General features: G+C 44.8%; 2 protein-coding genes across 2 annotated transcripts; both read left to right on the forward strand.

Moving 5' to 3' along the window:
- Positions 1-14973: 14973 nt before the first annotated feature.
- MMP7 (matrix metallopeptidase 7) lies at positions 14974-23234 on the forward strand. The gene is given in 6 exon segments (NM_001242726.1): positions 14974-15081; positions 17920-18146; positions 18232-18380; positions 19745-19873; positions 21287-21448; positions 22959-23234. Coding segments are annotated over 6 exon segments (792 nt in total). The 3' UTR covers positions 22976-23234.
- Positions 23235-53665: 30431 nt separating this feature from the next.
- Positions 53666-111915, forward strand: TMEM123 (transmembrane protein 123). Its single transcript, XM_038536355.1, has 5 exons — positions 53666-53846; positions 58232-58288; positions 106237-106482; positions 107664-107817; positions 109915-111915. The coding sequence occupies exons 1-5, from the start codon at positions 53747-53749 to the stop codon at positions 109937-109939; spliced, it is 582 nt and encodes a 193-aa protein (XP_038392283.1). The 5' UTR covers positions 53666-53746; the 3' UTR covers positions 109940-111915.
- The last annotated feature ends 10281 nt before the right edge of the window (positions 111916-122196 follow it).

The following is a 122196-nucleotide window of genomic DNA, read 5'->3' on the forward strand; positions in this document are numbered from 1 at the left end:
TGCTGAGATGCTGAGGTGCGGGAGGAGGAGCAGTTAGCCCAGCCTGGAGGCACGCTGAGGGCTGTGAGGCGGATCCATACCTTCAACGCGGGTTTAATCAGTAGGTCACAAGGGACTCGTTGGTCCCCTCAAGGGAAGATTCCAGGGATTACTCTTCATGAGTCCCCAGCCGCACCACCAGGCCAGACCACACACCATGTGCTTTATAAATATGTGGTAAATAAATGAACAAGCAACCAAATCACCCAAATGCTCCAGTGAGGGTAACTAAGAGCCATAGCAGGGCCGTGGCTATGGATTTGGGGAGTCTGGTAGGGTCAGCCCCGCTTACCACACCAAGATTATGACAGCCAACAACCCAGCCCAGGGGCTGGTGTGTAAGAAACATTCTACACATGTCTGCAGAATGAATGACTGCATGTGGGAATGAATGAATGAGCGGTGGCATGGGATCCTGAATAGGCTATGCACTTCTCAGACAGGCAGGTTCAAACCCCAGCTGTGCCACTTGTTACCGATGTACCTTTGAAACTCAAAGACAGACGACAACTTTCTGAATGATTTGGTTGAGAGCATCAGAAAACCAACCCAACGACACACAATCAAAAACCAACTAGGACACCTGGGTGGCTCAGTGGTTGAGCATTTGCATTCGGCTCAGGGCATGATCACAGGGTCCTAGGATCAAGTCCTGCATCGGGCTCCTGCGGGGGCCTGCTTCTCCCTCTGCCTGTGTTTCTGCCTCTCTCTGTGTCTCTCATGAATAAATAAAATCTAAAAAAAAAAAAAAAACAAATATATGGGGGGATTTTATCAGCTGGCATAACTGGGAAATTCAGGTAGTGAGAGTCCCTTCAGCTCTGGCCGAATGTAAGCAATCAAGTGGTAGGACTGGACACCTGAGGCCCTCTGCTCCATTTCATTCTCAGACAACGGTTCTCAGGCTAGCAGGACAGCCGTTAGCTGCTCCAAGCACGCATGGTTCTCACAGCTCATACGCCAAAAACACAAGCCCCTCTCTTTACAGCTGTGCACACTGAACCCAGAGAAGGCTTCCCACGCCTACTCCTGGGGTCACCTGCCCACTCTTGAACTGGTGGTGTATGCGAACCCCTAGGGGGGAGGTGTCTGGGGAGCAGGACAGATGCAGTCCACAGAAGGAAAGTTTGCCAAGACCAAAAAGTAACACTCTTGCACTAAATAATCTGTCGGCACTGATGTGATGATTAACAGCAAAATCACATGTAAAGCACTTACTAAGTCGTGAAAGGCATCCACCACATAGCAGCTATTGTTCATAACAATGCCGTTAAGGGGAACAAAGTTCAAAGAAACTACAAGAATTATACATTCACCTTGAATTGTGTCCTTATTCAAATCCCCCCAAAAAACTCTTCTTTTTGAACGTTGAATTTCATGTGTCATATGCCATGATTTAGGAAACAGAAAACTGCAGCGGTCTCACCAACCAGCAAGGAAAACTCTGAATGTTGAGTTAGACCATTAGGCCTTCCAAGCACAGTCGCAGAGATGTTCGATGTCATCATCCAACCAGCTCATCTGGTTAGCACTCTGCTCTTGCTCATTTGGTGAACAGGATCAGACCCTGGAACAGAAAAGGACCCAAACCAGTGAAATCCAATAAAAGTCCGTAGACTAGGTAATAGTGATATGCCAATAAATGGACCCTGGTTAGGTGAGATGTTAACCTTCCAGAAAACTGAGGACAGGGTATTTGGGAGCTCTCTCTCTTCTATCTTTGGAATCTTTCTGTAAACATAATTTTTTTTTGTAAACATAATTTTAAACTAAAAAGCTTTTTAAAGGCAAATATCAAAAGAACAAAATACTTGGAGGACCGGCAAAGTGGAGGACATAGAAAAAAACACAAGTCCCTGCTCTCAAGGACCTTGTAGTCCTATTAAGGAAATAATCTAGAAATAATTTATGAGCAATGTTTCATCCCGAGAGAAGCAGTGTTACACAGTGATTTCAAGGACCGACTGCTGTCCCTCCCACGTACTAGCTGTGCGATGCAGACTCTGCCCCTCAGTCACTTCATCTGTGAAAGGAGGTGATGATACCACTACCTGCCACAGGGCTGTTTGAACACTTAGCACAGAGCCGAAGTGTTTATGATGATATGATAAAGTACAAAAATATATAGCACTTGTTAAGGGAAGCAGGAAAGCCTAGAACAATCCATTTCAACAATATTGATGATTGGAACTTAAAAATAATTCAAAGACCAATTGTTGAACTTTAATTATGTGTCAAGCTTGGTTGCTTTTTTTTTTTTTTTTTTTTAAGATTTTATTTATTTATTTCACAGAGAGAGAAAGAGAGAGAGCCCAAGCAGGAAGGAGGATCAGAGGAGGGAGAGAAGCAGACTCTCTGCTGAGCAGGGAGTCCCACATGGGACTCCATCTCAGCATCCTGAGATCATGACCTGAGCTGAAGGCAGACAGTTCACAGGCTGAGCCCCCCAGGTGTCCTCAAGCATGATTTTAAATATGCCATGTGTACTATTTCATTCAATGCTCAAAATAACCCCATGAAGTACGTGCATCAGTCAGGATTCAGCTGAGAATAACAGGATTTGCCTCTGCAAGTTTTAGAAGAAAGGAAATACAGGGAATTAATTACCTGTTAACAAAAATCACAGAAAGCCCAGGCCTCCAAGAAGGACTCCCAGAACAATAGCATGAACTGACTGTAGAAACCATTCATTCCACAGCCTGGAGACTAGGAAGTCGGCAAGCTGCTCTGTGCATCCCGGGTCCCAGGATGCCACCGTCAGATCTGCTGCCTCCCAAACCACTGTGCCTGCAGAGCCACAGGAGTAAATGTGAATCATGCTAACATTCACCAAAATAAAAAACAGAAGAGGAGGAAACTGGTGAGAAAGTTCACAACTTCCATTTAGCTCCTATAGAACATCCAAATGGACATTTCTAGAAGGCAGCAGGAAATACGAATTTAAAGGAAACAGACTTAGACCAAATTTAGGCCAGGGAATGAGGCCAGTGTTTTACAAATATGTCCATTATCCTAATAGCAACTAAGTGATGAGATATAATCACCAAGAAAATGAGGTTTAGAGACGTTAGTACATGTCTGAGGTCGCATGGCTCATAGGAACCAGCCAGAATTCACAGTCAGGACACAAGCACTTCAGCACTGGACAAGCCTGGAATTGATTGTGGAACCAAGGTGAGTCCTCCATTTTCAGCAACGCAGTCCGCTATTCCACCCTGCTGCCACGCATTTATACTTTAGTATGTAAGATGGTCCCATTGTGCCTCCCCATAAGATGTTTGAGGTCAGAGTACGTGTCTGTTTAATCCTTCGTCCCTAGGACTAAGCATATATGATGGATAAATTAGTGTTTCTGTTGCATGAATGAATAAATCTGGGGATATAGACATATATTTCCTTTTTTCAAAAGATTTTATATTTAATTCACCTCTATGCCCCACGTGGGGCTTAAACTCACAACCCCAAAATCAGGAGTCACACCCACCACCCACAAAGCCAGCCAGGCACCCCCTAGATATATACTTCTTAATGGTGGTAAATCCACCCAGCTCAAAGATGAGATCAGGAGAAAAGCCTTCTCTCCTGAATGGAGTCCTGTACACAAATGAGACAGTTGCTATGATGAATTAAAAATATACCTACAAAGAAAGAGTTGTCAAACAATGCAGGAAGTATTGCTATCTGGTTTTAGGAAGACCCCCACCCCATTATCCCTTGTCCTCACCAATATTTACCTAGTCTGTGTGACTCTTTTTTTTTTTTTTTAATAAAAATCATCTAAAGCTGTGGCCCCAGTTCAATGAAAGCAAGTGCATTCTGTTGGCAAAGTGATGGTGTAGACGGAATGGCGTGATGACACAGCAACTGTGCACTCCTGTAGTTCTAGGTGTGATCCTGCTTCCTCTCCAACTCATCACGTTGGTGTCAGATCCGCAAAATATTTCAACTGAGATACCATCCAAAATAAGGAAGCAAAATGGCAAAACACCAAGGAAATTTTTGAGAAGACTTAATGTCTTCAGACAGCAAGAAAAAAAGAAAGAAAAAATGACAGAACTTGCTGGCCAAGAGAAGGAAGATGAGTCTCTGCAGCCCACATGGCTCACCTCCTGAAACCCGGAAGGGAAAAAGCTTCCCCCTTTCCCACATCATGTTCAACAGAACCCTGCGTCTTGGAAATGCCTAAGTAATTAGAAATCCTTGGTCAAATAAGTTTGGGAAATTAAAAAATAATAATAAGTAAAATCATAGATTCAAAACACAGGTTTGCACGTTGGAGGCTCTAGGAAATCCTGCAGCAAGGAAACCTGTGAGCCTGTTTTAATATATTCTTTCCCAAAGTTATGTTGCCACAGCGTGTTTCTACTTAGTATCTGTTCATGTCCTATATTTATGTTCTTGGGAAGTCCTGCTGGATAGGCTGGTCTGCCGGTGCAGACCTTGGAGGCTTGGCAAGTGTGTAACCAAATAATCAGGTATAAGACACATCAGAGACATCTCCCCAGCTATGGTGAGCTCCTTGGGCTGCTCCCTTAGACCCCTCAAGGGAGCCCGAGTGCAGAGGTTTGGGAAGCACAGGTATAAGCAATAAGCAGCTAGCTACAGAACTCTTTTTTAGGAGACAAAGGCCCAGAAACAAAGCAGGGACTAAGGGAAGGCTGGAGGGGCTGGGGGCGGGGCAGGAGGCAGGGCTGGGGACCCAGGAAAGGGATGGGGGCAGGGCAGGAAGCAGAAGACACAGCTGGTGAGGGTTTCTGTAAGAACAAGGACGAGGATGAGGATGCTGGCACTGGGTTTCACAGGCTCCTCGGCGGGGTGCAGGGCAGTGACCCTTCCCCCGCCACCCTTACCGTCCAGTCCTGCGTGAGCCAAGTCCAGCTGCGGAGTTCCTGGGAGGAGGTCAAGCACCCATTAGGGGAGGCAGGCGGGCTCCTCCACAAGGTGCAGACCTTGCAGGCTGTGGTCCCACCAGGACAGAGGAGGAGAAACACCCGCTCCCATGTGCTCCCTTTGGTGCTGGTGGAACAGGAAGCACACGGGAGCAGAGTGGAGGCTGTAGTCCCAGATGCCTCTGTGCTCCTTCCTCCTCTGTTTCCTAATTCTAGAACTTTCCGTGAGCTGATGCTGGGGCTTCAGGGAGTGGTGACCTCATGGAGAGTCAGTGCTCCTACAGCAGCTCACACTGACTTCCGAGGGGCTTGGAGGCCACCTGCAGGGGCCGCTGGTCACCGGTAGTGATCTCTCCTTTCTCATTCATGATTTTATTAATTTGAGTCTTCTCTCTCTTCTTTTTAATAAGGCTGGCTAATGGTTTATCTATCTTATTAATTCTTTCAAAGAGCCAACTCCTGGTTCTGTTGATCTGTTCCACAGTTCTTCTGGTCTCGATTTCGTTGAGTTCTGCTCGAATCTTAATTAACTCTCTTCTTCTGCTGGGTGTAGGATCTATCTGCTGTTTTTTCTCTAGCTCCTTTATGTGTAAGGTTAGCTTTTGTATTTGAGTTCTTTCCAGTTTTTGAATGGATGCTTGTATTGCGATGTATTTCCCCCTCAGGACTGCTTTTGCTGCATCCCAAAGATTTTGAACGGTTGTATCTTCATTCTCATTAGTTTCCATGAATCTTTTTAATTCTTCCTTAATTTCCTGGTTGACCCTTTCATCTTTTAGCAGGATGGTCCTTAACCTCCACGTGTTTGAGGTTCTTCCAAACTTCTTGTTGTGATTTAGTTCTAATTTCAAGGCATTATGGTCTGAGAATATGCAGGGGACGATCCCAATCTTTTGGTATCGGTTCAGACCCGATTTGTGACCCAGTATGTGGTCTATTCTGGAGAAAGTTCCATGTGCACTTGAGAAGAATGTGTATTCAGTTGAGTTTGGATGTAAAATTCTGTAGATATCTGTGAAATCCATCGGTCCAGTGTATCATTTAAAGCTCTCGTTTCTTTGGAGATGTTGTGCTTAGAAGACCTATCGAGGATAGAAAGAGCTAGATTGAAGTCACCAAGTATAAGTGTATTATTATCTAAGTATTTCTTCACTTTGGTTATTAATTGGTTTAAATATTTGGCAGCTCCCACATTCGGGCATATATATTCAGGATTGTTAAGTCCTCTTGTTGGATAGATCCTTTAAGTATGAGATAGTGTCCCTCTTCATCTCTCACTACAGTCTTCGGGGTAAATTTTAGTTTATCTTATCTAAGGATGGCTACCCCTGCTTTCTTTTGAGGACCATTTGAATGGTAAATGGTTCTCCAACCTTTTATTTTCAGGTTGTACGTGTCCTTCTGTCTAAAATGAGTCTGTTGTAGACAGCAAATAGATGGGTCCTGCTTTTTTATCCAGTCTGAAACCCTGCGCCTTTTGATGGGGTCATTAAGCCTGTTCACGTTCACAGTTACTATTGACAGATAGGAGTTTAGCATCATCATGATATCTCTTCAGTCCTTGTTTTTGTGGATTGTTCCACTGAACTTCTTCTTAAAGGGGAATTTTAACAGTCCCCTTTAACATTTCTTGCAGAGCTGGTTTGGAGGTCACATATTCTTTCAGTTCCTGCCTGTCTTGGAAGCTCTTTATCTCTCCTTCCATTCTGAATGAGAGCCTTGATGGATAAAGTATTCTTGGTTGCATGTTCTTCTCATTTAGGACCCTGAATATATCCTGCCAGCCCTTTCTGGCCTGCCAGGTCTCTGTGGAGAGGTCTGCTGTTACCCTAATATTTTTCCCCATAAAAGTCAGGGATTTCTTGTCTCTTGCTGCTTTAAGGATCTTCTCTTTATCTTTGGAATTTGCAAGCTTAACTATTAGATGTCGAGGTGTTGAACGGTTTTTATTGATTTTAGGGGTGGGAATCTCTCTATTTCCTGGATCTGAATGCCTGTTTCCCTTCCCAGATTAAGAAAGTTTTCAGCTATGATTTGTTCAAATACATATTCTGGCCCTCTGTCCCTTTCGGCGCCCTCGGGAACCCCAATTAAACGTAGGATTTTCTTCCTCAGGCTGTCATTTATTTCCCTTAATCTAACCTCATGGTCTTTTAATTGTCTGTCTCTTTTTTCCTCAGTTTCCCTCTTTGCCATCAACTTGTCTTCTATGTCACTCACTCGTTCTTCCACCTCGTTAACCCTCGTCGTTAGGACTTCTAGTTTGGATTGCATCTCATTCAATTGATTTTTAATCTCTGCCTGATTGGATCTAAATTCTGCAGTCATGAAGTCTCTTGAGTCCTTTATGCTTTTTTCTAGAGCCACCAGTAGCTGTATAATAGTGCTTCTGAATTGGCTTTCTGACATTGAATTGTAATCCAGATTTTGTAACTCTGTGGGAATACAGCATCCATTCCTGATCAAAACTCTTCAGAGTGTAGGGATAGAGGGAATCTTCCTCGACATCTTAAAAGCCATCTACGAAAAGCCCACAGCAAATATCATTCTCAATGGGGAAGCACTGGGAGCCTTTCCCCTAAGATCAGGAACAAGACAGGGATGTCCACTCTCACCACTGCTATTCAACATAGTATTGGAAGTCCTAGCCTCAGCAATCAGACAACAAAAAGACATTAAAGGCATTCAAATTGGAAAAGAAGAAGTCAAACTCTCCCTCTTCGCCGATGACATGATACTCTACATAGAAAACCCAAAAGCCTCCACCCCAAGATTGCTAGAACTCATACAGCATTTGGTAGCATGGCAGGATACAAAATCAATGCCCAGAAATCAATGGCATTTCTATACACTAACAATGAGACTGAAGAAAGAGAAATTAAGGAGTCAATCCCATTTACAATGGCACCCAAAAGCATAAGATACCTAGGAATAAACCTAACCAAAGAGGTAAAGGATCTACACCCTAACAACTATAGAACACTTCTGAAAGAAATTGAGGAAGACACAAAGAGATGGAAAAATATTCCATGCTCATGGACTGGCAGAATTAATATTGTGAAAATGTCAATGTTACCCAGGGCAATTTACACGTTTAATGCAATCCCTATCAAAATACCATGGACTTTCTTCAGAGAGTTGGAACAAATTCTTTTAAGATTTGTGTGGAATCAGAAAAGACTCCAAATAGCCAGGGGAATTTTAAAGAAGAAAACCATATCTGGGGGCTTCACAATGCCAGATTTCATGTTGTACTACAAAGCTGTGGTCATCAAGACACTGTGGTACTGACACAAAAACAGACACATAGATCAATGGAACAGAATAGAGAACCCAGAAGTGGAACCTCAACTTTATGGTCAACTAATATTCGACAAAGGAGGAAAGATTATCCACTGGAAGAAAGACAGTCTCTTCAATAAATGGTGCTGGGAAAATTGGACATCCACATGCAGAAGAATGAAACTAGACCACTCTCTTGCACCATACACAAAGATCAACTCAAAATGGATGAAAGATCTAAATGTGAGACAAGATTCCATCCAAATCTTAGAGGAGAACACAGGCAACACCCTTTTTGAACTTGGCCACAGTAACTTCTTGCAAGATACATCCACGAAGGCAAAAGAAACAAAAGCAAAAATGAACTATTGGGACTTCATCAAGATAAGAAGCTTTTGCACAGCAAAGGATACAGTCAACAAAACTAAAAGACAACCTACAGAATGGGAGAAGATAGTGCAAATGACATATCAGATAAAGGGCTAGTTTCCAAGATCTATAAAGAACTTATTAAACTCAACAGCAAAGAAACAAACAATCCAATCATGAAACGGGCAAAAGACATGAAGAGAAATCTCACAGAGGAAGACATAGACATGGCCAACATGCACATGAGAAAATGCTCTGCATCACTTGCCATCAGGGAAACACAAATCAAAACCACAATGAGATACCACCTCACACCAGTGAGAATGGGGAAAATTAACAAGGCAGGAAACAACAAATGTTGGAGAGGATGTGGAGAAAAGGGAACCCTCATACACTGGTGGTGGGAATGTGAACTGGCGCAGCCACTCTGGAAAACCATGTGGAGGTTCCTCAAAGAGTTAAAAATAGAGCTGCCCTACGACCCAGCAATTGCACTGTTGGGGATTTACCCCAAAGATTCAGATGCAATGAAACGCCGGGACACCTGCACCCCGATGTTTCTAGCAGCAATGTCCACAATAGCCAAACTGTGGAAGGAGCCTTGGTGTCCTTCGAAAAATGAATGGATAAAGAAGATGTGGTTTATGTATACAATGGAATATTCCTCAGCCATTAGAAACGACAAATACCCACCATTTGCTTCGACGTGGATGGAACTGTAAGGTATTATGCTGAGTGAAGTAAGTCAATTGGAGGACAGACAGTGTGTGTTCTCATTCATTTGGGGAATATAAATAATAGTGAAAGGGAATAGAAGGGAAGGGAGAAGAAATGTGTGGGAAATATCAGAAATGGAGACAGAACATAAAGACTCCTGACCCTGGGAAACGAACTAGGGGTGGTGGAAGGGGAGGAGGGCGGGGGGTGGGGGTGAATGGGTGACGGGCACTGAGGGGGACACTTGACGGGATGAGCACTGGGTGTTATTCTGTATGTTGGTAAATTGAACACCACTAAAAAATTAATTTATTAAAAAAAACAAAACAAAATTAATCTGTGTCACATGTCCTAACATCTGATTTACTCTGTCTTCATCTTTGTGACTTTCTTCTGGATGTTTTCTTGTCCATAGGGTACACCCAAAGATTTAATTGATAAATACCACAAATGCTTTTCTTATTTAGAAAGTCAATAGCAACTATGATAAGATGATTTCTTTATGGCTTATTATAACTCGCCTCATTATAATATTAAAAATAGTTCATTCTGTCTCAATAAAAATTGGAATTATCAGCATAGTAAAATTTTTGGAACAAAACCACTTAAACTTCCTATTTTCTTTTATACCTAATAATATGATGACCTTGCTGAGTTCATAGAGGTTCTGGTACATAAAAACTCCCAGCTCATTACAAGGACAACGATCCAATTAGCATTTATTATGAAAGTCTTCCCATGCTTACACACTTAATCCCCCCATTCAGTCCCCACCACCACCAAAAGAGAAAAGCAGCATCCCTATTTTTCATATGAGAAGTTTGAAGCATGAGGGGTCAAGTACTTAGTCACTATGACACAAGGAGGCTTCCCAGGACTGAACGCCTGCCTTTAATATGAAAAGTCTGTCTGGTCAGGACACCAAAGCAGAAAATCACACTACAGCAAAAGAATGCAAAGGTATGAAAAGGAAATCTGTCAAAGATAAAGTGTTTACGCACCTGTCAGGATGGCTAAAATCAACAATACAGGACACAACAGGTGTCAGCGAGGATGTGGAGAAAGAGGAACCCTCATGCACTATTGGTGGGAATGCAAACTGGTGCAGCAACTGTGGAGAACAGTATGGAAGTTCCTCAAGAAGTTGAAAACAGAGATACCCTTGATTCAGCAATTGCACTACAAGGTATTTACCCAAAGAATACAAAAATACACATTTAAAGGTTACATGCACCCCTGTATAGAGCAGCATTATCTACAATAACCAAGCTATGGAAGCAGCCTAAGTGTCCATGGACAGATGGATGGATAAAGAAGATGTGGTGTATATACTATGGAATACCATCAGAAGGAATGAAATTTTGTTTTACAATGACATGGATGGAGCTAGAGGGTATTATGCTAAATGAAATAAATCAGTCAGAGAAAGACAAACACCATATGATTTTACTCATGTGGAATTTAAGAAACAAAACAAATGATCATAGGAGAAAGAAAGAAAGGGAGGGGGCAAACCAAGAAACAGACTCTGAACTACAGAGAACACACTGATGTCATCAGAGGATGTGGTGAGGGGATGGGGGAAACTGGGGATGGGGATGAAGGAGCGCATCTGTCATGACGAACACTGGGTGATGTAGGGAAGCATGAAGTCACTATATTGTACACCTGAAACTAATATGTTAGCTATATGTATTTTAACTAAGTGGAATTAAAAACTTTTAAAAAGAAAAAAATAATAAAGCATGTGGAAATAAAGCACAAGAAAATATAGACAAATTGGACTTAATCAAAATTAGAAACTTTTGTTCATCAAAGGACATTATCATGAAAAGGCAACCTACAGAGAGGGAGAAAATATTTGCAAATCATATAAAGATAAAGATTTAACATCCACAATATATAAAGAACTCCTAAATTCAACAACAAAAAGGCAACTCAATTAAAACTACAGTCAGAAAGCTTAAATAGATATTCCTCTAAAGAAGATTTACCATGGACAACAGCACATAAAAAAGATGGTCAGCATCATTCACTGATCATTAGAAACACAAATCAAAACTATAATGAGATACCACTTTGTGATTATAATAAAGAAAAATTTTTAAACAGGGGAAATAGTAAATGTTCGTGAGGATATGGAGAAATTGAAATCCTCCTACGTTGCTGGGAAGAATGTAAAATGATGCCATCTCTGTAGAAAAACATTTGGTGGTTCCTCAAGAACTTAAACCTAGAATTATTATATGGCCAAGCAATCCCACTCATAGGTATCTGACTAAACTGATTGAAAACAGGGACTCAAACAGATATTTGTACACTGCTGACATTGTACAATCATTCACCATAGACAAGCAGTGGAAGCAACCCAAAATGTTGACAGATAAATGGATAAATAATATGTGATACATTCATATGATGGAATATTATTCAGCCATAAAAAGGAAGGAAGTTCTGACATCTGCTACAACATGGATGAACCTTGAGGACATTTTGCTAAATGAAATAATCCATACACTAAAGGACCACTCTGATATGTATACAATCGTATAAGTTGCCTAGAATAATCATATTCATAGAGACAAGATGTAGAATTGAGATTATCAGGGACTAGGAAGACAGGGAGGAAAAGTATTAACATATAATGGATATAGAACCTCTGTTTGGGATGACAAAAAAGTTCTGGACATAGGTGTTGGTGATGGTTGCCCAATACAATGAATGTACTTAATGCAACCAAACTGCACAATTAAAATGGTGAAAATGGTCAATGTTATGTTATGCATATTTTATTACAATAAAAAAGCATGATTCTCCTTCTTTTGAAGTAAGTCACTTGTGATCTCTCTCTGCAGACCAGATCACCCCCATGAACTCTAGATCTGATTTTCCAGCTGAAAATACCCAAACTCAATACCCAGAATTGATGTCACAATCAACCCTGTTTCCCTTGAAAAATTTACTTCTTGGGGCACCTGGATGGTACAGTTGGTTGAGTGTCCAACTCTTGGTTTCAGCTCAGGGTGTGATCTCTGGGTCATGGGATCGAGCCTTGGGTCGGGATCTGAGCTCAGCAAAAAGTCCGCTTGAGTATTCTCTCCTCTGCCCCTCCCCCCCTTGCTCTCCCTCTCCCTCTCAAATAATTTTTTTTTAAAGAAAAAGAAAAATTTACCTCTTTCCCTTTCTCCAAAGCCTCATCTCTGTAATAGCAGCACTACTGTCCACAAAGTCCATTAATCCATAATTCTGTCTTCCTCGCTCCCAAGCCCATCAGTGCTTAAGCTTGGTTTTGGCTTCAGTCTTACCTTCCAGCAGATCATGAACGGCCTTCCTCTTTCCCATTCCTGGGTGGGTCCTGGTCAGGGCCTCACGTTTCCTCTCTCGCCTGGATTATTCAATGACTTTTTTTTTATCTGTCTGCTCTTCAAATACCATCCCTCCACGCTCCATCTTCAGGACAACCACCAACATTTGCTGACAACCTTACAGATCTAATAATGCTACTTTCTTCCTTTGAAACATCCCTGACACTGTTGAGGATAAAGTCAGAAGCCGGTAGCAGACACGACTGGCTCTTCACAACTTGACCCAAACTCCTTTCCCAGCCACTCATTTGCCAGCAACGCCAACAGTTTGCCCTTCATCATGTGTCTTTCCTTCCCCTGTACTCCTTCTCTGAGGCCTACCCAGGGCAACCGTGAACTACCCTCCCAAATCCAGCTATAAGGCCACTTCCCACAGGGATCATTCTTCCATTCCCATAAGAAGGACTAGCTGTACCCCCTCCTGGATCACATCACATACTATAAGCAATTGTCCCATTCTTTTAAGAGTATTTCCCTCCCTGTACCCCCACCCCAGAGCATCAGCTTCTGCAGGCAGGAACTGGTACTTGATCACTTGATCTCGTTCATTTTTCTCTAATTACAATTCAAAGGAACAAGACAAAAATTTCTTTCTTGCTCTCCAGAAATGACTACTCGAGGGGTCACTAAAATTTATTTAAAGTATTTGTAATACCTGGGCAGCCCCGGTGGCACAGCGGCTTAGCGCCGCCTGCAGCCCGGGGTGTGATCCTGGAGACCCCAGGCGAGTCCCGCGTCGGGCTCCCTGCATGGAGCCTGGTTCTCCCACTGCCTGTGTCTCTGCCTCTCTTTCGCTCTCTCTGAATAAATAAATAAATAAATAAATAAATAAATAAATAAATAAATCTAAAAAATAATAATAATAAATAAAGTATTTGTAATACCTAATGCTTTTTGAATTACTAAAAGTAACAAAAATAGAAAAGATAATATCTGGAGAATGTCTTTGAATCTTAATTCAAAGCAAAGATGATGGAAAAGCTCATATACCCTATATGAGCTGATCCAAATCTAGAAGTGTTAATTTACCCTATAAACATGCGCTGACCTGTTACATGCCACATGCTGACTAAACATACAGGTTCTCAAGTACAGTTGAACTGTGATGATACAGAATTAATGCATTTATGTAAAGTGAGTAAATTCAAGTTATTGATCTGGAAAGTTTGCTAAGTCACAGCACTCAATCTCCAGATGATTTAGGAGTTATTTGAATAAGTAAAATTTTCAGCTCCAGCATATCTGGAATGTTTCCCATGATGTATTACAGTCCAAAGCCATGGGACTCTCCCAAGAAATGTATAATAAATACAACAACAAAATGAAGAGGCAACTCTGGACTGGGAGTCAGGCCTACTATCAACTAGCTGCAAGACTGGGGAAATACGTTAATCTGTCATTTGGGCTTCAATTTCAACTTTGATAAAAATAAAGAAATTAGGGGATCCCTGGGTGGCTCAGTGGTTTAGCCCCTGCCTTTGGCCCCAGGGCGTGATCTTGGGGTCCCAGGATCGAGTCCTGCGTCGGGCTCCCTGCATGGAGCCTACTTCTCCCTCTGCCTGTGCCTCTGCCTCTCTCTCTCTCTCTGTGTCTCTCATGAACAAATAAATAAAATATTTTTAAAATAAAATAAAAATAAATAAGTTGGACTCAAATCTTGACTTTGGAGATTGTTACAGAATGTTTGCTTGGTAATTGTTTGATTATTTTTATGTTTTATGCACTTTTTCATGCATTTCAAATCTTAAAAAGATATTTTTAAGATGCATGTACAAGGGTGGTTCAGTCAGTGAAGCATCTGCCTTCAGCTCAGGTCATGATCTCAGGGTCCTGGGTTGGAGCCCTGTTTCGGGCTCCCTGCTCAGCAGTGTCTGCTTCTCTCCCCCTCTACCTTCTCCCTGCTCTTCCACTCTCTCAAATAAATAAATAAAATCTTAAAAAAAAAAGATACATGTACAATATGTCCTGAATGATGCTCCCCCAAACTTTCAACTGCAAAGTTTTATCTGAGTAGAAATTTGATTCTGGCAAATAACATGAGTTAAATTCATACAGCAGACAGGAAAAAAAAAAATCCTTTGAAAAGCAAATACATTGTGTGCTTCCTGACAATAAGGACATAAAACTTCCTTGTTGGCATTAATGAAAAATAACACACACTTCCAAAGTTCTGTAGACACCTACAAGAAAGAAAACAGCCGAATGAGTCACCTATTTCCACATCAGGGCTGAGAAGCTATATAAATGTCTGCAGCCTCTGGCAGAACCGAGCAGACTGAGCCTCGGTCCAAGAACCGTCCGGGGCAGCAGCGATGTGGCCGGCTGTGCTATGTGCCCTGTGCCTGCTGCCCAGCTGCCTGGCCTTGCCGCTTCCCCGGGAGGCAGGTGGCATGAGTGAGCCACAGTGGAAACAGGCTCAGGTAGGTCACAGGTCCACTCCCCGGGAGCTCCCCATCTCACCATCAGCATGATGAGGTGTGGTTTTTGATTTGGGTTGTTTTTCTGATTACATATATGTTTTAATCAAGTAGCTATTAAAAGCAGGCTGACTGGGAGGCTCAGTCAGTTGAGCATCTAACTCGATTTTGGCTCAGGTCGTGATCTCAGGGTCATGAGATCAAGCCCCATGTCGGGGTCCAGGCTCGGTGCAGGGTCTGCTTGAGATTTTCTCTCTTTCTCTGTCTGCCCTCCCCTCTGCACTCTCTCTCAATATCTTTTTCTCAGTCTCTCTCTCTCTCTCTCTCTCTCTCTCTCTCTGTCTCTCTCAAAACAACACACAAAACCAGAGTGGCTTTATTGCTACCCAAACTGGGTTCACACCGCAGTTCCTGCTCCCCTCACCAAGTAAACAGACATGAGGATGTTATTACACTTCTCTGCACTTCGACATTCTTTCTGACTTGGAAATTGCCAATGATAGTGGCATCACCAGGTGGGGTGCCATGAGGCACTTAACCCAGAACCTGGAACACTGTGTCTACTCAATGAATTGAAGTTGGTAATGTTTTACTTATTGTGACTTGAGATTCTTTTCATAAAGAGCTGAGTGTTGCCTCTTAAGGTGAGGAATCAGGTCATGGAGAAGCTTGAAATCAAAAAACAGAGGTTACAGCTGGCTGCTCAGCAGCGGGGAGGATGATGGGCAGATGCAAACTCCTGACTTTGCCCAGTAGGGACAGCCATACTATGTGCTCACAGGATTCCTCTCATGAACAAAGAAGTGACAACAATGCCAACAATTATGCGTGCAACAATCATAGATTACAAAGTGCTCCATATACTTTGTGTCATTGAATCTTTAGCTCCAATTCCGGAAAAAGAAGGAGCCAAAGTGATATTGATTCACATACTTGGTAATGAGAGTGATAGGAGTCAAGGACAAGTTTTTCTGGTTCAAAAGCCATGGTCATTCCAATATACTACTTAATAAGCAAATTGATAAGTATAAATAATAATATTTGGTAAAATAATGGGTTGTTTACTCCTAACTACTATTCAAAAATTTAAGCTTTAAACATAAGAAAAGTCTACTTTTATTTCACAGTAACTTTGACTTTGAAAAAGTCCCAGTAATATGTTAGATTGAACAGTATTAAATTACTGATATTTAACTGTTTTTTTTTTTCCTGTAAAACAACTATTCCATAAAGTTTGATCTAATGGGTTCTCCATAAGGGATACTTTTGCAGGAGCATTGAGTCCCTTGACTTCATGCACAGGTCGCCAATAAACTAGAGAGACACTAGCTGGGTTTAACAGAAGGCAGGAAAATTTCTGTCAAGAATGCAAAAAGATTTCTTCCAAAAGAGTGTGTTTGTGAAGCCTGTGGCTCGAGAAGAGATAAAATTACTTACTTATTTTAAAACAACAGATTCATTCTTAATTGTCCTGGATGTTTGTTGAGTGAAGTAAAACACAATCACTGGAATCTTGAAAAGAGAGCTCAGTATGATGAAGTTTACTTCCCTGACACGCACGCCCCTGAGGGACTCAGACCACACGTGCGTGCCGGTGTTTGAATCACTCCAACACCGTCATGCATCCTACAGCCCTCCGCATTTTTCTAATGAAATGGACTTTGGAGGTGGAACACGAGTTCAAATGCAGCTCCTCATGGGGTGAGCTCGTGCAAGTGATTTCCTTGTTTGAGTCACTAGTCTTCATGTGTAAGTAGGAATGACAACGCAACACCTACATCCCAGGTGGCTTGAGGTCTGGATGAGATTTGCACAGAAAGCTCCTGGTCCTGTCACTCAGAGGTCCTTGATACAAGTTCTCGTGAAGGTGCTGCCCCTCTGTCATTGACTTTTAATGTGTCCTATTGAGGCCACTGGGCTGCCACCCTCATGTCCACACACTGGAGTCTTTGAAGAAGGTCCTGAGGCCCCAGCTGCATGTGGAGGACGCCTGAGAGAACAGCTGTGTCCTGTAGCCCACAGGACAGGCCGTGAGGAACTCAGGGCCAGCTCTGCTGCTAGATTAACATGTGGCCCGGGCACATCACTCAGCTGTCTGAGCTTTGCTGTCTTCACCAGGAGAATGTGCACAATAAATGAAATAATTTCATAATATCCTGTCCTAAGACTAAAATCTTAAGACCTTTTAACCTCAGAGGACCAGTCCTCTGGAGAACCTCTGATATGGCTGGGGGACCTGGGACCTCCCACAGGGTCTCTGCTGTACCCCCCAAGGACATGCTGCGTGCTCTTCCTGATTTGCTCTTACAAGCAAGTCTGTGTTTTATAAAGCATACAGTGGATTTCTCCTCAAAACATTTAATGGGATAGGGGGCCTGGGTGGCTCCATCAGTGAAGTGTCTGCCATCGGCTAAGGCCATCCCAGAGTCCTAGGAATAGTCCCAAGTTAGGCTCCGGTCTGCTTCTCCCCCTCCGTCTGTTCCTTCCCCCTCCCCTATTCATTCTCTCTCTCTCTCTCATAAATAAATAAATAAATAAATAAATAAATAAATAAATAAAACCTTTAAAATAAAAAAAAATCATCTTCTTAAAAAAAATGTAATGGGATAAAAGGGAAATGGAGGGACTCTTTGGCTCCTGAAATAGAAGGACACTGTATCATTATCAATATTAGATTTTCTCCTCATTAATGCACACTTGTTTTACCTGGTGCCTGCATAACTACTTTACCTTCAAACCACTACTTGAGTCCACAGAAATCCGAGGCAAAGATGCATAGCCCTCTGAGACCTATAAAGGAGACAATAAATAAGATGGTAGAACAATCACTCTTTCCAACAGGACTATCTCAAGAGGTTTTATCCATCTGACTCAAAAACAAGGGATGCTGACAGCTTCAAAACCAAACTCAAGGAGATGCAAAAGTTCTTTCGCCTGCCGGTAACAGGAATCCTGAACTCCCGCACGATAGAAATAATGCAGAAGCCCAGATGTGGTGTGCCTGATGTCGCCCATTTCTCACTATTCCCAAACAGGCCAAAGTGGACTTCCGAAGTCATCACTTACAGGTTAGTTTTACTTTGGCTCGTTTTGGGGAAAGCAGCAAAGCCCTCTCTTCCTAAGTTCAAATGTTGTGTTCTTCTTGGCTTCCAGGATCGCATCGTACACCCCAGACTTACCACGCTTCAGAGTGAATCAATTAGTGGCAAAGGCTTTGGCAATGTGGAGCAAAGAGATCCCACTATCCTTCAGGAGAGTTCCAAGGGGAACTGCAGATATAATGATTGGCTTTGCAAGAGGAGGTAAGGCAGGCTGCTGTAGGCTGGTCCTGTGTGTGGTCACTGCCTTCCTCTTTTCAGGACTTAAAATCTTTATAATAGTCTTTACATATGATATATATGTGACATGTATAATATGTAATGACATATCTCTGTCATTATAGTTTTACTAGTTTAATTTAAAGCCACTTTTTATAGCAGGAGATGCCAAATTACAGCCCATGAGCCAAATGTGGCCCACCATCTATTTTTGTAAATAAATTTCTGTCTTTTTTGTGTGTGAGGGCAGTTTCAGCATTTTATGGAGAAATTTTTATCAGAACACAGTGATGGTCCTTCACTTACCTACTATCAATGATGCTTTGGGGCGACCATGGGAGAATTTAGTGATCATGACATCTCAGATACCATGAAGCTCATAAATCCTAAATTACTTATGATCTGGTCCTTTACACAAAAAGTTTGCCAGCCCTTTTTTGCAGTGTGAATCCTGATGGATGTACATACATGTCTGTAGTTATGGAACAAGTTAAAATATAGCTAACTAACATCAACATTAAACCAAGACACGGGGAGACAACCTCCAGAGGCCCTAAGTGCCTCCCCAAGGGCCTGTTGCCAACACCCTCAACGGAATAAGAAAGTAGAAACTCAGAGAACTCAGATTACAGGACTCAAGGACATAGAACCCATACACACGAACTGCTATTAATTGCTAGCATTTTATGGTGCAAATTTAAAGAAAAATGTCGTTCTTCTCAGTCTGTTCTAATGTTGAACTGCTCGGGTGCTGTGAATTTAGCTGAAATTTGAGCTTTGGCCACAATACTGACAACAGCAAAGAAAATGTCGCAGAAGGCATGGATCATGGCCACTATGTCTTCCAATCAAGGATCTTGAATCCATTGGATTCACATGGTTACAGCCTGATAGCAATTCAAAAACAAGCATCATAAATACAAGCACTAACAAAATTCATTTTGACACTTTGTGTGTGGTTCTCCGAGACTTTGTCTGTTCTACGCACAAAGAATAAGCTAGGTTTTTAAGAAAGATTGTACTAAATGGTGCACAAGTAACGTGATGAGTGCCGTGCACCACTCCTCCATCCTGCCACCATTCGGCCAAGTGCAGTGATTGGATTTAACCCTGGAAGTTAACTGTGATGTATTTAAAGTCTCATATTCTGGAAGCCTTCAGTCTCTGGTGGTTGTCAGGACTGAGTCTGGACTAGTGCCCGTGACCAGTAAACACCCCAACCCCCTGGGGGCGCAGCTGGTAACCAAGCGCTCACAGCCACACTCTGCTGATCTTTGCAGTCTCTGTAATTCCGTAAACTCCCAGGTAAAATGGCTGGAGATCATTTCACTCACCCTATTTTCTTTCAGCTCACGGGGACTACTATCCATTTGATGGACCAGGAAACATCCTGGCTCACGCCTTTGCACCTGGGCCAGACCTAGGAGGAGACGCTCACTTTGATGAGGACGAGCGCTGGACAGATGGTAGCAGGATAGGTACGACACACTAGGGCTCTTCTGCTGCATGTTGTTCCTAAAAATCTGAACTTCCTATGCTAGCTTGAGTTTGATGATGGCTTTAGTTCATGCTAATTACCAACCCGTCGCTAACTGCCAAAGACTACGTGATTTAAAGGCATGACTTCAGGATGGAAGGAGGCTGAGGGCCCAGGCACACTGGGCTCAATTCACCATAGCTCTACCAGCTACTCACCACATGTCTCTGGTCTGGTTATCTGACTTCTCTGAGCCAGTTTCCATCTATAAATAATTCCCACCCCATAGGATTATGGTTTGAAGTAAATGAGATCATGTTTACACAGTGCTTTACACGGTGTTGGGATATCTTAGTATTCGATAAATTACAGTTCTATTTCCCAAAAATAAGTTTTTTTATTTAAGGAGAAGGAGGAGCTATGACATGATATTTAAGAATTGTGTACAATTCTGAGATTATAGCCTGTTGTTCAGAAGGCAGCCAGTCCATTGTATTCATCACCTTACAAAGTAGGAGATTACAGACACTCCAGGAAACTAACAGGAAAGCTCTGGTATAAATCATACTAAGTGGAGAAGATTCTAACAAGATATTAATTAAATAAAATAGCATGCCTGCTCACTGTCCCTGAGAAGGAGATCTGTGCTTATGTTTGGTGATGGGAATTCTTCTCCACAGCAAAGCCAGACTGTCAACATCCAACCTTTGTGAGGTGGTGACACTGGCTGGCTTCCACATCCTGCGTGTCTGGCTCATTCTCCTTTCTTCCCCCTCGGGGTCAGCTCACTGAGTGTCCCTCCATCTTCATGCCACCCACTATCCGCGCTCTGGCCACTTGGCAAACTCCCAGGCTCACCCCTTCCGCCTTATCAAATAAATCAGAAACCAAACCCAGTGGCACCAGGGGACATTTCACCCCAGCTTCCTCAAACTGTCTCTCCTGGTACTCAAACTCACCATCAGTAAACAGCCATTATTTCCCAGAAAGTGGAAACTCCCAGTAGAATGACAAACCTACACAGTGGGAGGATTATCTCTGTTATCAGATGAGGAACTGAGACTTGGGGCGGTCAGTTCACGTGTCCAGAATCTGCACTGGTAGTAGCAGAGCCGGAGGTCAAGCCGGGATCCTCGTGCCTCTGAAGCCTTCGTGTTCCCCTCCAGAAGCCTGCTACTTGATTACATTAGAAGCACATAGGCAGAAACACAGCAGAAGGGGCGATGAGATTAAAGCGCTCTGTGATTCTCGTCAACCCTCCAGTTGGGAGGGCCTAGAAACAAGGAAGTGAGCTGCAAAGGCTCTGAAGATGTGTGCATTCTTACAGTTCTCCTATTTTTTTTACTACGTGTTATGTGTGACGTTATTTACAGTGTTGCTCTTATAGTCACCGTGTGTCACTCTTGGGTTGTAGGAATTAACTTCCTGATTGCTGCAACCCACGAGCTCGGCCATTCTCTGGGCCTGGGTCATTCGTCAGATCCCGATGCCGTGATGTATCCGACCTACAGCATTAGAGATTCTAAGAGTTTCAAACTTTCACAGGATGATATAGAAGGAATCCAGAAATTATACGGTAATGTTTAAGATTTCACATGGTCTCCTGCAGGAAAGGCTGGGAGATGGGTATCCACTTGGATAAACAAACTGGAATATACATCTAAAGGCCCATTGAGGGGAGAAATTTGAGACCTTAGATACTTGAAATGTTGCCAGGCTATTTTATCCTGTGATACTGATTTTAAGTTTTCGGTAGCATAGTATCATTCCATGAAATCAGGAAAATGACACTAGGCAGGTTGTTTGTTTGTTTTTCCCCAGGCTGCCACCCACTGTTTTTTCTTGCTCTGCTCAGATACTTTAGGAGATTGTCCCTAGGGGATGGACTGAGAAACTACCACCTTCCTCCCTAGCTGCCAGTCAGAATGACCAAAAGGCAGTGGAAGTGCTTCCAAATCACCGGGCAATGTCCTCAGGAGATAATCATTCCTAGAATAAAATGGATTTAAGCAATTGATCAAACCTAGAATTTACTATCAATGGCGTTTCCTAAACTGTGTTCCCCGAACACTAAGTAGTCCTACAGGACAATCCCCAACAGAGGAAGCTAGAGAAGAACAAGTTCAAGAAGCAGGAGCTCCCCTACTTCAGGTGCACATGATCTTGAGGTCCCCGCTGCGCGTGCTGACTCAGCACCCCCAGGTTACAATCTCCTATACTAAACAGCGACTGAGCACTTGCCGATCAGCCCTGCAGGGAGCATATTTTGGAAGATACCATGTAACTGGGCCTGAAAGTTGTGACTCAAATTGCTGCGATTGCCAAAAAGTTCACGTGACACAACACTTGTCGATAAAGTGATCGCCAGCAGAGTAGAAACAGTGCCTCCCCTGCCATAAATCTGTGGCCCATCGAATACTCCTGGCATCTGTAACTGTCCTAGAACCTCAAGAAAATTAGGAAGGGCTTGATCAGATTTCACATGAAGCAGACAGACCAGGGCATTATATTATTAACTATCAGACAATGAGGTGCCCTAGGCCACGGTGGAAAGAGGTAGCTTCTGGACAAATGAAACCAAGACTTAATGAAATAGGTTTTAAATGTAACCAGTTCATTAATCCAAGAAGCCCTATGAACAGAGAATGTAAGTTCAGAAGTATATCATTAAACTCATGGATGTTCTTTTCAGAATCATAAAAATAATAGCTATAATGCACCCCACGCGTTGTGCACCCAGCGTTCCACGTGCATTAGCTCATTGAACACGACAATCCAGCGAGTTGCCCTTACCCTCATCTCGCACATGGGAGACCGCACCTGAAGAGGGGCTGAGTGGTACCTCACCCGAGACGGTGCAGCTGCTGGACGGCAGGCATGGGGTGCACAGCCACCCGGCCCCCTGCCCACGTGCACCAACACCTCCCTCTCCGCCTCTGGAGGAGGGTCCTCAGAACCTTCATTCCAGGCACGAGAAGGGGGCTGGGGGCAGGACAGCTTGTGATACGTCTTCTGCTTTTAGCATCTCTCAATGGTTTTCATGTGTTGTATATACCATATCAAATGATCTCATTTTCTCTCAACAGGAGGGAACAGAATTTAAGGAGAAATCTGGAGCTGCAGGGAGAACACACTTCCATTCACTGGATTCGGTGTCATTGTCCTCGAGCAGAGGTAATGCACACGGTCCCTGAGCTCCACTGAGTACTTGGTTCATTCTCCCCCATGCCGTGGTCATCACATGTCTTGCTGTCCCAAAGAGAAGCTCTTCAATGGTGCAAGTGCCTCATTCGCCAATGACTTTGCATTTGGTGAATTTTAACAAATGCACAGATAAATAAAGTTTTTATTCCATAGCAAAAGGATTTCTATCAGGAAGCATTGTTTCTGGGTCAGAAAAGACAGGCTATGCAACAAAATCAAGACCAAAGCTAACAAACGAACAAAAATCCCACCTCACCCCGGGTCCTCCATGGCACACTGACCTACCTGTCACCGTGTGGGCAGGGAGACCCCAGCTCTTCCTTGTTCCTTATGAAGCCCGTGGAGGCACCTAGTTCCCCTTCTTCTGCTGGCCCAGGCTTTCACTCTGAGTATTCTGGAAGTCCAGTTCTTCCCACAAATACAGGTGAATTCCCAATGTTTTACATTCCTGTCATCACTTCTGGTTGAGTCCCTACCCCTGACCTGACTTCACTGTATCTCCCCTGACACTGTCGCACCTGTGTTCCCTTTCCTGGGCCCGGGGCCAGCCCCGAAAGACTTTGGTGACACACTGAAGACGTGCCTCCGTAGTGGGATTTCATGTAGTACGAGGTTGATGGAATTGGACAGTATCCCCATCCCTCAAAACCTCCTCTTGCCCCAGCATCAGGGGTTTCTCAGCAGCTGCCTACCTCCCCAGGCTCTGGCCCCCTACCCCCGGGGTCTACACTCCATCCCTCTGACTTCTCCCAGAAACTCATTTCCTGACGTCCACACAGCTCTCCCTGCAGCACAGAGGATGTGTTTCTGTGGGAGAAGCACTCTCTGTGGAAGAAAGAATCAGCAAACTTGAAAGTAGAGCATTGGAAATTATCAAAACTGAGGGAGAAAAAGAAAAAGAACTTAATGCCCCTGTGGGACACCATCAGGCAGACCGTAGGGGGAGTGCTGATAAGGAGAGAGACTATGCCTGAGAAGGAATGGAGGCCTGTGGAAGACATCATCCCTTCCACTCGATTTTGCTGTGAACTTTAACCTTATAGATTAAACATTAAATTACAATCTGGAATTTTTCAAATCAACGAAATTGACAAGCCTTTACCTAGACGCACTAAGGAAAAAAGAGAGAGGGCTCAAATCACTTAAAGTTTAGCTCTGAAAGTGGGAACATTACTAGTGACTCTACAAAAATAAAGTTTAAAAGTAAGAGCCCTGTAAACAATTATATGCCAGCAAATTGGATAACGTAGACTAAATGGAAAAGTTCCTAGAAACACAAAACCTGCCAATATTAAATCATGAAGAAATAGAAAATCTAAATAGACTCATAACTAGTAAGGAGATTAAACCAGTAATCAAGAATCTCCTGACCAAGGAAAGCCCAGGACTGAAGGCTTCACCAGTGAATTCCACCAAATACTTAAAGGAAAATTGATACCAATCCTTCCCAAACTTTTCCAAAAATTTGAACAGGAAGTAACACTCCTTTATTCATTTTATAAGGCCAACATAACCTATATATCAAAGCTAGACAAAGACACTACAAGAAAACCACAGACCAACACTCCTTATGAAATTGATACAGAAATTCTTAACAAAGTACTAGCAAACCACATTCAGCTACATAGTAAAATGATTACACACCATGAAAGTAGGATTTATTCCTGGAATGCACAGGTGTTGCAATGAGATGAAAATCGATCAATGTAATAGACCACATTAACAAAAGAAGGGGGAAACTGCATAATCATCTCAATTGATGCAGGAAAGCATTTGACAAAATTCAGACTCTTTTATGATAAAAACACTCAACCACTAGGAATTAAAGGAAACTCCCACAACATAATAAAAATATGAAAAACAAACATCATACTCAGTGAGGAAAAATTTAAATCTTTTCCTCTAAGATCAAGAACAAGACAAGGGTGCCCACTTTTGCCACTGCTACCCAACATCATACTGGAAGTCCTAAGCAAAGCAATCAGATAAGAAAAATGAATGGCATCCAAAATAAAAAGGAAGGCGTAAAATTATCCCTGGTCACAAAGATAAGATCTTACACACAGAAAACCCTAAAGATCACACACACACACACACACACACACACACATACACACACACCTGTTAGAACCAATAAATTCAGCAAAGTAGCAGGACAGAAAGTCAACAAGCAAAAATGGGTTGCATTTCTGTACACTAACAATGAACAATCTGAAAGGAGATTAAAACAATGCCATTAATAATTGTATCAAAAAAGAATAAAATACTTAGGAATTAAGGAAGGAGTAAAAGAAATTAAAGAAGGTAAATTAGTGGGAAAATCTCATGTTCATAGACTGGTGGACCCAATACTGTTAAAAGGTCAATAGTACCCAAAGTGATCTACTATAGATTTAATGCAAATGACAAAAACTTCTGCTAAAATTCGTATGGACTCTCAAGGGACCCTAAAGAGCCAAAACAATCCTGAAAAAGAACAAAGCTGGAAAATTCACACTGCTGAGTTCAAAACTTACTACAAAGCTACAGTCAAAACCATAAGGTGCTGGGGCAACTGGGTGGGTCAGTCGGTGAAGCATCTGCCTTCATCTCAGGTCATGATCTCAGGGTCCTGGGATGGAGTCCCACATTGGGCTCCCTGCTCAGAGGGGAGTCTGCTTCTTTCTCTCCCTCTACCTGCCGTTCCCCCTGCTCATTCTTTCTCTCTCTTTCTCTCTCTCTGTCTCTCAAATAAATTAATAAAATCTTTTTAAAAAAAATAGATGGTACTGGTGTAAAGAGAGACCAATGAAATAGAATAGAGTCCAGAACAAACCCCCACATATATGGTCAAAGGATTATTTCTGTAACTACACACGAGACATAACTTGATCATTATTCTCAGCATTCAACAAACATTTATTGAATCAGGAACCTGCAGAGAGAAGAAGCACGGAAAGGTTAAAAAAAAAAAAAACACATAGTGTGTACCTTCCAGAATCTAAAAGTTTGGTGAATAGAACAGATATTCCAGAAATTACTATAATATACCACATTAAGTGCTACAATAAATGACTGAGAAATGGGTAATGGGCTCCTGAGCTCCACTGTATGAATTCTAGCACAGATTATATGCAAGTCCAAAACTCCAGTTTGACCAGAAAGTATCCTGGACAAGTAGGGCCTCTCTAGCAGGCTTGGGACTCACATTGGCCTGACTGAGACTGTCTTACAACTGTCATATACCCTAATACCTCACAGAGTCCTGTCCCACATCATGGCCTGGAGGCTCCCTCCACCTGCTCCATTCTTTTCCCCTGTATCCCTCCTAGGCATGGGAAGGATACCCAGCAATAAATCTCTTGTGTGTCTAATCATGTCTTGGCATCTGCTTTTTGAAGGACGTGAGCTAACATAAGGGGTGTTTCAGTAATCTATCACTGCACTAAATAGTGGCTTACACCAACAATCCTTTTATGAAGTCCCATGATTTTGTGAGTCAGAAATTTGGGCAAGTCTCCACAGGGCAATTTGTTTGCTTCATGGGGTGGACTGGCTGGTTTGGAGGGTCCAAAATGGCTTCCCTCCCATGTATGCCATGTTGTTCAGGTGCTGGAGATCTGGGCCCAGCAGGGACTGCAGCTATATCGTGCGCACGGTCCTCCAGCTTGGAGATGGGAAGATGATGGGACTCCACATGTGGAGGCTCCAGCCTCCAGCAGCAGGTGTTCCCGCAGGCAAGGAGAAGCTATATTGCCTTTTGCAGCTAGCCTCCGAAGTCATAGAGCATCAGTCCTGCTGTAGTCACTGGTCAAAGCAACCCCAAACCCACTAGATTCAAGATGAGGGCGTGTACAGGCCACCTTGATGCAGGAGGTGCTGAAACATTTGAGGTCATGTTTTAAAACTGCCACAGGGGGTCACCCTTTCTCTTATGAAACCATCTATCATTTGAACTGGAGGAGTTCTATTCATTCCAACTGAAAGTTCACTTGCTTCAATAAAATGCTGCGTGGATCAGCAAAAATAAGTCCTAGTTTCTACCCTCTTTGCCACCACAGCCCAGATATCAATGCCCCAACCAACAAAGAGGGAATTCAGTGCTTCAGTATACAGGAGACAGATGAAGTGGAGAACATGCCTCTGGTGACCACAACTGTTTCTTTATATTTTCTGCAAGGATGGAAGCTGTCACGCAACACGATGCCTGCCCACATATTCAGTGATCTTTCCACGTGTGTGACAGAGCCACTCCGATGCTAGTGGCCATGGAGAGCACAGGGACTCGCACTTTGACCTGACCTCCAGCTAAGGGACAGCTGTGACCTACCAGGCAACTTCACCTGGTGATGAGAAACATGGTGTCATGGTTACCAAAAGATGATGGGTCAAAGTTTAAGAAACAGCACCACTTTGAGAACTACCTCAGCATTATTCAAATACGTTTGAAAGGCTGCTGCTTCTTCTTGCCTCTCAAATTAGCAAATTTTCCTAGCCCCGAAAGAGCAAGCAACTATATAGAAAAGTTGGGAACCTTACATAATAGGTTAAAGTTCTGTTCAAACTTAACACCTACTCCACATCCTCAGTTTACCTGTAACTAGATCACACACAGGAAGTATCTACCTCAGCGTTCACAGACCACAACCTCATAATCTATGGCACCATTCTGAATCCGTGCTCTAACACTTCCTTAAGCTTCTCCTCCCCTGGTGCTACTAGCAGGAACAGTGGAGTTCTCGGCAGAAAAGGCAGAGTCTGTGTCTGAACTGTTTGGAGTTAGAAGCTTAATGATTAGCATGATCACTGGTACAGAGAAGTCACTTAATATACATTTGCTGAATGGTCAAATGAATGAATGAATGAATAAATATTAATTTGAGTTAACTTGCTCAATTAAAATTTTCATTTTAGACATCTTTCAGATGATGATATAAGTCAAGAATGATAGGCAAAATACAGGCTACTTTAAATTTGAAATAGCTAAATGGTTTCTATTCAGCTTGATGAGAATGAATACTTAGAAGGATATTCATTAAAATTTACTTAGGATAAATTTCCTCTGAACTTCATTTCTTTTGTGTCCAGACCAGAAAATAATGCCTTTTTAGTGAAACTCTAATATTCTGATTATCTTAATAACCATCACATCACCAAAGACTAAAGGGTATCATTTTAATTACTTTCAGACAGGGAAGTTATCTGTTTTGTTCAGTACCTAGAAGAGCATTGATAGAGAGTAGACACCCATTTAACATTTGTTGATGTTAATGAATGAATTAATTGACATACAAATGGTCTGGAAAAACATCAAATGGAAATTGACTTTTTCCTGAATGAGAGCCCTTATGCTGGGCTCCCTGGGATACTGGAGTTCCGTCTTTTGAAGCAGACATGCTGCCAGGACACAGGATTCAAAATGAGGAAAACAAACTCCATTTCTCCATGGGAGAGCATGACAAAGAACATGAAACTACCTTCAATCCACCCTACCTGCTGACATTCTAGGAATTACAGGTACCCTGAGAGGTAGGTAGTATCTCATCCACTTCATAAAAGAGGAAATTCTCGCAGCTGCCATGTGATAACTCTTGGGTTTGAAGCCATGTTTGTGCATCTCCAGTCTTTTTTACTGACTCTCTAATAAGATACCATTAAGGATGTGTACAAAATAAAACCAAACAAAATTACTTGATACCTACTTTATGTCTTGCTCACGTGTCTCATTCATGTACCTGAAAGCCATGTTATTTATAGAATTATCAATCAGGGCCTTGTGTTACTTTTTGGCTCCAAATACTATCCCTTTGGGATTTCCTGTCATTGTGTCCACAAAAGAGACATGCATTCCCTAAGCAGTCTGACATGACCCAGACAATGGTTCCTCCACCAGTGCGTGGCCAGTGCTCATTCTTTGAATGAGACTATGCTCACCTGAGTTGACCACACAGATTTCAACTCCAGGCTAACTTGACCTAATAACACTATCACTTTCTCTGCTGATGTGTCCTCTGAAAAAACAAAATAATGTTCAATAATGGCCTACCCTAGCAATCATAATTCCTCCCTACCCCCAAAGGGTAGGTCCTGAAGATATTCCATATTTTCTTCCAGGAATTTTATTCTTCCATATTTAGCTTCTTACTTACTTTTAATATTTTGAGCTTCTTTTTCTATTTTGCCAGAGGTACAGATCTAATTTACTTTTTTTCCATATAGTGAACCAATTTTTCCTACAAAATGTTTAATTAACGCAAACTCTTATGGGCTTCTTTCTGAGTTCTATCCTGTTCCTTGGGCTGTTTGTATGATTCTATGTTCATACCATGTTGTTTTTCCCACTGTGGCTGGGTAATATGTCTGACTAGTTAGTAGAGTGAGTCTGTGTCCTTGTTGCTTTTCTTTTTTATGATTGTCTTAGTCAGGGATCAGGGAATTCCAGCCCATGGGCCAAAATCTGCCCACTGACTATTTTTGTAAATAAAGTTTTATTGGAACACAACAAAGTGTGCTTACATATTTTCTGTCAGTGGCTGCTTTTGAACATTACAGTAGAGTTGAGCAGCTGTATCCAGCCACCAAAGCTTAAAATGTTTAGTATTTTTATAGAAAAATTTTGCTGACTCCTGGTTTTAGTTACTCATAGTAGACTTGAATTCTTCCACATAAATTTCAGAAATATTTTGGCAAGATTCTCAGTTCCAAGTTCTTGATTACAAGCAACAGAAACTGTTTCTATCTGATTTAATGCAGAAACGAATTTGCTGCAGAAGGCATCAGAGTTCACTGGAGCTCTCAGGAAAAAGCCTAGAGAAACAGGCTCAAAAAATGGGCATGCACCAAAGAAGAACAGGCGGCAGCATGACAGGGCTACTGCAGGGAGCACCTATTTGGGATGCCAGTGTGGCTGCTGCCATGGTGAAATCTTCTGAACTCTCCCTGCATCCCTGTACCACTCAAGACTCAGAGCCCTGAGGAGGAGAGTTTTTTGTTCAAGCTAGGATCACATACTCATGTGCTAGCTTCCAAAGAGCAAGGAGTGAGATACCTGGGTGGTTCAGTGGTTGAGCATCTGCCTTCAGCTCAGGGTATGATCCTGGAATCCCAAGATCAAGTCCCGCATCAGGCTCCCCATGAGGGGCCTGCTTCTCCCTCTGCCTATGTCTCTGTCTCTTCTGTGTCTCTCATGAATAAATAAATACAATCTTTAAAAAAAAAAAAAAGAGTAAAGAGTGTCTGGCCCTTCTTCCACCTCCACAGAGAGAGGTGGGAGATGGGTTCCTGCCTTCTACCAGGACTCACTCAGTGAAAGGTTCATTCAAAATATGAGCAGGGCAGGATCTCTCCAAAGGTGGCTGTGACTTTGCTTGAAATTGCATTAAATTGAGGCAAAATTGTTATCCTTATATTCTCCATCCTCATTCATGAAGATGATTTATCTCACTTTTAACTCCGCTCTCTTCATGCCCTTTGCTAGAGTTTTAAATGTTCTTAATGGTCTTGTGAATTTTTGTCTCATAAGTCCTCGATATTTTACAGTTTTGTTATTGTTGTGTTGGATGTTTTGGTATTTTATTGTCTATTATCTTCTTGATTTTATTATTGCTGGTATTCAGAGATACCTCTGATTTTTGTATATTGATCTTATGGTATTTAAACTTTCTTATTACTTCTAAAAGTCTGTTGGTTTTCTTTAGTCTTCCATGTAAATGATCACAATACTTGCAAGTGACAATTTCATCTCTTTCCATCCAATCTGTACATTTCTTACTATTATTCCCTGTCTTATTACTTTGTCCTGAAACTTCAGTGATATTATGCAGAACATTCTGTTACCACCATGTATTCTTGTGTTTTCCTGGTCTTATGCATAGCCAATGCTTTTCAAGTTTTTCCAGGTAAAAAGACAAATACCTTTCTATCCCATTAGGGGAGTTTCTTTTTATTTCTAGTTTTCTACTAACTAAAATTGTAAATAAGGTGCTTTTTCTGCATCTGTTGAAATGTTCCTAAGTATTTCCTTCTTTAGCTTATTAGTATGTGAATTTACATTAATAGATTTCTTTTCTAATGTAGAATTTTCTCCTTGTATTACTAAAAATAAACCATAATTTCACTATATATTTTTCATCATTACTGAATTCAGTAAGCTAATATACATTAGGGTCCTTGCATCTGTATTCACAAATGAGACTGGACTGTAATCTACTTTTATTGTACTGTTTTTATCAAGTTTTGATATTAGGCTTAAATTGACTTTTTAAAAGGAGGTGGCAATCCTATCTTTCTTTAAAAAAAGAAATGATAAAACTAAGGTTACGGATCAATAATATGGAGAATTTTTAAAAGCAAAAATGATTTCTAAAATCACAATTTGCTCTTCAAAAAGGTTAATAAAAACAAAAAAATAACCAGGTGCCCATACTCCCCAATCTGCTCTGGAGGCCTCCATGTTACACCCTCTCCTAGCACAGTTATTCACTGCAGCCCTTTTTAGCCAGAAAATGTCACTGCTGGGCAGCAAAATATTCCCAGGGGTGAACCAGCCATGTGGACATGGGTTTGATGCTGCCTATTAGCTGGATCGTGTGGCGAAGTCACTGGCCTCTCTGAGTTTCAGGTTTCCCATCAGCAGAATAGAAATTGAAGAGTTGGAATAAAGCAAGTAAACTCTTAACTTCTAAACAAAAGTTAGTTGATTCCAGCACCAGGGATCACCAACCCAGAATCCACAGTACGGAGCAAGGATCCCAGCACCCAGATTCAAACCAACAGAATTCCAGAGCTGTCTGGACCAGAGGCAGGGAAGTACAGATGAGGCCACGCCGTAGTGAATGACTGTCTCTGCCCCAGTTCCTGGCACAGAGCACCTGAAACCCTTGTAATGTTCTAAGTGGCTAGAGCACGAGGAGCATCTTTTGTTCTAATATTTGGTCTTTGACCCCAGTGCATGATTCAGGGCTCCTAAAACTCTTGTATTTCCTAGTGATGAGTGCATCTTTTACTCTTATGAGGTGATGCTGGGTGGGTGGGATCCACACAGAGACCAAGCCATGATTGGAAGCCCCCCATCATTGTCTTAAGAAGGGAGAAGGGATGAAAACGGAGTTAATGACCAATCACACCTACATGATGAAGCTTCTATTAAAAATATATATACAAAATAAGAACCTCTGGGAGCTTCCAGGTTGGTGCACAGATCCACATATTGGGACGGTGACACACCCCAAGTCCAGAAGCACCATGCTTGGGACCCTTGCAGACCTTGCCCCACACACCTGTCACCTGGCTGCTTATCTGTACCCTTTCTCATGTCCTTTAATAAACTGGTAAATGTGGTTCCCCAAGTTCTGTAAGCTGCTCTAGCAGGTGATTGACTCCAAGTAGGGCGATCATAGGAACACGAGATTGTGGCCAAGTTGGTGCCAAGTTGCAGCTAACTGGGAATCTGCGGCTGGCAACTAAAAGGCCAGTCTCTCAGGACCGAGCCCCTAATATGTGGGGTCTGAGGCAGCCTCAGAATTGAGTTAAATTGCAGGACAGGCTGCTGGTGTGACCGAGAGCCAGAGTCAGAAGTGCTGTGTGTGGTCGTGGCAGAGAGACCCAGGAGGAAGCATGGCTGTTTTTCCCACGCCATCGCCAGTGCCCACCACCCCACCACCTCCCGCCCTCCCCACCACAGCCCTGAATACAGGCTCCTGCAACGCTCCATCCTGAGGACCAGGGAAGCCCAAGTGCAGAGACCCCACTCTCAGCTGCCCCCTGCCCTGCCCAGCCCTGCCGGGCCTGGGGTCTTCCTCGCACGCACCATCTCCTCACCACCCATACAGGATGTGATGTTCACACCACTTCAAAGCATCATCTCACCATGTTTGTTTTTCTCTCTTATCTTTGATGTACTAGAATGTGAAATGGAAAATATTCTTTCTCATCTTTGGTAAAGTCAACCTTCCCTTCCCTAGAGCAAAGAGAACATGTTTTAGACCAGGGCAAGGTTTTTTTTTTTTTTTCTGTTTTGTTTTTTTTTAAGATTTCATTTCACTCAGCATAATACTCTCCAGTTCTATCCACGTTGAAGCAAATGGTGTGTATTTGTCGTTTCTAATGGCTGAGGAATATTCCATTGTATACATAGACCACATCTTCTTTATCCATTCATCTTTTGATGGATACTGAGGCTCCCTCCACAGTTTGGCTATTGTGGACATTGCTGCTACAGAGACTGGGGTGCAGGTGTCCTGCTGTTTCACTGCATCTGTATTTTGGGGGTAAATCCCCAGTAGTGCGATTGCTGGGTCATAGGGTAGCTCTATTTTTAACTCTTTGAGGAACCTCCACACAGTTTTCCAGAGTGGCTGCACCAGTTCACATTCCCACCAACAGTGCAAGAGGGTTCCCCTTTCTCCACATCCTCTCCAACATTTCTTGTTTCCTGTCTTGTTAATTTTCCCCATTCTCACTGGTGTGAGGTGGTATCTCATTGTGGTTTTGATTTGTGTTTCCCTTATGGCAAGTGATACAGAGCAGAAAATAAAATATTTAAAACAACGGCAACAACAAAAGAATTAACAGAATCCATGTAAGTTGTAAGACAGGCTGCCCACCTGAGCCACAAAAGTCCATGTCGTTTCTTTTCTTTCATCCCCATGTGGCCAAATATAGAAGGAAGTAAACTACACCCATTTTTTTCAGAACAATTAGAGACCAGCCAGTTCCACCCCATTTACCACTTCCTCTTTTCACCAAATGTCTTAGAAAAGAATATACAAAATCAAATAGAAAATGTCAACTTCTTCAGTAGACATTTATGTATTTCAAAAACATGAGCAATTACATTTTTCAAGGCATTCTGTCTTTTTAAAAAAAGATTTCATTTATTTATTCATAAGAGACATGGAGAGAGGCAGAGACACAGGCAGAGGGAGAAGCAGGCTCCCTGCAGGGAGCCCGATGTGGGACTTTTCCCAGGACCCCAGGATCACTCCCTGACCCGAAGGCAGAGGCTCAACCAGCCACCAGGTGTCCCTAAGGAATTCTATCCTACCACTGACAGAGTGGAACAGTTAAAAAGCATATTCTAAGAGTTACTTTGCAGGTAGTACAACATCTAATTTGCAAAAAAAGACAATTTGCAGATAATGCAGTTGAATTGCTGGTTTTCTAACCCATTTTCCTGAAATGGATCTGCTTCTTTGTTATTAGGAACTTCCTGGAAAATGGACAGTAAACACAGGTTTTTTTTTTAAGATTTTGTATTTATTTATTTGAGAAGAAGAGAGAGTATGGAGGAGCAGGAGGGGCAGAGGGAGAAGGAGAAGCAGGTTTCCCCGAGCAGGGAGCCCGACCCAGGACTCAATCCCAGGACCTGAGATCATGACCTGAGCCCAAGGCAGATGTTTCACTGACCCGGCCACCCAGGCCCCCTAAATATATACGTTTTATTTTCATGTTAATTACAAACTTGTCAACAATCTGCACAAATCATAGTGGAGAGATTCTTCCTCTGTGAACTTCCCCAGGGAGAGTGGTCCCTTGAACCAGGAAAACACACAGGGTAGCCGTGTTGGGAGGACACCAGGATTTCCATAGATACTAGAGATCTGTCTCCACGGAAGGCGCTAGACTTCTACCCTGGGAATGCACTAACTGCAATAGGACTTTCCTTCTCCGTAAACACCTCCTCTTTGATCCTCTCACTGACTCCAGTGGTTATCCAAGTGTGGCCTGGCAGCATCAGCAGCTCTTGGCGATGGGTGAGAAATGCAAATTCTTGAGGCCCACGCCAACCTACTAGAGCACAAACCCCAGGGTGGAGCCCAGATGCCATGTCTGAACCAGCCTGCCTGAGATGCTGACCTGTGATGGTAACTCCTTACGGTTCAGAGGTATTTAACCTTTCACAATCCAGGTCCCCTCACGGAGCTGAGAAAGAAAGTAGGGCTGGGAGCTGGCCTGCACTCATGACATGGCCCTGGGGTACAACATGAACAATTTCACAGAACATCTTCAGACCAGGCCACTCTGTGACCTCATCTGAACACAGACAGGAACAGGAACATGTCCAAAGCACAAAAATAACCAATATGTTTTCCATCCTAGCTAAAAATGAGTGGCCATTGTCTCCTAGCCAACTAAAGCTGTAGATCTGTTTCCCTCTGCCCCAGACCAACACTTAGTTCTGGAACTTGCAGACACCATCCAACCCCGGGGAAAACCCCAGGTCTCAGTAGGACTGAACACAGGCTGAAATCCCGCCTGAAAGGTCCTTTCTGATGAGTTCTGAAAGAAATGTTGCAGGCATGCAGCCTCCCTCACTGCACTAAGTGACGACCCCACTGTCTTAAGAACAAGTACGTTCCTGGTGCTGTTTGACTGGATGGTGCTAACATGGGGATCACTGCACACACCCCCGGCCAGCGGGAACTGTGCCCCCCATGAAGCGTTCACCCCAGGCCACCCCACAGTAAGTACAGGAAACACAATAGTTTCAGAAAGTGGTTTTATGTCTGTTGAATCTAAAAATAGGTCATCGGGCTTGTATTGTGTATACCAGCTATTTAAATTTTATTTTTCTAGCCATTCATAATTGTGCCTTAAAAATGATCAACATTAAATTTTAAAAAGAAAACGGGCACTTTGGTGGCTCAGTCGGTGAAGCATCTGCCTTGGGCTCAGGTTGTGATCCTGGGTCCTGGGATCAAGCTCATGTGGGGCTCCCTGCTCAGCAGGGAGTCAGCTTTTTCCTTTCCCTTTGTCCCTCCCCTTGTGTGCTCTCTCTCTCTCAAAGAAATCAATAAAATCTTTTTCTTAAAAGGTTTTATCTTTGAATCTTGAGCCACCCATGCATCCCAATCAATAAAACCTTTAAAAAAGAAAAACCAACGGAGTGCCTGGGTGCCTCAGGAGGTTAAGCATGCACCTGTTGATTTTGGCTCAGGCTGAAATCTTGGAGTTCTAGGATTCAGCCCTGCATGTGGCTGCATGTGGCTCCCTCCCCCTCAGTCTCCCCACCCCTGCTTCCACACATGCACTCTCCCTCATAAATAAATAAATAAATAAATAAATAAATAAATAAATAAAATCTTTTAAAAAATAATAAAAAAAAACACATTGGCTCTTCATCTCCAATTTTTGGAGCTCAATCCCAAAGGGTCCTCTAATACTTTCTCAACACTGCTCTCACAGTAATCATCTTTAAAGTTAAACCCTTTCTCAGTTATCTTCAGCACAGTCTCCTCTGTTTTCATGTTGTAAAGGAAGCTAACATATTTTGAGCACCTACCATATACTAGTAACTATGCAAATATAAATACACCCAATACCTAGGAAAGAAATTTTTTTTAATTTTTAAAAAATTTTATTTGAGGCGGGGGAGCGGGAGAGAGAATCTCAAGCAGACTCCTCAGAGCAGGGCTCGATCTCAGTACACCAAGATCATAACCTGAGCAGAAATCAAGAATCAGATGCTTAGGGATCCCTGGGTGGCGCAGCGGTTTGGCGCCTGCCTTTGGCCCAGGGTGCGATCCTGGAGACCCGGGATCGAATCCCACGTCGGGCTCCCGGTGCATGGAGCCTGCTTCTCTCTCTGCCTGTGTCTCTGCCTCTCTCTCTCTCTCTCTGTGACTATCATAAATAAATAAAAAATTCAAAAAAAAAAAAGAATCAGATGCTTAGCCAAGGCACTCTAAGAATTTTATTTTTAAATTTTCATTTATTTTTAAGTAATCTCTGTGCCCAGAGTGGGGCTTGATCTTACAACCCCAAGATTAAGAGTTGCATGTTCTACCAACTGAGCCAGCCAGACACCTCACCAGGAAAGAATTCCAAATAAATATTAGCATCCTCTTCCCAAACCTACTTCCCAGTGTTTTTATGGGTAAATTCTTTTAGACATCAAGGAACATATATCTCAAATGTTATTTAGAGAAGAATAAAACAGGACAGCCTTCCTGATTAATTTTTTTTAGAGGCCATCCTAGTACAGCAAACCTGATCAACATAGCATTTGAATGTTAGCGTGCAGCATCGTTAGAACTGATGCCACAGTGATGTGCTAGACCCTTCCTAGAATCTGTTCCTGGGCTGACGTTGGCAGGTGCTTACTGAGTGTTGGATTGTCCATGCTCATCAGCAGCCACATTCCTACCACCTCCCCTTCTTTCGATAATAAGCCATCATCCGTGGCTACAGGAGCAGGTAAGTGACACAGGCAGCACTGGTCAGAACTCCTCATACCTCTGGCCTCACTGATGGACCGAGAGGTGTGCCCATGACCCACAGTGAGTAAACCTGTGTTCCCCAGAATGGTTCTAACTACAGGTCACAGCAAAGTGCCTTCTGTCCTTTGTTGTGAGCTGTTAGGCCAGTAACTGCACTCGCCAGTACAGGGAGAAGATCTATCTGACACGGAGAAAATAAATCCAAAATGCAGAGACACTAGAACAAGGGTGAGAGCAGGAGCGCGTGGGAGACTCTCAACCCTGTGGGATCCCTGGGGCTAGGGTGGCCCTGATGCCAGCACCTTCTCTTCCCCACCCAGTGCTTGGCTTCAGTCCAAATGCCAAAATTCCTTCTTTAGTATGAGATAGTTGGATTTCCTTTTCTGTCACTTGGAACCCAAAAGCCCTCCTGAACACAAATCTTCAGGGAGTGGCAGTAGGCAGAGGAGCGAGTGCTGAAGACAGACAAATACACTTGTCCCCACCTTGTAGGTCTGGGAGCACTGGTCCCTGAGCCTCTCTGGGCTTTGTTCGCTGTGTTTGTTTTCAGGGATGGAAAACAGCCCAGTCCTTAGACTTACCTGACAACCTTTGGAAAGACAGGGGGTACATCTTATCTTCTTTGCTGTGTCCTCAATACTTAACCAATTCTCACAAATTAGGCCCTTAGTAAGTGTTTACTGAATAAAATGACAAATGAGAGCATAAATGGAGAGCCTAAACACAAGACCACCAAGGCTCCCAGCAGGATGGATGGTGTGTGGGAGGCACTCACCTATCTCGCCCCGTGGAGGCAGAAGCATCTGTCCTCAGGTCCTGGGTGCCCTGTCCCTCCTAGATGAGCTGCCTCACTCACCTTTCCCCCAAAGCATGGTGACCAGGGTGAGGATGGGGGGGGGCAGGGCCTGCAGCAGTCAACTAGGAAGCTGCCTGCATTCAGGGGCTGCTGGCCACCGAGGGACTGCCAGTGGCTAGGGGTTCAAGGCCAGGAGTGAAGATGGGTGTTTCCAGGAGGGAAGGACAAAGGAGAAATCCAAGAGGACGCCGAGATGTCAGGCACCCCTCCCACTGCCACCACTTGCTCATGCCCTCTCAGCTTCAAATAGTCAACCCACCAAGATGTCATCGTCTGGGGCCGTGAGCCTATCACTTGAAAACCAGAGTGTGGTGCAGCCAACATCCTCACAACACTAGTCAGCTCTATGACCTTTCCGTATTTTTACTCTCACTTACTTGTTCATCTTTGAAACTTCATAACTTCATCCATTTGCCCAAATCTTGTTTTCTAAATGTCCTTCTATCCTTGATCGGGCGTGTGCATGCATCTCGCTGTGATGGTTCCCCAAGGTCGCTGGCCCTACACCACTGACCAGCAGGTCTGCCCGGCTTTTCTCACGGAGCTCCATCCACTGATTTCATTTTGAAAACAGCCCCCTTGCTTGCATTCTGTCTTTAGTATCACAGAATATGGTCACATCTTAGCCCCGTTGGTCTTTCTTCTCACAGCTCCTCACTAATTTGTCCAGGGTTTCCCAGACTCAAGACTAATCTAACCTTTAAAGCAAATAAGTGCTCAGGATTATATGCAATTTTTATAAAATGATCAGTAAAGCAAAGCAGCTAAGAGCATGAATTCTGGATCCAAATGTCCTGGCTGCTTAGCTGTGTGAACAGTGCTGCTTCCTTGAGGAAAAATGGGGTGATGGTACCAGCACTCTCCTCCTCGGGGACTGAAGGGGCATCCGTGTAAAGTTCTTGTAATGTGGCCACATAATAAGTGCTAGACTGTGTTTATTTCATTAAAATCGTAATTCTGATTAAATGATTGAAATTGTTATTGCTACCCGGCACCTGTCAGTGACAGCATTTAGAAATTAGTAACTTTTTAAAAAGGATTTTATTTATTTATTTGAAAAAAGAGATTGGTAAATTGAACTCCAATAAAAAAAATATACAAAAAAAAAAGAAAGAAAAAGAGAACACATGAGTAGTGGGAGGGCAGGGAGAAGCAGACACTTCATCGAGCAGGGAGATAGACGACGCAGAACTCCATCTCACGACCCTGAGAACATGATCTGAACCCAAGACAGATGTGGTTGGACGGAGCCCCCAGGCACCCCTAATCAGTAAGTTTTTTGCATAATCCTGGAGGCTTGTGCTTCCCTTGGCTGGAAAAATCTTAGAGAGCCTGCTCACGCTCAGGGGGACCTCAGAGAAGCTGGACGTTAAAGCTTCAGAGAGAGAGAATTAATGGTGAACACCCGCTGGGCTGGGCCCAACTGTGGGGCCTTCAGTGCACTCCCTCATTTCTCCTCTCCTACGACACGGTAACAAAGGTACCCATGTTGTCCTCCTGTCCTCATTGAAGAAGTGGACATTCTGGGGCCTCCTTTACACTGGCACAGGAAGGAAGGACAGACAGACAAGAGGTGGCAGGTGGCACCGTGAGTGTGTCTAACTTGGTGGGTGGCAGCCTTGAGTCTCTGGGGTCAGCACACATGCACGTACCCTGAATTCACAGGGGTGGTTCCACGCTGCCCTCATCACATCAGTCCTCCTAACGTCACCTAAGGGGACATTCGGGCCACCAGGGCTCCAGGGCCACCAGGAGGCTGACCTCCCGACTGTTACACGGAGTCATTCGCGGCGCCTTCCTTAACCCTGAAGCCACCTGGTTTCCCTGGTGTTTTATAAAGTATCAGATTTATCTGATGTGGGGAAAATACAAATTTTGTTAACATAGACATTCAGCGAGTTGAAAATTTTATTAGTTTATTATGGTTACATTTATGATTTATAACAAGCATTAAAACAAGACAACATTATATGGTCTCATTCATTTGGGGAATATAAAAAATAGTGAAAGGGAATAAAGGGGAAAGGAGAAAAAATAAGTGGGAAATATCAGAAAGGGAGACGGAACATGAAAGACTCCTAACTCCGGAAAGCGAACTAGGGGTGGTATAAAGGGAGGTGGGTGGGGGGTGGGGGTGACTGGGTGACAGGCACTGAGGTGGGCAGTTGATGGGATGAGCACTGGGTGTTGTTCTATTTGTTGGCAAATTGAACACCAATAAAAAATAAATTTATTTTTAAAAAAAAACAGGACAATACAGAACCAAACAATTGGAACAAAATTACCTTCAAAGAAGTAGCTGGTGTTTATGTTAGACTATAATGCCTCTGTCAGAGCCTCACCACGTTTCTCATATGCTGGACAGTCACATAAGCCATCTAATTAACAAGAAATCAATATTTTAAGCTTCAGTGAAACTTCCCTTTTCTTCTGAAGCGCACTCACCACCTGTGAACAGATACGGAGAAATGTGTGTGATGACCAGGAAGGCTGCCCCCAGTGGGAATGAGGAGCACGGCCTCCTTGGGAGCTGCCCCAGGCCTGGCTGGCCCATCAGTGGCTCCAGCTCCCAGTCCCTGCCCCCAGCACGGGCAGCTCAGCGCAGAGCAAAGACCTGCAGGCCCCGCAGCTGACTCAGGTCGGGACGCACCGGCCAACACGGGGACTCGTGCGCTGCAGGCAGCTGAGCTTGGGCTGGGAACTGGATGTGCTCATCTCAGCCTCCCGAGCACGCCGCCCGGTCCTGATGCCTGGGGTGGGCAATCCTGCTTCGGAAGGTCATAGGGATGAATGAAGACTTGGTAAGTTCGTGGACATGCTGGGACTGAAGGCCACAGACAGAGGCTCCGATGTGGCCTCTTCCTCCTGCGCTCACAGGCAAGGTTCCTGCAGAAGCACAGAAGGTCACCTCAACTCACATGAGCCTCACATGAACCAGCCATGAGACGTGGCTGATGAAACAATTTTAATGCAACCTCAAGACTGAGTTAGCAGCAGTCCAATGCTCGAGGGAAAGCCAGCTGATATGGGATTCTTCCTGCTGCAACCATGTCTCCAACATCCCAAAGGCCATGCCCAATTCCAAGGGAAGTGATCTTTCCCACACAGAGCCTCTCCCTTTTGTTCTGTTGACAGGGTTTTCTTCCACCACAAAAATTCTTCCCATCTCCACTGTCCTCCTGGGGATCCTCCCTGTCCCACGTGCCAGCCCCCTCAACCCCAACATATTTCTATTTCCCCCAAATCCCTATTACAATATATTGTACTTACATTTTTTACCCAATATTTTCATTATTTATTTACATGTCTTATTTATCAAAAGAATGTCAGCTGCAAAGCACTGATCAGGGGCAAGTGGTTTTCATGATTTTTGTTGTACTTGCTTCCTTGCACATTTCACAGGCTTTGATTATCATCTTCTAAAGGCCAGTAAGAGACCAAAGTTGTTTCTTTTCTTTCCTCTGACATTATGCACTACGCCCAGCTAGTTGCTCTGGGAAAAGAGCAGAAGTCACTTGTCCACGGCTGACTCAGACATGTACGAGCCACAACAGGAGGAAGGAGACAGACTGGCAAGGAGCAGGAGCCAGCATGCTCTCCAGGCCAGGGGCTGGGCGTTGAAACAACTCTGAGTATATAGATTCATGTACATAGCTCGCATGAGAATTAAGCAACCAAAAATATAAACAAATAATTCCCAGAACAGGAAATACAAATGCCCAAGAAAATAACCAAAGCTGTGCCATCTCCCTTAATAGGAAGGAAAATGCAAATTGAGCAAAATGAGCCTCCATCGCTCATTTATCACCCTAGCAAAAGACAAACAGGTCATGTTCAGTGTTGGCAAGAGCAGGAACGTAAATTTTAAAATGCATTTTACAATACTGATCAGAATTTTTGAAACATATATGCCCTAAGTACTCACATTTCTAAGAATATGCTCCTCAAAATTACTTTTTCCATGTTGCCAGGATATTGGCTGAAGGATGCTCACAGTGCCATGAATTTTTATTAGTAGAAATCAGAGATGACCTACATCTCTGTCAAAATAAGTATATTTACATAAACAACATCTATGCTCTGGTGCTTCATAGTCATCACACAGATGAAGTATATCTCTTTCTGTGGATATGGAAAAATAACCCACAATATATTGTCAAATTTAAAAAAGCAAGTTGCAAAACAGTAACTAGGGTATAATTCCTTTTTTCTGTGGAAAAAAAAAGACATATGTTCTAGGTTTCCACATTCATATAAATGCACATGCAAATTTCTACATAACTACATGTGCAAAGACAAAAACAAACATACAAACAAAAACAGGTCTGAGGGGCAGCCCCAGTGGCCCAGCGGTTTAGCGCCACCTTCGGCCCGAGGTGTGATCCTGGAGATCCAGGATCGAGTCCCACATCAGGCTCCCTGCATGGAGCCTGCTTCTCTCTCTGCACCCCCCTCTCTCTCTGTCTGTCATGAATAAATAAATAAAATCTTCAAAAAAATAAAATAAAATATTTAAAAAAAAAAACAGATCTGAGAAGAAAACCCCCCACACCTGTGGTTTCCCCTAGGGAGGTAAAACAGGAAGGGACTTTTTACGCACCTCTATGTATTGTTTAAATTTCCTTTCAGCCTTTATGTAAAACTTATGGCTTTTTTCAAATAGAAAATAAGGCCAACAAAAGTAGAGGCTTTTAAAAGTTGTTATAAAATGTTTGAGTATTTGCGGAAGCAGTCATCAAACTTCAGAGACTGCATGCATGAATAATCTCTTTATTTTAAGTATTCTTTAGAACTCTATGCTCACAAAATTATTCACATATATTTGTGTCAGTTACAGAAACCTGAAATCCTGTGTGGTTGCCCAGAACAGTCACTTCCATGTTGTAGATGCGATAAGAAAGGAACTAAAAGAAAAATAAATGTCTCTGACACTTTGCTTTTAAAAAATGGACACCCCAAGCACAGGGCTCTCAAAACAATTCACCTGATGGCTGATTGATGCTCTAGGAGTTGCACATTCAAGTGCCACTGGACAGGGAAGTAACCAGGTGAGAAGATTGGTGCAGCCAGTTAGAATGAGCAGGTGAGCAGGTGAGCACCCTGGGATGTTGGGAGGTGTGCTGCCCACAGCTAAGAGCTCTTCCCGCCTCCAGCCTGACTGACAGGACAGGCGGGTTATCCTGGATCTCCTAGCATTTCTAGAGAAAGCAGACATCAGAATTTTTCGTTGCAATGCCCCCAACTTTTACATTTTAACAACTAATTATTTAAAATAGTTAAGTGCTATGCTGGTAAATTGCAAAGGCCAAACAAGACCTGTCTCCCACAGGATTTGGCCAGCTGGATTTCCCACTTGCCATATTTGGGTTCCACTGTCCTCACGGAGTTTCAGGGGACTCATTCCAACACATCTTAATGACCCACATCAGTCCACTCTTCTTTCATCAGCCTTTGGCCATGGGACTCTAGGACATCAGAGTTCAGAGATGGTTTAAAAATATCTCATTGGAAAAAAAAAAAAAAAAGAAATATCTCATTGGGGGCACCTGGCTCAGTGTGTTAAGTTTTTTACTTCAGCTCAGGTCACAACCCCGGGGTCCTGGGATTGAGCCACAGGTAGTGTGAGTCTGCTTCTCCCTCTCCTGCTGCCCCTCCCCTGCTTATGATCTCTCTCACAAAAAAAAAAAAAAAAAAAAAAAAAAAAAAAATTTAAAAAGAAATATCTCATTAAAAATATTGAATTAATCTATTCTCTCATTAAAAATCATTTTGGGGAACACCCATGTGGCTCAGTGGTTGAGCATCTGCCTTCAGCTCAGGTCATGATCCTGGGATCCTGGGATTGAGTCCCACAATGGCTTCCCTGAAAGGAGCCTGCTTCTCCCTCTGCCTGTGTCTGCCTCTCTCTGTGTCTCTCATGAATAAATAAATAAAACCTTTTTTAAAAATCTCTCATTTTTCATTGTAGTCAAATATAACATAAAACAATTTTATGTGTACAATGCAGTGGCATTAATTACATTCACAGGGTTGTACAACCATCACTACCAGCTATTTCCAAAATTTTTTAATACCCCAACAGAAACTCTGTATTCCTTACACCCCCCAGCACCTTGTAACCTCCAGCCTGTTCCAAGCACCTCAACTGTTTGCAATCACCTATTTGCCTTTTGCATCTGGCTTATTTCACATCACATGATGTTTCCAGAGTCCATCCACATGGTACCATGCATCATAGCTTCATTCCCTTTGCTGGCTGAAGCATACTCCACTGTATACCGTCTATTGTGATTTTTTTTTTTTAGGTGGGCTCCACGCTCAATGTGGAGCTTGAACTCATGACCCCAAGATTGAGAGTCACACGCTCCACCAATTGAGCCAGCCAGGTGCCCCAGTATTGTGGTTATAGTAAGAAACAAACATATATTTGGTCTTCATTTCCCTTTCAGGCATGAGAGCTTCTAAAACCTCAGAATTTCCCAAACTGTGAGAACAGTCAAGGTGTCTTTTGTTATGTTAGTGAGTGGCTTTTGGGTAAGCCCCTTGGTCACCTGAGGATGAGAACTAGTTGCCAGGGCAACCAACCAGGAGATTTGGGGTTGGAAATTGCAGTCCCACCCCCTGATGTCAGGGAGAGAGGGTCTGTAGGACCTGTAGGTAAAAATGCCCACCTGCGGCCAATGGTTACATCAACCATGCCTACGTAATGAAGTATAAAGTATCCATCAATAACCAAAGAGGACAGGTTCATAGAGCATCCAGGGTGACACTGTGGGGATCAGGGCGATAGCCATGTCCCGAGATGGTATAGCTCCGTGCCCTCCCCCACCCCATTCCCACTGATCCTGAGTTCTGTCCTTTTATAATAAGCCAATAATTCAGTGAGTAAAAGGGTTTCCTGAGTTTAGTGAGCCAGTCTAGCAAATTAATCCAACCCAAGGACAGGCCACGGGAACCTCTGGTTCACAGCCAGTGGGTCAAAAGCACAGCTAAGCTGACTGGCAGCTGGCCTCTGAAGTGTGTGTTTGTTGGGAAGCTGGGACTGAGCCCTTACCTGTGCAGTCTGATGTTCTCTCCCCATAGGCAATGTCAGAAGTGAGTTAAATTGGACCCCCCGCTGGTGTCTGAGCACTGCTTGTTGGTGTCGGAAATTGAGCTTAGAACATTTTCTACGTGTCTACCACGTTTGGTTTATCTGTTCCTCTGTTGATGGGTTGTTTCCACTTTTCAATGCTGTCAAAAATGCTATGAATATTGGCTTAAAAATATCTGAGTCCATTTTTTATTCCCTCAGTCTATACCTAACAGTAAAATTGTTGGATTATAGGATAATTCTATATTTAACTTTTTGAGGAACTGCCAACCTGTTTCCCACCATTGGTACCATTTTACAAACCCACCAGCAATGCATGTAAATCCCTTATTTTAAAGGTGAAGAAATCAAGGGTAAAACTGGTTAAATAACTTGACCATATTTGACAGAAAGTCAACTGTAGAGCAGATTCCAGAAACAAATAACTTGAGTCCCAATACAATCCTCTTTCCAAGGTTAACACCACTGAGATGTAAGTCAGATGATTAGGCAAATGGCAGTGATGTCTGCACAAAGACTGGACCATTGGAAAGAGACTCCTTAAAAAAATTTTTTTTCAAATAAAAAAGAAAGGAAAGAGACTTCTTGGTATATTTGGGGAAAGAATTTGAATAAGCTCTAGATTTTGTTCCTCATATAGAATTTTTAGTCTCTTCTTCCTCAGGTCTAAGCTCTAAGAGAAGATTAAATCATGCTTGTCTCTTGCCTAGTACCTAACTGTAGTCATAGGCACATATTTTATCATTATTACATTTACAGTTCTAAAATAAGGGCTTAAAATATTAATTTAAATGCAATAAGTATTCGTTTTAGAAAAAATGGCAAATTCACAAAAGTGGGGAAAAAAAAGATTACATAGAGAACCATCTATCAGAAAAATTACTAATAAAGCCTGAGTACTTTTTCCATTTTTTTTCCCTAAAAATGGTGTTTTTGTTTGATATATATGGTTGGAATTGCAAACTCTTAAAGTTTAAGAAAATTATTGCAATATGGGGGAGGCAAGCTTAAAAAATAGATTAAGGAAAAATAGATACTCAGTTCTAGGAAAGGGCCCGATATACCACTAGTGGTTCCTCCTACCAACTCAGCAGCCCTCCTAGTCTTTTGGCATCCCTTTTGGTGGTATGTTATTACTTAACTGTTTATAGAAAAGTTTTATTTATCCAAATATAAGAGCCTCATAAGCTTGGCCATATCTTATGCTATTTTGTTCCTTCCTCCATGCTACAACTACAGTTGGTGCTCAGCAAAGAAGTTTTGGATGATTTTCACTGATTTCATATCACCCTCAAGGTCAACATTCCTCTGAGTCTTCAGTAAGGGGTAACCCAACCCAGGCCCTACAGGGCTTCCCACTCCACATTCAAAAATTAGTTCAGCCATCAAAGGCCATTTAAATATCGTTTGAGGGGCACCTGAGTCACTTAGTCAATTGGGCATCTGACTTTTTATCTCAACTCAGGTCATGACCTCGGAGTCCTGAGAGTGAGCCCTGCATCAAGCCCTGCATCCAGCTCCAAACTTAGCAGGAGTATACTTGAAGTTCTCCCTCTCCCTCTGCCCCTCCTCCTGCTTGCTCACACTCTCTCTCTCTCTCTCTCTCTCTCTAAAATGAATAAATCTTCAAATGTCATGTGAATCTTTTGTTTGCCTAACTTGAAGAATACTGAATGGGATTCAACACATAACCCATAATAACACTTCTCCCCCCAGGCCCCAGCTCCCTCTCTCCAAGTCTCAAGGCTACAGGGGACTCAAAGCCCAGTCTCAAAATTATCGCCAAAAATTCTCTCTGAACTCCATCCTTTGTGGTTTTTGGTCTCACTTTTCTTTCCTATTCCTTTGATTTCTATTGCTTCTTCCTTCTAGCCATTAAAGACAGCCCTTTGAGTCTTGGTATGCATTCTTGCTCTTCCGGGTGACCCCCACTCTTCTGGGCCACTGATCATGTGTTATGAGAGCCTGGGCATGGCGGTGGCACACTCAGCCACCCTCTTGGCTAGAGACACAGGAGTTAGGACCCGGGGGAATATGGGAGGTACTGGGAAAAATCACAAATACCTGTAATGTATTATCCTGACTTTATTCTCATTACACGATGGAATTCTCACACATTATTTATTTGAGGTGGACTACAGAAAGGTCTTTGGAAAAAATTACTTGGCAAACTATAAGGGTAAGATGATGAGTTTTCTTTGAGGAAGAAGGTTCATGCATATGTGTCCTCTGCTCTTCAGAGTGTCCACCTTGAGGACACAGCAGACTTGATACAAATGGTTTAACCCTTTGATCTTACCAAGCAAAGTCTTGGGCCTTCTGACCCTCGAAACTAAAAACTTCCTCTGGAGTCAGCTCAGAGGTCCGTCTCTTGTGGGTATAATGAGGCCACCACAAGGTACACTCTCTTGTCTTCCACACAGAGAAGTTTTCATTTTCCTCTCTTCTACTTTCTGAATAATTTGTGTGAAATTCTCTCCAAATTTTGTAGTCACTTTAGCTCACATCCATGTTATCACTGATAATACTTGCCCAATATTGAAATCATGTTGATATAGAGGGGTCTTTTGTTACACTCTTTCGGCTTTATTTCCCCAACACTCCAAGGATCCTCCAAAAAACCAGTTTCATCTCTTCAACTATATTTCTTATTTTCTTCTCTGTCCAGTCAGGTAATAGCCACAGTGCACGACTTGTAGGTGAGAGGGCACTTCAGTAACACCCAGAGCCACTCAGTGACCTCCTTGACCCAGGAAGACACCAACACAGGATCATGGAAATCTTTGGTTCCACCGGGGGGGGCTCTCTGTGTGCCTTCTGGAGGGAGGCTGCTCTGAGGGGCTCAGAAATGACAGAGGGACAGTGAGATAGAGTTCAGAAAGTACGTGTGAATATTCTGGGCCACCGGGTGTGGAGCTACTGCCCACCCACTTACTGAAGCCACAAACTGAAGGCTCAGCCTTAATATCTCTTTCCCTCAAGTACCGCATCCAGTTGAATCCACACCCCTAACCCATTTGCTGCTTCCATTGTCATTACATACATAACAGGCTCCTGACCAGACTCCTCGTTTCTACTCTTGCTCCTCAAGAGCAGCCCGTGTAACCTTTCCTAAAAATATAAATCGTAATGTGTCACTTTGTCAGTTCTCCAATGGCTTTCCATCTGCCCCGGTTCACTGGGCTTTGGCCACAGTGGCTTCCTTTCTTGTGCCTCAACACACCAAGCTTGGTTGAAATGTACTACCCCTGGTTTTTTCACATGGCTCCTTTTAAGGACTCAAGACTGTAAGTGTCCCCATTACCTCCTTAGAGAAGACTTCCTTGACTACTTATCCTGAACAACTACCCTGATGTTCTGCGTCACACTATGGAGCACTCACTCCCAGCGCTTCCTTGTGGGGCTGGGTTCACTCAATGGCTCTAACTCCTGTTGAGCTAGTGGAGCATGAGCCCTCTTCCTCCCCTTCGAGATGGGAGGCAGGAAATACCCAGCAGGGATCAAGACGACAAGACCTTTACATCAGATCTTTTTGTACTTCCCCATAATGGCTCTTTTATCTTTTGTCGCTATGATTAGCCATGAGTCTTGCTACAGAATGTGCTCGTGGTCCAGGGCAGCTAGTGCTGCCAGGGACTTGCAGCCAGCTCCATAGGAAGGCTCACAGAAGTGAGGACGCTGCGGGGGAGTAGGGGGCAGGTGGCTTTCACTGACCGGGTCCCTGCAGCCTCCTCCAGAGAAGAGCCGAGGGTGAAAGCAGGAGCTGACCTATAGCCTGGCACTAACAGCAGTGGAAGAGCCCAGCACCTTGGCCTTGGCCCCTGGGGCTTGTCTTCCTCCCATCCTCAAGGTACAACATAATCCTGTCCAGGTCACATATGGGAAACTAACCACCCCCCAACTCCCCCACCTCCATCACCCTCACCTCCCCCCTCTCCTGCCAAATCCTTTGGATTCAGACACAGCTCCCTACTCCTTTTTTGTGAAGCCCTTCCTTAGTAGTCCAGGCGGAACTCTCTCTAATCTGACTTCCTTGTTTGGGGAGGAAACTCCACCTGTGTAGGCGTCCATTGTTCCTGCTGGATCTTCACCGTGAATTGTTTCTGGCTTGTTGTATTTTTCTTATGCTGTTGCCTTAATGTGAGAATCCTACAGAGCACTGAATACAAAATCAATACCCAGTAATCTTTTTGGATTACTGGTACTCTGAGGGAAGAAACAAGAAGGAAAAACAAGAAGCAGAGGGAAGAAGGCCTGAGAAAAGCCGGGGCTTCCAAGCACAGGGAGAGGAAGCAGAGGTGCAGGAGAGGGGGGAAACCCAAGGAATCAGCTTTCACTGGGAACTCATAATCACCATGCATGACATGCTGCCCATCTGCCAGAGTGGAAGGCGACAGGAAATTGGCAGGAACAGGGAAATGGCCACAGACCAACTCACACTTTCCTTACATCCTCCCGCTGCCTTGTCATGCTTGCTGCTCCCTCACGATCCCAAAGTCCCGCAAATTCTGATTCCTTCCTCTTGCAAATACTGACTTATCAACAGACCGGCGTGTACGTGGCTAGACCTGTGCACATCTAACCAGATGACCATTCCCTTATCACCTCTTGTTCTTTTGATGAATAAAAACTTACTGTGGGATATAAGCAAGTTTCAGTGATAAAACATGGAATCTCTATCTCTCTATCTCCTGTACAGTCATAACAGATGCATCATCTGCCACTCTTACCTCCCTCAATGGGATCTATCATTTCATGGGGCAGGTAAATCTGTATTATTTGCTATTTCCCAGCACCTAGCATCATGCCTGGTGTATGACATGTGTTCGATAAATTTTTGGATATCGATTACTTGAATGGATGATGGTTCTAGTCTCTGCTTCATGTTCGGGTGACCTTCAGTCTAAGACACAGACGTGTGGGAAATACAGAATGGACAGAACAGAACTGCTGAGCGAGAAGAGTAACAGAGGTTGGCTCTGCCTCTGTCTACCCAAAAACCCACACATGTAAATTGAGTGCCTTCAATGTGATGGGACATGTGTTAGATTCTCAGACAGAGCCCTGCTTTTCCATGATCGCATCGTAGTGTCCATCACACTCTGTCAGCCACTAGACTGTAAACTCTGGCAGGACATTGGCCATTGTGTTGTAAGTGCTCAGTAGTTGACAAGGCACCTAAATGGACGTGATAGCCTTCTGGGGGAAGAAGACATATCCCATTGTATAGAGTCAGGATCCTTAGTTGAGAGAAGAAAAGCTGACTGTTGCGGATGTAGCAGAGAAGGAGGGCGTTGAAGATACTGGGTGGCTCTCTAGATTGTTGGAAGTTGTAGAGAATCATGACCAAAGCTAAGTCCCAAACCCGGCAAAACTAGTCCAGTGAGAGACAGTTTCTACGGCAGCTCCCAGTCAATACTACACCTGCATCAGAAACTCAATCTTACCTCCACTGAGAAACTGCTGTTGCTGGGAGCACTGCCAACCAAGCCAGTCACCTCTGCTGCTATCCACATCAGCAACACAAGCAACTGCAGACAGGGCCTGTGTCCTCACTCAAACCCAGATTTAAGTTTCACGTGGATGAGCAGGATTGGCACAGCCTAGGTCACCTTCTGGAGCCCAGCTGCAAGGGAGGCTGGGGATTTGAGATCTAAAGCAAGACAAGCTATTCCAACAGTGATGAGTGACCAAAAATATGACCAGTGTCCACTGTATTACAGCAGTACAGATAGGAGAGAAATCTGAAATATGCTCTCAGAGATAGTGTCTGGTTCTCAGGGAACTTGCATCCTTGAGGAAGAGACTAACAATAAGCATATAAATGACCCTAATGACGGATAGTGCTAGATGCTACAAAGACACATAAAACTGTAAGGTGGGTGTCTAAGACAAGCTTTTCTGAGCTGAGCAAACACCTACATGGCATGAGGGGCAGCCAGCAGAGTCCCTGAGGTAGGAACTGATTTGTCATTTCTAAAAAAAACAAAGGCAGCTGGGGCTAAGTAAGTGAACAGGGAGAGGGTAGAAAACAGGGCTGGAAGAGCACTGGGGCCATATGGTGTAGGGCCACGATTCTGGCCTCTGGAAAGTGGCAGGGGAACAGCATGATCGTTCAGTATTCTAGAACGATCATGCTGGCTGGCTGCTGTGAGAAGAGGGTGGAATCAGGTGAGCAAACAATCAAAGTACGGGCAAGTGGATCAGGTCCACCTGATTTCTGGGGAGAAGTGAGACATGGAGAGAATTTCGAGAGATGAGTGAAAAGTACCCAGGAAAGGAGGTCAGGACGCATCCTGGCAAAGGGAAGAGCAGGAGCAAATGCACAACAGCATGGAAGGCCCTGGAATATTTGCAGAATGCTGAGGAGCCTGGTGAGGTTCCAGAGACAATAGACATCTAGGTCTCCTAGACTGCCAAAGCCTCCAGTGCTGCTCTATGTGAGTAACTCCTCACTCACCAAAGTAAAGTGCAGTGATGGGGGCAGAGCCAGACACGAAGCTGGGGACAGATCTTCCCCAGGGAGTCCAGGCGTCCCCTAGGACTTCCTACAAGTGCAGGAGGGTCATAGTTCCTTGCCCTTCTACCACTCCCTCCTTAGACTGGAGGAAACTGTGGGCCAACCCAGTCCTGTGCCGTTACCATCAAAGCAAAGCTGGTAGTGTGGAAATCAGATAACAGGCAAGATCTAAGGGTGTCAATGTCATTCCCAGGAGAAAATGCCAAGTGACATCTTGTCTTCTATACTTTCTCATCTCTCTTCTGGAGGCAAGTTATGTTCCAGTCCAGACTCCCAGGGACACATACCCTGAGCCCTAAAGGAAGCATTCGAAGTAGGCTGGCCAGAAGAATAAGAGGAGAGTATTTCAGAAGAGAGAACAATACGCAAGTGCCCAGGAACCAGAAGCACCCGAATCCACGGTCAGGCGAACCAGGGCTAGAAAGGCCGGTTGGACTCAGGTTGTGAAATCCTTGGCTGATGGGCTAGACAATCACCTGAGCAACTGATTCTCAAGCCAGATTCCCCACTTGGGTAAAGAAATCAAAACCTCAATGTGCAGTGTATGCTTTAGTCTGCGTGGATGCCAGGGAGTATGTGCTGGCTGGCTCCCATCCACAGATGGAAATCTTCAGATTGAGGGCAGATTGCCCCATTTAGTCTCTACCATCAGTCCTGTTCTTACTGGTAGACTTATCTGAGGCCTAAAAGTCCTATCTGTCCTCACAGTTTTGGGAATTTAGCTGCAATGATGTGGCCTTTATATCATAAAATCTGGGTCAGATGTCAAAGATCTGCACATGTAGAGAGAGGGTTGCAGGCAGGGGCTCACCGCCATTTCAAGCACCCTGGACCCTCTGTCCTTCCGCCCAAAGCGGGACCTGGGCTGCTCTGCACCTCAGCTGTGGGTGTCTCACGTCCCTCCCCGGGTCTGAGCAAGAACCAAACGCGGGCCTGGGAAGTACTGCAAGTGAGCAGGGGCTGCGAGGGCTTCGGAGGGACTTGGCCAAGCACTACCCAGGTCAGGTTCTGCCATGCGCGCAGGGCCCCGGGAAGGAGGCCCAGGTGCAGGAGCCGGCGCCGGGCATCAGGTGCACTGTGGGGTACAGGTGCCACTCTGCGTGCCACGCCCCCCCCCGTCTGCCCTCAGCGGACAGCGGGTAAAAAAAATAACTGTGTATGTGTATGGGCTGTGTATGGGCACAGTGTCAGCCTCCCAACACCTTTAAGGAAACACCTACATCCATGCCCTCCAGCTCTTTTCCTGCAAGCAGATTCCTCGGGGGCGTTTGTTAGCAGGACGGGCCTTTCCCGAAAGCATATGGCCGAGCGGGCTTCCCCAGAGGGGCCCACGGCTGTGCTCCGCGTGCATCTGAGCGCTTACCGTGCACATCCCCCGCCCCAACGCGGCCTGGGTCACACAGGGCTCCCGCGACCCCTGCGACCCTGCACAAGTCCCGCCCATCCGAGCTCTGCTCCTCTCAGCCCCGGCCCTCCCGCCACGATCAAAGACTGACTTCCGGGCCTCGCGAGGCCCATCCCCAGGGCCGGGAGAGGCCGGGCTCCGGCTCTGCTCAGCTGCAACAGGACCGCGGCTTCCGACCAGAAAAGAAACCCGCCACCCGCCGGGGGCCCGTCAGTCAGCCAGCCAGGCCCCGCCCCTTCCGGGCCCGGCCCTCCTCTCGGCCCCGCCCCGCCCCGCCCGCTTCCCGGGCAAGTCCCGCCCCCGCCTCCTGGCCACGCCCCTCGCGTAGGCCAAGCCCCGCCTCCTCGCGCCGGCTCCTCCTCCCCCCGCCCCGCGCGCCGCTTTGCCGCCCCACCTCAGCCGCGGCCCACGCCGGCCCCGCCCCCTCGCCCGGCCCCGCCCCTCGCCCGGCCCCGCCCCCTCGCCCGGCCCCGCCCCGCCCGTCGCCCCAGGCCGGCTCCCGCGCCCTATTTGGGCATCGGGGGGCCGGCGGCGGGAGGCGGCGCGGCGGACGCTGGGTCGGGGAGCCGCGAGGCCGCCGCGTCCTGCCGTCGGAACAATGGGAGTGGGCGCGCGCGGGGCCTGGGCGGCGCTGGTCCTGGGCGTGCTGCTGATGCTGGCGCTGCTCAAGGCGGCTGTGGACAGCGCGGGCCTGGACGGTAGGTGCGGGCGGGCGAGCGGGCGGGGAACCCGAGGCTCCGGCGGGCAGGGCGCGCCACCTGCGGGTCCGCAGGCGCGGGGCGGGGCGGGGCGGGGCGGGGCGGGCCCCCTCTCTAGACCCGCGTGTGGACCCGGGCCGGGAGCCTCGGATGGGCCCCGTGGAGCCCGGACGCCCCAGACGCGGGAAGGGGGAGCTGTGGGGCACTCCCCGCCCCGCCACGGGGGCACCTGCCGCGGCGCACCTGCGGCGCACCTGGGGTGGCGGCTGCCGGGTGTGCGCCCCGCGCGGTGGTGCTGCGGTTCCGGGAGGCGGGGTGGGGGGGGGGCGGGGGGCGGGGGGGTCTGGAAAGTCCCGGAGGATGAGTCTGGGGGCGGGAGGGGCTCGGGGAAGAGCCCGGGGGCGGGCGGCTCGGGGAACAGTCTGGGGGGGCTGGGAACCTCACTTCCTTTGGTCAGCGATTGGAGCTGCTGGTCACCATAATGGCCGGTAAACTACGGTAAGTTATTTTCAGTGACTCGAGTTTTCCCTACTTTTAAGTTCTGTCCACTGGCTGTTTGTTGGACCTTAGAGGAGTTTTATCCAGGAAAAGATAAAGACCTCAGTTCAGGCACAGCACCTGCTTTGCTTAGAATAATCGGGGTGAAAGAGACAACAATTTTCCTTTGTTTTGCTCATTTTCTTGTTCTTTGGCTTTGCTGAATTGTGCACGTCAGAAGTCGGCTTTGCAGACCCGATTCTGAAATTATTTAAGAAAACAATGATAAGCAAATCACATCTATCCTATTTTCAACAGATTGTAAGGTGAACAATCTGGAACCAAATCAGTCTATTTTGGTGCTAAGTTTAAACCAATATTTTTAGGGGAAAGTCTCCCTTTTTTGTTATTTTGTGAAAGTAAACCTTTTTCTTGTCTCTCTGATGAATTACTGATTAGAGAAACTAAGTGTCCTTGCTTTACTTTTTTTTTCCCTAATAACACAGATTTTTTTTTTTGCCCTATTTTAATACTCACTGTTATGTTTATTAAAGTCTCGCTAGAGGTTAATGCTATTTGGAAATCTTGGAATGAATGCTCCATTATAGGAGAGCCTTCATTTCATGAACGAATATAGCCAACAAGAGCTGGAATCCATTTCTACCAACTCTAATGTCACTTTGAAATTAGAATAGAAGGTTCTGTAGAGAATTTCTCAAAACAAGTATCATTATGAAATTCAGTAACTTTTAACAATAATACAAGAGCTTATACAGTATTTTTTACTAGACACCCTTCCTGTGTATTCCCCATTATGCTAATTTAGGCCCACATATCATGCCATTGGATCCTTGCAGTATTAATCTCACTTTATAAACGGAAAAAACTGAGGCTTAAAAATTGCCTAACTTTTTCAATGTAAAACAGCTATTACATGTTTGATTTCAGAGATTAAAAGTCCCAACTCTCAATTTGCCATTTTGCCACTCAAGCCATTTTAGGTGGTGTTGGCTATTCAAGTAGATAATGCTTAAATGTATAATCTGCTATTGCCCAGAATATTGTAGGAGAAGATAAGAACATGGAGATTCTTTTTTTTTTTTTTTTAAATATCCTGCACAGTCTGCTGTGTAGCTTCAAAAATATCCTTAGCTGGAGGAGTGAGGGAGGTGATGAGCAGGTGAGCAAAGCAGTGAGCAGGATTGATATTGGCAGTGCAGGAAGACATGGTGTGGGGGTGGGGTTATTCAATCAGGACCTTTGGTAGCAAGTGGCCAAAACCCACCTGGAACAACCTTAGTGGAAAGCAGGGACTTTACTTGGTCTGCCACTGGAAGTCTAGGGTGACTTCAGAAATGCACTACCAAGTGTTGCAATAGGGCACCAGGAAAAAGTCATTTCCACTCCCTTGATTACACCTGTCAGCTCCCAGGGGAGCTGAGCCATTGTTCAAGTGTTGTCAGCCTGTTGGTGGGGATGATAGTAGGGTTCAGGGAGGGACTTCAAGTAGCAGGGACTTTCTAAAGTGAGTCCCAGGCGCCAGGCACCATCACAGTGGGCAGTTAGGAGAGTAAATTAATCTCTAGTCGGTGCCACTTCATGAATGTAAGTTTCTTCTCTTCCATTTAGTGCATCGTTGTATGTTAATACTTAGTCTCTGTCAAGTAAAGCATCATCCTCTTTAGAGTTGGATGTCCTGGTATTGTCTCCTAGGATACAAAACCAGTGCCTACCCACAGTAGGTGCATCGTAATTGATTTGAAAAGGAGAAAGGCTCTAAAAGAAGAAAGGTCCTAGAGCTACAAAGATCATCAGCTTTTGTCTCCTTTTTCAAGCAAAAAAGGTTGCTGGGACATAATATATCCTGAGTGATGACAGCAGGGAGAGAGAAAGAGGAGGCTCCTGCTGTGGTCTAGGCAGAGGGCTGTGGCACATTGGCCCGTGTATAAATGCATGGATTCCTTTTGTGTTTGGGGGGGGGGTGTGTGGTGACACTGAACAATCACCTGCGAATGGACTGGAGGAGAGAATGGGGACACACAGGAATCGAGGATGACCTCTTGGTGTGGGGACTGAACAGTTGGTAATTCCACCACCGAGAAGCCTGGGAGAGAAGCAAGTTTATAGTAGAAAATCAGCCCTTTCTTTTGGCACTTCCACATATAGGCTTTGTAGTCAAACAGCTTGGTCCAAGTCCAGGCTCTGCCACATACTAGCTAGGTGGCCTTCTCTGGGCCTCACTTTCCTGTCACTGCAAAGTGGTATATTCCTGTCTCAGAATTGTTGGCCAGGCTAAGTGAGCTAGTGCAAGTTACATGCTCCCCAGGAGGCCTGGTGTGGTGGAAGCTCTTTATAATACTGGCAAGTACTTGATGCCAGCTGTTGCATACAGCAGGTATGCACTCGATGCCAGCTGCTGCATATAGCAGGTATACACTCGATGCCTGCTTCTGCCTCCAGTAGGCTGGTACACAAAGCCTAGAGTCATCCCTTCACGAATCCCTAAAGTAAGGGTTGCCCTTAGAGGCATCAGTAAAGGGTCATCTCATTCTAGCAGAGTCATGACCTTGATCTTCTTCATGTTTAATCTTCACACCACATCCTTTGTGATAAATGGAATAATTGCATTAAGAGGAAGAAATTTGCACAGGGTAAAGATAGGTCCTTCAAAGTTGTTATTTCTTACGTTGTAGTTTGAGAGGCTTTTGGGTTAGGGAGTGCTACCTTTGTGAATAATACACTTATTCTCTTCCCATATGCTGCATATATTCAGTATCCCATTATACAAAGACCCAGATTGAGTAAACCACTCTGAAAAGTTGCTTAACTGGGGCATAGAATTCTTCTGAAGTTTTTCCAAATCTTAAGGTACTAATCAAAAATTAAAAGAATCCTACTTCTATAAAAAGGCTTGCAATTAAAAATGAAAATATATAATGAATATATATTACGTATAAAGAATATAACATCACCATCAGGAAAATGAAAATCGAAACCACAAGGAAATATCATTTCACACCTGTCAAAATGCTAGAATAAACAAGAAACAACAGGTGTTGGTGAGGATGTGGAGAAAGAGGAACTCTCTTACACTGTTAGGAATGCAGTGGTGCAGCCACTGTGGAGAACAGTGTGGAGGGTTCTCAGAAATAGAGCTACCTTGTGATCCGGCAGTTCTACTTCTGGATGTGTATTCAAAGAAAATGAGGACAGTTATTTGAAATGATATGTACACCCATGTTTATTGCAGCATTATTTACAACGGCCCGAATACGGAAGCCACCGAGTGTCCCCTGGTAGGTGAGGGGGTCAGGGAACATTACTGGATTATAAAAGGACTGAAATCCTGCCATTTGCAACAATGTGGCTAGAGCTAAAGAGTATTATGCTAAGTGAAATAAGTCAGAGAAAGACAAACACCAGATGATTTCACTCAGATGTGGAGTTTAAGGAAAAATGAACAAACAGAGAAACAAACTCTAAAGTATAGAGAACAAACTAGTGGTTGCCAGAGGGGAAGTAGGAAAGCAACAGAAAGTCCTACCCACTCATCTTGTGTCCATGGTATGAAGATAAGGGTCTCCGTGGTAAGAGGCCCCGGGTGCTGAGCGTAGAAGGGGCCCTCACAGGCGGTCGGCTGTGCTCCCGAGAGCGTGTCCTTGCGTGGGCGAGCGCACTGCAGTAGCCAGCCCACGGTCAGTACCACGTAGGCCCCGTGTGTTCTGCCCTGAAAACCCCGGTGAGATAGTCCCGTGCTCCCTGGCAGTTGAAGGTGTTTCCCAGCAGCAGTGGCCGAGGCAGAACCTGCGTGCAATGCTGTGCCTTCCCGCACGCCCCACCACACCCAGCGGCCGGCGTCCTTAGATGTTGGATGCTTTTTCATCACAGGATGTGTTTTGTTTTTATAGGATCTCTAAACACAAAGAATTCAATGCCTTCAGGAAACCACAGTGCTAACCCAACAGGTGAGTTTAAGAAGGTTTGAGCAATAGATGTCACCTGTCTAGGATGCAGCAGGTCGAAGGGGCTGGGCAGGTACAGGAAGCTGTGCCCCGACCTGTGGGCACCATGGCTGCTGCTTCCCGAAGCCCTGCGGCTTCCGTCCGGGTGGCCGTCCCAGGCATCGTAAGAGCGGCTGCCGCGTGGATCATCGTTCTCCGCCTCACCCAGTGTGAGTAACGCTGAGTCTTTCCGTCTGAGCATCCTGGGCTTCCACCCTGAGTTTCCAAGCCCATTTTTAGGCGCAGAGGCTTTGTCCGCCGCATGTAGATTAGGAATAGGACTCCCGGCATCTGCCGGCCTATGGGTGGGACAGGCCACCCTCACTGGTCAGCGGGGCCACCTCCAGGGAGCCTGCCAGAGTTTCGCCTACCGCGTGGCTCCCCTGCCTGCACAGTCTGGGACAGAGGGTGTCCCCTCGGGAGGCCTGAGGCCACAGGGGGAAGGAGGTCCGCAGTCAGCCACCGCATGCGTCTGCTCATCTCCTTCTCTGGGTGCTGAGTTGGACGTGAGGAAACGGCACATGCGCCTGTCACCAGCCCTGTTTGTCTGCCCGACACTCACCAAGTGTCCCCCATGTGCCGAGGCATTGTAGGGCTGAGGTACCAAGTTGTCCTGGCCTGGCTCCTGGGAGTCGTCATGGGCTTTTTGTCTTATTTCTCTGTGGGAGAGTACACACAACAGGACACCAGCCAGGGAGCCTTCCGCAGTGCACATTTGGGCGGCAAGAGCACTCACAGTCCTGTGCCCCCTGTGCCGCATTGTTAGCAGCATCTCACGCTCTGCCCACCTCACATTCTCACCCTCATCCCCACTTCTCAGCGTCTCTGCCGTGGCTCCTGGCTTCCATCTGAATCGAGAACCTTCTATTTCAGCTTTCCTGATTCTGCAGCAAAGTTTCATTTGGGGAGAAGAGACTAGAGCAGTTGCTGCAAACTGTAATAATGATTATTGCCGGGCACATAAGGGAGGGTTTTTAAAAACATCTTGTTAGATTATTAGGTGTCTTTTACTGAGAGCCTACAATGTGGGAGAAACTTCTCACACGTTTGCTAACTGAGCAGTGCTGAGCTGGGGATGGTTCTGCATCACACGGATGGAGCGAGCAGACACCCAGACTGGTTAGGACCCTGCCCAACATCACACAGCATGCTCGGGATTTGATTCCAAACCTGTGCCCCTTCACCACGTTTCCTGAAACTGTGGTGTGGTCTTACCTTTGGAAATGCTTTTCAGTGGAGAAGTCCCACTGCTAGCCGTTGTCAACAGTTGTCAGAGATTAACACGGTACTTTGAGATCACCTCCAGGGTCCATGTGATGATTCCAGATGCCCCGTCTAGCACTTGGAAATTCACAGGAAAAAAAAAAAAAAAAGAAATCATTGCCTCAAAACGTTTTCCTAAAAACATCAGATAATACAGTAATAAAAACTTCGTGTAACACTTCCCACAACCGTTACAGTATTCTTCTTATATCCTCTTTGAATCTTGAAAATTCTTAGGTAACATGTTGAATGTGCGTATTTTTGTAGGACATTATGCTTAGTATTTTGTCTTTTGTGGTAACAGGCCCTTCTCATGTGGAAACACTGTTTTTGAACATTACCAGTTTTTTTGGTGCTGTTGGTCTAATGTGGTTTATTTGGCGTCACTTCCAAAATGATAGTCACATTTTTCTTTGGCAAACTCCTATGTTCTGTTACTGGAGGCATACGGGCCTGGGAAGCATGCAAACCGCCCACAGTCCTGCTGGCAGCATTGTTGCCTATTGCTTTTATAGGGCTCACCATGTTGGGTTCGGCAAATGTTCTTTCCCTGTTTTGTTTACTTTTTGGTCTCTATCTAATTTCCTTGAGAGTGGGACCCATGACTTACTCATCCTAACACCGGGCCTGGTACACAGGAGGGAATGCACGTGTTGGTTAAGCTGAACCGAGGAACCAAGTGCATATTTTACTCCCAACTCACTTTATGGACGAGCCACTGTGTGTGGTTTGCAGACATACCTGGTCCATGCTCCAGTGTGACCCATTATTACAGCTGTTTTGTCGTCGTCATTGTTTGAACAGTGGGATGGATACTTGAGGTCAGAGAAGCAGGAGTTGAGGTCACCCTCCCGTTGTACCACTCTGTTATATGTAAGCGTTGTGTTTCCTTTTATGCCCTAATCGTTATCTGAGGATAGCCATATCTTTGACCTTCTATGCGGGGCCTTATTTAGTTTTAGTAATTATACAGAAATTTTTTCACTTGGGGGGTGGACAAAAAGACTACAGGATTACCCAAAATGTAATCATGATTATTGTTGGGTAGTTGAGAGGAGTTTTTTAAAAATGTGTTTTACTAGATCATTTGCATATTTTCAGCTTGTAGAGAAAATAATTTTTCCCACTTTAGATGTAGTCAGAGGGCTTCGATTTTAGGGTCTGTGGATGGATGAATTTATTTTTTACGGTGTAAGGATGTCACATACCCAGATTTTTTTTCATAACAGATTTGGGCAAAGATACAAGAGAATGTGACATGGTTCAGAATGGACAGCATTTCCCATCTGTAGCCAGAACTCTGAGCCAGTAGCTCAAATGCCCTCTCCTTGACCTCTTATTACTGATGCTTCCCAAGAAGAGGAATCCGAGAGGTGGAAGGGATGACTGTCTGGGGGGAAGGCCCTCTTTTCGGGCATAATTTGAACCAGGCCAGTTTCAGAGCAGTCCATTACCCTCAATGTCCCATGTGTACAGAATGGCTTCTGGCGTGGTAGCCCACCCTTGGTTCCACCATTTTGGCCTCTTGTTGGTGTGGTTTTATCCACAGATGTGGCAGGACTATAGCAATTTTGAGCAGATGGACTTGGCTTGGGCTCAGATTTCAGCAGCTTCCCTAACTGCTCTGAAAAACTCACTTGTTCTTACAGAACCACATCCGTTTCTCCAGGACTGGTTATTGTGTTCAACACATGTTTCTGGGATGGCATTTGAAAATGAATGGTAACTTTTAACATCATCAGATGTTGTCTTAAGGAATGCAGAGTGGAAAATCTTGCAATATTATGTTCATTGAACAGATGTTTGTTTTGTCTGCCCACTGCACCAGGCGCTGTTTTAGTCTCGGGCAGGAAGTGGTGAATAAGACAGGTGAGTCCCTACTCCCATAAAGGGTACCACACCAGCAGATACAGACTAAGGAGAGAAACAACTAAGGAACTCGGGGTCAGGTGGTGATTGACAAAAATAAATGGTGTAGACTGAATATATACACAAGTCAACTGGGAAACGTGGCAAAAGCTTGGGAAGGGCTACTTCAGATGAGGCTGTTGGGGAGGAGCCGCCATCTGACAAGACTATGATGGGAGGGAGGACAGCCCTGTGGATACGGAGTGAAGGGCACTGCAGGTAGACAGGTGCCCTGAAACAGGACTCGTGTGCAGGGACATGGGCAGGTCATGGGCTGGCACAGTGGTGGCACGAGTTACATCATTACATGTAGGAGAGGAGGAAGTGGAAACCATGTTTCAGATGCACTATGATATTTTGAGATGTCAAAAATATAGTAGAGCAGGGGTGCCTTGGTGGCACCGTCAGTTCAGCGTCTGACTCTTGTGACTCTTGATTTCAGCTCAGGTTGTGATCTCAGGGTCCTGGGATTGAGTCCTGCATTGGACTCCCTCTCAGTACAGTCAGCTTGGGACTCTCTCCCTCTCTTTCTCTGCCCCTCCCCCATCTCATGCATGCTCACTCTCGCTCTTTCTCTGAAATGAATAAATAAATCTTAAATGTGTGTGTGTGTGTGTGTGTGTGTGTGTGTGTGTGTATAGTAGAGGAGACCAGAAATGTGGATTCTGGCCACTATGTTCACTTTTCTGAGTCTTTCTTGTGCGAGGGGTAGTAGGGTGGTTAGCTCTCAGGCATTAAAATGCTCCAGTGTTTCTGGATCACTGTGCACCCCAAAGACTGCAGGTGCAATGGTGAGTTGGAACACTCTTGGTGTTTTCTTCACTGAAGCATGCCTCTGTCCTAAACTAGTTGTAGGAGCCAAATGAGATGCTCCCAGTTCACATCAGAAAGTGCTGCTCTATTTTATTGTGATGTGAATAAGAGAAAAAGAACAGTTTGAGGAATATTAGAATGCAAAGGCAGGAAGAACAAAAGACGGTATAGAAGACAAACTTGCACTTGTCTACCCTCCCAGCACCTGCCCCATGAAAGGGTTGACCCTGGGCAGAAGGCTGGCTCCCAGACTGCGGTGTCCCATCTGTAATGCCCGTGAAAGTCAGGGTCCTGTACACTGGGGTGCAGGAGGGCCCTTCCAAGCCTGAGCTTGGGGATCCAGCCCATGGGACTCATTTTACCTTTTTTGATCCATAGAAAGCTGGTAGGCTTGCTCCGGGCTCCCCCGACATCTGTCAGACTCGTTGATGGCTCCCACCTCCTGTGTGGCAGTACAAGGGGATTTCTCAAGAATGTTCCCAGGTGTACAAAGGTGTCTCTTCCAGAGACATGGATATGCTTCCTAGAGTGTCCCAGAGGGGTGTCGGGCACTTACTTGGTCTTTGGCATCTCACCCTTTTGTTCATCTATTATCTTACTTTTTCTTACTATGTAATTTCTTCACAACTAATTATAAAATACAAGGAAGGCACATACGTGATGAAAAATTTCATGCAGTGCGTAAACATACGCAATACGTGCTTCCAGCCTTCCTGTGGGCACTGAGCCCCACCCAGCCCTATTCCCAGGTGCGCTGTTACAGCTCAAAGCCCAATTCCTTACTTTCACCCAGAGATCTTCTCCTGTGTTTATCCCCGTTAATGGAACCACCATCATATGGTGTCTATAGCCAGAAATGTCACCAGTTTCACATGGATCCTTCCAAAAATTCATGCAAGCATAATTCATCTATAGTATAGACGCTTGTTATTAACATTAATGTGTAATGCTGAGTGTACTATGCTCTGCCCAGCTGGTCTCACCTAAACCTCATTGCTCCTCAAGGCTGATTGCTCTTCCTCAGCCACGTGCTCTTCCATGGAACAGATGCAGCATAACGCACTCACCCAGCCCCCTGTTGATGCACATGTAGGTTATTTGCAGCCTTTGCTGTGTCGAGTGGGGCTGCAGTGAGTGTCCTCCCTGGTCCACCTTGGTATACCTCTGCAAGGGCTCTTTTCTAGTGGTGGAGTTGCTGAGTCACATGGTGTATTATTTTAACTGGGTATGTTGCTAAATTTTCTTCCAAGAACATAACACATGTTTACTCCCACTGGCAATAAAAGGGACCTGTTTGCTACAGACTCAGTGGCACTGGGAAATAGCAAGCATTTTACTGTTTGCTAAACTGAGATGTGATTAATAAACATGTCCTGTTTGGAGTTAGTCTCAACTCAGTTGAAGGAATCTATTTTCATATTGATTTGGAGGGCTTTTGGGGGGTTCTTTTAAAAAAACACTTCTTTAAGATATATTTCACATACTGTACAATTTCAAATGTACAATTTGGTGGTTTGCGGTATATTCACAGATATGTACGGCCATCATCACAGCCCATTTTAGAGCATTTTCATGTCTCAGAGACAGATCCTATAGTGGTGACCCCCTCATCCACCAGCCGAACCCCTGCCCTAAGCAACCACTGATCTGCCTCTGTCTCTGGATTTCCTCCCAGACTTTGATGGGTGTGGAATCCTGTGGTATGTGTCTTCAGTGGGCAAAGTTTCCAAGGTTCATCCAAGTTGTAGTGCATCTTGTATGGCCGAACGCTATTGCTCCTGCATTCATTTGTCGATGGACACGTGGGCTATTTCTGCATTTCAGCTGTTGTGACACAGCTATAAACGTTGGTGGACATGTTTTGGTGGAAGTCTGTGCGTGGGCGTGTCACTTGGGAGAGTTGATGGGTCACAGGAAAGTACTGTGCTTAAGGACCTGCCAGGCTGTGCCCACCACTGCCGCTGCACCTTCAGTTGCGCCGGCAGCGAATGACAATGTTGCGATGGTTTGAGTCTGCCTGTCCTCGTGGGTATGGGCGATACTGAGATTTGTAAGAAACATGTATTGGGTCATTCAGATGGCCAGAATATATTCCCCATGTGTATTGGTCATCGTCTGTGGTTCCTGGCGGCCAGCTCCTAAACCCATGGAGTTTCCTAGAGTTTCCTAAGCCTTAAGAGTGGTCAAGTTGTTTTTTGTTACACTAATGAGGTGATCCTAGGGCACAGGGCAAAGGGGGGGCTGGACCAGCCACTGGGTTAAATGGTTGGTGCTCCGCCCACCCACAGCCCTCCAGACTCTGGGGAGCATGGGGGAGCTGGAGATTCAGTGGCCCATAGCTAATGACTTGGGCACAACTGTGTGGTGAAGCCTCCATAAAAACCCAGACAGCTTGGGGAGAGCTTCTCATTGGTCAACAGGTAGGGATGCGGGGAGAGTGGCACCTGCTGAGGGCCTGGAGGCTCTGCCCTTCCCCCTGACTCATCCTTGTCCTCCAGCCCTCCTCCCCCCCCATTCCCTGCACCTGTTCTACACTTCCTCTGGCTGCTGCTTCATGTCCTTAGTCCCTGAGCTGTGAGCCACTAGCAAAGGAAGGTAACCTGAGGTCATTGGAACCTCTCAGCTGCAGCAGGTGCTCAGAAGCACAATGACTGGGGCACAGGAGGGGGCTTGTGGGTGTTGTGGGGGGCCATGCCTTTAGCCCTGGGATCTGATGCTGTCTCCATGTAGGTAAGTGAGGACAGTTCTCAGACACCCCGCTGCTGTCCCAACAGTTATAGGGACCCTCTCACCCTGAGTTGGGATTGGGAACCCCATGTTATTAGGAAAGCACATCTCATTGTGGCTCTAATGGGCTTCTCCTCATGGACTAGTGGGGGTGAGCATCTTCTCACATGTTCATTGGTCAGTGGTACATCATGGAGAGAAGTCTGTTCCCATCCTTGCCCACTAGTTAACTAGGTTGTCCTTTCAGTACCTTGTCTGTGCTGCCTCATTTTTTTATGACTGTGAAAATAGCACATAGTTTGGAAATATATTTTTTAAATCATTTAAATTAGTCTCACCGAGTGTTTTTAGTTTTTTTAGAATTCAAACTTAACTACATGGACATCGTTTCTTAAAGAGGGAACTAACCCTCTTGTATAAAACCCATCACTGGGGAACAACTAGTTAAAAAATGACAAATTGAGTGTATTCCAAGTTTGGTTAAGAACTGGTTTGACTGCTTTCACCCTACAGTGAATTTGATTTGCTGGAGTTTTGTGCCCCCACCTCCTGGTTACATGTGCTCTCTGACATTTTGTGACATTTTGAAGAAGACAGAATTATTGCTTTCCTCTTCAGTGAACTCGGGCCAGTTATTTAACCTCTTTATGCCTCACTTCCTTCTAGAGGAAAAAAAGCTGGTAAAATACAGGTGTTTCCTGGGACAAATGAGATAATAGGTAGAGCACCTGCCTTTCATACAGCCCCTGGCACAAACTAAAAACTAAATGTGCTCCTCCTTGCTCTCTGGTCACAATGACCTTTTGTTGGTCCCTCCAGTGTCCACCTTCTCTGCCAAGGGGCCTTTGCACATGCTCTTCTGGTTCTCTGAAGAGCTCTTCCCTCTTGCCTCTGCCTGGTTAACACCCATTCAGCTTCCCATTTCTGTGCAAGCTTCTCTGGGTTCCAGACCCACAGAGGACCCTCTCTACCTGATGGTTTTAGTCTGCCTCAGCAAACAAGTCAGCTTTGCCAGGGGCTTGCTGGCTTCAGGTACCATCTCGTTCCCAGTGCTCTGTGTTTGTTGAAACAAGGAGAAACATGCTCGGGGAGGAGGAAGTCAGTTTCCAGTCTCCAGCCTCACCTGTGAGATTCCTGGAAGCTCCTTTGTCAAGGTAAATCATGCCCAGCACTCCCCCCAGTGTGCTGGGAATTGGAAGCAGGGCCTTTCCCTCCACGGTGACGAGGAACAGGGCTTCAGTGTTAATGGGAGACTTGCTGCACTTGTGTAACTGTGACCCAGGGGAATGCTGTTTTCTTGGCTTGTGTTCTGATGAAGCCTCCCAGCAAAGCCTGATGTGATGTGCAGGGAAGTGGTCAGATGGGCCGCTCAGATCGAAGAGGATGGCAGGGACCTGGCCTGGCTTACCAGGGCCGTGATGCTGATCTGGGGGTACTGGGGTTCAGCCCGGTGACCTTGTGGCTGTGCCCTGACCTGAAGGAGTGGCATGAAGGTGATGTGGGGGCTGGGGGTTTGGGGTTTAATAGCGCCGTGGGAAGCCACTGCAGGTTTTGAAACAAATCTGCCCAAGTGGGATACAGGTCTGGATGGCAGTGACAGAGATGGAGAGGAGGTGTTGGCTGGCTGGACGCAGCAGGTGTGCAGAGGGGGCAGCTGGCAGCTGGGTATTGGGGTTGGTGCTCAAGTGGCTTTTTGGCCAGTAAAACCAGACACCTGGCACTGTGGGCCTCAGGATTATCACAGGTGGAGAAGTGAGGCCTGAGGACAGCAGAGAGATGCCTGCAGGATGGAAGGCGGGGGGGGGGCAGTGTCCCAGTGGGGACGGCCTCGTGAGGATGACAGGCCGCAGGACTGCACTTAGGTCATGTGGGGAGTGAGAGGATGCCCCCGTATTGTGCTTCCTGGTCCCAGAGCAAGATGGTGTGTCAGTGTGGAAATCCTGCAGTTTGAATGGTCGGCAGCCCACTTATCAGATATAAATCTGGGGGAATAAATCTCAGACATGGTCATCTGTTGGTTACATTATTCCATTTTTATTTTATTTATTTTTCTCATTAAACTTTTGTTTTAGTGGGTCTCAAAATTCTGTGACAGATTTTTGGTCAAATTGTTTCCATTAAAAAGTACTGATTTAAAAAACTAATAACTTAAAACTGCCACACACGCACAGAAAAAAACAAATGGGCCACAAAACATTCTCCTTTCCTTCCGAAGGTTTTACGATGCATTATCATTAACCAGTCTTTACTATTAAACTTAAATGGCCAATTGACACACAGTTCTTTTTTTTTTTTTTAATTTTTTGAAGAGTTTATTTATTTATTCATGAGAGACACAGAGCCATAGGCAGAGGGAGAAGCAGGCTTCATGGAGGGAGCCCTATGTGGGACTCGATCCTGGGACTCCAGGATCACACCCTGCGCCAAAGGCAGATGCTCAACCACTGAGCCACCCAGGTGTCCCTTGACACACAGCTCTGAGACCGTTCTTCCACCACTGATTAAGACTGGGGTGGCAGGTATTGGGGATAATATTCACTCAGCCTTCTGAGCTTTCTGGGCAGGCTTGGTGACTTTGCCAGCTCCAGCTGCCTTCTGGTCCACTGCTTTGATGACACCCACAGCAACCGTCTGTCTCACATCATGAACAGCAAAACGGCCCAGAGGAGGATAGTCAGAGAAGCTCTCAACACACATAGGTTTGCCAGGAACCATATCAGCAATGGCAGCATCCCTAGATTTCAAGAACTTGGGACCATCTTCCAGCTTTTTTCCAGAACGACGATCTATCTTCTCCTTCAGCTCAGCAAGCTTGCAAGCCATGAGCTGTGACAATCCAGCACAGGTGCGTATCCAGCACTGATTTGGCCTGGATGGTTCAGGATACTCACCTGGGCCGTGAAGCCAGCTGCTTCCATTGGTGGGTCATTTTTGCTGTCACCAGACACGTTGCCACGACAAACATCCTTGACAGATACGTTCTTGACATTGAAGCCCACATTGTCCCCAGGAAGAGCCTCACTCAAAGCTTCATGGTTCAGCGTTAAAGCACACTGTCATCTCAAGGGGATTGATTAATCTCCGTTAACTCTGTTTACCCCATAGTCTGATAAAGAGAAAACCAGCAGTAGCTTTATAGGTAACGGAATCATTATTGTGAATCATTTATGACTTTCTCCAGAGAAAACAGACTTAACACTGTGTCCTACAGAAACTCCGGTAGCTTTTACCATAGAAGTGTATGTATTAAGATCGCCTGTTTCACAGAGACATGAGGACACTTTTTTTAAAATAATTGTAATGCTAGTACTACACTTAAAAGTTAACTTTTTTATGGCTTTAATGAGGAATAATTGACATTGTGTAAATTTAAGATGTGAGCATAACTGCTTGACTTACACTGTGAGGTGATGGCCACTCAACACCCATCATCTCATAGATAGAAAAAAAAAAGGAAATAATAAAAAGAAAAATGCTTTTTTGTTCATATGAAAGAACTTTGAGGATTTCCTCTTAATTTTCCTGCATCTCATACTGTGGTGTTAACCAAGGTACTGTGTGGTGCATTACATCTCTGGTACTTACCTTACACCTGGAAGTCTCCTCCTGGCACACCTTCATTCACCTCCCCCTCCCTCACTCCTGCCATGACCACAAAGCCGATTTCTTTTTCTGTGAACTTGGTTGGTTTCTTTGTCTTAAATTCCACGTGTAAGTGAGATCATGTAGTATGTGGCTTTGTCTCAGTTTTCTTAACATGATGCCTTCAAGGGCTATTCATGTTGCTGAAAATGGTGGGAATTCTTCCTTTTTTATGGTTGGTAATACTCCATTGTGTATATTAACTCGCTCATCCACTGATGGGCGTAGATAATGCTGCTGTAAACATGGGGCACAGGTATTTCTTGGGCACAGTGATCTCATTTCCTTTGCATAAATATCCAGCAGTGGACTTGCTGGATCTCATGGTACACCTATTCTTCATTTTTTGAGGAATCTCCATACTGTTTCTCCAGTGGCTGCACCACTTCACAGTTCTGCCAACAGTGCTCAAGATTTCCCTTTTATCCACATCCATGTCTTTTTGATCTTACCCATTCTAACAAGCATGAGAGGACGCCTCCTCACAGTTTGATTTGCATTTTATTTTACTGAGTGATTATGAGTATCTTTTAATGTACTTGCTGACCATTTGTATATCTGGTTTGGAAAAATGCCACTTTTAATTGGATTAAAGATGTTCTGCTATGGAGTTGTAGGAGTTCTTTTAATCTTTTTAAAACGATAGTTGGCATACAAACTTAGCTTCAGGTGTCCGACATAGTGATTTGACAGTCATGTACATTACAAACTGCTCACCACAGTAAGTCTGGTTACCATCTGTCATCAGTTATTACCTTATTCACTATACTCCCTCTGCTGTACTTTAAATCTCTGTGACTTCTTTATTTTATAGCTGGAAACTTGAACGTTTTAATCCCCTTCACCTGTTTTACCCATCTTCCCATCCTCCACCCTGATGGCAATCACGAGCTCTTATATTTGAGTCTCTTTTGTTTTTTCATTTGGTTTTTTAGATTCCACATTTAAGTGAGATCGTAAGGGATTTCATTTCTCTTTCTCTGACTTACTTCATTTAACATAGTACCACTAAGGCCATCCATGTGGTGGTGGATGGCAAAGTTTCACTCCTTATGGGCAAGCAGTATTCCACTGAACAATCTATGCTCATTATATATCCTCTATTCATTGATCTATTAATGGACACGTAGGCTGCTTCCTTAATCTTGGCTGTTGTAAATACTGTGGCAGTAAATAGGGATGCAGTACCTTTTTGAGTTATGGTTTGCATTTTCTTCAGATAAATACCTGTAAGTGGAATTGCTAGATCATATGGTAGTTTTACTTCTACTGTTTTGAGGGACCTCTGTACTGTTTTCCAGAGTGGCTGCACCAATTTACATTACTAGCAATAGTGCATGAGGTTTGCTTTTCTCCATATCCCCACCAACACTTTCAATTCTTTTTGGTAATAGCCATCCTGACAAGGATGAGGTGATAGTTCATCGTGGTTTTGATTTGCATTTGCCTGATAATAAGTGACGTTGAGCATCTTTTCATGTGTGTTTTGGCCATTTCTATGTCTTCCTTAGGGAAAAAAGTTTTTTCAAGTCCTCTGCCCATTTTTTACTCAGATTGTTTTTTGTGTTGAATTGAACAAGTTCTTTATATATGTTAGATATTAGCTCTGTACCAGAGATATCATTTACAAATGTCTTCTCCCATTGATGGTTTTCTTTGCTGTATAAAAGCAAATATTTTGGTACAGCCATGATTGATTGTTTTTGCTTTTTTTTATCCTTGCCTGAGGAGACAAATACAGAAAATACTACTAAGACTGTTTTCTCCTGGGAGTTTTATGATCTCAGGCCTTATATTTAGGTTTTTAATCCAGTTTGAGTTTATTTTTATCTGTGTAAGAAAGTGGTCTAGTTTCATTTTTTTGCAGATAGCTGTCCAGTTTTCCAAATACCATTTATTGAGGAGATATCTTTTCCCCATTGTATATTTGCCTACTTTATCTTAGATTAATGGATCATTTAAGCTTTTTTTTTTTTTTTCTGGGCTCTGTGTTGGGCTCCACTGATCTATGTCTGTCTATATTCTGCCATACTGTTTTGATTGCTGTAGCTTTGTCATATAGGTTGAAATCTGAATGTGGTACATCCAGCTTTATTCTTAGGATTGCTTCGGCTTTCCAGGGTCTTTTATGGTTCCCTACACATTTTAGGATTATTCTAGTTCTATGGAAGATGTCACTGGTATTTGATAGGGATTGCATTAAATCCATAGTTTGCTTCCGGCTGTTTGAGTATCTTAACAATGCAGTATACATCAGAAGATTGCAGGTTTGCAGACCATCGCAGTAAAGCAAGTCATGAATTTTATGGTTTCCCAGTACATGTAAAGTTGTTTACACTATAGTCTATTAAGTGTGCAATTGGATTATGTCTTTAAAAATGTACATACCTTAATTTAAAAATATTTTATTACAAAAAGAATGCTAACCATTATGAGCTTTCCAGGAGTTTTAATCATGGATCACTGTAACAACAACAACAACAACAAAAAGAGAATATTTTAACTATTCTGAGAATAACCAAAATGTGACAGACACGAAGTGAGCCAGTGCTATTGGAAAAATGGCACCAGTGGAATTACTTGATGATATAGTATTGCCACAACCTTCACTTTGTGGAAAAAATTCATTATCTGTGAAGTAGATAAAGCAAAGTGCAGTAAGACAAGATATAAATTATTCCCTTCCATGAGCATGGCATATCTTTCCATTTATATTTGTGTCATATTTAGTTTCTTCCATTATTGTCTTTGGTTTTCAGAGTACAGTGATTTGGTTAAAGTGATAGTTTATTCTTTTTTTATTAGTAGGATTGTTTCGCTTTTCCATTTATAACTGCTGTATAGGTACACAACCAATTCAGGAATACGAATTTTGTATCCCGCAACTTTATTGAATTCATTTATTTTAATAGTTCCTGGGTAGATTCTTTAGACTTTTCTAAGGATAGTATCCTGTCATCTGCAAATAGTGAAAGTTTACTTCTTCATTACCACTTTGGATGCCTTTTATTTCTTGCCTGACTGCCATGACTAGGGCTTCTCCTACTAGTTGAATGAAAGTAGTGAGAGTGGGCCTCTTTATCTTGTTCCAGATCTTAAAAAGCTCTTAGCTTTTTTACCCGTCAGTGTGATGTTAGCTGTGAGTTAGTCATATATGGCCAATATTACATTGAGATTTGCTCCCTTATTACCACTTTGTTGAGAATTTTTTATCATGAATGGATGTTGATTTTTTTTTTTTGTCCAGTGCTTTTTCTGCATTTGTTGAGATATTTTTATCGATCATTTTGTTAATGTAGTGTACCACGTTGATTTGTAGGTAGGGAAACATCCTTGTATCCCTGGAATAAATCTCACTTTGTTGTGGAGAATGATCCTTTTGACGTATTGCTGAATGCTGTTTGCTCATATTTTGTGGAGGATTTTTGCATCCATGTTCATTAGAAATATTGGCCTGTAGTTCTCTTTTTTATTGGTGTCTTTGGCTTTAGGATCAGGGTAATGCTGGCTTTATTGAATGATATTACAAACATAACTGCCTCTGCAGTTTTTTGGACTAGTTGGTAGGGTGGGTATTAATATATTTTCAGATGTTTGGTAGAATTGGCCTGTGAATCCCTCTGGTCCTAGACTTTAGTTTGTTGGGAGTTTTTTACTGCCAGCTCAACTTCTTTTCTAGTCATTGGTTTGTTCAAATTTTTCATTTTCTTCTTGGTTTCTAGGTTGCCCAGTTTGTTGGCATAATTATTCACAGGGGTCTCTTACCCCTTGTGGTTTTGTACTATTGGTGTAACTTGTCCTGAGTTTCTGATTTTGACTTCTTCCTTTTTCTTGATGAATCTGGCTAAAGGTTTTCAAAGAATTGTTCTTGGTTTCAGTGATTTTCTTTTGGTATTTTTTGTTTTTCAGCTTCTCTAAGTATCTGTGTTGATTTGAAATTTCTCCTGCATCTTGAGGTAGGCCTGTATCACTGTAAGCTTCCCCCTTAGAACAGTGTTGACTGTGCCACAGATTTGGGGATGTTTTCCTTTGCATTAGCCTCAGGGTGTTTTTTTATTGCATCTTAGATTTCTTCCTTGACCCACTGATTGTAGTGACATGTTGCTGAGCCTCTACCTGTGTTGTTTCCAGTTTTTCTTGTAATTGACTTCTGGTTTCATACTCTTGTGTTTGGAAAAGGTGCTTGATAGGATTTGTCTTAAACTTACTGAGACTTGTTTTGTGACCCCACATGTGCTCTGTTTCCTGTGCCCTTGAAAGACAGTGTGTCTTCTGTTGTGTTTGGCTGGAAGGTTCTGCCCATATCTGTCCGGCCCATCCATCTGGTGTGTCGTTTACAGCTACTGCTTCCTTGACGATAGTCTGTCTGGGCAATTGATGTAAATGGGGTTTGAAAGTCCCCTGCTGTTGCCAGTTTCTCCTTTATTTATCTCAGGAATGTGGATACTAAAATTGCTATAGCCCCTTATGGAGTTGATGCCTTTATCATTATGTAACACCTTTCTTTTGTGTAACACCTTTCTTTTCTTTCAAAGTCTGTTTTGTGTGATATGAGTATTGTTTCCCCAGCTTTCTTGTTATTTCCATTTGTGAGGACTATCTTTTCCCACCCTCATGCGCTCAATGTGTGTGTGTGTCATTGAGTCTGCAGTGAGTCTCTGAAAGGCAACATGTCTTTCAGAGGAGACATGGATGGGTCTCTTCTCCCTTCAGTCACCCTGTCTTTGGACTAGAGCGTTAAGTCCATTTACATTTAAGGAAATTATTGATATGGCAGTACTTGCTGCCATTTGGTTGCTTCCTGATTTTTGTAGTTCTTTGTTCCTTTTTTCTCTTGCTCTCCCCTTGTGATTTGATGAATTTCTTCAGTATTTGGATTTCTTTTTCTTTGGTTTTTGTGAACCGGCATACCTTGAAGATATAGCAGTTTCAATTTCAGTCTGCCACAATAAAACGAGTTAAATTAATATTTTCATTTCCCAGTGTACTTAAAAGTTATGTTTACACTGTAGTCTATTAAGTATGTAATAATATTATGTCTAAAAAACTACATATCTTAATTGTAAAAGGCTTATTGGTTAAAATACTAGTATCATCTGAGCCTGCAGTGAATCCCGATCCTCTTGCTAGTGGAGGGTCCTGCCTCAATGTTGGTGGCTGCCAATGGGTTAGTGTGGGGCTGCTGAAGGTTGGGGTGGCTGTGGATTTGTTAAATTAAGAAAACAGGGGGATCCCTGGGTGGCTCAGCGGTTTAGTGCCTGCCTTTGGTCCAGGGCGTGATCCTGGAGTCCCGGGATCAAGTCCCACATCGGGCTCCCTGCATGGAGCCTGCTTCTCCCTCTGCCTGTCTCTCTCTCTCTCTCTCTCTCTCTCTCTCATATGAATAAATAAAATCTTTAAAAAAAATAAAATAAGAAAACAAATTTTGCCAAATTGTTTGACTTTTTTTGCATGAATGATTTCTGTGCCATGCAATGCATTAGATAGCTTTTTATACATATTACACTTTTTAAAAGTGGAATCGGTCCTCCCAAACTTTCTATTGCTTTATCAACCAAGTTCATGTGATACTCTGAGTTATTCTGAATGTAATATTCTGAAATATTCTGTAATACTTTGTTGTCATTTCAACAGTCTTCACAGCATCTTCATCAGGAGTAGATTCTATCTCAAGAAACCACTTCCTTTGCTAAGAGGCAACCCCTCCTCCATTCAAGTTTGATCATGAGATTGCAGCCCATCAGCCCCATCCTCAGGCTCCACTTACTTCTGATTCTTGTTCTGCAGCTGTTTCCACCCTATCTGCACTGACTTCCTCCCCTGAGGTCCTGAACCCCTCAGGGTGCTCTGAAACTCTTCTTAATGTTGGTATTTTGACTTCTTTCCATGAGTCAATACTCTTATTGGCATCTAGAATGAGAATCCTTTCCAGAAGGTTTTCAGTTTACTTTGCCCATATCCATCAGAGGAATCCATGTCTGGCATAGCCATGGCCTTGTGAAATATATTTCTTAAGTAATAAGGCTTGAAAATAGAAGTTTATTCTTGATCCATAGGGTGCAAGGTGTATATTGTATTAATAGGTATAAGAACATTAATCTCACTGGACATCTGCATTGGAGCTCTTGGATGACCAGATATATTGTAAATGAATATTTTTTTAAAGATTTTATTTTTAAGTAATCTTTACACCCAATTTGGGGCTTGAACTTACAACACCAAGTTTAAGAGTCGCATGCTCTGCCAACTGAGACAATCAGGTGCTCTAGCACCAATATTTTTAAAGAAAATGATTTTTCTGAGCACAAGATCTCAGCAGTGCACTTAAAAGAATACAACATGGCCTTTGGATCTGTTCCCCCATCTTCCAGTCATTCGCCAAGATGACCAGCACAAAGGAAAAGAGAAGAGGCACCTGCTGTGTATTCTCTAGGCCTCTTAGAAAACATTACATTGTTCCTTTAGCCACATACATGTGAGTCTTCAGGAAGGGGATGCTGTTGATGGGGAGGGAATGGGCACAGTTCAAACAGGAGCACCCCACAGTGTTAGCAACACAAAACTGGAAGAGCCTACAGAGGCTCTTGCTGCTAGTGCTGCTGAGAATAGGCACGTTAAGGGAAGATTCTTGCCAAGAGAAGTAATGTACATACTGAGTGGAGACAACTTCCTGAAGTGAGTGAAGGGAAATTGTCAGGGAAAAGGAGGAGGCCAAAGAGCAGGGTGTCTGGGTTCAACCATAGCACCAGCCTGCTCCACTCTGAAAAGAACACTTTGCAAAAACCAGTAGAATGGAGCCTGAGCTGCTAGAACCAGTTCCCTATGAATTCATGGCATAATAGGGGTTAAAAAAAAAAAAAAAGACCTAGACTATCAAAGAATTTTAAAACTTAAAAATTAAAAGGGTGCCTGGGAGGCTCAGTCAGTGAAGCATCTGCCTTCAGCTCAGGTCATGATCTCAGGTCCTGTGATCAAGCCCTATGTCAGGGTCCCTGACCAGTGAGGAGTCTGCTTCTCCCTTTCCCTCTGTCCCTCCCTGCTTGTGCTTGCTTGTGCTTTCTCAAATAAATAAAAATCTTAAAAAATAAAAAAAAAATTTTAAATGATGTTTTAAACAGTTGTGCTCTCATCTAGGCTTTGTTCAACTTCTAGAGTACATGCAGAGTAGATAGAGGATAATTTTCAAGGGCTGGGGATTTTCCCAATCCTCAATGAGCATTGGCCTCAACATAGCCTCACCTTTGCCTTTGTCTTAACAAAAGTGGCAGCCTGTCCTTTCAAGCTCTAAAGCCCAGCATGATCTCTCTCCAGCTGAAAGTTCTGGATGGGGTCTTCAGTAAAGGCCATTTGTCTATACTGATAATCTGTTTTGTTCAGTGTAGCGGTCTCCATCAGTTATCTTAGGCAGATTTTCTGAGTAACTTGTACAGCTTTGACATCTGTGCCTGCTGCTCTGCCTGGACTCAGATGCTATGGAGACGGCTTCTTTCCTGAAGCCTCACCAGCCCACCTCTTCCAGCCTCCAATTTCTGCACCTTCCTCAGCTCTCAGACTTTGGATTAGCCTTTGACTTACAGACTTTGTGGCTGGTTTGATCTTCCCTTCACACCCCTAGAACTTTCTCCATATTGACAATGAGATTGCCTTGCTGACTTTCTTACTCATGAGCTCGCTAGAGGAACACTTGTTACTTCTCTGGGAAACTTTCCCTTTGCATTCACAATGTCACTGTGAGGCTGAAAGTAAGGCGTCTTGTGCCAGTCTCCACTTTCAATATTCTTTCCTCATAAGGTGTAGTCACTTCTAGCTTTGGATTTAAAGTGTGAGACCTGAGACCCTTCCTTGCACTTGAACACTTCAGAGCTGTTAGGCAGCAAGAACATTCTGTCTCCTTGAGGTTATTCTAGCTAGAGTGAGAACCAAGTGGACCAGAGATGGATTAACAGGAAATCACATTCAATAACGTCCATATGAAGAATCCACACAGATGGGGAAGTTCCCAGACTGGCACAATGAGGCATACATGTCCTCCTCAACTAAGGAGAAAGGAGTGGGGGTCTCAGTCTTCAAAGGAATGAATGCCATCCTCTGAAAAGGGAAAGTGTGCTGGGCCCCTGCCAGTCCACCATCCCTTGTTCATACCAACATGTAAGCATCTCTGGTGACTGCTCTCTTCCCTAAATGGGCCCTCCAGGTGGATTCTTCTGGCAGTTATGGAGGAGGTCGAGAGCTTTTCCTGCATCTGCTGAGTCTTGATGGCTTTTAACACAAAATAGGCTTCATGGCAGAGCAGCCCATCTTGGGGCAGCTGCCCTGGGGCCCTACAAGGCCACTGTAGTGTTACAAACTGGTCTACTGCCAATACTGTTGTGTCTCAGGGAAGAGGGAGGTTGAGGGGAGGGAGCAACAAGGACAGCCAGTCAGTGCAGCAGTCAGCCAACACACAGGTGCACTCTGTGGTGTCCGAAAAGAGCTAAGACGTAACCTCAAAGATGATCACCATAACAAATATATGGAAGTGTGAAATAATGTGAGAATTACCCATGTGTGGCACAGACACACAGCGACTGTGTTGGAAAAATGGGACTTAATAGGCTTGTTTGGTGCAGGGTTGCTGTAAACCTTCATTTTGTAAAAAAATTAAAATTAAAATTAAAAGTAATACTTATAAAGCACAGTAAAGTGAGGTACAATAAAGGAGGCTTGCCTGCCTTTGTTAGAGGTTCTGGAAGTTCATGTATAAGACCATGAGTACAGAACAGTCAGTTTGTAGTTGATGGTCTCTGAAGTTGGAACACATTTGAAAAACACTACATTTTTACTCCCTCCACATTTTACATATTTCACATTGTATCTTACATCTTTTGTTTTGTATACCTTTGGACTATCCTAGGGTTTATTTTACTACTTTTCTCTATTAACCTTCATGCTAGCTTTTGAAGCAGTTAATTCACTACCTTTATGTGTGCTTTTGCCAGTGAGGTGTTCTTATTCTGAACTTTTCTCTAGTTATGGCCTTTCCATTCCTGCTTTCAAAAGTCCCTTTAACATTTCTTATAAGGTTGGTTTAGTGGTGATGAACTCCTCTAAAAAAGGTTTTCATATGAGAAACTCATGATCTCTGCTTCAGTTCTGAATAATAATCTTTCTAGGTGGAGTATTCTTGCTTGTAGTTTTTCTTAAAGCACTTTGAATATATTCCTCTCCCTTGTGACCTGAAAAGTTTGTGCTGAAAAATCAGCTGGTGGTTTTTGGAGTATTCCCTTTTATGTGACTAGTTGCTTTACTTTTCCTACTTTGAAGATTTCCCTCTTTATCTTTAAATTTTGACATTTTAATTACTTGTCTTGATGTGGACCTCTTTGAGTTTATCTTGTTTGGGGCTTTCTGTGTTTCCTGGGCCTGGATATCTGTTTCCTCCCCCAGAATAGAAAACTTAATTATTTCCTCAAATATATTTTCTGCCCTTTCTGTCTCCTCCTTCTGGGACCCCTGTAATGCAAATGTTGGTGTACTTGATGCTGTCCCAGAAGTCACTTAAACTGTCCTCATTTTTATAATTCCTTTTTGCTGTTGAGCTTGAGTGATTACCACCACCCTGTCTTCCAGATCTCTGATCCATTCTTAGCTCTGATTGGTCCTATATTTTCATATTTTCTGTTTCTTTGAAGTTCTCTGTGTGTTTATCAAATCTCCTAATTTTGGTGATTATCTTTTGACTCTCACTTTGAACTCTCAGATGGATTGCTCATCCGTTTCATTTAGTTATTCTTCCTGAGGTTCGGTCTTGTTCTTTTGCTTAGAACATATTCCTGCATGTCCTAATTTTGCCTAACTCTGTGTTTACTGCTTATAGTAGGTCAATTAGGTACATCCCCTGATCCTGAGGGAGTGGCCTTATGGAGAAGGCATCCTCAGGGCCCAGAAGCACAATGTGTCAGGCTGTCAAAACCAGGCCCTCCAGAGCTATCCTCTGTGTGGGCCTCATGTACTGCCCGCACTGTGGCTGGGGGTGAGCTGATGGGCAAGGCTCCCACCCCCACCCCAAGGCAGGAGCTGCTTTGGAGGCTACTGGTCCCAAGGCCCCCTGCTGTCTGTGATGGGTGGGGGACACCCTGAGAGGGTGCTGGTCCTGTCTGAAGCCGTGCACTGATGCCTATTACTTCATTACATTCCCTAAAAATAGTCAGCAAACTTCCTGCATGTAGAGCCGGGTGCTTTTCAAAGTGTTGCTTCTGTGCAAGGTCTCCAGATGAGTAAGTCTGAGTGCAGGCTCCTTAAGAGTGGAGTCTTGATTTCCTGTCACCCTCTGCTCTCCTGGGGTTAAGCCCTGCTGATTTTCAGAGCTCCCAGAGTAAAGCCCCCCATTCTGCAAAGCCAGATGTGACCGGGCCTCCCTCTCTTGCTGCAGGCCCCCAGGGCCCTGCCAGTGCAGGGCTGCCATCCTTGATCTCAGGAAGAACATCTGCATCTGTGACCTCTCCTGTTTGGTGGTTGCCACACAAGGGTTGTGAGTTCTGACCAGACTGTGTGTCTCTGTCCCATTTCCCTTTTTCAACATTTCAACTTTTTAAATGTTATTTTTTATCTTTAGATGCGAAAGAAGTATTCTGCTTCTCTTTGGGTTGTTCTCAGAGAGTTACTCTGTATCTAGCTGCAGCCTTGGTCTGTCTGTGGGAGGAGGTCAGTTCAGGAGCCCTGTACTCTGCCATCTTCATTGGGATCCCTATGTAGTATTTATTTTTGAATAGTAAACCTTTATCAGATATTTGGTGGCACATATTTTTTTTTCCCATTACACAGATTGCTTTTCATTTTGTTGTTTCCTTTTTGTACAAGGTTTCTAAAAAAAGATTTTATTTATTTGAGAGAGAGGAAGCACAAGCAGGGACAGAGGGAGATGGAGAAGCAGACTCCCTGCTGAGCAGGGAGCCTGACGTGGGGGCTCGATCCCAGGGCCCTGAGCCGATGGCAGATGCTTAACCGACTGAGCCACCCAGGCGCCTCTATTTCTTTGTTTCTTAATGTAGACATTTATTGCTATAAACTTTCCTCTTTGAAATGCTTTTGTTGTATCCTATAAGTTTTGATACACTGTAGTTCCATTTTCATTTGTATACTTAACTGTTTCCCCTTTAATTTCTTCTTTGATCTATTAGTTGTTCCGGAGAGTGTTGTTTAATTTCATTTCTTCATGAATTTTTTAGTTTTACTGTTGTTATTTATTTGTAATTTCATTGCTTTATGGAAAGAGAAGATGCCTGTAGCTTTTGTCTTCTTGAATTTGCTAAGAGTTGCTTTGTGGCTTACCATACGGTTTATGCTAGAAAATGTGCATTTGCTTTTGAGAAGAACATGTATTTTTGTTGTCAGAATGTTTTGTACATGTCTGTCGGGTCCCTTTGGTGTATCATGTTCAAATCTGCTGCTACCTTGTTCAATCCATCTGATCTATCCCTTATTGAAAGGTGGGGAATTAGAATCTTCCACTACTGTATTACTGTTTCTCCTTCTGCCTGTTAGTTTTGCTTTATATTTTCAGGTGCCCTGATGTTTGGTATGTAAATTATTACAACTGTTACATCTTTTTAATGGACTGACCCTTTTATCATTACCTAATGGCTTTCTTTTTGTATTTTTACAACTTTCAGTTTATTTATTTATTTTTAAAGATTTATTTATTTAATTCATGAGAGACACAGAGAGAGAAGCAGAGACACAGGCAGAGGGAGAAGCAGGCTCTGTGCAGGGAGCCAGATGTGGGACTTGATCCTGGGACTCCAGGATCATGCCCTGAGCCAAAGGCAGATGCTCAACCGCTGAGCCACCCAGGCCTCCCTACAACTTTCAGTTTAAAGTGTATTTTTGTTTACTATAAGTGTAGTAACACCACTAATTATTTGTATACCACTGGCTTGAAATAACTTTTCTCATCCTTTCACTTTCAGTAGGTGTGTTGTAAGCAGCATATCACAGATCTTGGATTTTTTAAATCCATTCAGCCATTCTGTGTCTTCTGATTGGAGAATTTAATGCATTTCTATTAAAAGTTTATTACTAGGTAAAGATTTACTTTTGCCTTTTCGTTGATTTCTAGCTGTTTTGTAGATCCATTGTTTTTTCATTTCCTGCTTTTCTTTGTTGTGTTTCTTGGTGTCACATATGCTTTGACTTCTTTATCATGTTCTTTTATGTAATTATAGGTTTTACTTTGTAGTTATTATGAGGCTTACATAAAATATCTTACAATTTAACACCCTGTTTTGAACTGATACAACTTCAATAGAATTCCTAAACTTTACAATTCTACTTCTGCTACCTCTTATATTTGAGGTTATTAATGTTAGTTTACATATGTTTTTTGCATGGTGTAACTTGTAACAGATCTATGGAGTTTTTTGGTGAATTTTTAGAGTGGATTCTAAATGAATTATGCATCATCCTTACCACAATATAGAATACAATGGCCTATGTTTATTGTCAGATTCTATAAGCATAGACCATTATCATTGAGTTTTATGATACTTTATGTTTTGGTGATACCTAGCATCTTTTAAATTCTACTTGAACTCCCTTTAGCATTCCTCACAAGATAGGTCTAGTAGTAATGAATTTGCCAAGCTTTTATTTGTTCTAGAAATCTTTCTCTCTCCTTCATTAATGAAGGTCCACTCTGCCAGGTATAGAATTCTTGGTTGACAGCTTTTTTTTTTTTTTCTATCAATATTTTGAATATGTCATCCTCTTCCCTCCTGACCTGAAACACCATTGTTGAGAAACCTGCCTGCAATCCTGTGGGCGTTCCCTTGTATCTAATTTCTCTTTTCCTTTGTTTTTGTTTTTTGTGGGTTTTTTTTTAAGATTTTGTTTATTTATTCATGAGAGACAGAGAGAGGGGCAGAGACATAGGCAGAGGGAGAAGCAGACTCCTCACAGGGAGCCTGATGCAGGACTCAATCCTGGAACCCTGGGATCATGCCCTGAGGTAAAAACCGACTCTCACCCACTGAACCTCAGGTGTCCCTCCTTTGTTTTTTTAAAGAAATCATTCTTTATCTTAGACTTTTGACAACTTAATTAAAGTGTATCTTGGTATAGCCCTGTTAGAGTTTGACCTTTTAGGGCTCCCCAGGGCCTCATGAAACTGGATATTCACTTGTCTCTTCAGGTTTGGAAAGTTTGAAAGCTGTTATTTTGTTTCCTTTGGTGACAAATCAGTAGATTTTTCATGATTCTTGATTTTTTACATGGGTTCTGTGCATTTCAGCCAACAGTCTCCTCTCCTAGTCTTTGCAGGTTGGCAGAGACAACTCCTGATCATTCAGCTCCATCTAGGTTTGTGGAGGCATCTGCTATTAACCTGCCTTGGGACTTGCTGTCTGGGTCTGCCGTGGGTGGGGCCACTGCCCTGGTTTTGCTGTCTTAGAAGGCCATGTGCCTCTGGTGAGGACAAATGGACAGGACTGCCCCTGGGTTCCCTTCCCAGGTGAGGCCAAGGTGGGACACACTCTGTAGGCGCCTGGCTACTCTGGGTTCTGGGCAGCTTACCGTCTATGCTGATGGTGTAAGCAGCAGTAGATGGGGCTCCAGGCTAGTTTCTCTGCCCTGGGTGTGGTAGCAGGACCGTCTCCAGGGCCTATGCTGAATCAGGCAGGTCACGGAGTGCCCTCACCCGAAGGGGCCAGTTTTTCTCTACAGGCAGGTGAAACCACCAGCCTTACTTTTTCCTAGCACCCCTGGAAGCAAGGCCTTTGCAGGGATGATGCAGCTTCCTGTGTCTTCTGTCTGATGTCCCAGGGCAGGTGCACGCGGCTATGAGTTTATGTTCCAAACTAGTAGAGAACTAGCTCCACTGCCAGTGAGGCTCTTGTCCTGGTTCACGGTGGCCTATGTCCCAAGCTTTCTGGTTGAACGGGGCCACTGCTTCATCTGCTGCTATGCAGATTCCTGGCGTTCTTGTAAGCCTGTTTGGGCTGCCAGGGCTGTGCTGTGACTCGGCTCCGCCACCTCAGCAGGACCGGAGTACCAGTCCCGGGCTGCCCGCAGGAGCCTCCGGCTGCACTGCACAGCACCCTGGGGTAGGACCCTGCTTCCTTGCCCTGGAGGCAGAACAGGCTCCAGGACCAGCCAGGGTCTTCATTTGAGGATCCAGAGAAGGCAGAGCTGTACACAGCACATCCCCTGGGGGTACCCTGACTGCTGGAAGTGACCACCTGGAGGTGGGTAAGCTACAGGGAGCCTGCAGGTAGGAAATCAGCTTGCCAAGATGCCTGCTAGGCAGAACCTGGGTGGGGGTCCCAGAAAACCCCCTACAAAGCCGGGGAGCTAGATATCCACCCTGGGTCCTTTCCTGCCTGTGGGAGCCTGTGTGGGCCTGGGATGGGGTGATGCACTTGGCTCGTGGTCACTTCCCTTGCCTGTGTCCTGGGCTCCGCCATAGGCTGTGGTGCAGGGGCTGCTTCGGCCTCACTCTAGTGTTCTAGACTCTGGCAGTGGTGTTTTGTATGTGAAAAGTTGTTAGTGGTCGTTCTGGGGGAGCAGTCAGAAGGCCTCTGCCGCCACCCTGGAACCGTTGTTCCATAATTTCACACACACGGACACACGGGCAGTGCTGTTTGAATTACTTTTCTGCAATCTGTACTTTAGAAATTTTAGGAAAAGGAGTAATACGAGTATTTATAAGTAAAGGAGTAGATTTCGGAAGTCTTTAAAAGGAGAATGTCCCTGATCTACCTCCTTTCTTGATGAGAATCCCTGTTTGATTGAGTAAAGTAATATGTGGCTCCGGCTCCTGTGCAGAAGGAATAGCGGTGGGCTCGTGACATAGCATTGAAGGCCCTCTGAATTCTGGGAATCTGGCTGTGTCTGACGTTTGTGCCAGTCACGGGCCCCGGGTAGAACGTGAAACTTCTACCTCCGAGAATGCTTTGATTTTCACAGTTTATTTTTGAACCAAAAATACTCTAGTTGGCTTCAGTATAGTAACATGGCAGCAAACAGACATGGGCATTTATGTTTGCATGCTTATTAGTTTGAGGAAATGTCTTCTCAGGGCCAGAGTGAAAGATTCATGGAGGAGTGTGACCATTTCCAGGAGAGACATCTCACGTTAGAAGCTGCACACATCTGTCCTATGGGCATAGTTGAAACATGCATTCTTTTGGAAGGAAAAATGTTTTAAAAACTGAAGAGAAACCATAAACATGATGACAAAGAACAGGAAAACAAGAAGAAAGTAGACCTCACCCGAGTTATGATGGTTAGGGTCAGGAAAGAACCGAATATCTCTTGGTGCCTTTTACTCAGATTCCCAGGAGGCCCCGACTGGCCTGGCTGTAGTTCCAATGCCCCACGCTGAGCAGTGAGCAAAGGAGGTCCCTGCAGGAGGGAGAGGGAGACAAGTGGCCATTCAGGGCTCGGCTTACACGGCTGTGGCCGCAGCAGGGGCTCTGTCTGGCCTGGAGCCGGTGGTTCCCAGCTGCTGGCCTTCACTCCTTTGCACATGAGCAGCCAAGCCATTGGTGCGCTTCAGGCTGGTTATCGGTCACGTCCCATGAACCCAGAATGTCTCTTTCAGTAGCTTTGTGAACTGTCTTGATAACCAAGAGTTTCCCACTTGGGGCAAACACGCAAGAATGAGCAGCCCATCCCCCCATGAGTGTGTTCCCTGGAAACACTAGCTCTCAGCAGCTGTGTGTGCACCTTACATGTCAGCAGAGATCGTCCCTATCTTCCTGCTGAGCTGGCAGGACCGCTGTATCTCACATCTCCTGAGAACCCACTGCCCTGTGGCAGCTCTGTGACAGCCATGGGCCGGTGCCAGCCACCTCCTGTGAAACCCCCATTGTCCGCAGAAGCCGGCGAACAACACCTGACTTAAGTGTGTGTGGGAATGGAGGCTGCATCTGACGCGAGAAGACCTGCGTCAGTCTCTGGGCCGCCCCACGGCCACGAGTGCCTGCAAGAGCGAGGGCGTGCCCAAGGCCAGCAAGTGCGCAACACAGCCCAGGGCTGCAGAACCTCCAGTAGGTGCAGGACGCCTGGGGCCAGCAGGGGCTCCAGGGATAGGGGCACCCTCGAGTGCGCCGGGGAAGGGTGGGAACACATATCCGCGTGGAGGAAGAGGGAGGAGCCGCCACTGGGGAAGGAGCACCCAGCAAGGAGGAGCCTCCCTCTCCGTGCATAGGAAGGTCTTCCCAGGGAACAGGAAGGAACGTCCTTCAGGAAATTTTAAAAAGCCAGCCATGAACAATAGTGTTGGTCAGTGAGTTACTGGATGGCAGGGGTGGATACGTGTGAGTTCCCACCACACAGAACGGTTGTAAACAGAACACAAAACAAAACCACCAGACCCTGGCCACTGAACTCTAGGGCTCCATCCCATGCCGGATGGTGAAGCGTTGGCTCCTGGAAGACTCCATGGTGCCTCCTCGGGGAGGGTGCATCAGGGCCTGTGAGGGACATCCCTGACACCCTGGAGGGCTGCAATGCCAGCAGGTCAAACATAAGTTCTTGAATGGTGACTGGGGTCATCTGTCTAGGACTCGATCAGGAAACGAGGAACCAAACTGCCTCTGTCCCCGGGAGGCCACGTGCTCATTCCATCTTGATGTTTGTGGTGAATGAGTCTGCTTTCACGGGACACAGCAGTGACAAGAGACCCTGAAATCCCTGCCCGTCTCATTAATTGTGAACTGGCTGATTTTTCCATGATTATGAAGTTAAGACACTTTGTATAACTTCCCTGAGTAGCTGAAACTTCTGAAGTTTTCCTTTTTCGGGAGAAAGCTGACATAAAGAATTGACCCTAAGTCACCTTGCACCCAAAACACAGTTTTACTTAGATAGGTTTTTTGCTTTGCTTCTTTAAAATCCTCCTGTATTCAGTTTGTTAACGTGCTAGTTAGTGCAAAGCAGCATCCAGCAGGCAGAGCCTTGGAGAAGCTGCCACCCACAGTGCCAGCGATGCTGGATTAGAGTAGGGGGCAGTTCATGGCCGGCAGCAGGAACTTCTTTTCCTGGGGGCTAAGCATGAATAGCCATTAAAACACGAATGGGGGGGGGGACAATAAAACAGGCCTGATTTTAACCCACACGGATTTTATGAAGTTTTTGGGGGCAAACTGTAGAGTGTTGTGATGCTTGGTGACTCATCCCATGCCCTGATGGCATGTTCAGACCATTGGCTCCCATGGACTGCTGCTGTGAGCTTCCTCAGCCTGCTTATCTTACATGGTTCATATGAGCTGACACACGTCCGTGCCTCAGTCTCCCTGCCAAAGCACACAGGTGGCGGTGTGGGGGGCTGCACACATGCACATCACAGGTGCTGTGTGAGCACCTGGGGTCTGCAGGTGCTCAGCCTATGCCCAGGAACTGGGCCCGATGGAACTGGGCCCAGGGGAGGCCAATTTCAGTGGAAAGGCAACAAGAATAGAAGCAGCTCTAATGGACAATGAGCATGCTGGCTGCAGAGCCTGCAGGGTGCTCAGAGCGGGAGGGGGCTTCCAGCTAGCGGGCAGCTGAAGGATGAGGGGAAGGGATGTGGTAGTCAGAGACGGGGCAAGGGAGGCCAGACGTGTCACCGGAGTCGCAGTGTGAGGACAGGAGTCAAGAGGAACTGGGTCTGTGCTACAGAGGAGGGGCAGGCCGTCCTTACATGCATGTCCTCTGGGAAATGGCGGGGACGGGGGGGCCATGTTGGCGGTGGGTTCGATGCTTAGGCCAGGCCTGGGATGGGCACTGCCCATGTTCCTGACCACCATGCAGAAACCGATGCAGGCTCATGTCTTCACTCCCACCTGGGCTCAGCAAACACACTTCGTGCCTCCAGCATTTGCCAGAAACCTGAGTTTCTGAGAAGAGAACTCATGAGCACAGAGCAGAGCCGGGCGGCTCCACACTCACCTTCACCCTGTTCCATGTAAGCTGGAGGGTGCAATCCGATGACCAAGTCTGAATTCCGAGCACGGGATTCAAGGTCTTCTGTGCCCCAGGTTTGTTTCCAAATCTGTAAAATTACAGTAAAAATATTGCATAGGTCTCCAGGTTTCTTGTGGGTAAAAAAATATTGTCTGTGGAATACTTAGCTTATACATGCTGGCTTATACACGCTATACTCATAATCCCAGTCCTGTGAAGCCGTTACATCCTCAGGGGCTTCTAGTCACATGGGGGGCTTTGCTCATAGGCTTGTGGGCTCCGTTGGCTATGCTCTGATGGCCTGGATGGTGGGTCTTACGTTGGCATCAGGCCTCCCTCCAGGGGCCCCACCTCCCTCCATCTGCTGCTTTGAATCAGCAGTCAGCTAGAAAACCACATAACAACTTGTTACCAGTGTGTCTAAAATTAAAGAAATTTTCTTCTGTAGGGGCTGAGAAGTTTTTTTAATCTCAATTGATTCAAGTTTTTTAATTTTTCTTTTGTTGTGAATGGGCTTTGAAAAAAAAATGCAGAATAGGTGCACATAGTCTTTCAAGCAGCGTAGGAGCACATAAAATCTAAAGACGAATCTGGTCCCTTCCTTCCTAGTAATTCCCCAGGAATATTACTAGTGCACATATACCAACAAGTATATACATAGAGTCCAGAAGCTTGCTTCTGTGACTAGAAGGCAGATGTATTGTGTGGTACTGGTTATTGCTGCAGACAGAGCCTGGACTCCGTGCACAGAGACCATGCTGTTCCTGGCCCCTGCGTCAGGAGTTGGGCAGTAGCCAGGTGCTTCTCTGGGGTGGGCCTGGGGTGGCAGTCAAGAGGACGTGAGCAGGGCTCAGGGACTTTCTCCTTAGGTGGCTCCAGGGAGTCAGGCTGGCTATTGGCAGGCCTCTGTTCCTCTCCTTCTCGTGTTGTTGGAACATCTTCATGACATGGGGGCACACGTCCCCTAAAGTGAGCAATACCAGAGATCCCTAAATCCTTAAGAGCCAGACAGAAGCTCTCCTTCACTTAGAAAGAGATCCCTAAGTCAGGTCTCTGTGCAAGGGAAGTGGAGTGGGCCTCACCTTGCAAAAGAAGACCCATCGGAGAACCGCGGATGCACGGTAACACCATCACGTGTGCAGCCCATGTCTTTCGTGCCCATCTTTGCTATGTTTCATGAATAGATGTACCGTGACCTTCTCAGCCCTGCCCTCCTCAGCATGCACCTCCTTGTGATAAGTCTGCAGTGAATGCACACTTGCTGGGGTGGCCAGATTCTCGGACACCGAATGGTGGGCTCATCATGGGCTTCCATGTGAGGCCCACGAAGATGGACTCTCACACTCGAGAGCCTGGACACACTCTGCCCTTGAGCCTTGTTCTGGGCAGACTGGAGTTAGTCCTTGCACATCATCAAGCACAGAGACAGCATTGCCAAACTAAAGTCCTAAGGCAAAGTTAAATCCTGCAAGAAATGAAGCAGAGGAGTAGGTCTCCGTGAGAATGGACCAGTTAACTTAGTGTTGAGTACAGAAAGCAAGAGCAGAGCCTCTGGCCTGAGGCCACTGGTAGAAAACTTAGACACATGGTCAACTGTGTGACATGGCTCAGAAATCATGTGAAGTGAGAACATGAAGAAACCAGGACACGTTCAGGATAGTGGTGACTCCAGGGATCGCATCCAGGAGAGCGCTCCTTTCGGGAATCCCTCAGTCAGCAGATTTTCATTCATCAGTTCATCAGGATGGTGAGGATGCAGATGGTCCTGTTGTTACCTGTAGCTTTTTGCATGCCTTAGTTTTAGTTACTTAGCTTCTTGCTTGCTTGTTTGCAAGCTTGTTTGCTTAAAAAAATTAAGAGGCCATTTGGTATTAAATACAAAGGTGTGTTTATTGATAGTGATTCAGTGCTGCGAGAGTGGTTGGTGGTGGAACAACTGAGGGAAATGCAGGGCTGGGGTTCTTTTTTTTTTTTTTTTTTTTTTTAATTTTTATTTATTTATGATAGTCACAGAGAGAGAGAGAGGCGCAGAGACACAGGCAGAGGGAGAAGCAGGCTCCATGCACCGGGAGCCCGACGTGGGATTCGATCCCGGGTCTCCAGGATCACGCCCCGGGCCAAAGACAGGCGCCAAACCGCTGCGCCACCCAGGGATCCCTAGGGCTGGGGTTCTAATGGATCCTCATCAGGGAATGAGGCACGAATGCCAGTGGAAAGGTCACCATGGCCCTGCGAAGGTTTGCTCACTGCCTCCTGCAGCAATTTGGGGCATTTCCCTCACCTTGGAGTCCATGTTCTCCTCTGTGAATTGCAGGGAACAAACCTACTTTTTGGTGCTCTTATACAGGTCACATGATATTTTTTAAAAATTAAACCTGTGCAAAGCACCTGCACGCAGTGACTGGATGCCACAAATGTTCAGCATTTTCTCCCTGTTCAGTTACTGCCTTGGTCCCAAGGCCATATCTAGCATTTGAACAAATAGGTATTTTTAATAAGTGCAAAGTTGATGTTTTCCTTTAGTCTTGCAAGAAAAAAAATGTTCATATTAAATATTTTCGAATGCCTTTCTCCAGTGAATTAAAATTATTTGCTAGTGGCTAGTGGACTGTAAGGTTGTCATGTCTGGAAATTTCTTTTTGCTGACATTTGAGCAGATCACTTTTTCACTCCATGAATCAATCTCTCTTTGTGGTTGCACCTTAAGCTCATTAATGACCAGATTCTCTTGTGGAAGCTGCACGTTACAGGTGCATGTTCTCCGTGTTTAGAGAGTAAATCTTCCATAACAATGACAGACCACTGCACAGCATTCTGGGACTGCAAACAAGGTCATTTCAGAATATTTCAGACAAGGAAATGATTCATCTGGGTGCAAGAAGCTTGTGACCATGACGTGTGTTGATGATGGGGATGTGCTGGTGCTGTGTCCTGGCTGTCAGCTTGTAGGTCAGAACATCAGGACTATTTGGTGCGTGCCCAGCTGAGGATGGTTAAATATGTGGAGAATTCTGAGAATGTTATTTTTCTGTCTATGATCTATTTGCCAGCATGCTCTTCACCAGCTACTTGATGAAGGCCAACAGCGAGGCAGGGACAGTTACTGACCCTGACCGAAGATTTTCGACTTGGTGACACTGCTTTCCATGGCTGGCAGCCAAACACAGGGGCCAAGAGAACCGACTCGTAAGCTGAGCTGTCCAAGTCCCAGTCGTCGTGGCCTCTCTCCCTAGTTATGCTCACACTACTGAACCTGTGTGCCTCAGTTTACATCTACCTCCTGCAGGAATTAGGACTGTGCCCGCTCAGAACGAATACTGGTACATACGCTCTCGAGCTCACACACTGGGCTCAGCTTGGAGAGCTGATTCCCGGTTGGATCCGTGCCCACATAGCGAAGGGGGAATACAAAACAGTAGCATATGATGCTTTCTTTCTCTTTGACCAAACCAGAAGCTGTGGAGCCGAGGCGCCTCCTGTAGCTCCGAGGGCCTTCTCAGGGCAGAGAGTAGGCAGGAGACCCTGGGGACAGGATCCGGAGGGACAGGCAAGCACTATCCATCACAGGTACTGAGCCAGTGTCTTCAGGTGTATTTATATATAGTGCACACATGATATGTATTCCTGTACTTATTTCTATATAAAATTATTCTCTTCCTATAAATGTTTTCTAAGTTACTACAGAAAGAAATTTAATTTTGGCACTTAACTGGGAGGAAAAATAAAATGATCGTGGTCACTTAAAATGATTGGAGTTGGTCTGATGCTCAGACGGGAATGTGCGCGTGTGACACAGGCGTGCCTCTCGCCCCATACTCCCCTTTGCTCTTCTCACTCTGTGCTTTCCTCACTTTGCGCCAAGTGGGAGGAGGTAGATGTATGCTTCCCACTCCAGCACACAGACGTGTGACACCTGCAGGTCCACCTTGCAGCTAGCTCGTCTCAGGCTTGGGGGGAGGGAGTACCATTACGCCCCCAAGGCTGGACCCGCTGCAGGTGCTTGCCTGAGGAAGAATGTTGACAGCCAGCATGTCCATTCTAACAAAACAGGTCACCGTTGTGCTTTATGGTGTGAAAGCATGAGTTCTCCTGTTAGTGCCTTCACAAACTGTTAACACTTAATGGACCAAGAAGCAATGTGCAGAGTTAGAGCCTGTGTCCCACGGGGGGCCAGAGTAAGTACTCGGGCTTCAGAACTGCTCGGTGTCTCTCTGTGCTCTGCTCGCTGTGTCCCCCGTGCGCTGGCAGCCACACACAGCACGGAGACAGACATGTGGCCACATTCCAGGCACACTTGGCTTACAGAATAGGTGGCTGGCTGATGGTGGCCTGTGAGCTACTCGTCCACGGGGTTTCTGAGCAGGGAATTAAGCCTCTAGAGTGCAGTGTCCAGTGGGGCAGCAGATCCCAGGAGTGCTCACAGGTGCCTGGGGATGCTGGGGCCCTATGAGGGGTCACCTTCTCCCTTCCCCTGCCCCACCACCTGAGCCCTCACCTCCCAAGCCTTCTGTCCCTGGTGTGTCCTAAATGCTGCTCATGGCACAGCCACTCCCTACCCAGGAAAGCAGGTCCTCCGTGCGGTGACCCCGAACCACCTGTGCGGCCCCCCCATCCACGGTGTCAGCACACATCCTGCACTCCACTGTGTACTCTGCGCACGTGTGTCCTGGTGCACACCCCCCGCCCCCATCCCAGGAATAACCTGCTCGGTGCTTGCGTCCTCCTGCCCCAGACCCGGTGAACATCCCTCCTTCCTGCCCTCCCTTCTTTCACACTTGAGCTCTTTCTGTTCCCACTGCATCTGTTCTCTGTAGAATAAAATATCGTCCATACTGTGTTTGAGTAATAGAATAATAGAAATACATATCTGTATTTTCTATTTAACCTAGTATTTCGTACTAAGTTAAATGTCCTTAGAGGAGTTTTTCTTTGTAACACTTGTAATATTTACCATGTCTTATATAAAACAGGCAACCAGTAAACACGCATGTTATTCTATAATTTGTAATTATTCTATAATTAGGCAAAATTTGTAGACTCAAATATTGCCGAATTGAACTGAATTCAGCTTTAAGTAAATAGCATTCTGTTCCTTTATTTTAGGGCTCACTATGAAAGGCTCATTTGTAGCCACTGGTCTGTCTGTCCACCTGACCAGTCCACCTGACCATACGCTTGGGAAATGTATTAGCGTGTGTCAGTGCCCAATGCATAGTAGGATGCTCAATGTTCAGTGAATGAGTGGGTGATTGAAATTCTGTAGGAATGCGTGAAGATCAAAGTGGTTTTTTCGTATGATGTATACTTTAATTTTTAAGAACAATGAACAAGAAAGCTGAAAAAGCCATCGACTTGAATGCACAAACTTACAATAAACTGTGTCTAGAAGAACCATCTTGAGATGCTTTTCACAGCCGAGCTGTAATGAAGCTGGGTGTCCCCAGGTTCATTCTCCTGGTCCAGGTGAGCACCTGCCTTGCAGGAAGCCTCTGGAAGTAGACTTTCAACTTTGCAACCTTCTGAAGTTCTTATGGTCCCCCCCCCCACAAAGGAGACATCTGGGGAAGTTCCTGCAAGGTTGTGTGTGGTCTGAGCTGATGAAATCTCAGAAGTCTGTGTGAACCTACATTCCTTTAATGGGTTGTGTTTCAATGGCAAACTCCTCTCGGTGCATCCCTTGAGTTTAGCTCACAAGGTGTGACATACCATAGGTTCATTATCAAAAAGTTTTAAATTTTATATTGTGATTTTTAAAATTTAATCTGTGGGTAATTGGTAAGTGTAAATTTTCTAATGTTTTAGGAACTGGCTATCTTCTTAATGTTGATTTTAGCTTAAATTCACAATGGCCAGAATTCATATTCTAATTCTTAAATCCTTGAAAGTCATTGACTCTTGTTTTGTGATGAAAGTCAGGTTCCTATGTGCTAAATGAACCCTGTGCTCTTGAAAAGTGCATGAATTTTAGTTAGATAGAAATGTATGTATTGATTAAGTCAAATTTGTTAGTATTATAAATTCTTACTGATTTTTTTAAAAAATCTGCTCATTCTTTTCCCTCAAGTTGTCAAATTCCAGGTCCATAGATTGTTTTTCCCTATTGGGTCATTCATTTTTTGCTTCATATATTTTTTCTGATATATATAAAATATACATCCTGCTAGGCTGACCCTTCTATGAAATGTCCTTTCTTAAAACATTTCTGGTTATGACTTAAAGACTATTGCATATGATTATTTATAGTTTCATCACTGTATTTTTTTTTTTTTTTACGATAGTCACACACACACACAGAGAGAGAGAGATTGGCAGAGACATAGGCAGAGGGAGAAGCAGGCTCCATGCACCGGGAGCCCGACGTGGGATTCGATCCCGGGTCTCCAGGATCGCGCCCTGAGCCAAAGGCAGGCGCTAAACCGCTGCGCCACCCAGGGATCCCTCATCACTGTATTTTGAAGTATAATTGGTAAACATTATTTGCAGGTGTAGAGTGCAAATTTGCAGGTGTAGAGTGCAAATTTGGTATTTGTACAGTGAAATGATCACAATGACTCTCGTTAACATTTGCCATCATTTGTAATTAAAAATTCTCATCCCAAGAGGAAACTGTAAGATTGAGTCTTGCACCTTTCAGATATTCAGTACAGTATTAACTGCAGCTGCCACGCTGTGCATCACATCCCCTTGACTTCCTTACTTTATAACTGGAAGTTTGTACCATTTGACCCCCTTCATTCATTTTGCCTCCCAAACTCCACTCCTGCCTCTTGCAGCCACCAAAGTATCATGTCTGTGAGCTTAATTTTTTCAATTTCACATGTAAGTGAAATCATACAGTATTGTCAAAAGGCAAGATTTTATTTCTGTTGGCTGAGAAATATTCCATTGCATGTATGGACCACATCTTCCTTATTCATTCCTCTGTCCATGGACACTTAGGTTACCTCCATATCTTGGCTACTATCAATAATGCTGTGATAAATACAGCAGTGCAGATAGTTTTCAAGGTAGTGTTTTTGTTATCTTAAGATAAATAACCAGAAATGGAATTTCTGGATTATAGGATAGTTCTACTTTTAATTTTCTGAGGAACTTTCATATTGTTCTCCAGAGTGGCTGCACCTGTTTGCATTCCCACCAACAGTGCACGAGGGTTCCACTTTCTCCTCATCCTTGCCAACATGTGTTGTTTCCTGACTTATTGATTTTATAGCCATTCTGACAGGTGTGAGGTGGTATCTCATTGTGGTTTTGATTTGCATTTCCCTGATGGTTGGCAATGTTGAGTGTCTTTTCTTTTCATGTGTCCGTTGGCCTATGTCTATGGAAAATTGACTCTTCAGATCCTCTGTTTTTTTAAGTGGATTCCTTCAGCTTTTCCTTCCTGCTGCTTCTTCTGCTGTTGAGTTGAATGACTTCTTTACATATTTTTAATGTTAACCCCTTATCAGGTGATCTGCAAGTACCTTCTCCCATTCATCAGGTTGCCTTTTCATTTTGTTGAAAGTACTTTGCTGTGCAGAGGCTTTTTAGTTTGATGTAGTCCCATTTGTTTATTTTTGCTTTTTTGTTGTCTTTGCTATTGGTGTCAAATCAAAAAAAAAAAAAAAGCTGTGACTAACATCAGGAAGCTTACTGCCTGTGTTTTCTGCTAGGCATTTTATGATTTAAGTCTTAACATTTAAGTCATTAATCCATTTCAAGTGAATTTTTATGTGTGATGTAAAACACTGGTTCAGTTTGCCCAGCACCATTTATGGAAGACTCTGTTTTCCCTGTTGTATAATCTTGAATTCTTTGTCATAAGTTAATTGACTGCATGTACATGGGCTTATTTCTGGGCTATCTCTTCAATTGATCTGTGTGTCTGCTTTTTTTTTTTTAATGTTTTATTATTTTTTTTAAGATTTATTTATTTACTTATGATAGAGAGAGAAAGGCAGAGACACAGGTAGAGGGAGAAGCAGGCTCCATTGGGAGCCCGACATGGGAGCCCGACGTGGGATTCCATCCCGGGACTCCAGGATCGTGCCCTGGGCCAAAGGCAGGCACCAAACCGCTGAGCCACCCAGGGATCCCCACGTGTGTCTGCTTTTATGACAGTAACCTACTGTCTGGATTAGTACGGATTTGTAATATAGTTGGAAATTAGGGAGCATGATGTCTCCAACTTTGTTCCTTTTATCAAGATTACTTTGCCTATTTGAGGTCTTTTGTGATTCCATACAAATTTCAGAATTTCCTATCTCTGTGAGGCTTTTGATTGGGATTGTACTGAATTATAGGAAGCTTTAGGTGGTATGGATTTTTAGGAGTATTAATTCTTCCAGTACATGAGCATGGAATATTTTTCCATTTGTGTCCTCTTCAATTACTTTTGCCAGTGTTTTAAGGTTTCCAATTTACAGGTCATTCATTTCTTGGTTAAGTTTATTCCCAGGTATTTTATTTTTCTTGGTGCGTTGTAAATAGGATTGTTTTCTTAACCTTGTTTTCTGCAGGTTCCTTATGAGTGTTCAGAAATACAACAAATTTTGTATACTGATGTCTATATCCTGAAACTTAATTGATTTCATTTATTAGTTCCAACAGTTGATTTGGTGGCGTCTTTAGGATTTTCTGTGTATATTATCTTGTCATTTGTAGATGGCAACAGTTTTACTTTTTACTTTTCAATTTGTATTTTATTTTTCTTGCCTTATTGCTATGGCTGGGACTAGTAATATGTTGAAGAAAAGTGGCAAGAGGCGGTATCCTTGCTTTGTTCCTGAGCTTATAGGAATAGTTTTCAGTTTTTCACCATTGAATAGGATGCTTGCTCTGGGTTTGTCATATACAGCCTTTATTATGTTTAGCTGTATTCCCTCCAAATCCACTTTGTTGAGAGTTTTTATTGTGAACAGATACTGAATTTTATCAAGTGTGTTTTCTGCATTTGTTGAGGTATGATCATAAGATTTCTAACCTTTGTTTTGTTCATGTGGTGGATAACACTGACTTGCAGATGCTGAACCATCCTTGCATCCTTGGAATAAATCCCCCTTGATCATGGTAAAGGATGCTTTTAATAGATGGATGAATAAAGTTTATTAATACTGTGTTGGGGATTTTTGCATCTATGTTCATCAAGGATATTGGGCATTACATTTCTTTGCTTGTGGCATCCTGATCTCATTCTGTTAATCAGGGTAATGCTGGCCTGGTAAAATGTGTCTAGAAGTGTTCCCTTCTCTTCTATTTCTGAAAGAGTTTGAGAAAGATTGTTGTTATTTCTTTGAATGTTGAGCAGAGCTTACCAGTGAAGCTATCTGGTCGTGGACTTTGGTTTATTGGAAGGTTTTTGTTTACTGATTCAATCTCCTTAGTAATAATAGGCCTAGTCTGTTCCGATTCTCTTATTTCTTCATGATTCAGTCTTAGAAAGTTGTATGTTTTTAGGAATTTATCCATTTACTTCAGGTTGGCATATAATTGTTCTTAGTATTCTCTCATGGTGATTTGTAATTTTGTGGTATATATTGTGACATTTTTTTTCATTTCTGATTTTCAGTTCTTTTTCTCTTGGTGATTCTAGCTAAAGATTCTAGCTAAAGATTTGTCCATTTTGTTCATCCCTTCAAAAAATTAGTTCTTTGTTTCATTGATCTTTTGGGTTTCTTTCATTTTTTATTTCCACTATGATCCTTGTTTCCATTTTTCTATTAACTTGGGGCATTTTCTCTAGTTTCTTGAGGTATAAGGTTAGGTTGTTTGAGATACTTCTATTGGATGTGGAGCCTACTTTAAAAAAAATCCAGTGAAGTCTATTTTGTCTGATAGAAGTATTGCTCTCCTGGCCCTCTTTTGCTTCCCATTTACATAAAGTATCTTTTCCACCCTATCACTCCGAATCTGTGTCTTTGGGTCTGAAGTCTCTTTTGGCAACATATGGATGGGTCTTGTTATTTTATCCATATAGTCACTCTTTTCTTTTGTAGAATTCAGTCCACTTGCATTTAAAGTAATTATTGATAGGGGTGTACTTACTGCCATTTTTCTCATTTTTTTTTTCCTGGCTGTTTTGCTGTTCCTCTATTCCTTTCTTCTCCTAAACATACCATGGTGTGATGAGTTTTAGTGGTGTGCTTAGATTCCTTTCTCATTGTGTCTGTGCATCTGCTATAGGCTGCTGCTTTGTGGTTACCATGAGACTTGGATAGGATATAACAACTTATATTTATGACAGTCTTTTTTAAGTTGATGACATAGTTTGAATAAATTCTAAAGCTCTACATTTTTATTCTCCCTTCCCCCAGTGCTTTATGACTTCATCATATTACATTTTCTATATCATATACCCCTTAATTACTATAGTTATACTTTTACTGCTTTTGTATTTTTTTTAAAGATTTTATTTATTTATTTAACAGAGAACATGAAGCAAGCACGAGCAGGGGAACAGCAGAGGGAGAAGGAGAAGCAGGTTCTGTCCCAGGATTCTGAGATCATGACCTGAGCTGCAGGCAGACGCTTCACTGACTGAGGCACCCAGGCGCCCCATATTGCTTTTGTCTTTTAACCTTTGTATGCCTTTATAAGTGATGAATCTACCACCTTTACAACATTAGATTCATCTGAATTGTACCTTTATTCTTTCATATGTTTGCCTGTTACTCATCAGCACCTTCTTCTTTTGGCTTAAAAAATCCCTTTAATATTTCTTGTGGCCATTCTGACTGTGATGAACTACTTGAACTTATGCTTTTCTGGAAAACTCTTCATTTCCAAATGACAACTTTGCCAGATGGAGTATTCCTGTTTGAAAGTTTTTCTTTGAGCACTTAGAATAGATTGTGCCACTCTCTTCCGGCCTGCAGAGTTTATACTGAAAAAATCTGATCATCTCATGGGGGCTTCTCTTGATCATAAGCAGTTGTTTTTCTCTTCCTGCTCTTAAGATTCTTTCCTTTCTCTAATGTTTCATGTTTTAATTATAATTTGTCTTGGTGTGGATCTCTGTGGTTTCATCTTATTTGGAGCTCTGTATGCTTCCTAAACCTGGATGTTTGTTTCCTACCCCAGGTTAGGGAAGTTTTCAGCCATGATTTCTTCCAGTTTTCTCTCCTTTCTCTCTCTGTCCTGGGGTTCCTGTAATGTCAGTGTTGCTCGTTTGATGTTGCCCCATGAGTCCCTTAAGCTGTCTTCACTTTTTTCCATTCTTTTGTGTTTTTGCTGCTCCAATGGGGTGAGTTCCATTGATCTGTCTCCTGCTCAATCTAGTTGGCTGTTGAGCCTCATCTGGTGCATTGTTCAGACCACTTGCTGTGTTCTTCAGCATTTTGGATTCTTCCTGGCACTTTATTATATTCTTTCTCCGTTGAAGTTCCCACTGTGTTCATCCATTCCTCTGCCAAGTTCAGGGAGCATCTTTTTAGTATATGTGCTGCCGAAGCGAGCACAGGGAGCATCTTTTTGACCATTATTGTGAACTTTTTATCAGGTAAATTATCTCTATTCCATTAAGAACTTTTTCTGAGGTTTTCTTGTTTAATTTGGAGTATCTTCCTATTTCTTCATTTTCCTTTACTTTCTGTGTCGGTCTATGCATTAGATGAAACAGGCACCTCTTATTCTTGAATGGGTGGCCTAATGTAGCAGAAGAACCGTACGTACCATCTATCCTGCCCTAGCCTGGTTGTCTTTCATAACTCTGATTATTAAGCACCATATTTTATGTCTAAAGACTCCCAGGAATTGAGAATGTGCCAAGCCCTGTCAGTGTAGGGGATAGTCCCAGCACCTGGACTCGGGCTGATTATAAGCCATGTCCTCAGGTACCAGCATTGGAAGCATGCCAGCACACACAGGGAGTGTATGCATAAGTCCTGCTGCCCACCAGTCAGGCCATCTGGAGGTGTCCCCTGGGCAACAATTTCAAAAATGTGGGAGCCAGGCAAGTGTTCAAGTTCCTTTCCATGAGATGCCAGTGAGAGTGTGTGCCTGGAGAGAGGCACACAGTGTGTAAAGGTGCCCAAGCCCAAGGGAATGGGCCTCCCCCACAGAAGGATGAGTTGTGCTTCCATCTGCTATGTGTGCAGTGCCTGGGGGTGGCAGTCTGCCCAAAGTGCCTTTCCAGTTGTCACAGTCCATGGGACCCAGGAATGCAATCACCCTGGCCACCAGAGCCAGGCCAGCACCAGAAGGGCAGAGGCTCCTCCCCTGGAGATACTGGGGAGCTGGAGTGGGGCAGAGGGAGAGAGCAAAGATGCCCATATCCATCTCTAGAGAGGACCCGTCAGGCCCCTAGATGTGTGTTAAATTCCATGTCTGCCATTCAAGCCAACACCTGGACATTAGCAGAGGAGCCTCTGACATAAAGCATAGGCACCTATCACTTGGCTGCCTCTGTGCTTAGTCCCTGGAGTGAGCAAGACTGAGCACATGAGCCCCTTTCAGTCAGGTCCCTGTAGCCAGTGAGTCTGCTGGGCCTGAGCCCCGTCATGCTGGAGGGCCCATGGGCTTGTCTCCCAGGCATAGGTGTATAGGTGGGGGTACTTGATGTGTGGTTCAAGGAGAGGGCTGTGAGCTCCCTTGTGACTGTGGGTCATAGTGCTGGGGTGGAGTTTATGGTGGGATTGTGTGTCAGCCTCTCCCCCTGCTTCCCTGGGAAGGTTTCAGCTTTGCTCCATGTGTAGGCCTTGCTCTCCAAGGTAGTGGTTTCTTCCTGGAAGTCACTGCAGATCCGGTATTGTGGGAGGAGGTGACTGTAGGATCTGCTGCATTGCCATGCAGAGCCTGTTTTCTGGTCAGTAACTGGTTTGAGGTAACCTCTACGCTTTTGCCCTCTGTACTTTCCAAGTTTGCTGTGTCTCATATAAAGATAAGTCGCTTGTAAACAAAGCAGTTCATGGGGTTTTTCTTACTGTTGGATAATCTTCACCTTAATGTACCTTCAGTGTGACCTCTAGGCTGGGCCTTGAACAGAAACAGAACTTCACTAGACTGAGGTGGGGGGAGGCACTGTAGGTCTCAGGAAGGAGGAGCAACAAACACAGAAATGGACTGGCCGTGAGGGGCAAGGGAGCAAACGCCTCTGTTGCTGGACAGTCTAGAGCACAGGCCAGAAATGATTGTGTTCACCCACAACCATGCCTGGCACTATGAGTAAAATAAAAATCCAGGTGTGTAGTTTGCACAGTTAATAACCAGCTAAATGGTTTTTTCTATTGAAAAAACAAAATAAGGTACGTTAATTTGAGGGGGCACCTGAGTAGCTTAGTTGGTTAAGTGTCAAACTCTTGATTTCTGCTCAGGTCATGATCTTAGGGTCATGAGTTCGAGCCCCTGTTGGGCTCCCCACTCAGCAGGGAGCCTGCTTGAGATTCTCTCCCCCACTTCGTGTGCATTCTCTCCTTAAAAAATAAAGATACACTAATTTTTATTTAATAATACAATGAAGAGTTCAAAATAAATGAAAACCAGATGTTTGATGAAAAGGGAAATGCCTGGGAAGGAATTGGAAGTGGAATAATGTGACTGTGCTGTTTGCATGTTGCTTGGACTGTGAGCTCCTTGCAGGTAAGAACTGCATTGTCTGTGTGTCTGCAGAGCCTGGGAGCATACTTTCAAGTGGGGCAGGAGTGCGTGGGGGGCAGGGAGCAGGTGTGCATGGGGCAGGTGTGCGGAGCCTGCACAAGCAAGGCTGGAGCATGCTGGGGACAGCAGGGAGTGAGTTCTGTGCTATGGAGAGCAAGAATCTTAGGGATGAGAGGCGTGGCCAGTTTTGAGCAACAAGAGAAGAAAGTTACTGTTCTTGCAGATGCCCTTGTGACCATGATCCAGGCCTTCTTTGTCATTAGCCAGGGTTACTAATTAATTGGGAGTTGAGCGTGTGGTAACAGAACAAAGTGGGCAGGAACTCAGGTGAAGGCACCGGCACAGCATGTCATAGTCTGGTGGCCAGGAAGGTGGCGCCCACTCCTGGCTCTGCTCAGCCCCCTGCAGCTCTGGGCCAAGCAGACCCTGGTGGAACTAAATGTATTGTGGTTATACGAGACCTTAGTCCAAACACCCTGGTTATTTTTCTGCATTTATATAGTTGGCTTTCCTTTTTGGAATTTTATTTTTTTTATTTTTTTATTTTTTCCTTTTTGGAATTTTAATTTTGAACTTAGATGTTTAGGAACTTGGCAAAATATATTGGATTTTCAGACAAAGCACAGTTCTTTATGATTATAATAGTTTTTGAATTTTTTTAAGGCCAGTTTCCTCTTAGATCCTGTTTTAATCTAGAGTTTTCAGTTCTGTGGATTTTTGGTCCTCGGGTCATGAGAATTCAGACTTTTAAGAACCAGTCTCCCGTGTGTGCACAGGGAGGGAAGACCTCTGCTCTCTAAGAGCACAGCCGGGAGAGAGCTGTGGTTTTGCTGTGTTCCAGAGGACAGAGGTTCTCCGGGGGCCACACGCACGGTTTTCTCATCATTGGCTCAGGCTGCGGTTCGTGTTCGGAATCCCACACGCTCAGAGTAACGTATGGCACCACCAACTCATGACCGTAGCTTAAATAGCTCAGTATTTTTGGTAACTATCATAGGAAATGAAAAGGTACTCCTATCCTATTTAAAAATAACTGCGATTTAAAAAACCTCATGTGTATTTTCAACTCCAGTTTGAGCGTGTATTTGATGCCCTGATGAAAGAACTGTCACCTTTAACCTTGGAATTTTTAGGTTAAAGGGGAAAGCGGTGTTTTGGGGCTCGAGGCTATCGGGCAGGAAAGTTACTTAACACAGACCTGTAGCGAGCAGCAGGACTCTGCAGGGTCAGGACCTGTACTTGGTGTCGGGGAAACAGGCCTCGCTTCTTTGGAAAATCGCCTCAAAGAACCAAAGAACCGATGGGCACAGAGCCTGGTCTTCCCCGGGATGCCGCCGCGCTGACCTTGGGCCAGGAGAGCTGCCGGCACCTGCCCCTCAGCTTCCCTTGGGGACCTCCGGGTGCAGCTCCTGAGAGGAAGTGCATTTCCGAAAACTGCTGCTCTGGGAGGGAAGAAAAGTCACCGAAGGTCTCTGTGTGGCAGATGCTGTGTGGCATACACCGCCCCCTGGCTCTGTTTGCTAGCCGTGCCCAGGCGTTCCCAGTTTCTTTTTTCTTTTTTTAAAGATTTTATTTATTCATGAGAGAGACAGAGAGAGAGAGGCAGAGACACAGGCAGAGGGAGAAGCAGGCTCCACGCAGGGAGCCGGACGCGGGACTCGACCCCGGGTCTCCAGGATCATGCCCTGGGCTGAAGGTGGCGCTACACCACTGAGCCACCGGGGATCCCCTCATTCCCACTTTCCAGAGGAGGCAGGAGCGTGAGTGTCCGCTTCAGTGAGGCGTGTGAGGCGTGTGAGGAGTGTGAGGCGTGTGAGGTGTGTGAGGAGTGTGAGGTGTGTGAGGAGTGTGAGGTGTGTGAGGCGTGTGAGGCGTGTGAGGTGTGTGAGGTGTGTGAGGTGTGTGAGGAGTGTGAGGCGTGTGAGGTGTGTGAGGAGTGTGAGGTGTGTGAGGAGTGTGAGGTGTGTGAGGCGTGTGAGGTGTGTGAGGAGTGTGAGGTGTGTGAGGCGTGTGAGGAGTGTGAGGCGTGTGAGGCGTGTGAGGTGTGTGAGGAGTGTGAGGTGTGTGAGGAGTGTGAGGTGTGTGAGGCGTGTGAGGTGTGTGAGGTGTGTGAGGAGTGTGAGGTGTGTGAGGAGTGTGAGGCGTGTGAGGTAACCCGCAGGGAAGGGGCTGAGCGCCCGAGGGGAGCGCAGTGCATGGCTCACCCAGACAACAGGCAGCACCCACCAGGTAGAGTCTCATCCCTTCTGAAAACTTTGTCCTGAGGGTCGTGCTCTCACCGCCACCCAGTGACCGAGGGCTGACGGCCCTGGCAAAGCGCACTCCTCTCAGGCGCCATCAGCGCCCCTGCCTTTGCCCTGCACTCGGCACCTGGCGGGAAGCCGAGTGCGTGGACCCGTCCCTGCCACCCCTCGCCCGCCGTCCGCTCACCGTGTCCCCCGACAACAGCCGAGAATTTCTCGTGTCTGATTGAAGCCCTTCCGTGACCTCGCTTCATCCGTGGGAGCTCTGCGTGTTTTTGGACAGATGCTCAGAGGAGCCGGCTCCGCCCGGGCGCCGCGTGAGTGTACGTGACTGCGGGTGGCCTGAACCCGGCCCCACTGGCTAGCAGTGCTGGCCCCAACGCGTCCTGCCCCCCTGCCCCCCGCCCCCCGCCCCCATCCCCTCTCCCTCCGTCCCCCTCCCCCCTTCCCCTGCCCCCTCTGCCCCCCTGCCCATTTCCCTATCTGTAAGGTCCCTCCTGGTGACTCGTTTTAAGTTGATTCCTACGGAAAGATCCACCTCTCAGCTAACATCACACCCTGAGGTAGTGGGGATACCTGGATTAGGATTGCAGCACGCGCCTGGAGGACGCAGTTCATCCCAGAACCTAAGCCCGACCGCTGTGTGGGCCACGCCCCTTCCCAGCAGCCAAGGTGCTGGGCTGCCTCAGGTCCACCTGCTGGAAGAGTCCTTGTAGGTCCGTCTGCTGCCCGGAATGATGCCGGACGCTGACACTCTGTGGTCACCCAAGCTCGGGGATCCTCCCCTCTGCCAGCCAGGGCCTGCTTCAGGATTGGAGGGTCGCTGTGGGCGTGCAGGTGTGGCCGTGGGGATGCGGGGTGACAGTGGGGACACGGGTGTTCCCAGCTCCTTCCCGGCTCCTTCCCAGCTCTGCCCTGTCCCCCTCACTCCTGCTGATTCTGAGCTGACGGGCAGAGGGTCTGGGGGAGGAAAGCCAGTTGCAGGAAGGCTGGGACTACATGTGGCGTTGGCACACATGCGGTTCCCCCAAGTGATTCCTGGGGTTCCTGCAGCGGGAGCTTCCCCCCTGCCCACCCCCCTCACCCACCCAGCGCCCTGGTGTTGGGGATTGGCTCCCTGCTGGTCACCCTTCCGTGCAGAGCTATGTCCTGAGGCTGCGGACTTGGTGCGGGAAACACGTGCCTCTGCCATCTGCACGTGCAGCCCCGGACCCCTCCGAACGGCTTGTCAGGCCCCCGTCACTGGTGGTGTCCATTTCTTGTCACGTCCAGGGGCTCCGCATCCTGCTGCAACCTGAGGGCAGCCTCCTCTGTCCTCTGCAGACCCTCTCCAGGCACAGACTCTCTGTGCCTTGACAGTGGCTGCGAGCTTCTCGGTGACAGCACAGTGTCAGGTATTTGCACGAGTCAGCATTTGCATCGACTGAAGGACCACAAGGAGTCCAGTAAACACCGGGGACCGTCCTCGGCATAATTTTCCCTTCGTGATGACAACTTTTAAGTGTTACCCTCGGCCACCCTCATGCACTGTGGCATCGACTCCTTTCCCCTCGCCACCTGTTCCATCCCCCATGACTTGGGAAACCTGTACCTGTGGACCACCCCCACCCTGCCTCCTGCACCTGCACAGCACTGGTCCCCCAGGGACCCAACCCTCGGGGCCCAGACAAGGACGCTGATCTTGGGCACTTCCCGGGATTGCCGTGGACGCATTTATACCTCGTGACACTGTTTGATACAGAACTTGCCTGTTTGGTCAATTTATAGAAATGTTCAGCTGCTTGTTTCTCTAACACACCGGGATTTTCCTAGTTGGATGAACCCACTCCAGCTCCCTACCTCACCCCTGTGGCTCCGTCCAGTGTCTCTGACAAAGGGCAGGAAGCTCACGAGTGGGCTGCTGCCAGAAGCTGGACATGTTTGTTGTTTTACTCTGCGAAGCCCTCTCTTCTGAAGATGTGACATGGACACTGGTCCTTTGCTGTATTTAATTCCACTACAGTAGCATTCGTGCACGACTTCTTCAAACAAAGGGGAATATTTCCACTCTAAGTGTATTACTTATCTCTACATGGAGAGCATTCAGAGTAGTTCATTTTTATCGTTTGTATTCTCTACTTGGAATAACTGTAATTTGTTGGTCTCTATAGTACAAAAGTTTTCATTTGGCCTTTATTAAAAATTACATAAGACTCTGTGGGTGAGACCACACAGCAGGGACCCAGAGTTGAGAAAATGTACTAGGAGTTGGAATGGTAAAAGCTGAGAGGCAAATAAGCAGCACCATTAAAATCAGCCTGTACAGTTAAACTGGAAAAAAAAAAAAAAGTATTGTAAGTCTTCCAAGAAAAAGTCCAAAGTGACTAGAAGACGGGATGGGGATGTTGGTATAGGATGCAATGATTGCGGGTGTGGTACAGCACTGTGGGGGTCGAGACCCCCTGGGGAAGGGGAAGGCGGACGGAGTCACTCCTTCACCCAGAGGTACTGCGTCCCCAGGTGGTGGATGGGAGCAGGAAGCCTGCAGTAAGCTCGGAACCTCAAGACAAATGCAGGAATCCATTCATTCCCAGGAAAAAGACCGAATGAGGGCAGCCTGGGTGGCTCAGCAGTTTAGCACCACCTTCAGCCCAGGGCGTGATCCTGGAGACCGGTGCTCGGGTCCCCCATCAGGCTCCCTGCATGGAGCCTGCTTCTCCCTCTGCCTGTGTCTCTCGTGATTAAATAAACAAAATCTTAAAAAAGAAAAAAAAAAGACCAAATGATAGCAGGACTTCAGTCCCTGGACAGCACATACTACAACAACTGGGGCTCCTGTGGGCTTCCAGGGAGGTCCCGTGGGAGGCAAGCAGGCGTAGTTAGAACCATAGCACAGTTCACGTATACACATGTCTAGCACAAGGCTTTTTCCGAATGGGAAACAAGCTTTTTTTTTTTTAATAAATTTTTATTTATTTATGATAGTCACAGAGAGAGAGAGAGAGGCAGAGACACAGGCAGAGGGAGAAGCAGGCCCCATGCACCGGGAGCCCGACGTGGGATTCGATCCCGGGTCCCCAGGATCGCGCCCTGGGCCAAAGGCAGGCGCCAAACCGCTGCGCCACCCAGGGATCCTGGAAACAAGCTTTCTTGCTTGGCATTTCGGGGAGTAGTGACATGATGAGTACCTGCTCCTTTCCATGAGACCCCCATGTCAGGTGTGAACCGAGTTGCTGGTTCAGGTGTTGGATTTCTGAAGCCTTCAGAACCAGGTTTAGTAGAAGTGTCCCCCCTAATGATGGGAAATTCTTCCCAAGCAGCCACACTGGGCACCAGCAGGTGGCATCCTATCAAGGTGATAGCCTTCACCTCCCAAAGCAGTGTGGGCTCCTCCCCACATCCCACATGGGGGGCTAAGGCACGGCTGCTGGGAAAGAGGTAGCTAGAAACCGCATCTTTAAAATCCTTCCCTCCTCCACCCACCGGTCCCATCCTCCACTCACCAGTCCCATCCTCCACTCACCTGATCCTTGGGACAGGACATAGGTATGAGGTTCAGATAGCATCAGTTTAAGACACAGTTCTTGTCCTCAAGGAACTCTGCCCTCGGGGGCCTTATTTCCTATCTTCACCAAGCTCTTAGCTTCACAGGCAGGCAGGCGGGATCCCACACAGTCGTTCATGGTCTGAGATACTGGCTGGCTGCCACGGTGGGCTGGCTGGTGGTGGGCTCGGGATCTTCCATGCTGTTCCACCTGTCTGACCAGGAAGGCCACAAAGAGTGGGTACTAATTCCCTGAGTCACTGTTCAGGGGTAACATTTCTTGGATATTCCTGCAGAGAATGTCACCTTTGTGACCTCCAACTATACGAGCCAGTCCACCACCAGCTCCACGAAACCGCTGACCACGCCACTGTCTCCTATCTCCAAGACGGCCACAGCTACAGCCAGAATCACAACAGCTGGGGTCTCGGCCAACAGGATCTCTACCAGCTCAGGTTCCCAGAACACAACCCAGGCGACGCTGGCCACGGAGACCATCGCCCACAACAGTTCAGCCACAGCCCTTTCTTTATCAGTAACAAGTATGTATCAAAGCTGCCCTATTTCTGTACTGAAAATAGGTGTCAAATGCCACATTTCTATTTTCCTGTTGTGCAAAAAATAGAAATGTGGACAGTGGTGTCATATTACACAATCCGTGGCATCAATCCTGGTGGTCTTGTTCTTGTAGAAAAATGAGTTTCTGATTTAATCAGGTCCATGAGGACTGTAAGGGATGTGCTTTGAAAATGTGTCCTGCTTGGAACTCCTGGTCCCTTGCCACAGACCAGAATTAGGCAGCCTCATCCACCGGGCTCTAAACCCCAATCACCAATTCATGGAGGTTTTACTTCCTTTCTGCTTCCAGTGGTATCAGAACCTGAACGTTAACTTTTAACATATTAAGAGTTCAGCTAGTGACTGCACATAGCAACACAAAGAGCAGACTTCACAGTTTCCTCTGTTTTTGTAGGTTTCTCTCCATTGTTTTATTAATATGGTTTATGTTCTGAAATCAACTGTAATGTCTCCTGGGCTGTTGATGTGATAAAGCCAAAATAGTTTGAATCCCCTATTTATTCAAAAGGAGAAATTTCAGTTAGAACCATTCATTCAGACTGGATCCATCGTGCCAACACCTACCGTTAGGCCTGAACTCTCCCAGGACCAGCAAGGAAACAAATTGCCCAAATCCTGCGGCCTCGGAGGCTGTGGTCAAAGGTTGGGGTCCAGCAGTAGAAAGACCCTGAGATACTAAGGGGCAACCCTGGGGGTGGTGGGGGGCTGAGATGTGGGCCTGCAGGTCCTGGGCAGGGGGATCAGCCCCGGGGTTGGGGGTGGGGAGAGGACCTGCAGGTCCTGGGTTGGGGGGTCAGCCCTAGGGGCAGGGAGAAGACCTGCAGGTCCTGGAGGGGTCAGCCCTGGGGTGGGGAGACCTGCAGGTAGGTCCTGGGGGGGTGGTCAGCCCCGGGGGTTGGGAGGGGAAGAAGACCTGCAGGTCCTGAGGGGGCAGTCAGCCCTGGGGTTGGGGGGGAAGAAGACCTGCCGGTGCTGGGGGTGGTCAGCCCTGGGCACAGGAGAGAAGTGCCGGATGGGCTAAGGGACCCAGAGCTCAGCAGTCACCCAGTGCAAAGCAGGCTTTTGGCTTTCTTAGATAGAAATTCAGATTGGCAGCTTATTATGATAATGTTGAAAAGCAACTAAAGCATATTTTCTGTTCTAGTCACACCAACTATTAATTCTAAAGGAAATCCAGGATCAAAATTTGATACTGGCAGCTTTCTTGGCGGTATTGTGTTGACACTGGGTGTCCTGTCGATTCTTTACATCGGATGCAGAATGTATTATTCAAGAAGAGGCATTCGATACAGAACCATGTGAGTTTTGCTGGCCAGCACTGGTTATTTCTGTTTTTCCTTAAATACCACAACAAAATGCCAGAACAGGGCCACAGGTTTATGAATTACATTCCCATTAATCCTCAGTGCCCAACATTACCTGCAAACACAAACAATGCCCATGCCTGTGAAAGTGCTGCACTGACTCATGTCCCTTTCACGTACCTCCAGCCATAAGCAGCACCTGTTCAGGAGGCTGTGGAGCTGGTACATCCGGCACTTGTCGGGAGCACGGAGGTACATCCTGGGTAGGAACATGGATTTACAGAAATTCTTCTGCAGTCTCATTTTCTCTGATAACTCATTGTATCAAATATCCTATCTTTCCAACAAGGCCCCTTTGTAGGCCTGTAGGTCCTATGCTGTTTGCAGGGGTCACCCCTAGCTTTTAGTCCTCAGAGGCCTTTGGGGGTTTTGACTCTTACTGGAGCACAAGAGCCAGTTTATTCTTTTGATTGTTGAGGTGTTGTAGGGTGACTCCTGTCCAGAGGACACACATGTGTGTCCCACATGGACCTGACATGTCAAGTGCATTTGAGCTGATTTAACAAACTGAAACAGAACAGGTTCCTTGACCACAGAAGTCACTAAGGCTTGGATATGTTGCTGCACATTGAGTTTCCAGAAGGGAACACAGCATGAAAGTATTTCTCAAATTTTTCATTGAACTGTGAAACTTTAATAAACTCACTTTCAAAGAATATCAAGGTTTTGCCAAACTAAAAGCATATTCAGAAACATTCTTTAGATCATGAAGGAAACAGACTAGAGTCAACTTTTTTTTGTTTTTGTTTTTGCTTTTTTAAAAAAAGATTTTATTTATTTATTCATGAGAGGGAGACAGAGAGAGGGAGAGAGAGGCAGAGACACAGGCAGAGGGAGAAGCAGGCTCCATGCAGGGAGCCCAATGTGGGACTCAGTCCCCGGTCTCCAGGATCACACCCTGGGCTGAAGATGGCACTAAACCGCTGAACCACCCAGGCTGCCCCTCAACTTGTTTTTGATACACTTCTGTGCTTCTAGAAATATTTATAGTGTGCTTTTGGTAAATTTCACCAGTTGAGCAGAAGGGATGTTTGATCAGTGTATTTTCATAGTTAATCAGTTTTCACTGATGTAAATGAGGCTGTGAAATAGTGAAGCAGTTCCATTGTTTTCATTTTAGCTTGCCTTCACTACAGAGCATGCTGTCCCGTGTGTGCCTGTGGCATCCTGCTGCCTTCCCCTGGCTTCAGGGGCCCAGCAGCAACCCCTTGGCAAAGGGCGGCGGACCTAGGGGACCTAGGCCCCCACAGGCCCAGTACATGTGGCTCTTCCTGTTCCCCACATTTTAGCACATCTGAAGTTAGGATGTATCTTAGTCTGTGAGCTGAAAAAACAGTGTTGCAGTTTATTTGGCCGTTTTTCTTACTGCATCTGAAAGCCAGTAGTTGCTTTGAAGTTGTGAGGTTCCTATGCAGGACAGTATTTGATGTCTGGTGGTGAGCACTACCAGGTTATGCGGGGGCAGGCGGGTAGGGTCTGTGGGTGCAGGGATGCTGCTGACTCCGCACGGGACCTGCCTTGGCCCCTTGGCTTCTGGTCCCTGTGAGATGAGCTGATTAGATGAGACAGGCAGAGTCAACAGCACAGCACCTCATACATAGTCTGTGTTTGAGGAGTTGTGGGTGCGTGATTTAGCACAGCCACTAAGAGGCCAAGCAGAGGCTGTCTGAATCCTTAACCATATAGTAAACCAGGCACTTAAGATTTTACAGAAAGAAATGACAATGTGGATTCTAGGGCCTGACGTTATTTATTTAAAAATAAGAACCCAGGGATCCCTGGGTGGCGCAGCGGTTTGGCGCCTGCCTTTGGCCCAGGGCGCGATCCTGGAGACCGGGATCGAATCCCACGTCGGGCTCCCGGTGCATGGAGCCTGCTTCTCCCTCAGCCTGTGTCTCTGCCTCTCTCTCTCTCTCTCTCTCTGTGACTATCATAAGTAAATAAAAATTAAGAAAAAAAAAAAAAATAAGAACCCAAACTGTTTTGACATAAATACAAAACAAAGTAATTTTAACTTTTGATATATTACAGTGATGAACATGACGCCATCATCTAAGGAAGTCAAGGACCAATGGAAGAAGATTGATACAGCCCTGTCAATTAATTTCAGTTATTAGGCCATGCATATAATATACAATGTGCTGTATAAACATATAGAAATTCCTCCTGGTTACTAAAGGTAAAACAGGTTTGGTTTGGGTTTTTTAAAGGAGTATTTGGAACATATAGTTAATACAATGGTTATAGTCACTTTTAAAAAATGCACAGTAAGACAAGGCCTGCCCTTTCCTTGTATGGCACTGGTCACAGCGGGGGAGTAATTGGCAGACATGGTCCCTGATGGGCGCTGTGCCGTCCCAGCATACAAATAAGGGCCTCAGGATGGTAACAGAAATGCCACACAGCAAAAATTATAGGAGTTAACCAGCTCGCAAGCATAACTTTAAAGCTTTGTACCTGGTGCACTGCCCCCAGGCCCCAATCAAACTAGAAATGATATCTGGGCTTTGCCCTACTAGGGAGAGCCTGAACTGTCAATGATAGTTAATCTAAGTATTTTTTCCTCTGTGTATTTCAGTAAACTGCAACACTGAACAGTGTTTTAAAGATTTAGTTAGGTTATTGCTGCTGTGAGACTAGCGTCAACTACTGGAAATTGCTTTATTTCATATGGAACAGTTATTTTCTGTTTAGTGAATATTTTTAAGAGGTGTAAAGCTTTCTGTTCCTAGAATCGCTTAATGTCCTGTAAACTTCCCTAACATAGGCTCCTCCTGTGATTTCCAAACCCACCCCACAAGCTAAGGCCGTGCCAGTCCGTCCAGGGGCCGTAGGGCGGCACTACCTACACAACCCCTCAGGCTCCCACCTACATGACCAAATGCTGCATTTTTGTGCACTGTTGATTTTACTCAGATTTGGGGAAATAGCATTTTTATACTAAAAAAAACTTTGGATTAAATTTTTAAGTCTTTTTAAGATAAGCTTTTATTATTCTTCAGGCCACTCGTCTCCTGGGGGCAGGCATGTGGCTATATTATGGTAGCAGAGAAAGCACCGTGTTGTAGGGACCCCAGGGCCGGTCAATGTAGTTCCTGTTACAAACAGCCAAAACTCGGTCATGTTTGGCAAAAAAAATGGTATTTAGACTGACTGTATGACCATCTGAGAGAGTGTTTCTATCTTAGTAAATTTCTGCTAATCCAGAAATACACTAAAATGTCCTAATGTCCCTCATCTGCACTGAAAAGTATTTAAATGTGACTTGTGACCAGCTTTTGTGTTTCAGAGGATGCTAGGAATTTTTATGTAAAAGCATCACTTCTGCTCACTGTGCATTACGGCCTAGTCTGCTGAGGACCAGGTGATGCCGCAGGCCTGAGATGTGTATTGTAGAGGGAATCCAAGAAAGCCTGGGTGGGTGGAGTTAGTAACAGACCACATACTTGCCTGGTCAGGACCCCACCATTTCTATTTCTTTGCAAAATGATGTGTGTGTGGGGGGGGGGTGTTTCAATTTTACCTTTTTCATCTCCTGTGTTCTTTGTGCTTCTCGGCTTGAGGTCCATTAGAACAACATAGGCAGGCCTGATTTTGAGCACTCGGAAGATAGGAAACCACTTCATGTCCCTGAATGCCTTTTCTGTGGCGCGAAGACTGTCTTCTCTGTGTGGAAGCTGCATTGCGCACTTCCCAGGCCAACCACTGCTCCCCCAGTGCACATTTCACAGGCATAAACTCATACCCTTGTCCTGTTCACTTCGGCAAATACTTGCTTTTGTTTGCATTGAGAAATGTATTGACTTGAAGATACATTAGAACCCAATCCAGGACTTTAGATAATCCAAAACATGAATATTCCCATTCAGATAAATGAGAGTTGACAATATATTAGTGAGAATTTTGTATTTTTAAGGAGAAAAAAAAAGCAAATTCCTTTAACTCTTTTTTCCTTTTATTATAATGACCAGCTTTTGGTATTTCATTGTCACTGAGATCTATTTTTAGAATAAAATTTTGTTCTTCATCTAAGAGTTTTGTGTGTGTGGTTTTGCTTCATTTCTTCAAACTCAAGAGAAATGAAAAACCCCAAATAAAGAGGCATATTTTAGGGGTAACACGACACTAGTTAAGTGTGGTTGGCTGGACCAGCAGTACCACTGGGAAACCTGGTGGAAGAGGAAATTCATCAACGCCACTCTAGACCTTCTGAATCAGTGTTTCAATGATCCTACCTGGGGATCCTTCAGAACATCACACCCCTTCTTTATTCTATTGGGTAGAATTATACAAATATCAGCCACAAATGCCTCAAAGTACAGACCAGCACAGTAACATGCTGAGGGCTCTCTCCCAAGCCCGCAGCCCCCCAGCATGGTCTGGACCCCTGGGAACCTATGACAGAGCAGCAGGAGACTTGAAAGAAACAGCTCTTGGTCTGAAGACATCAGACGGATGCTCTACCTGCAATGCCCAAGCTGTTGTCCAACCAGCACCTCTGCTCGCCTACAGAAGCACAGGCAGCAGTGCTCTCTGTGCAGGGAACCAGCTGTACGTCCGCCTCGTTCTGATCTAGAAAAGAACCTCACCACCACAATCTGGCCAGAGCTAAGAAAAGCCCTAAAAGAAAGAGACACATGAGGAACCTAAAACCTACCAAGAATGAATCCAGAAGGAATAGAAAATCTCGGGCAGTCTGTGGGCGCTCAGCGGTTTAGTGCCGCCTTCGGCCCAGGGCGTGATCCTGGAGACAGAGGATCGAGTCTCACGTGGTGCTCCCTGCATGGAGCCTGCTTCTTCTCCCTCTATCTGGGTCTGGGTCTCGGCCTTTCTCTCTGTCTCTCTCATGAATAAATAAAATCTTTAAAAAAAAAAAATCTCAACAGACCAATTAGGAGTAAGGAGATTAAATCACTTGTCAAAAATCTCCCCATAAAGAAAAGCCCAGGACCAGATGACTTCATTGGTAAATTTAACCAAAGAAAACTTAATGCTAATCCTTCCCAAACTTCCAACAAATAAAGGAAGGAACACTCTCCCAGTTTTGTTTTGTTTTTTTAAAGTGACCTCTACACCCAACATGGGGCTTGAACTCATGACATCAAGAGTCGGACGCTCTACTGACTGAGCCAGCCAGGGCATTCCCCCACCCCTGAAACCATTTTTAAAAGCCAGCATTACACTAATGTACACTACACCAAAGCCAGAAAAGGACACCACCAGAAAACTAGAAGATAAAGTCCCTGATGAATATAAACTCAAACATTTTTTCTACTACCAGAATTCCGCCCAAAGGATCACTCACCATGCTCACCAGGGATTTATCCCTGGGATGCAGGGATGGTTTGACATAGGCAGATAAGTGTGATGCACAACATTTGCAGACTGCAACCATGAAGTTTAGGTTCTTTCAGAAGAAAGAAAAGCATTTGACAAAATTCAACACCCGTATTTGATTTGTTTTACCATGAGAACAGAAGGGATGTCCTTCTGTACAGTAAAGTCCACATAGGACAGGCCTATAGCCATCATCAGGAGTCAGTGATGGCAGGGGCAGGAGGGAGGCAGAGGGTACCACTCCACACAGCATGAGAAAGCCTAGCCAGACAGTTAACGAGGTAAACAGCATCAGAACTGGAACAGAGGAAGTAAATTTTTTATTCGCACACAACATGTTTTCATAAACAGAAAAATCCTAACAACTCCACCAAATGGAGCTAATGGATACACTCAGGAAAGTTGCAAGATACAAAATCAACATTCCAAGAGCAGCAGTATTTCTATATACTGACAACAAAGTTCCTGAAAAATAGACAATCCTATTTACGGCAGCATCAAAAACAAAATACTGGGGATTAAATTTAATCAAAGAACTGAAAGATCTCTGCTGAAAATCACAAGATACTGATGAAAGACACTGAAGACATAAATGGAAAGATAGCCTGTGTTCATGGAATGGTACAGTTCATACTAGCAGAGCCCGTAATCTGTGGTCCTCTTAAACCTGGTGCCCAATAATATGGAACAGTTCATGGAGGAGATGAGAGAGCTAAGGAGGAAAATTAGGGAGCTTCAGTTGAGGTACAATTTGCACATTCTTATAGGGGATCCCCCTCACCATGACCATCATGACGAGTTTTGCCTTATGCCTTGAATGCTGAGGTCAGTAATAATAAACTCCCTGCCTCCCAAAGTTGCATTTTCTTTATGTACCCTTTACTCTGAATCTGTGATGTTCTGTCATTTTTCTGATTGGAGAATTCATTTGACTTAGTCTGAAAGTTTTTCTGTCAGCGGGGGAGTTTCACCAACTTGCATGGAAGGATGTTTAGTACATAGTGTGAAGGTAATAAAGCAGTTTAAAAACCAAAAAAAAAAAAAAACAAAAAAAACAAAACCCTAGTGCCCATCCTACCTTTCCAAACTTGTTTCCCATTATCCACCTTCTTTTTCCAAAAATGCTTCATGCATTTTTGTCTTCATATTTCTCACTCTGGAAAATACTTCCCAATATCTCTGTTCTCCAACTCTGCATACTCTAATCCTATTTAATTTTCAATACCCAATTGTAGACACATAGAACAGTGGAAGAGAATAGAGAACCCAGAAATGGATACTTAACTCTATGGTCAACTCTTCAACAAAGCAGGAAAGAATATCCGGTGTAGCAGGACAGTCTATCCAATACGTGCTGTAAGGAAAATTGGACAGCCACATGCAGAAGAATGAAACTGGACCATTCTCTTACACCAGACACAAAGGAAAACTCAAAATGAATGAAAGATCTAAATGTAAGACAGGAATCCATCAAAATCCTAGAGAAGAACACAGGCAACAACCTCTTTGACCTTGGCTGCAGCAACTTCTTACTAGCCACATCTCCAGAGACAAGAGAAACAAAGGCAAAAAATGAACTGTTGGGACTTCATCAAGATAAAGTTTCTGCACAGCAGTCAACAAAACTAAAAGGCAACCTACAGAATGGGAGAAGATATTTGCAAACATCACTCATCATCAAGGAAATACAAATCAAAACCACCATGAGATCCTACCTCACACCAGTAAGAATGGCTGAAATTAACACCATAAGAAACCACAAATGTTGGAGAGGATGTGGAGAAGGGGGAACCCTCTTGCACTGTTGGTGGGAATGTGAACCTCTGGTGCAGCCACTCTGGGATACCTCAGAAAGTTAAAAACAGAGCTACTCCAGGCACCTGGGTAGCTGCCGGTTAAGTGTCCAACTCAGATCATGATCTCAGAGTCATGAGATCAAGTCTCACGTTGGGCTGTGGGCTCCATGCTCAAGCAGTCAGTGTACTTGAAGATTTCTCTCCCTCTCCCACTACCCCTTGCCCTGCTCACACACACTCATAAATAAATAAATCTTTTTAAAAAAATAAATAGAACTATCCCATAATCCAGCAATTGCACGAATAGGTATTGACCTGAAGGATACAAAAATACTGATTCAAAGAATACCTGCACCCCAATGTTTATAGCAGCAATATCCACAATAGCCAAGGTATGGAAGCAGCCCAAGTATCCACTGATATATGAATGGGTAAAGAAGAGGTGGTGTATATACAATGGGATATTACTCAGCATTAAAAATGAAATCTTGCCATTTGCAACATGGGTGGAGCTGGAGCTATAGAATACTATCCTAAGTGAAATAAGTCAGAGAAAGACAAACACCATGATTTCACTCATTTAGGAAACAAAATAAATGAGCAAAGAGAAGAAAAAAAAAGACAAACCAAGAACAGACTCTGAACTACAGAGAACACACTGAAGTCACCAGAGGGGAGGTGTAGGTGGGGATGGGGGAAACGAGATGGGGATGAAGGAGCACACCTGTCAAGATGAGCACCAGGTGATGTAGGGAAGCGCTGAATCACTATACTGCATACATCCTGAAAGTATTATCACACTGTATGTTAACTGGAATTTTAAATAACTGACTACTTACTTTTATTACATTATTTGAACAATCCACACAGCACTTAACCTGAGCTTCTATTATGGCTTGGATTAAAATCTGCCTCTCAGAGCTTCAGTATTCCATATCATGCTTTACTTTATAAGACTTCTGCTTGCTCTGACAATGATTATTTTTTTGCACCTCCTATGCCATCCCAAACCCTTCACTAATTAATCCCCATACCTGCCTTCATGCTTTTTCACCTTTAGTGTCTGTAAAATATACCCTAATTGCTCCAAATTCTGCTATAGTATGAGTTATATTCACAACAGCCTCAAAATGGAAAAGTTTCCTCAAAAGACAGTAGATCAGTAGATTCTGGTGGAAATACAGACTGTCTGGACCCATCTCGAATGTGGCAGAGATTATATACCAGATTAGGACAGAGAAGAATCTTTAGTTTCCTTGTAACTTTGGAATAGCTATTATGATTTCTGGTTTTATAGAAAAATAATTGGGTATTTACCTATGGACTTGGAAATAAGATCTTCAAGACCTACGGTCAAGTGACAAAGCACCTGGCCTGTGCACACGCATGTGGGATACACTGGCACGCACAGAATACATGGTGGATTAGCAGGGATTACCACAGGGCAGATTCAAAATCCTGGTGGGGAGAAACAGGATTTCAACATCTCACTTTATATACTTACCCTGGATCTTCTACGTGTCCTAATTCTACCTGGCCTTTAAAAAAACAGCAAAAACAGCAACACATGCTCGGACTCCGTTGCAGCTACTTGGGGATTGGACCCCTGGCCCTGCCATTAGCACAGTCCCGGAGAGAAGACATGCTTGTGTGCAGTCCCTGGTCAGGTCCCACTTCACCTTGTGACCAAAAGATGAGAGACACTGACCCTCAGAGAAAAGCTGGGGCGGGGGGGGGGGGGGGGGGGCAAGGTTGTAAGGGCTTGCCAGAAGCCTTAGGACTTGGAGGGGAGTCCCTGGGTCTGGGATCCCGGGCTCTCACCGAACATGTGGAGCAGCACCACCATGTGGCTTACGAGATGCTGCCCACTGCCCTTTATTGCCACCGCTGCAGAGGACTCAAAGCTCCAAGGATTCGCAGCTGGAGACCTGTCTGGACACCGTTATCACAGAGAGACCACAGGATCTAGCATACAGATCAGCTGTTGTCATGGTTTTCCCATCTCTAAGCTAATCACACACATCCCAGCACACCAACTAGACAGCGTGATCCACGGTGGGTTTGTGGGGCCCAATAAATAACACCCATGTTACCCAAGTTCAGGACCAGTAAGGGATGAAAGCAGTCACCACACACAGATGAAAACATCACCTTTATTACTGATGAAGATGTCTGACAATGACAGACGTGGAAGTCCGAACACCAAACCCCAGAAGGAAACCTCCTCCTTGGTGACTGAGCCCCAAGGAGGCCGCAATCACAGAGCAGAGCAGACTGCAGGCACACCGATCCCACGGGAACACCAGGGGCAAGACATGGCTGAACGAATCTCACACCAACCCATCTACCTCCCAAAAGCACCGGGACCGTAAGTGCTGGAGAGATGAGAAGTCTGCGATGGAAGAAACTCTGAGGAGAATACGTGTCCTCCTCCCCTGTCCAGTTCTTCCTGAACCGTTACTAGTCGCCAGTGGTTCTTACATGGGACGGTGGAGCTCCGAGGGTCCTGGACACTCTGGGGGTCCTAACCACTCACACGGGTTGTCTGCCACTCTCACAGGTGTGCAAACACAGGAGCGCAGTCACTGTGGACAGCACGGCCTGCATCCGCGTGCTGGGCTCACGGGGCCAGCAGCCACAGCCGCCCTGCCCTGCTTGCCTCCAGCACGTTGGAGTGGAGATGCGGTCACTTAAACCTGGCCCCCGAGCGGCCGTCGCTTTCATCCTATGGGACGAGATGGGAAGCACATCCAGGTACTTCTGCTACAGACCCAACTGCATTGCTGAAGCTGCCTTTTTCCCAACAAAGCATATTTACTTTGGGAAAAAAAGAAAAAAACCACTGGCAGCTATAAGTGGCATTTTCTCCGAGTGAGATGAAAACCAACAGTGTTCGTAGTTGATGGTAAAAATCAAATTTCTAAGCAAAAATTAAAATTCTATAGAAGCTGTATTCTGTGAGCTTGAGAACTTCCTAATCCTTAAACTTGCCCTGATGATACTAATGGGGATATTCATAGATGTGACTTTTTTAAGATTTTATTTATTCATGAGAGGCAGAGAGAGAGGTGCAAAGACACAGGCAGAGGGAGAAGCAGGCTTCGTGCAGGGAGTCTGACGTGGGACTCGATCCCAGGTCTCCAGGATCACACCCTGGGCTGAAGGCGGCGCTAAACCGCTGGGCCACCAGGGCTGCCCTAGCTGTGACTTTTTGACAATGAGTCATGAAATGTGCTAACATGAGACATCTGCACAACTCAGTAAACGAGTGTTTTCCAAATGACTAATGCTTAAGGGGTCGTGCCCACACATGGGTTAAAGATCCATTAAAAGTGCAAGGTTCAGGGATCTCTGGGTGGCTCAGCGGTTTGGCACCTGCCTTTGGCCCAGGGCGCGATCCTGGAGTCCTGGGATCGGGTCCCACGTCGGGCTCCCAGCATGGAGCCTGCTTTTCCCTCCTCCTGTGTCTCTGCCTCTCTCTATCATAAATCAATCAATCAATCAATCTTTAAAAGAAAACCACGAAGTGCAAGGTTCACCACTTAGAATGTGGATGTTTTCAATGATTATATAAATGCACAGTATCAGTACAGTAGTGGAAATGTATTTTCCTTATGGTTTTTAAATAACACTTCCTTTGCCCTCATAGGCCTTAAGAATTTAACACATAATACACATAACATACAAAATATGTACTGTTTATGAGTAAGGCTCCAGTCGATAGTGGACCATTAGTAAAGTTTTGGGGGAGTCAATAATTATACAGATTTTTGCCTGTGTTGGCGGACTGGTGCCCCTAACCCTCATGTCATCGAAAGGGTCAACTATGAAAGAGAAAATAAAAAGATCACTGAACAGTTAAAGGATCCCAGGGGCTAGTGGGGAGGAAGGGATGAAGGGGAGGGACAGAATTTTAGGGCAGTGAAACTCTTCTGTGTATTACACTCTCACAATCCTGAGACCATAAGCTGAGCTGAAAATCAAGAGTTGGACGCTTAACTGAGCCACCCAGGCACCCCAGGAACTCTGTACTTTCCATTTCGCTGAGAACCTAAAATAGCTCTTTAAAAATGTATAAATTTTTAAAGTTTAAACTTAAAATTTTAAGACCACTGGCATGATTTTAGATTCCACATTCCAACTACCTTTCAGAAACTACCATTTGTCAAGTTTCCATGTAATACCAAAAAGAATATCCACAATTACCTGAAAAATTCTCCTTCCTTTTCTAAATACATACTCCAGAGGCTGAATTTTCTTCATGTACTATAACCAAAGCCAACATATTAAAAAAGATTAGCTGCAGTAGCTGATCTAAGAATCCAGCTGTTTTCTATTAAGCCAGACATCAAAGGGCTTTGCTAAAATGTAAATCGATGCCATTCTTCTAAAGCGTTGACTTGTTCCATGAGAAGTGCTATATTAACATGCACTGCGCAGGGACGCCTGGGTGGCTCAGCGGTTGTGTGTCTGCCTTTGGTTCAGGGTGTGATCCAGGGGGCCCTGGGATTGAGTCCCACATCGGGCTTCCTACATGGAGCCTGCTTCTCCCTCTGCCTGTCTCTGGTGAATAAATAAAATCTTTTTTTAAAATTGAAAAATAAAAAAACATGCACTGTGCATTGCTTTAACGGAATATTTCATTTTTAACTGAATTAATATTTTAAAAATTTGCTGTTATCTCTAACATGGTTAAGCATCAGCAGATGCAACCCACATGAACAGACGCTCTGAGGTCCTCAATATTTAGGACTGTAAATGTTGAAGAGCTGCTACTATGCATTAGCTTTATTTCTTGGAGAATAGGGGTACTGTCTGAAATATTACACTTCTAGAAAAAACTTTAGATCTGTCTTCAAGGCTACCAGCAGCTAGCTGTCCTTGACTTCTGGGATGGTGGTTGACAAGGGAAGGGCCTGAGCTGCTGACACAGGAAGGCTCTGTTCAGCCCCGGACGTGGTCTCCACGGAGAACGTGGGAAACTGCCAGGGCAGACGCTAGAGCCTCACAATCCCATTTATATTAAGATCAAGAAATAGAGCCATATATTATTTTCAAACATACATTAAAACCCCAAAAGTGTAGTTTAGCAAGAGATTAAAATTTTCAAAAGGTAAGTATTCTGGACTCCCCTCCATCTGAACCAAACGGCTAACCAGGGAATCACCCCCTCCCTAGGGTCTGAAGTCTGCCCCTAACTCCCAACTCCCCCATAACTTTACTAATAGCCAACTGCCAACCAGAAGTCTCACTGATATCACTTAACACATCATTTTACATATCTACTACTATACCCTGTATCACTAAAATACCACCTTTTTCTTAATTTCTTTTTTGGTATTTCTAGACTACACAGTTTGTTTTTTCAAATTGTCACAAATCTCAAATTTCCTCATATATTTAGTTTAAAAATCCAAGTATAGTGACCCCACACTGTTCAACCCCATGTTGTCTGAGGTCCAACCATATTACTCCTAGACCGCCACACCTAGATCTCCAGCAACCTACATCCTGTCACTCAGCCTAAATCTGCACATTTACAAAACACGAGTAACACCAATCCTAGGGTCTTAAGGATTAAACAACACAATAAATACACCTAACAGTGCATCTGACATTCGCCCATTGGTTCAACACCACAAATACCTCTTGCAACAGATTCTCATTATTAGAGCAAAAAGAACAAGAGACTGAAACCCTAATCTCTGATCTAGGCAGACAGGACTCGGCAAGGGGATAAAATGTTAATTACATTGCCGTACTTAAGATTCCATGCAATATTTTCACAGAATGTAAAAAACACAGAAATTCTTACACATTATGAAAACTGACTAGGTTGAACAAAGCCTAATAAGGTTAACTTTCAAAAAAGCAAAATTAAGATAATTATTGTTCTTAAGCTGGATGACAGCCCATGCGATTTTTAGAAATATTAATACAGCTTACTGGAACAGCGTGTCCAACCAGCTAAGGAGTTGGGTAGACCCAAGTTCTGATGTTACTTCGTCATCGTTGAAAGGATCGGGGTAATGTGCTTCAAGCAGCTAGCACCTGGGGGCTGTTAGGGCTGCCATAACAAAGCACAGGCTGACTTAAGCAGCAATTTATTTTCTATTTCTGGTGGCTGGAAGTTAAGTGCTGAGATGAAGATGCTGGGGCAAATGGTTTCTTCTGAGGCTTCTCACTGAAGCCTGATGCCCATCTCCCTCTGGCATCTTCACAGGTCCTCCCTCTGGGTGTGTCTATGAGCTCATCTCTCCTTAGACACCAGTCCTCTTACATTTGGACTTAGAGAACCTCCTTTTGCTTTAATTGCCTCTTCAAAGGCCCTATCTAGAAATACAGTCACACGCTGAGGTACTCAGGAGATCAAGACCTCAACACACAGATCTGGGGGCACAGTGTAGCCCATAACCACAGTGGATCCTCAATATATAGTAGCTATCAATTAAAAAGAAAACAGCTCCTAAGATGATTTAACACCCTCTCTGAATTCCATCTCTAACGGCTGGGAGATAGCTCCCACCAACACAAGGTCGTGCTGGAAACAGCCTGGACAATGCAGAAATCTCCACTCTTCCCGATGTCTTCTCTATATAATGGGACCTAAAGGAGTTTCAGGATATGAAGACACATGGAGATTGTACTATTTGCTCTTTCTACTGGGCCTCAGAAGTCTGCCATGGACCCAGATCTGGTAAAGGCAGGGATGCTCGGGCCCAAGGAGACACTGACCAGTTAGCTGTATCCCACCTTCTCTTCCCACCAACATCAATGCATAAAAACCACTGCACTCTTTTTTTTTAAATGCCAATGCAGATTTACCTAATTTTTAAAATGGATTTTAATTACAACGCACAAAGCAACTAGACAGGTATCGCGTCATCTAAAACAATTTCATAAATCACATTATTCAAGAACACTTCTCAGTAATTTGTTTCATGAATTCCATTTTTTATTTAGCAGCTAACATCTGAGGGCTTATAATGGACAGATACTGCACTTAAGACCATGAACTCATTTAAGGCATGGAGAAAATACTTTGAGTCAGGAAAAAAAAGTTTGATGGTACAGTCTCTTCAAAGAACTTTATTGAGATGTTTCTCACAAATTAGAGAAAAGCTTATTTACCAGTAAGAAAAAACGCTTTACTTTAAAACACAAGTGGAAATATCCCAGA

The sequence above is a fragment of the Canis lupus genome, chromosome 5, assembly GCF_011100685.1.
Source record: "Canis lupus familiaris isolate Mischka breed German Shepherd chromosome 5, alternate assembly UU_Cfam_GSD_1.0, whole genome shotgun sequence".
Classification (NCBI taxonomy): Eukaryota; Metazoa; Chordata; class Mammalia; order Carnivora; family Canidae; genus Canis; species Canis lupus.

Bases quoted from the DNA above. Each gene is read 5' to 3' on its own strand.
- TMEM123 (XM_038536355.1), top strand. From the start codon at position 53,747: ATGGGAGTGGGCGCGCGCGGGGCCTGGGCGGCGCTGGTCCTGGGCGTG. The intron at 53,847-58,231 runs GTAGGTGCGGGC...TTGTTTTTATAG, and splicing joins GGACAGCGCGGGCCTGGACG to GATCTCTAAACACAAAGAAT. The intron at 107,818-109,914 runs GTGAGTTTTGCT...GATATATTACAG, and splicing joins GGCATTCGATACAGAACCAT to TGATGAACATGACGCCATCA.